Below are 121,896 nucleotides of genomic sequence, written 5' to 3' on the forward strand. Positions count from 1 at the left end.
ATATTCTAGACTACATTATTTTTTAAATTGACAAAGCCTTGGTGGCTGGGTCTGCTGATGAGGGTATAGGCACTATAACATGGTCGGACTATGCCTCCCCCAAATGTTGCTCAATTGGGGGAGGATAGAAAATTTTGGAGATTGAATGATAGTCTGCTAGATGATGTGCAGTAAAAAAACCCCCAAACAGCTAGAGTCTGAAATTGGGGAAAATTTTTCAGAAAATGCATCTGGGAATTGCAACCCTGTTATACTACGGGCGTGCATGAAAGCGGTGGTCTGGGGTAAATTAATTTCCAGGGCCACATATGTTAAGCATGAGAGGGATAAAACCCGTTTAGAGTTATTACAATATATTTTATTTATTTATTTATTTTCTTTTATATACCGACATTCGATCGAAATATCACATCGGTTTACAGGGAACTGAGAAATAGGGGGGGGTTGGTCCGCCCTATTTTACATTATAACATGGTATATTAACTATTTAACATTATAACATGGAAACTATATACACGATAACATGGTAAGCATTTCGTTATGTCTTAAGTAAAAAGAGTGGTTAAAAGATTGAGGAGGAGAAGGTGGAATAAATAGTTTAACATAAATAGTAGTTATATACAGGATTCAGGAATGATAAAAGGCAGGAGGGTGGGCACAGGGTGGGGTGGGAGGTGGGTGATAAGGGAGTAGGGTTGGGGAGTGGGGTGGGGGGGATGGTGGTGGGTGGGTTTTTTGCTAAATGGGAATTGTTAAATGGGAATTGTTGCATAAAAACACCTTAGACCCCACAATTGGGAATATGCTTGAAAGAGCTAGGCAGGTCTTAAGGGCCTTGGAAGCTGACAGACTGGCACATAGGCTCAGTTAAGCAGACACTTTTTTAATTTTGTAACAAACCCAAGTAGATAGCCAGGCGTTTAAAGGAGAGGGCGACTCAAAATCATATTGTCAAACTTAAAGACAAGGATGAGTCTTATTTATGGTACAGAGAGCATTAGTCAATGTTTTCTAAACTTTTATGAAGAGCTCTACTCTAATGAAAACGAGGTAGATGGGGAGAAACTTGGGAGGAGTATCTATTTTAAAGATATTCCCCTACCCATGGGACAGGAAGAATGTTGGGGGTTATTAAATGCTGACCTTAGGGCTGAAGAGATACTGCAGGTCATCTCGGAGTTGAAGATAAATAATGCTCCTGGGCTAGATGGCTTCACGGCCAAATTTTATAAAATATTCTGCTCCATTTTGGTAGGCCCTATGGTTGACATGTTTAATTCATTAAGTGGAACTGGGAAACTTCCCTCTGCTGAGAATGTTGCTGGTATTACTATTATAGTTTAGCCTGGGACAGATGAGACTTTGTGTGGATCGTATTGCCCTATATCCCTATTAAATGTAGATTTGAAGATTTTGGTCAAGGCATTAGCTAATAGGCTAAGTGTAGTGGCACCATGTCTGATAGAACGACCAATCAGGATTCGTTCCTGGGCGACTAGCATCCGATAATGTCCACCAGGTCCTCAAGCTGATGTGGTGGGCAAAAAAAAAAAAAGGATACCAGCAATACTATTGGCCATGGATGCAGCAAAAGCTTTGACCATGTTAGTTGGTCCTACCTATTCCAGGTGTTAGAAACATTCCATTTGGGGACTAAGTTTGTTTCATGGATCTGGGAATTATACTCTATTTATTTATTTATTTATTTTTGGTTTTTATATACCGGAAGTTCCTGTATACAATACATATCACTCCGGTTCACATTTAACATGGATAACTATCGCCGGGGAGGCGGTTTACATGGAACATATTGTGAATAATGAACGGGTAATCTATAATAAACTACAAGCTATTATGAAACAACTAAGAACATCTTAGAAAGAAAAACAACATGGAACATAAAACTGAAGTAATATAAACATAAAATTATTGCTGTAAGACAATGATGGTTGTTGTTCTTCTTGCTTTAGCTCTCTGGGAAAGCTTGACGGAAGAGCCAAGTCTTGAGTTTCACTTTAAAAGTAGTATGGCACGGCTCAAGGCGGAGGTCCGGTGGTAGGGAGTTCCAGAGAGACGGGCCCGCTGTGGATAGAGCGCGTTTCCTCAGGGTAGATTTTGCAGGTTGGGTGGTCATTCTGTTCTGGTATGCCCTTCTGGTTGGTTTGTTAGAGGAGTGTAGTTGAAGCTTGAAGGTTAAGTTGAGTGGAGAGATATTATGTAGGGCCTTATGAATCATCATACAGGTTTTGAACTGAATCCTGTATTTGATGGGAAGCCAATGGAGATGCTGGAGGATCGGGGTGATATGGTCCCTTTTTTTGGCGTTGGTAAGGATCCTTGCAGTGGCATTCAGTACCATCTGGAGTGGTTTGGTGGTGTATGTGGGAAGGCCCTGCAGGAGTGAATTGCAGTAATCTAATTCGGGGAGAATGATGGCTTGGAGAACTGTGCGGAAATCCCTGTAGAGTAGAAGGGGCTTTAGTTTCTTTAGCACTTGTAGTTTAAAGAAACATTCTTTTGTAGTGTTATTTATGAATTTATTGAGGCTGAGTCTGTTGTCTAGTAGTACTCCCAGATCTCTGACTTGAGGTGCGGTGGCATATCCTGAGGTGTCTGGAGAGTTGCTGGATATTGGCGGGGCAGATTGATCTGGTGCTATTATAAGGATTTCCGTTTTTTTGGTGTTTAGCACCAGGTTAAGGCTGGTTAGAAGATCGTTGATGGATGAGAGGCATTTTTTCCAGTAGGCCATGGTTTCGTGTATGGTCTCCGTGATAGGGATGAGAATTTGTATGTCATCCGCGTATAAGAAATGGGTGAGTTTGAGGTTAGTAAGTAGATGACAGAGTGGAAGAAGGTATTCAGCCTCAGGCCTGAATTACAATTAATGGGGGGACTACACCAAAAAATTTTGAGGTCTGGCATGGTACCCAAGGTTGCCCCCTATCACCTCTACTCTTTGCTTACTCGTTAGAACCCCTAGCGGAACGTATTCATAGGAAGGAACAAATTCATGGGATAAATATTTAGAGTGTCAGACTATAAAATGGGTCTCTTCGCTGATATTTTATTTACTTTGGAAGACCCCGTTGAAACTTTGAGTGGGGTATTGCGAGAGTTGCGGGGTTTTGGAAAAGTAGCCGGTTTTAAGGTGAATGAGGATAAAATTGAGATTTTGAATATCTCTGTATGCAAACTTTAGGCTCGCAATTCCCTTTCAAGATTGCTGTTGAATGGGTTAAATACCTGGGGGTCTGTATTGGACCGGAAGGGGATAGGTTATTTCATAAGAAATTGCCATGCTGGGTCATCTTATATGATGGACTAGCCCAAAATATTGTTAGTGATCTTGACAAGTGAGATCGCCCGGGGTTGTCCCGCATTGACCGGACCCTGCCTGGTCAATGCGGTCAAAATGAATATCTTACCGAGACTTTGGTTTTTTTTTTTCAAACTCTCCCAATTGGGATTCTGGACCATTTATTGCGGATTTGGCAGAAAAAGATATTGAGTTTTATATGGAAAAGGAGATACCCCCCGAAGGTATAAAAAAATGTTCTTTACTTAACAAAAGTGAGGGGTGGGGGTTAGGAGTACCCAATCTGAGGAGTATTTTGTGGCTTCCCAGTTAAGGGCACTTATTGAGTGGCAAGGGTGCGAGATGTAAAACCTTGGGTTGTAATGGAGGGTATTGGACAGGGCATTTTACCCTAGTAATGAGGGTGTGGTCTAAGGGATCGCCTCGGGTACAAGATCTTTCTATTTATTCTCACACCACATTACAGATTTGGCAAAAATTGAGATCAGCTTTGGCGGGGCACACAGAATATTTTCACTCTACTTCATCTCTCTATTTGAAGGAGTTCCCTCCGGGAAATGATGCATCCTACCAAAGCCGGTGGATAGCTTGAGGGGGGTGACTCGGTTGGGGCAGCTATGGGAGGGAGGAGGAAGCTTACCTTTAACAATACTTATGGAGAAATATTCCCTGGAATGGAGGGACAGGTTTGCCTTACTTCAGTTACTGCATTTTATACCTCCTTCTCTCCACACCCCTCCCCAGCCCCTCTCCTCGCCCCTCAAATCCAGAACTTTTATTGTAAATAATTTACTTGTATATAATACTTGTATATAATTTTTATTGCTTACACCTAACCATGTTATTACGCTTATATATTTGTACAGTATTCCCCATTTGTTTTTCCCCCCCTCCTCCCCTCTACCCAGTTCCCTTATCAGTTTCATTGTAAAGCCCTGTTGGCCAGTTTTATGTTACATGGAAACCGATGTGATGTTTGCTTAACGAATGTCGGTATACAAACATTTTAAATAAATAAATAAATACCTCAAAACACAGTTTCGCAGGCCCTCAGCAAAGGGAAGACGCTCTCTGAGGACTTCTGCGAGCAAGCTGATCAGTTGGGTAAACACGTGTCTAAATCACATGGACTTCTAAATGCAGACTTGAAGGGCAAGCCTACTCATATTTGTGCTTGGGAGAGGGACTCGGGTTCCTCATTAGATGAGACAGAGTGGGATCAAAGTTTGATGGCTGTGAAGAAATGTTCCATCTCGGCAGCCTTGCAAGAGACGGGGTAAAAAAATTATTTTCAGATGGTATCGCGCCCCACTTAAACTTCATAAAATGTTCCCTATTGTACATGAAGGGGGGGGGGGTGAATGTTTTTACATATGTGGCAGGAGTGCTCAATAATGCAACAGTTATGGGGGGAAATTGCTTTGCTATTCTAGAATGTGCAGCCAAGCCGCACATTTTACTTTCAAAAATTAACACCTGCCCAAAGGCTGGCGTTAATTTCGGCCGGCACAGGGAAAGTGTACAGAAAAGCAGAAAAAACTGCTTTTCTGTACACCCTCCGACTTAATATCATAGCGATATTAAGTCGGAGGCCCCAAAAGTAAAAAAAATTTAAAAAATCTTTAAAAAAAAAAATCTGCTCGCGGCCTGCTGGTTGGAAGACTGACGCTCAATTTTGCGTCCGTTTTCCGAACTCATGGCTGTCAGCAGGTTCGACAACAGACGCTGGTAAAATTAAGCGTCGGCTGTCAAACCCGCTGACAGCTGCCGCTTCTGCCAATACGGAGGTGCTAGGGCCCTCATTTGCATACAGAATCACATGCCCAGGAGCGTGGCCTGGGCACACATCAGGAGAGTGGATGCTCGCCTCGGAGCGCCGGCTCTCCTGCACATTTTACTGAATCGGCCCGCTAGGGAGCTGGAGTGCCTTGTTTCTCCCAGCAACATGGAGTGGGCGGGTTAAGGGAGAGGGGGTTAGGAGGGGGGGATAAGGTTCAGTGAAATAACGTGTCCCCCACTCTGGTGGGGACACGTTATGAATGTGATGTATATATTGCTTTACCTGAAAAACTGTTGTTGATGGTACATATTTAAGATGTATTGTTCTGATATGTAGCTATTGGTACCATATAATGTTATTGTGTGAATAAAGTATAAATGGAAAAAAAACCAAACCCATTTGGAGTCAGTTGCCCACTCACAACCACAGTAGCCTTGTAGCCACAAGAGAAACCATGCTCCAAGCTGACATTCATATTAAATCAAAGGAGGCATCCTGGCTCTATATGAGAAGTATTTTTACCAACATCTGCATTTCATTGTAGGAGAACATTCTGGACATACAGAGATAAATTATAAACCAGATTTTCCCTAATCAGCCACATGCAGTCATCTCAACATCGCCTATCTTTCTATCCTGCCCGCTGTTCAAAGCATCCCCCTCTACAGGAATACTGGTTGGTTGAGCAGAGGAGCAGACCAGGGCATCAACCCTTGGAAACAAACTCTTCCTTAGTTGGGCAGACAACAGGTACAACTTAAACAAGCACCCTCCTTCCCCGTCAAGTTCCTCTCAGGGGAAAGCCACTACAAATCAATTAAATCTGGCACTGCCCACTATAAAAGGAAAACCTCAGATGGCTTGCTGATGCCAACCATAACTAGGTCCTCTGCAGAAGCAGCCACCTCCTCCTTTTCATCCGCATTAACTGCATTATTAAAGAGGGAAGTTTCTCTTTCTGGAACAGAAGGCCCCTTGATAGACTATTCTCACCTTTGGGAGGAAAAGTTTCATCTAGTTCTTCCTCGATGTTAGGCTTCATCACACCCTGACAACCTTCCAAAGTATCATCAGAACAAGAGATCTATTCCTTATTCTTGGACCATCTAGCTTTCTCTATGCCCCGAAAGGCCTACTGAAGGCACTTCCATTAACTCCTTGAAGACATCGGCCCAGATTATTGAATAGAAGTCAGTAGTGGTAGAAACCAATCCTGGCCGCCTACAAGCTGGCAAACTTGAGGAAATATGCTCAAGAGGAATAAGAGAAGGTGGTTCCATTTCCCTCTCAGTCCCCCCGAGGTTCCACGTTAGCCACCACCACACTCGCTAAATCCCTCAGCAATGGAGGAAATTACAACGTCAGATAGATATCCCACCCCTCCTCCAAGAGCACCGCACTCCCTACTTTGGAGGACCCTTCGTTAAAGCAAACAATGCAGCCTTTTCCCCATGGCCACCCCTCTCCCCATGCAGCTTCTTAGATTCAGAGCTGCTGCTGCTGCTGAGTGCAGCTTTCTCCCATGCTCTGCAGAAAGGCACTCACCTTTCATAGAGCTTCAGCAACAGGCCTGAGCTAAAAGAGCTGCCGCACTCCCAGCAGCCAGTTTTAGCTGTGCATTTTTTTTTCCATCTTTATCAAAGCATAAATATTTTTGTTACTCAGCAGAAATAAGATAAGCCTAATTGTGGATATATAAGGCCACTTATGAGAATGGTCTGAAAGAGAAACAAGGCAGAGAGAAAGTATTAAGTATACATCTTGGGTGACTGCAAGGAAGCAGGTGAGCTCCCAGCTCCTGTCTGATCCCCTTTCGGTGTGGTAGGGCTGCTCTAGTCATTCCTGCTGAGAGTAGGATGTATCGTCTCACATCAGGCTCCAAGGTCACAGCACTGGGAGCATTAGAACCGTTTAATGTCTCATTCATCTGTTCCGCTTGTATGGTGCAGTTTTTCTTTTATACTCTCTTAAACGCATCTAGCTTACACAGGTGCTGCTCTGTTTTGTTTTCCACAGCTCAACGAACATCCCCCTCCCCAACAGGGAGATACAGCACCTGAGTCATACATATTATTCACATTGTTGATGCTCCAAGCAAGGTACTTAACTTTAAAATGTGATGCTTGCTTCAAGGTAATTTAAGCACAACAGTTGCCTTGTGCATAGTAAAACCACTTTCTTGTGCTCTAGCTGAAATACCTTTTCATGGTGCACAAACACCTTTCATTTACGCTACACATTTCTTCACAGTAACTTTAGGCTACATCATTGCTTAGGCAGGAAAAAGAACATCCAGTGCTTCTATTGGCAGCAGTCGATTTTAGGGGGGAGGGGGGCTATCTATCCCTACACCTACACTGGATTTCACATCCACTTTCCTTATAACCTAATACACAGAGCTAATAAATTCTGGGTTGTTTTTTTTTTTTTGTTTTGTTTTTTTAAAGAGCACCAAAAAAGGAAGGGGAAGATGTATTTGGGGGAGAGGAAAAGGGAAAAAATACAAAGTTAACTTCAACTCCTAACCAGCAAAGCTCAAAGGGCCCTGGTTCTGTCATTACTGAACCAAAGGAGGGAGACCACATCTCACTACAAGAGCTGCTGATAAATTGGATCAACCAGACCCTGGCCCATGTTCAACTGAGGGAGTGAGTATGAGACTTGCACCATGGGAGCAAAGCCACTATGAAATTCCTTGAAGCCTATCCACACCTCAGCCCACACTCTGGGATACTCGTCTACTATCTGCTAGAGACAGAATAGTGGCAAGCTGATGTCAGCATGGATGCCTTTAAAGGGATAGCCCACAGTAGTAGGTAGTATAGCACTGGTTATGTTCTTGGAACCATGCTATATAATAACTAGTGCTATACTACCTACTACTGTGGTCTGTACCCATTACTGTATACTGCTCATCGTCTCCACTCCGCATTAGCTTTTGCTTTTAAAGGGATGACATCAGCAAACTGGTTGACATCTGTCTCCTGCTTTCAATAACCCACACCTCTGTACCGGTCTGCATTGACAAACACCACTACAGAAAAAAATGCTTCCTAGGTTTAAGCCACTAGCTCCTGGGGATTGGAGGGGGAGGGTAGAAGTTGGCTCAGAGACTGTATTAAGAGTGCACCTGAAAGCAAGGAAGGGGGCGCTTGGAGGATCTCGTGTTTGACTTATGGCTGAAGAGATGCCCTTTAGTGCAAGGCATGGTAATGAGCCTACATCTTCATTTAGGTTAGACACCGCCAAACATGTCTACGTTCATCTATAGCAGAGGATATGGTCTCAAAAACACATGCAGAGCATAAGATGCTTCTTGCACTCAGCTTGAACCAATGGCAAACTAAATTCAAAATGATCCTCTTGCTGGAAGAGGTTAGAGAAGCCCTGTGCCCTTTCCAAAAGTGTACATAAATACCGGAACAAACTAGGGTTGATAGGATGTTAAGTGGGACTAGAGCATAGCAATTTGAAATTGTCTCCTACCAAAACGGGACACTTATTTATTTAAAGGGTCTTTTATACCGATATTAGTCAAAACATCATATCGGTTTACATCGAACTATAGGAAGGAAATTACAAAAAACAGGGGAGAGGGGAGGGGGTACAACGCCCCAATAGGAGAGCAAAAAGGGCAGGAACAAATCAACAGGAGAACTTGAGAACCTAGAGGACAAAAGCAGTGTCAATTCAAAACATTATAACATTATGTCAGCATGGACTCTGGAACGTGACATCCACATTCCAGAGTCCAAGTGCAAAGCTCAGACTTCTTGGCCCATTCTAGAACAGATTCAACCACTACCCATATGGGGCAGATTGACCTATCAGGGAATCGGGCATCCCACGGTGGATCAGTGGTAGTGGTCAAGTGGTCATCTCAGCTCCTAAGGGGAGGGGTTGGCATGGAACAAGGTCTTTAGTGGGGTTGCAGAGCTCAACCCCATGCAGCCCAAGGAAGGTTGCGGTGGGGCCAGGATGGAGTCCACCCCCCATGCAGAACAAGGGAGATCCTGGTGGGGCTACAACAGCGCCCAACATGACGCAGCATGAAGAAAGGTCTACAGGGGCAATAGAAAGAAACAGCTGACAGGTGCAGGGCACCTCGTCCCACCTCCCCTTCCAGCAATAAAACAGCAACACAGGCACAGCCAAGGGCCAGAAGAAAGGAGGAGCCCTGAGATGTGTATGAGAAAGAAAGCCTGCAGGTATGCATGAGAGTCTATGGGATCATGTATGTGTATGAGAGAGATCCTGTGTGTATATGAGAGAAAGAGTGGCTGTTTGTGTGAAGGAGAGAAAGAGAATAAAGGCCGACCACCTTCACTCAAATCCACAACAATCTCTAGGAAATCACAATTCCAGGTATTTTATTTATTTAATGGTATGGTGAGCTGGAGATTTTAAGTATTTCATTTTTTATTATTTTAAATTTTGGGGTGTTATTTCATGTGGCTGCTGTTTTGAAATATTTTATTGGTGTTTGAGAAATATTAGAATAAATTTATATGATTAGGGGCTAATACTGAAAGATGGCCTTTTAAATAACTGGGCTGGATAAAATTATCCACCTAAACTAAACTGTATATTCAGCAGCAAGGCTAGGAGTTATAACCATCTAACATAGCTGGTTAACTTATGTGGCCCAGTACAAATATTGCTACTTAGCTACATTAGATATACATTAGTCACTCCGCCCATAACTTATGCAGCTAACATTTTAATCATATAAGGGACTTATGTGGCTAAGCAGCAGCCACTAACTGGAAGTGTATATTCGGCAGCCACTACTTAACCATGCAAGTCCTACTTATCCAGTGAAGTAGCACTGAACATGCTTTGAACATCAGGCCCCCTAGGTTTGTTGGTTGTTTTGACATTTATTCTTTTCACAGTTTTATTATGTCATAGCTCTTGATTTTATTGGTTGATGTTTTGTGAGGAGTGATTATGTTTCTGTTTTTCCATTGTTGCACTGCATAATACAATCAGGCTTGTTGTGGTTACCAGAGCATGTTTGCAAGCAGGAGAGGAGTGAGCCAATGAGCATGTGTTTGAGCAAGAGGACTATTTAAACCGGTGCACTTGTGTTTAAGTGTAAAAAAAGAGTGATTGAGCCAGTGAGCATTGTGTGAGCAAGAACAAGTCAATGAATGTGTGAGCATGTAAGAGAGCATGAGTGAGGGACACTGAGCAGGTCAGAACATGTGAGCATATACAAGAGAGCAGGTGATCTAAAGAGGTTGTTAGAGAGAAAAGAAAGTTTGTGCATATTTCCCACCTTTCCTAATCCATGACAATTGCAGGGTGACTGGAATCTAAAGTTCCCAGATACAGAGAGTAGGGGATTTAGTTTGGCTTTAATTTTATTTATTGGATGTTTGCTATGTGCTATTCTGAAATATTTTGTTTGGGAAATTAAAAAAAAAACCCATTAGTAATCATTCAATGTTCTTTTCATCTGTTTTGAAATATTTATTCTTTTTATGAGTTTGGTTTTACTATTATGATTGATGTTTTATATTTCTTGATGTTATTGTTTGATGTTTAGGAAGGAATGATACTTATTTTTCCATTCCATAGAGTCTGGCTTCTTGCAGTTTCAAAGTTCAGTTTTTGTCTGCATGTTTCTATTTATACTTTACTTTTTCCTCATTTTATATTTGATGAGGGTCTATCTGTGTCCTACCTGTGTGACTGAGGAGAGATATTCTGCTAGCATGTACTACACTACCCCCAAGGAGTGACTAGGTGTGTACAATGTTTTCATGTGAGCAACAATTTTTTAAACCAACCATTTTTGAGCACCAGCATTAGTATTCCAGGTCTGTATATAGTATAAAGAAAAATTTGTGAGCGATGATGTAAAACTTATGAGCAATACTCCGAAATGCATGAGCAATCAGTCACAGGCTTAGCTTAGAGAGAACTATGACATGTAGTTTCCGTGAAAGGATCTAGCACAGCTTGGCTTGCTCTGTCTTCCTAATAGCAGGTGTATTGGTGTTTTAGAGTTTGATGTAATATTTGCAGTTTTGCCGATTCATAGGTAGCGTTATTACTATTTGAGTGCTGGCAGTGCTGTTTTTGGAGGGGAGTCTTACTTTATTGCAATCGTTTACTCAAAGCTTGCTGAAGGCCAAGCCCACAGACACCCTCCACAATAAGCTATAATACCATAATGGCTGCAGGTGGCTTTTTAGGAGAGTTTTCTGGGTGGTACCATAGCAGTGCATGTAAATAAATCTTTTTACCTTAGAAGACTGTACATTGAACATTCTTTTTCATATAAAATCTATTATAAATTACCCTTGCACCATCCCTGGCTGCACTGTTCTCCCCAAGAGAAAGCGCAGGATTCCCATCTGGAGCTGGGTTAGTGACCAACTCCTCTCAGGCAGGGCTTAAGTTTTTTGTTTTATCAGTCCAGGGAAAAGTATGGATCACTTCTGGTCCCCTTTCCCCTGGAACAGGGAGGCAGAATAGAGCCTGGAGAACCCTAAAAGCAGCAGACCGTGTAGCATGCGGTCAATGGGAATGCACCAGCGATGTGAGGGGCTGCTGCAGAATGAGGAAGGGGTAGCAGCAAGCAAGAACTTTACACTAGGATGCAGTAGTGCTGGGGGCACGCACTGTGTGAGCACATAAGCAGCAGCACAACAGTAGCAGGTTAGAGAGAGTGTCTATCACACAGAGAGCGACACATACAGATACACATACTTGCAAGCTGATGCAATATTGGCATGCGGAAACACGTGCCGATTGACCTCTCCGGGGCGCCGGATGCAATATGCAGATGGGTTGCCTTGGTAAAAAGGAGGACCTGAAGGAAATTATGCAGCCCTAGCACCTCCTCGACAGCAGGCACCCATGAGCGGTGGCTGTCAGCGGGTTAGGGAAACAAGACGCTCAGATTTATGAGCGCCCCTTTTCCTAACCTGTCCACAGGCACAGATTAGGAAAATGGATGCATGTTAATTGAGCATCCCTTCTCTTAACCTGACCACCAGCACACTTTAAAAAACATTTTTTTTTGACAGTTCTAATTTTTCAGTTCCTCCGTCTTAATTTTGCCACTTTTTGGGCTCAATTGACACTTGCTCCCGGGCAGGCATTAATTTTGGATAGTAAAAGTGTGCACGGCAGGCGCACCTTTCTTTTTTTTGCATGGGGGGGGAAATAGTTAATAGCCTCGTCAACATGAATTTATTTATTTATTTATTTATTTAACATTTTTCTATACCGACCTTCATGGTTAAATACCATATCAGGACGGTTTACATCGAACAGGGATAAAAATAATTAGGTAAAGGAAGAGACAAAGTTACATTAAACGAGGACCGTGAACTTGGAAGCTTAGGTAGCTGGAAGAAAAGAGATAAAGTTAAGTAAAGAAAAGAGAAATAACAAATTCCGGACTAGAGATATTAGCTCTATTAGAGCTCTATTAGATTAGAGCTCTATTAGCTCGCATGCGATTGGACGAGCTAATCCGTTTTGTATCGGGGGTTAGGGACGCGCGTCCAATCTTGGGTTGAGCGCAGTGTATTGCATTGGCCTGTTTGTGACAGAGAGGGCGGGTATGTGTAGGTAGCTGACAACACACACTCAGTGTGTGGGTTTATCTGTGTCTGTGAGAAAGTGCAAGAAATAGAGATTCTGTCAATGTATATGTGCCAATAAAGTTTCTGCAATCTATATATTTGTGTGACTGAGCATGTGTCTGGCAGTGTAGTTGTCTCATTACTTTCACTTGTTTGCGAGCTGCTTGGTTAACCAGACCAGGCTGTGTGTGAACACACACAATAGATCTAAGCAGACTTGTGGGGCATCCCAACTGATCTGCAAGAATGGAATGAGGGACACAGCTTTGTTTACTCACTACTGGGCTAGAGTATACTCTTAGTAATTTAGGAAAAATCGTAAAATTTATTTTGGAATTATTTGGGCTTAATTCTGCCATGTTGCAGAGTTGACTTAGCATGCTCTAGGGAGCTGTTGCTACATGTGCTGCAGAGAAAGTGCACAAAGGGCTTTAGATATGCCTTGGGACAGTTTTGAAAAAGCCTCCACTGACATTTGCCTGCAATCCACCACTGTTGCTACATGCACATTCAGTATCAGCCTTTTTAGCCTAGCGGATAATTTGTGGGGTTTCCACATTCTCTTATGAACCTCCTGATGAAGACTGGTCAGGTACTGCCACCCATGCTTTAGGGCATCTATGTACTCGAGCAGACCAAATAAAGTTCACAAATTTTTGGATCTGCTACTCTGATTGGTAATGGACTGCCATCCTCTGCAGGACAATTCCTTACAGTGAGACTTGCTCTGTGCCTATGGAAGATAGGGGTCAAATAGAAACCCAGCTGAGATTTCCTCTACAGAACATTAATGTTGGGATTACTACCTGATAATCCCCTTTTCCTTAGTGTAGACAGATGGACTCAGAACAAATGGGATAGTATCCCATTTGTTCTGAGTCCATCTGGCTACACGCCAGGAAATTTATATTTAGTTCACATTGTAGTAGCAGCTCAAGGAGTTACAGGCAGGTGCTCTAGGTATTGTCCCTATCCATCTCCTCTGCCTTGTAAGGGGTTCCCTATGAATTGAAAATAACACTTTACTGGAGATGGCTTCCAAGGTTGTGCTGATCATCAAATCAACTGCCCCTCAGAATCTTGATCAACTGTGGACCATCCCTTAATTAGAAGAGGCTTCCCTCACAGAGGCAGTTTGAGTATGCTGTCAATCTTCAACACATGATGAAAGGCCATGGATATACTGTGCACATGGAGGTAGTAGTCCGTGCATATGATACTGATTCATAAGGTGCCGAACAATTACCTCTGAAATTCCTCTTTAAAAAGCCTGCTGATATTAAAAGGTAATAGCTCTTCTACTGAGCCCTGACTTTCATTGGGGGTGCCTTAATAGGACCTGAAAACTCAAAGCTAGACATCTAGAGCCTGATATATTTGAGCACACCAAAGAGAGATCTAACTTCCCTCTACATGCAACGACTTAAATAGGTGGAAAAGCACACTCCAGCACGCCCTTGTGCTCAGAGCAGTTTAAAGGAGATTGGTACCTATGTACTTTAATGGGCTTTTGGTTCCATTTCTTAGAACATGCTTGGCATAAGCTAAGAGAAAGAAAAAGTGGTTCTTACCTGCTAATTTTCATTCCTCTACTAACACAGATCAGTCCACACTTCTGGGTTTTGTCTCCCTGGCAATAGATTGAGACAGGTTTCACAGACACTGTACATAACCCACTGTGGCACCTGCAGATAAGCTAAGATTGTAGCAACAACCATAAACTTCTAAGCAAACTTCCTCCCCTCCAACGAGGTGGAAGATTAAGATGCCCAAAGAAACAGAAAACTCGTTTTCCAAACTTAACATAAGTGAACAGCACCGAAAACCTCCCAACAACTCCGCACCATATACCAAGCAACAGTACCAGCGCCGGACTCCCCCTGCAGGAAGTCGGCAGGTCTCTGGCATGATTGGTGGTACTATAAGAACAAAAATTAGCAAGTAACAACCAATTTTCCTTTTCCTGTATGTACCCAGATCAGTCCAGACTCTTGGGATGTACCTAAGCTCCCCTTAGCACACCTCTTCAGGTTCCACCTGAGCTAACACACATGGAAGCCAGAGCCCAGTCATCCAAGCGATAATGCCTAGCAAAAAAAGTATGCAGCGAGTTTCCAGCAGACACCCAGCAAATTTCATGCAGCGACACCTGTTGTGACTTAGCCCAGGAAGTCGCCTAGGAACATGTCAGGTGTGCCCCTAAACCCCTCTGCAGCGGATGCCCTTTAGAAATTTAAAGTCAACTCGATCGTTTCCTTCAGCCACTGCACAATTGTAGCCTTAGACACCTTCCCCTTCTTTGGACCACTGCACAGTACAAAGAGGCGAGCCGATCCACAGAAATCATAAGTGATCTTTAGTCACCTCAATAATACATGCCTCCCATCTAAGAATCTAAGCTCCCCCACGTTAGGCATAGAGGAATCCAAATCCGGTAAAGCTGGAAGCTCCACCGTTCTTAAGATGGAACACTGACTACCTCAGGCAGAAAAGAAGGCACCATGCATAAAGATACCACCCGACTCCAATATCTGTAGGAAGGGATCTTGTCATTGACAGTACCTGGAGCTCCGAAATTCTCCTGGCTCAACAAACAGCCACCAAGAAAACCACTTTAAGAGTCAAGTTCTTAACTGTAGCTCTCTTCAGTGGTTCAAACAGAGCCTCACACAATCCTCTAAAGGCTAGATTCAGACAAATGTTCTGCACCCAAAGCCCCAAAGGAACCATATAGCATCTGGATGTGTGGACACAGGGTACCCTTGCACCTTACCCCAGAGACAACCCAATGACACTAATGACTCAAGAGTTAAAGGCCAGTCCATAGACCAGAACCTTTTTGTAGAAAAGTCAAAATGTGACACCATAGCCTGAATAGGCTGAGGCTGTACTCAGTCAACAGCAGACCAGGACTCGAAGATCCTCCAAATTTGCACATACTTCAAGGATGTAGAAGGTTGCCTAGCCTGCAATAAGGTGGAAATAACCGCTTCGGAATATCCACTCCATCTCAGTCTCTTCTCATAAGCGAAGCCATGAGACAGAAGTGAGCTGCCTGACCCAAAAATAATGGGCCCTGGTAGAAAAGAGTTGACTGATGTCCAAACCCTCAGGGGTCCATCTATGGTCATGTTGATCATATTTGGGAAGCATGGTCGATACAGCCACTCTGGGAGGTACCAGGATCACATTGCCCGGATGTTTCTCTAACCACTGTAATCCCTTGCCCATCAGAGGACACGGAGGGAAGACAAGAAAATCCCTCAAGTCCACGGCAGCACCAGAGCTCTGATTCCTTCCATACAGTGTTCTGTTCAGCGACTGCAAAACCGCGATGCCTGTGTGTTCTTTGTCGGGATAACCCCATCTTCCACGAATGAGACATCATTGCCTCCAACAGCTCCCATTCCCTAGGAAGTAACTTTCTCCAAGAAAATCCACCTGAACATTGTTCACTCCAGCAATGTGAGACACTGCCAGCTACTTCAAGTGCTGCTCTGCCCAGGGAATCAACTCCTGGGACTCTCAAGCCACTCCCTGATTCTTGGTTCTGCCTTGACAGCAGATGTAGGCCACCATCGTCGCATTGTCTGATAGGATCCATATTGGATGGCCACGTAACCTTGTTAGGCAAGCAATGTAAAATGTACCACTAGTCTCTAAATTGTTGATAGACCATGAGGCCACCTGTTTCAACCACTGGCCCTGTGCTGACTGATCTTACACCACACTACCCTCCATCCATAGAGGCTTGCATTGATGGTGACTATTACCCAATTCAGAACCTCCAATTCTACACCATGCTCAAGATTAGTGCAAATAAGCCACCAAGAAAGACTGTCCCTGGCTTTCCCCTCTAATGGAAAAGGAAGACGGAACTCTTCCAATAAGGGATTCCAGTGGGAGAGAACCACCCCTGCAGGGGCTTCATATGCATGAATGCCCGATGCATTAGTTCCAACGTCGATGCCATAGAACCGAGGACCTGTAAACAGTCCCATATCCTGGGCACCAAAAGCTCTAGCAGAAGCCTAATCTGACTGCAATTTCAGCACACTCTCTCTGCCAGTGTGTTGAAGTGAGCTCCCAGATACTCCAGAGTTTGAAAGAGGACTAAATGGCTCATTGTTAGGTTCACCACCCATTTTAGAGACTTCAAGTGCATCGGTACCTTTGGTACTGATTGTCAGAGGTCCTCTGATTTCACATGATTGAGCAAATCGTCCAGATTTGGATGCACCAACATACCCTCCCTTTTGTAATGCAGCCGCCCCCACCATCATCACCTTGGCGAAGGTACGTGGAGCTGTCACCAGCCAAGAGAAGGGCTTGAAATAAAAAATGTTCCCTTAGGACCATGAACCTCAGGAATCCCTGGTGTTCCAGCCTGATGGCTATGTGCGAAGGACTCTACCCTTGTGTACTGCCACTATGACGGACCTCCATTTCCATGCGGAAATGGGGAACCTTGAGAGCCACGTTTACCTTCTTTAAATCCAGTATCTCTTGAATTGGATACAGGGGGGAAAGAAACCGGATGCTTAACTTAAAACTGACCTCCAGCCACACTAAGCGTGTGTTCAGGGTCTGAGCCAAACTCAGCAAGAAACCTGTAAAAAAAAATGTTTTTCTTCTCTCCAGATTGCAGGTTTTACACCATCTACCCCTGCTGGAGACAGAGAAATACCGAGGGACTGCAGGTGGCACACTGGGTTATGTACAGTGTCAGTGAAACTTTCCCTGTCTCCATCTGCTGGCAGGGATGCAAAACCCAGGAGTCTGGACTGATCTGGGTACATACAGGGAACGAGCTTTGTCTTGTGATTAGTCTCCTTTGGCACAAAGGAGAAGACTGGAGGCAGTAGCAAGTAGGGTGATAATGCTGAGAGGGTCTGAGGTCCATGGACTCTCTGCCTTGCTAGCCTGATACAAAAGCTCCACTGAGTTGTTTGGCCATGGAGGGCTGGGGGGGGAGTGGAGGGGGAGAAGAGTGAAATAAGCACTCAAGAATGGGCCACCAGCAGAGGGCAGGAGAAATGCACGGGGGAAGGGGCCAAAGGAACAGAAGGAGGGAGGTGCTATGAAAGCAGGGCAGAAGAAAGGTACTTGGGAAGGGACCATGTGGAAGGCAGCACTCAGGAAGGGGCAGTAAGTAGGAGGGAGAGCACCCAGAAAGTGGCCCTGGGGGCAGTACCCAGGAAGGAGTGATCCAGTAAAAAGAACAAAGGGGGGGAGGGAAAGACAAAGGAAGGTGTCAGAGGTGGGGGAGGGGGAAGTAGAGCAGGAGGGAGAGAACAGGAGAGGAAGCACTTGGGAAGGGTGTCATGAAGGGAGGACAAAGGAGAGCTCATGGGGAAAGTGGGAAAAGATGGGTGGGGAGGGACAGAACCCCAGTGATAGTTTTGAAATCCCTGCATGTGGCAATGCCCTTGAGTATTGAAAGGGACACTTCACAGGGAACTGCTGGGGGGAGGCTGAAAGGGAGAGACTGGTGTAGAGGGTGTGGAGAGAAAGGTTGGGGAAGGGCTGAGAAAAGAAACTGATGGGAAGGCTGGAGAAAGATTAGCAAGAATGTGCTGGTATATGAGAGAGAGAGACTGGTGAAAAGGGACGGTGAAAAACTGGGCAAGATGGGTGATGGGAAGAGGCTGATGGGGTAAGGCTGTGAAGAGAATAACTGATGGGGAGAGAGACACTGGTGGGGGAGTAACCGACAGGGAAATGAGACTGGTGTGGACAGGTCCCTAAAGCTATGTTGAAATGGGGTCCCTGCCCTTGAAAAGCTTGGGAACTTATGGTCTAGAGAAAGACAAAGGAAGAAAATACTCTGAAAAAGCACAGCAACTTAAGAGAAAAAGCATTTCCTCAGAGGAAAATGAACCAAGCATGGGGCACAGGAAGTACCATTAATGCCCAGCAGTTGCTTAAGTTTCCTAGAACCTTCTGGAAATGTGATTCAGTGTTGATATCAAATGACAACACCTGTCAGCGTGACTGAGTCATCTAGTCTTCAAAGAACCTAAAGCTTAGCAGGTTTCCTGTTACAAAATGAATACAACCTGAGTGCTTCTCTGCAGGAATTAAAATATTATGCATACTTAAACTTATGAACCACCAGAAGAATAAGGAAAAGCTAACGTCAGAGCCACAGGTTTTGCACCACCTCCATCTGCTGCAGACAGAGAAATACTGAGGAGAGGGGCAGGTGCTACACCCAGTTAAAAGAAAATTATTCCTTACCTGCTAATTTTCGTTCCTGTAGTACCAAGGATCAGTCCAGACGGTGGGTTATGTCCCCTGTCCAGCAGATGGAGTCAGACAAGGTTTCGGAGGGTGCTGTCATATTAACCAGTGCATCCTCTACAAGAGCTCAGTATAGAGTATATCAAAGCCAGAATAATAACTTACGAAGGATGGATCAAGTGTCCCAATCATAACAAATCAAACTAAGGCAACTGGTGCCATAACTGTAGCTTGCAGAAAGAACAGTGAAACAGTCTCATTAGACGAGATTAACAACAGGTACCAGAATGAGTAGAGTAGATCGAGCAGGAAAAGACCCTAGAAACCCAGCAATCAATGAGGTGGGCATCTGGACTGATCTTTGGTACTACAGGAACAAAAATTAGCAGGTAAGGAATAAATTTTCTTTTCCCTGTACGTACCAGGATCAGTCCAGATGGTGGGATATACCAAAGCTTCCCTAAATCGGGAGGGCCCTTGAAAGCCCAGCTCGAATGACCTGGTCGCCGAAATGTCCGGAGGTTGACAACGGTAGGTGCAGTCGATGTCGCGTAAAGGTGTGAAGAGACTTCCAAGTCGCCGCCCGGCAAATCTCTTGGGAGGAGACGGACTGTACTTCGGCCCAGGATGCTGCCTGTGAGCGAAGAGAATGGGCTTTGACGCCCAGCGGAGGAGTCCGACCCGCACCGATGTACGCTGTGACTATGGCTTCCTTAAGCCATCTCGCAATTGTCTTCGAGGCCTGGGACCCCTTCCTCGGCCCCGACCACAGGACAAACAGGTGGCCCGAGACTCTGATGTCGTTAGTGACCTCCAAGTAGCGAATTAGAGTACGTTTGACATCCAGGAAACGAAGAGATCTCGGATGGAAGCTCTACCGTCTGGTTCAGGTGGAAAGTCGAGACGACCTTGGGTAGAAAGGAGGGCACTATGCGTAGAGACACCCCAGTGTCCGTGAAGCGGAGGTAGGGTTCCCGGCAAGAGAGCGCTTCAAGTTCCGAGATGCGGCGTGCGGAACAAATGGCCACCAGGAAAACTGTCTTGAGCGTGATCTCTTTGATGGTGGCATTGCGCTGAGGCTCGAAGGGAGACCCTGCCAGAGTCCTAAGGACCAAATTAAGACTCCAAGAAGGGCAGGGATCCCTAACCAGGGGCCGTAGATGCTTCACCCCTTTCAGAAAACGGGCGATATCCGGCTGAACCAAGAGGGAATGATCTGTGTACTGAATTAGCGAGCCTAGAGCGGCAACATGGACTCGTAAGGAATTGTAGGAGAGGCCTTTGTCCAATCCGTCTTGAAGAAATGCAAGGATCTGAGGAACCGAGGTCTTTGTGGTATGAGTACCATGCGCTGTGCACCAAGCTTCAAAGACCTTCCAGACCATCAAGTAGGTGACCGAAGTCGAAGTTTTCTGGGCCTTGAGGAGAGTCGAGACTACTGCGTCAGGGTATCCTTTGCGCCGGAGGCGGCGCCGTTCAAAAGCCAGGCCGCAAGACAGAAGCGTTCTGCCTGATCGAAAAATACTGGTCCCTGATGGAGCAATCGAGGAAGATGGCCCAACCGAAGTAGGCCATCCACTGCTAGATGGAGCAGATCTGCGAACCAAGGGTGACGTGGCTATTCGGGAGCCACCAGAATGACGGGACCCCGATGGAGCTCTATTCTCCAAATGACCTTGCCCACTAGAGGCCATGGGGGAAAAACAGAGTAGGAGGTGGTCCGGCCAAGGGAGCACTAGAGCGTCTACTCCTTCTGCACTGCGGCTGAAGAACCATGATGCTTTGGTGTTGAGAGATGTTGCCATTAGGTCCAGGCGGGGTGGCCCCCCGTGATGAATGAGAAGTTGCATTGCTTCGGAGAGAGACCACTCTCCGCGGTCCAGTCGCTGACGACTCAGGTAGTCTGCCTGAATGTTGTCTACGCCCTCAATGTGCAAAGCTGCCAGGCGCGCTAAGTGCTTCTCCGCCCACATCAGGCGGGCCGTTTCGAGTGACACACGTCGGCTCCTCTTGCCTCCCTGGCGGTTGATATATGCTACAGTTGTCGCGTTGTCTGATAGGATCCTCACCGCTCGACTGCGCACCAGGGGTAGGAAGTGTATGAGGGCCAGGCGCACTGCTCTTGTTTCCAGCCGATTGATCGGCCAGGTCGCTTGTGCTTTCGTCCACTGCCCCTGCGCTGAGCTCCGGTGGCATACTGCCCCCCAGCCGGATAGATTGGCATCTATCCGGCTGGGGGGCAGTATGCTGGGGGGCAGTATCCGGTATCTCGAGAGAAATGCCTTGGGCCAGATGTCGCGGGTCCAACCACCAACTCAAGCTGTCCTTGGCAAACTGGGGGAGAGTGTTACAAGCTGGTAATCCTGCAAGACTGGTTTCCAGTGAGAGAGCAGAGCCGCTTGTAAGGGATGGAGGTGAGCAAAGGCCCATGGAATGAGATCGATCGTGGAGGCCATGGAGCCCAAGAGCTGTAGATAGTCCCAGGACATGGGCGCTGGTAACACAGTAAAGCGTTGTATCTGCTCCCGGAGGGACTGGGCCTTGTCCGGGCGTAGAAAGACCTTGCCCTGAAGCGTATCGAAGCGTGCTCCCAAGAAGTCCAAGTACTGCGAGGAAGTGAGGGAGTTCTTGGTGAAGTTCACCACCCAGCCAAGGGACCGGAGTTGTTGGACGACCCTGGTGACCGCCGACTGTCCCTGGGAAAAGGACTTTGCTGGAATGAGCCAGTCATCCAGGTAGGGGTGAACTAGGATCCCCTCCCGTCTCAGGGCTGCTGCCACTACCACCATGATCTTTGTGAACGTTCGCGAGGTGGTCACCAGCCCGAAGGTGAGAGCCTGGAACTGAAAGTGCTGATTCAGAATCTTGAAGCAAAGGAACCCCACCAGGGAGGCACTTAGAACAAATGCCCTCTCTCGATAGCCTCGACCCCTGCTCGCCATAGGCCAAGCAGTGGGACGGCCACGGCATGCGCGCAGGCGGCCGGGGGAGGGGGGCGAGCGCGGAGGGGCCAGAGGAGAGAATTGCTGCGGGGAGCGGGAAAGCACACCTGCACTCCCCCGAGTGCCCTTGGATCGGCAGCAGAGGAATCTCACCTCTCTGCTGCAGCAGCCCCAGGGAATGAGCATCTCAGGGCAAAAAAGTGGGGAGAGGCTGGCACCACCAGCTTCCACCACCCCAAACACAGCTCCTAAGCTGAAAGGAAAAGAATTCACAAATAAAATCAAGAGGTCCACTTACCCAAAAGAAGAGGGAGGGAGTAGGAGGGGAGAAAGACTGGAGCAGACCTGCCTGCAAGCCACACAAACTTTCCTTCCTCCTTTTTTTTTTTTTTTTCAATTAAACTAACTTAATCCAACTTTAAAAGAAACACTTAGAAACAATTGAAGGAACTGTCCTTCATGCAGGGGAAGCTCCAGGTTCCCCTATTCCTATCTGCTGGAATCAGAGATACTGAGCTCTTACAGAGGGTGCACTGGTTAATATGACAGCACCCTCCGAAGCCTTGTCTGACTCCATCTGTTGGACGGGGGACATAACCCACCGTCTGGACTGATCCTGGTACGTACAGGGAAGAGAGGGTACTCTTGAAGTTTTTCTCTGTCTCCATCTGCTGGAAGGGAGGCAAAACCCAACAGTCTGGACTGATCCGGGTATGTACAAGGAAACAACTTACCTCATCTTGCTCTCCCAGAGTCTGCAAAACTCAAGCATTTAGTTTCATAACTGGAAATAGCTTGTACTTCGTAGGTTAAGCAACAAATACCAGAGGAAACATATCTATAATCATAGCCCTTCACAAGAAGCAGCAGGAGAGCAGCTGAATACAATGTACAATTCCTACGTCCCCTCTCCCATTGTCCATGGAAGAATGAAAGTTGTGCTTTGATTGGCTGAGGCCCTACCACTGCTGCGATAGGACTATAAAAGCACCAGTATGATTTCACAAGTCTTTAAAGCAAGGAACACTAGCAAAAATGATCCTCAACACTCCTCAGGCCATGCATTCCCTGGACATTATAGCCTTTATCCCATGCTGGAGTCATTTGGGCCTTATTTCTGCACATTGCAAGTGCAAGGTGACACCTGCTGACCATTCATGTTTTCTAGTTACGGGACTTAGCATCCAGCAGGCATGCTACTGGCACCACAGAACCAAGCACTCATGACCTTGAGGAAAAGCTTGATATGAACTGCACTGGCTTTTTTTTTTTTTAATGTTAGACATACTGAATCATTTAAATTGGGCTACTTGAAAAAGAATGCCTTTTGCCTTCCAATTCTGAAGCCTTCAGTAATCTCTAATAATCCCCACAAGAAAAATAAGAGCAAAACTGCAGCCGGTTCAGCGGACAGAAAATGAAAGACTGAAGCCAAATGACCAGTCAGAATTTATTCTTACACTTCAGATCTCTTAAACTGTTTAAACTCCAATACATTACGCCATTTATCAACAGAAAAAGAGAAGGATTCATTGCATGTTGTGGAATTATATTTTCCTCTCTTTTTTGTTTTAAATTATTATTTTTTTTTATACAGGCTAGCGTTGTACCCCCTTTGCTAAAGCTGTTGGTATCTGCCACATGGACTAGAACAGAACAGAAAAGTTCTCAGAAATGAAGTCACAGTTCCCCTCATTAATTCACTGTACTGCCTTGGAAAATGCAAAAAAAAAAAAAAAATGTATAAAATCACCGTATCTGTTTCTGTTAACAGAAAGCCACCTGTACAAAGACAAATAAGGAAGGTTGGAGAGGCAGCTAGACTGCTGGGACTGAGGAATGAAGACGCAGAGAGTCCGGGAAGGGTGGAATTTCTCTGTACAACCAGGCCTAACAATAGCTTTCTTGGTCCAGCTGAGGCGAGCTGCTTTAGCCGTATAGGTCATCATCATTGTCCTCACTGTAGACATTGCCACCACTGCCTCCCCCAGTACCCTGGCTTGGTCCAGCCCCGCCCTGGCTCCCCGACGGGAATCTGTATGGAAGAGGAGGAAAAATGGCAAGGGTTATTTTCCAGATCATTCCATGCCCAAAGACGGAGGCTCACAGAATGCCATGCTAAGGGATACAAACGGAAAACTGCCACTCTACACGTGGCTTTTAATCCAGGACATACTTCATTCTTGTTAAACCAGTTGCACTAAATCCCTTAAACAGCAACTGCCTGTTCTTTCCACCTGGGGCCACAGATTTCCTTTTCACATGCATACATTTCTCATCTTTGTATTTTGTGTATTTAATAAATGGTGCAAAACTTATTATGGCCACAGCTTTTCTCTTTTTTAAACTCCTGACCTGTTGGGGGGGGTCCACGCTTTTTATCCTGCGGTCACACTCTGAACATATCCATTACATTATATTAGAAAGAGTTACTGACCCCAATTTTCTTACACACTATAATGCCTTACGGACACTAAACAAAAAAAAAAAAAAAGGAAACTATACAAGTTTCCAAAATACAGACTTAGTCAATTCTGCTGTTTAAGCAGTTATATAATAAGATATTGGTAGAGAGACCACGTTGTCTACCCTGTCGTACCTGCCTTCTGTTCTAACGCAGATCTTTATTTAAGCTCTGGTCTTCATCCTTTCTCCCACCGCTAAGGAGAAATGGAGAAATTACTTACCTGATAATTTAGTTTTCCTTAGTGTAGACAGATGGATTCAGGCCCAATGGGGTATAGTGTGCTCTTGATAGCAGTTGGAGACAGAGTCAAATTTCAATCTGAAGTCAGCACCAGTACATATACCCCTGCAGGAAGCTCTGCTCTTCAGTATTCTCCTCGCACGGATTCCGACCTTTCCAAGTATCGGACTAGGAGTCTGCCGACGTTAAAGTGGTGAAGACGGCGAGATTCTTCCGAGCCCTTGTGCTCGTGTGGAGATGGCAGCGAAATGGTTTGGGTTTAGATGGAAGTGAGAAACCACCTTTGGGAGGAAGGAGGGGACAGTGCGTAGCTGTATGGATCCCGGTGTGAATCTGAGAAAGGGTTCCCGACAGGATAGTGCTTGAAGTGCGGAGATGCAACGGGCCGAACATATTGCCACTAGAAATGCAGCCTTCAAGGTTAGTATTCGAAAAGACAGACCGCGGATAGGTCTGAAGAAGTCTCCCGCTAGAAAGTCTAGTACTAGATTAAGATTTCATAGGGGTACCGGCCACTTTAAGGGTGGACGGATCTGCTTGACCCCTGCTTGGTTCTGAAGCATGCCAATGGGGCCATTCCTCCAGGATCGTGGGAATTCTGGTTGTCTGCGGAAGGATGTCGTGATCTTCGCACCAGGCTTCGAGTATTCTCCATATTCATATGTAGGTTAGCGATGTGGAGAACTTGCGTGCTCGGAGCAAGGTGTCAATCACCGCCCTCGAGTATCTGCTCTTCTTCAGGCGTGTCCTCTCAATGGCCAGACCTTGAGAGAATTGAGTTGGGTCTTTGTGGAGGATCAGGCCTTGCTGGAGCAGATCACTGTGTGGGGGTAGGGGGAGAGGGCTCCCCGTCAAGAGCCTTCGCATGTCTGCATACCATGGCCTTCTTGGCCAGTCCGGGGCCACCAGAAGTACTATCCCCCTGTGGTGTTCTATCTTGCGGATGATCCCACTCAGTAGGGGCCACGGAGGAAAGGTGTATAGCAGGTCATCCTGTGGCCAGGTCTGGACGAGGGCATCGATCCCTTGGGATTGTGGTTCTTGTCTGCGAATGAAGTTGGGGACTCAGCGGTTTATTATCAACTGGAAGGCTGTGGATGACAGCATCCATTCCCCTTGGTCTCTCTCTGCTGAGGCAGTCCACAGCGACGTTGTCTATGTGGGCGGCTGAGATCCCCTTGTAGGTTTGCTTCCGCCCATGCCATTAGGGAATCTATTTCCAGAGACACCTGTTTGCTTCTGGTTCCTCCCTGGCGGTTGATGTAGGCAACTGTTGTGGTGTTGTCAGACATGATTCTGACAGATTTGCCCTGGAGCCTGTGACGGAACCGTAGGCAGGCTAGTCTGACTGCCTGGGCTTCCAGTCGGTTGATGTTACACCCCGACTCTTCCTTGTTCTATTGCCCCTGGGCTGTCAGTTCCTGGCATGGGCTCCCCACCCTCATAGGCTCGCATCCATGGTGAGCAATACCCAGGTTGGTGAAGATAGCCTTACAGCCACCATTGGAGCTGGTTCCGCACTTCCTCCGGGAGTTGGAGGCAAATGGATTAGTCCTGGAACATCGGGTTCCATCGTGACAGTAGGGAGCGCTGTAGCGGTCACATGTGGGCTCTTGCCCATGGGACCACTTCCAGGGTTGATGTCATGAGGCCGAGGACTTGGAAGTAGTCCCATACTTTGGGGCGGGGACCTCCTAGCAGATTTCACAATTGGTTCATCAGTTTTTTTCCCTTTGTAGGGGGAAGAACGACTTTGTCTTTTTTGGTGTCGAACCGGACTCCCAGGTATTCTAGAGATTGGGAGGGCTGCAGCCAGCTCTTGTGTTGACAACCCACCCAAGGCTCTCCAGTAGAGTCTTGACTCTGGTGGTCACCTGATGACTTTCGTCTGGAGATTTTGCCCTGATCAGCCAATCGTCCAGATATGGATGTACGAGGATGCCTTCTTTCCTCAGTGTTGGCGCCACTACCACCATGATTTTGGTGAATGTGCGGGGGGGGGGGGTGGGTGGGGGTGGCCTGAGGCTAGCCCGAAGGGTAGCGCCCAGAACCAGTAGTGGTGGTCCAGGATCGTGAAGCGTAGGAAGCGCTGATGCTCGTGATGGACTGGAATGTGCAGGTAGGCTTCTGACAGGTCCAGGGATGTAAGGAATTCTCCCAGCTGTATCACCCTTATGACAGAGCACAGGGTTTCAATGCGGAAGTGTGGTACCCTCAGGTAGCAGTTGACAGACGAGGTCCAGTATGGGCCGGAACGTTCCTCTTTCTTGGGGACGATAAACTAGATGGAATAGTGCCCAGTATTTTGTTGTGTGGGTACTGGCGTTATGGCCTTTAGGGCGAGTAATTTGGCCAGTGTGGTTTCCACTGCCATCCTCTTGGAGTGTGGCAAGGAGATTTCACGAACTTGTCCGGAGGGATGCTGTGGAAGTCCAGATAGTATCCCTCTCGAATGATAGTTAGGACCCACTTGTCCACTGTTATCTCGACCCATCTTTGGTAGAATAGGGCAAGCCTGCCCCCTGTGGCTTCTTCCTGTGGATGGGTTGGCTGATTCTCATTGTGGGATGCGACTGGGGCCTGGGCCAGAGCCAGCTCCCCTCTTGTTGTGTTTGTTCCGAAAGGACTGGCCCTTGCCTGTGGGGCGAGGTGCTTGATATGTACTCTTGTAGGGTCTAAAACACTGTGATCCTCTGCCCTTAGGTAGTCGGGAAGAGGGGCATCGACTTCTTTTGTTCTTGTCCTCTGGTAGCTGAGGTACTGGAAATACGCCCCATTTGTCTGCTAATTTTTCCAGCTCACTCCCGAATAAGAGGGCTCCTTTGAAAGGCATTCTCGTGAGCTTCGTCTTGGAAGTTGCATCGGCTGACCAGCTTCGGAGCCAGAGTTGCCTTCTGGCTGCCACTATGGATGAGATGCCCCTGGCTGAGGTGCGCACCAGATTGGAGGACGCGTCTGTGAGGAAGGATATTGCTGGTTCTAGTGCTTCGATGGGTGTGGTGGCTTTCCTAGTCATTTATAAGCAGGCGCGTGTCACCACGGCACAGCAGGCCGCAATCTGCAGCGACATGGCTGATACGAATGACTATTTAAGGATGGATTCCTGACGTCTGTCCTGGGCATCCTTGAGTGCCGCTCCTCCCTCGACTGGAATTGTAGTGCGCTTTGTGACCACGCAGACCATGGCATCCACTTTGGGGAACACTAGTAGATCTTTGGCTGAGGGTTCCAGTGGATATAGGACTTCCAGGGCCCGCCCCCTTTTGAAACTGGCCTTAGGGGCATTTCATTCCAAGTTGATCAGCTATTGTACGGCTGGCAGCAAGGGGAAATGGCGGGAGGCCAGACAGAGCCCTTCTAGGAGAGGGTTCGTCTTTGGTTCCTCTGTGGCACTTGTGCCTGGAATGGCAAGCTCCTTCAAACTGAGAGCCACGAGATCTGGTATCTCGTCTTTGGAGAAGAAACACCTCATGGTTCGGTAAGGTTCCGCTCCTGGAGGTATATTTCCCCTTTCTCCAGGGAGTCTTGATCCTCATCCGAGGTGACCGTGTCCCTATGGTGAGGCTTTTGGCCGGGGAGCACATCACTGGAAGGCCTGGAGGGCCCTGGGAGGCAAGGGTCCTCTGGTGGCAGATGTGTCTGTGCCATCAGTAGCAGTTGCATGTGGACAAAGGTGTGTAGACCCTTAAAAAATTCTACCCAAGAGAAGGATCCTGGGTCTAGATTAAAGGCCACTGCGTTCCCCAGGGACCCCATTTGGGGGAGAGTCGTGATGGGGATAGAGAGGTCCAGGCTATCTGTGGCTCCGGATTCCTGTACTGGCTGGGGAGGGCCTTGTCCAGGTTCTCCCAGGGCTGCCTCGCACTGTAGAGACAGAGCCGTGGCTTCCTCGTGCTGCACAGCTCTTATGTGGCAGGCTGGGCAGAGGGCTTGTGCCTTGGTTTCTTGGCCGGTGGTGCCATGGTTTTGTGCACATAGGTCGTTGAAACCTCGGTCTGTGAGTTTAATGTACAAACCGGGAGCCTTAGCTATGCGTTCCGGGTGTGCCCAAGCTGTGTGTGTAGGCCGGGATGCGCGCGCTGCTGTGCGCTCGGCCTTAACTTGTGTGCCCGGCACAGTTGTGCGCGTAGCTGTGCGTACGGCACCTATGTGCGCGCCACCATGCGCACAAGTAATTTGTGCGCCCCGGCTCGTCCCTGTGCAGACAGTGCGGCAAAATGGCATCGGCAACCACACAAGCAAGATGGCGACCACCTCGAGGGTCTCCACGTGGGAGGACCCTCATATCCGATCGGGGTCTAGCCCAGCCTGGGCTGATCAACCTGATGGTACAGACGCCGGCTGGCGATCTGTGCGGCTATCCGAGCCTCTGTGACCGGAGGCTTAGAAAAAGTTTTCTACCTTACCTTGTCTCGGCGTTTCCCGGTTTCGTTCCGGGTGGTCTCCGGCTGCGGGGGGAGAGGGAAGTACCTTCACCGCCATGCTCTGTATTGCACCCGCTGCCTCTCAGCTGCTCCCGTTGCCGGGGGCAAAGTCCACGCTGGAAACAGACTACCGGACAGAGGCCTACCTCTGAGGGATCTCGGAAATCACTTCAGGAAATCTCAACTGGCGGAGGGACCCTTAGGTATCACCGTAGGAGAGCGGGGCTCGTCTGGAGAGGTAAGATTTCATCTTTGTGTGGAATTTTCTCTCTTCTTTGGTTTGAATACTCTAACGCTGAGCAAGCATGTATAGAGTCCCGAACTGCTATGGAGACGGAAAATACTGAAGAGCAGAGCTTCCTGCAAGGGTATATGTACTGGTGCTGACGTCAGATTGAAATCGTCTCCAACTGCTATCAGGGGCACACTATACCCATTGGTCCTGAATCCATCTGCTACATGCTAGGAAATTTAACATTACCTGATAATGTCTTTCTTAAATCTTGCCATACCAGTCTAGATGATTGAGTTATGCCTCCCTGCCCGCAGGTGGACACAGAACTACAAGTTTTCCATGACACTCACAGTATATGCGCTGGTGCAGTAGGAAGCCTTGTCAACATACCTGCTCAATTGCTTAGCTTTGATAACAGCAGAGTAATAACTTTTTCTTTTAAATAAGGAGCTACTTCAAGGCTTTCTCGCTTATCCTTTTCGCCGTTGGAAGGGTCTAACAACCCCTGCTTCCTTCTGTTGTCCCAATATAGAAGTGTGATGTCAAAAAGACCATATGGCCTTTCTTCTCTGCCCATCTACTCCAAAATCCCCAACACTTCCCTCCGAGAACCCCTGTGCTTCTCCTATGCTTTCTTGAATTCAAACATTGTCTCCATCTCTACTGGAAGGCTGTTCCATGCATCCATGCGTTGAGTGAGAAAGGGGCCTGGGCAATAAAATATATACCAGGGGATTTACAATTTACACCCTATAACAAAACCGCCACCTGAACCTTCATGGGACCAAGAGCAAGTCCTTCAAAGCCATTTTGTAGGTAAGAGGAGGAGACACCTGTTGCTGACAGCAGGCATGAAACATCCTCCAGACCCTTAGCTATGTTAAAGTGGACCATTTCCTAGCCCTCAACAAGAATATCAGTGTTCGGATATACTGCTCAAAGCTGGCTGTGGAGAGGAAACAGAAAAGCATCCATGAAAGGAATTTCAGCTCCAAGGAGATTGAACCCTTCACAATTTTAAGAGCCCTGAGACTACCCGAGTGTACTTCCTCTCCCCTTGAGCTCTACTGGGACCTCCAAGGACTGTCAACTGGGAGCCTTCCAAATGCTGCACTAGTCCAGATGTGTCTGCACCTGCTGGAGACCGAGAAATACTGAAAGTTTACTGATGCACCAGATCATGCACTGTGAATCATGTCAGACAGCTTGTAGATCTCTGTTTCTGCCTGGCGGCAGGAAGGCAGAACCCAATTGTCTGCACTGGTATGAATGAGGAGGAATCTAAATTTAAGTCTCCCACTAACAGCACCTTGTTTTTGCAGGCTGCGCGTTGGATCGTAAGTACCCAATTAGTGTGCCGCAGCGGAACATAGGTGCGCCAGGGAACCTGTGGGACGCCAGCAGAGAAGCCTACTTTGCCAAGGGTTCTGGCCAATTGCCAGGACCCATGCTGCAGTCTTCTCTTTCCTACCCCCCCCCCCCCCCCCCACTGCATGATCCCCTTCTGCCTTCCCTCTGAAGTCAATGCCGAGTGGGGTCAGTGAGTCTCCCGAGACTTCACAGGGAAGCCAGCATAGGAAGCACCAGCAGGTAAGTGCTGCTTGATCTCTCCTGTCAGCTGGAGGCAATTCCAAGAGGGGTCAGGAAGGCAATCGTAAGCTGTAAGAGTGAACCCAGGGCCAGGTGTGCTGTGACACTGAAAAAGTGAGAAGCCATTACTTTGGATAGCTTCTATCATCGATAGACTTCTTCCACTTCCGGTCTAAGCATTATGTACATTACAACCCTTAAGTTTCTTCTTTCTACCCTACATGGAAAAAAATGGAAGCTGGCAGGCAGAATACGACCTATAGCTACTGTGCTGCCCCATCACGGCTCATTTGTTCTTCAGTTGGTATAGACAGCAGAGCCTTCTCTGCGCGTCAGTAAAAAACAATGCCAGCCCCGTCTGGTAGTTACCTGAAACTGCCAAACCCTCGGCTCTGCTGCAGGGTCTGTGCAAACATCTCATATTTCCTGATGTCATTGTCGCTGACTGAGCGGCGAGCAAAGCGCATGGCCTCCTCAAAATGATCCCTACGGATCTCAGGCACCGGATCATCTTCTTCCACTTCCTGGGACAGGATAGATGCAGACAAGGGAAGCATTAACCATAAATTGACACCTTCAATAAATCTAGGAAAAAAAATGCTCTTCGCTTCCTTCTCTCTCTAACCAAGCTACACTAGAGTGGGGTTCTAGAAGCTTCAGGCAACAGAGAAACATTCAACAGGAGCCAACAGCTCTGCACCTGCCCCTGTAGCCATCATAGTAGCATGTAAAGTATGGGCAAGTACCTTTGTTCTGAGTTATTTTATTTTACTTACGAATTAGTGTTTATTACAAGAACAAAAAGCGAGAAAATCAGTGGAGGAAAAAATTACTTTTCTAGGATATTTTTGTTCTTGTAATAAAACCCGATAAATTCCAGGGAAAAAATAAACTAAAAAAGTGAGAATGTAGGTCCCTAGGTATGGGGGCAGGAAACTCAGCTGCCGTATATATTGCTGGGAAGTGCTAACGGAAAACTATACATGCAAAACTCCACAATTCTGCTGAAGTTGCTCATCAATCATGGTAACTACCGCCAAAGATTTGAGAAACTGAAGCCTGGCCATTATAACCTGAAAGCCAGGCCCTAACCCTGTGCTCAGAAAAGGTCCACTCTCAAACCTCTCCACCAGCTGGATGAATGGAACTGCACAATGGCCAGAAGAAAACCATTTCTACTTGAATTGTCAACAGATCTGGCATCAGGAAGGATTATTTCTCTCAATGAAATTGCTTACAGAGGTAGTAAAGGTTGTTTTCACCTCTGGATAGCTACGAAGATAGAAAATATAGTAATTGTCAGACGTTCCTATCAGCCCACCTAGTCTCACATCAGAACAGATCTTACAGCTTCTAAGCATCTGTCTGCTTCTTGATCGAGAAAGATTTCCTCCTAGCATCTGAGAGCTTCTTTTCTACTTTACTAAAACCTGCTAGAGTCTTTTTTCCTATTATAGTTTCATTTCCAGTCTATTGGAGAAGTCTGCAGGAGCCCCCAGACCTGAGTGCTATGTAACTGCCTCCACCCTGTGCACAAATGGCTGGCTTACCATGGCTGAGGGATTTGTTTGCCGCTCTCGCTCCCTCCGGATCTCACTTTCGATGGATTCTCGGATGGCCAGCTTACAAGCACGCTGGCAGATTTCTGTCAGGTCTGCTCCAGAGAAGCCATTGGTCATCTTTGCCAGGAAATCCAGATCTATGTCCTGCAAGAGTTAAGCAAACAGGTTCTTAGCATTGATCCTGTCTATGAGACTTTAGATACAGTTAATGGATTTAAAAAAAAAAAAATTACAAAAACCCCCCACACCACCTGGTTGATTATCCTTTATTAGAAACAATGCATAAAATATGCAGAGCTGAGATCATTCTTACACACACACACACAGATGGGAATGTTGTGAACCCCTGGCACTGGAGGATGGGCACTTCTTGCAATGGGGTCGCTTTGGGGGCATCTCGGCATGAGCCAGCGCCTTCCCGAGCCCGGCATCATGCACTGAGGGTGACCGGTGCCAATGCTTCCTTGGCACTTGGGCTGGTCTTTCCCCGGTGCAGAGGTCGATAACTATGACGATGACCCAGACGTCTGACTTGGAAGAGACTAACAGGGGCCAGTCTCCAGCACCCTTATCCATCGATGGTGTTGATGAAACTGACGGCCCCGCCGATGTCGACCGCTCAGTGTCCATTGGTGTGGCTCCAAGGTCCATTAGTGAAAATGCTTCCAATACAGATATCAATGACTAACTTCCTCAACCCAAAGAACTTCATCTTGTCGAGCACAACGTCCCTTGGGGGTCATCTGGGTGCACATGTGGCAACCCAGAGAGGACACCGTGTGTGGGTCCGTGATGGACATGGCCCTTGAACATCTGGGACACCAACGGAAACCGGACGAGGCCATGGCGAACAAAAAGAAAGGGGGAAAAAAATCAACAGACTGTGATGACAGCCAGTTGACAATAGTGAGCACAGAGGCACCGCCATCACAGGGGGAGGGGGTGGACACGGATAGAAGACAACTTACCATCAAAAAACCCGCTACGGAAACTAGAGAGAAACGAGGGGGACCCGCGTTCGATGAATTCACACAAAAAACAGAAAAGGACAGTGAAAAAATATTTTCAAGGCAATTTCAAAGGAAATGTCATGAGGTTACTCTACCGCAAGGCAAAAGCTCCGCAGGAAAAAAAAAGACTGAAGAAGAACCCTGTGTGGACACACAGAATAAGGCATGCTGAGTCAAAGATCCACAAACTTTAAAGGAAAATTGGTTCTTACCTGCTAATTTTCCTTTCTGGAATGCCACAATCATTTCAGACAAGTGTGTTTATGCATTCCTACCAGCAGATGGAGGCAGAGAATAAAACTTTGAGGCACTGCTACATAACAGAGTGCCACCTGCAGTCCCCTCGGTACTGACCTGTACCCAAGCCAAGATGTCTAACTCCAAAACTCCAGGATTTCTTCCTTTAAAAAGCACTGGGGAAACAAGTTGGAACTCCCAACCAAACTGACCCCTGAGCTATGGCCAAGAAAAAGGAATTTTGAGTCTCAAACAAGCAAGAACTATACACAATTATATTCTGCAGCATAAAATTAAATTCTGCATTACCAGCAGCATCCAGAATCAGAAGTCTTAAAAAAAATAATCCGAATGGGTCAGGAGTCTGGACTGATCTGGGGTATTCCAGGAACAAAAATTAGCAGTAAGAACCAATTTTCCTTTCTTGTTCATACCCCAGATCAGTCCAGACAAGTGGGATGTATGCAAACCCCTTTACACTGGGTGGGATCCTGAAAGACCAGCGTGCAAACAACTTTCAAAGGAGCCCTTCTCTGGGGCCGACATCCAAATGGTAATGTCTAGTAAAAAGTGTACAAGGAGGACCCACATTGCTGCTCAACAAATCTCCTGTGAAGACATCAACTGACACACACCGCACCCAGGAGGCTGCCTGTGCTCTAGTGGAATGAGCCCACAGTCCCTCAGGAATTGACCGACCTTTACAAATATAGGTCTAAACTATCGCCTCTTTCAACCAACGAGAAACCGTACATCTAGTCACCTTGCAACTCTTTGTTCCACTGAACATCACAAAAATATGGTCCAAGGTCCGAAAACCTAAGATACCTAAGAAGAACCCGATGCACATCCAAAGTTCCCTTGCATGGGGAGAATCAGGCGGCAGGTGCAAAAACCACGGTAACTCCACCGTCTGGCTAAGTTGAAAGGCCGACACTACCTTGGGCAAAAAGGAAAGAACTGCCCGCAATGAGAGTCATTGGAAATTCTCAAGAAGGGCTATTTACACAATAAGGCTTGGAGATCCAAACTTCATCTTGCCAAGCAAATCGCCAACAGAAACACCATTTTCAGGGTAAAGTCCTTCAAAGAAGCACTTTGCAAAGGTTCGAAAGGAGAACCACACAGTACTCGTAAAACCAAATTAAGATTCCAGGACGGACAAAGTCTACGAAATGGAGGATGCAAATGCTTCACTCTCTTAAGAAAACATACTATGTCTGGATGAGATGCTAAGGGTTGGCCCTGCAATCTCCCTCTGAAGTTGCAACCTGGTCTCAGAGAAAATTATAGGCCAAACTCTTTGACAAGCCCTCTTGCAAAAAGGCCAAGACCTGTAAGGGATCCTCGCCATGCACCCACACCAGGATTCAAACATCCTCCAAACTCCAATATAAGCCAAAGAAGTGGAGGATTGTCTAGCCTGAAGAGTAGAAGTCACTGGCTCCGAATACTCCTTCAAGCGAAAACGTCGCCTACCAAAAGTCAAGCCGCTAGACAGCGGCTTGACTTTTTCAGCAAGATGGGTCTCTGACATAGCACTCCTCTCTGATGGCTTAACCAAACAGGGCCCATCTACCGCCAACTGAACTAGACCCACAAACTGTGGCCAGAAAGGCATACAGCAAAAGCCTCTGTGGCCACGACTGAATCAGAGCACCTATTCCTGCGGAGCCAAACTCCCTTCAGTGGCTGAAAAATGTGGCCGCCTTGGCATTCTTTCATTGCCATGAGATTGAATAGGGTTCGCCCCACCTCCGCTGAAGAATCGCAAAGGCCTCCGCCGACAGCTCCCATTCCCTGTACGTACCCGGATCAGTCCAGACTGCTAGGTTATTCATCCCTGCCAGCAGATGGAGACAGAGAAATTTCACTGACACTGCTTCATAAACCCCAGTGCCACCTGCAGTTCCTCTATTTCTGTCTCCAGCAGATGGCACAGGGTGCTGAACCTGCAGTTTTTTCTTTTCAAGTTCTTCTTTGAGCTTTCCTCCTGGGAGTTTTATTTTTTCTCATTAGGATTCCTTGTGGGTCCTACTCCATCCAGCCGAGGCGGACGGACCAGGGTTGTTACCCTTTTGTGAGCCCGAGGGGTGTACATCTGGTTGTCCAGATCCCTTCCCTCACAAGGCCACCCAGGCGGCTGCAGGCTCCACAGGGTTTTTTGGTTCCCCTGTTTGAGACTACCTGTTCTTTTTCTTCAGGTTTTAAGTCTGTTTACTTTTTTTTTTAATATAAAGTTTATTAAATAAACAAACAGGGCTGAGCTCAGGTAGACAAGCAGCACAGCTCTGCGGGAAACTTCCTCCTCTGTTCCCGGTAAGATCAGCTCTGTTGCGAGGGAGTCTGTTTTATTTTGGTTCTTTCCTTCGTTTTTCTGCTTCCTGCACAGCAGTCTTTTTCTTTCCCTTCCCCAGCATGACCTGAGGTACTGCTTGCCGAGCCTATGGTTCAGCGTACTGGCCACTAAACAGACCTGGCCTCTGTGCTGCTTGCTCAGAGGGTTTTCTCTGGGGCTCCTCTGCCCGCAAAGTGGCGCTGTTCGGGCGATTCGGCAGCTATTTAAGGCCACGGCTCTGTCTGAGGTGCTGTTTCCTCCTCCGAGAGCATGGGAACGGTGGCCATTCCTGCGGAGAGTGGGGGAGGTTCCCCCACATTTGTACCCAGCCTGTTCTGACATCGGGGGTCGGTTGGGGGGAGTGGCTGGATGGGGAGGAAATCGTAAGTCTGCCTGGTGCTGCTACTGGCCCTGAGGGGGCTGGGGCAGTGAATGTTCTCCCCGGAGTTTTTGTTGCTCCATGAGGCCTTTTTGGCCAGTAAACAGCCTGACCGGAGAGTTACTTGTCTTAGGTATGAGCAGGCAATGATGGGGGGAAAATCAAGGTCTGGCTCTGGGGGTCAGGTTTCTGTTGTCCCCGGCTCAGAGGTTTCCTGCACCTCCTTTGGCAGACCATTTGCTCAGATATGGCCCTGATGAGTCTGGCGATGCTCCCCGGGAATCTGGAGAGGAGCCTGATCCAGAGATACTGGTGGGTCCAGATGATCCAGCAACCGGTGATACCTTGATGGGAGATAATCCAGGGGTCCCTAGCCTTGGTTCAGAGGACACAAAGGAGATCTGCCTGTTCCAAAGGGAGGAACTGGATGGTTGCTCCCTTTGGCCTTTCAGGTGTTGGGTGTTAAGATGCTCCAAAGCAATCTGGATTTAGAAGGGGCGGATCCTGTCCTGGATGGGGTAAGAGGTCCCTCAGATTCATTCCAGTTCCAAAAGTCGGTAGAAGGAGAATGGGGTACGCCTGATGCTACTCTTAAGGTTGGTAGGACCTTGGGGAAGCTTTATCCACTTCCAGAGGAGGACTTGGAATGTTTTGTTCTCCTTAAGGTCGATGCGGTAGTGTCCGCGGTTACTAAAAAGGACAACTATTCCAGTCGTGTGTTCTGCAGCTTTGAAGGATATGCAAGACCGCAAGTTGGAGGTGCACCTCAGGCAGATCTTTCAGGTCTCCACTTTGGGTTTGCGTGTGGCGATTTGTTCAAGTTTCATGCAGCGGGCATGCCGCCGTTGAGTGCAGCAGCTGTCGGGAGAACACGTGGACAGTGCCAAGTGAATAGAAGTGGCAGTTGCGTTTGGGGCGGATGGTCAACATGATTTGGTGTGTACGTCCTCTAGGGCTAGGGCTTCAGCAGTCGCAGCCAGAAGATTGCTCTGGTTGCATAACTGGTCAGTGGAAGTCTCCTCCAAAATGCAATTAGGGTCTTTGCCTTTCAAGGGTCTGATGTTCAGGGATGACCTTGAGCAGCTGATTCAGTCTCTTGGGGAGAACAAGCCTCAATGTTTATCCGAAGATAAGCCTAAGGTGAAAAGATTTTTTTCGGGCCCAGTCTTGGTTCCACTCCGATAGGAGATCCGGGCCACCCCTGGCTCTCAGAGGTCATTCTCGGGGGAAGTCCTTTCAGGAGGCCCGAAAGCAGTTTTGGGGAGCTGCAAGAGGATCTGTGGCCGGTGGCAAGTCTTCACAATGAGGCAAAGCCGGTCCACTCAGTCGTTCCTATTATAGGAGGTCGCTTGACTCAGTTTTGCAACGAGTGGCCCAAGATCACGCAGGACCAGTGGTTTCTCAGTGTAATAAGAGATGGCTATATGTAAAAATTTGCTTAGCCCATTTGCAATCTTTTTCTAATTTCCCCCTGCGGGCCAGTGAGCAAGCAGGTGGCGGTGCGGGAGACCCTAGCACATTTCCAGGGCTTGGGGGCAGTCATTCCGGTTCCCTCAGTGGAGCTTCAGATGGGGCACTATTCCATCTATTTTGTGGTCCCAAAGAAGGGCACGTTTTGGCCCATTCTCGATTTGAAGAAAGTGAATGCCGACCTCAAAATCCCCTGCTTCCGGATGGAGACCTTGCGTTCTGTGATAGCGGCAGTTCGCAAGGGGGAGTTCCTGACTTCCCTGGATCTCATGGAGGCCTATCTGCACATTCCAATCCACCCGAAATTGCAGCGTTTTCTTCGGTTCATGGTCCTGGGCCATTTTCAAATTCAGGCCCTTCCTGTCAGTCTGGCCACAGCCCTATGCACCTTCACCAAGATGATGGTAGTGGTAGCAGCAGCCCTTAGGAAGGTCTCCTGGTACCTTCTTCCTATCTAGATGACTGGCTTATCAGAGCAAAGTCAGAAACGCTCTGTCTTCAGTTGGCCTGCAGAGTACTACAGGTTCTTCAATCTCTCAGCTGGGTTGTGACTGTGGCCAAGAGTCATTTGACTCAGACAGTCCCTGGAGTACTTGGGCTCGAGGTTCGACCCACTAATAGGCAAAGTGTATCTTTTGGGAGAAAGCATACTCAAGCTTCAGAATCGCGTTCGCCGGTTGTTGCAGTTGCGAATTCCCAGAGTGTGGGATTATTTACAAGCGTTGGGCTCGATGACATCAACCTTGGAGTTAGTTCCCTGGGCGTTTTTCCATATGAAGCCGCTGCAAAGGGTGATTCTGGCGCATTGGAAGCCAATCTCAGAGGAATTTCACTTGCCATTACCTCTTGAGGGGAGTGGCCAGGGAGAGTTTATCTTGGTGGCTTGAGGCTCCCAACCTCTTGCGTGGAATGGACCTTGAGGTCCCGGACTGGGTAATAGTGACGAATGACACCTGCCTTTCTGGATGGGGGGTGGTTTGTCAACATCATTCAGTCTAGGATATTTGGTCTGCGAAAGAGTCTGCATGGTCTATCAACCGGTTGGAGACCAAGGCGGTCCGTCTTGCCTTGAGGGAGCTCTTACCATTAGTACAAGGTTGCTCGGTTCGGGTTCTGTCAGACAATCCGACAGCAGTGGCGTATATCAATCGGCAGGGCGGAATCAAGAGTCAGGCAGTAGCTTGGAAAGCACAAGTCTTGATTCATTGGGTGGTGTCCCATCTAGAGCAGATAGCTGCTTCTCACATAGCAGGTGTTGAAAATGTTCAAGGGGATTATCTAAGTTGCACTCAGTTCCAGGCGAGTGGGAATTGTCAGAAGCCACAATGCAGCTGATCCGAAGGTTTTGGGGCTCTTCACATGGATTTGATGACGAATCGTCAGAATTCGATTCTTCAGTCGAAGGCGGCAGAACGGAGCCAAAGGCGTTGATGCTCTAGTTCTGCCTTGGCCTCAGGCAGTTCTATTTTGTGTGTTCCCTCCTTGGCCGTTGGTGGGCAGGGTGTTGCGTCGCATAGAGAGGTTATCACAGGGAAGTGATTTTTGGTCGCTCTGGAGTGGCCAAGGCATCAGTAGTTTGTGGATCTTAACATGGTGGTGGACGGCCCAATTTATTTTGGGCATCTAAAGGGCCTTTTTCGTCAGGGCCCCACATTTTCAGACCAGGCCGATCACTTTTGTCTAGTGGCTTGGCTTTTGAGAGGCGGAAATTGAAGCGTAAAGGTTATCCGGATGCTGTCGTCACTACCTTGTTGCAAACCAGGAGTTCGAGTCTGGCGTACTGCTCAGGGAGTCCACCCCCCTCCAGTCCTGATATTTTGTCTTTCCTGCAAGAGGATTTTGCTAAGGGTTTATCTCCAAGTTCCCTTAAGAGTTCAGGTGGCGATCTTGGGTTGCAATCGGGGCAAAGTTGGGGATTCCATTATTTCAGCTCATCCGGATGTGGTCAGGTTCCTCAGAGGAACGAGGAATTTGCGGCCTCCAGTTAGAAGAGTTTGTCCAGCCTGGAACCTTAATCTGGTCCTCCGAGGTCTGTGTGTGGCACCTTTCGAACCTTTGCAGAGAGAGACGCTGAAGGACTTGACTCTCAAAGTGGTTTTCTTTGTAGTGATATGCTCGGCTAGGTGGATTTCGGAGTTACAAGCTTTGTCCTGTTGGGATCCCTTCCTTAAAATTTTGGACTCTGAAGTTTCGTTAAGGATGGTGTCTTCCTTTTTGCCTAAAGTGGTTTCTGCGTTTCATGTGAACCAGATGGTGGAGCTTCCCGCCTTTTCGGCAGCAGAGGTATCTGTTCCTCTTGCGAAGGAGCTCAAGTGGTTAGATGATTGCTGGGCTCTTTTGCGCTATCTTGAGGTGACGAATGATTTCAGGAGGTCCAATCACCTTTTTGTTTTGTGGAGCGGCACAAAACAAGGTTCCAAGGCTACTATTGTGTGTTGGCTCAAGGAGGCTATTGGTTCCACTTACATTATTGCCGGACGGGAGGTTCTGGTGGAGGGTTTATGTGCTCATTCTACGTGGTTGCAGGCAACCTCCTGAGCAGAGGCACAACTGGTGTTCTCAGGAGATTTACAGGGTCAGCACTTGGAAGTCGTTGCATACTTTTGCGCAGCACTATCATCTGGATTTGGGAAATTCTGGTTCTCCTTTTGGCGAAAGTGTTCTGCGAGCGGGACTCTCCAGGTACCATCCTAGATAGGGAGCTTTGGTATATCCCAGGCATCTGGACTGATCCGGGTATGAATAGGGGAAGGAAAATTGGGTCTTACCTGCTAATTTTAATTCCTGTAGTACCACGGATCAGTCCAGAACCTGTTTCCTGGAGGTGGATAGTCACTCGCTCAGCTGTAATATTGTCTTATGCATACAGTTGTTAGCAGCATGTTTATAGTTTTGCATTTTTTACTTCGTTGGTTTTTGCATTGAAGTTTTTTTGCTTGGGTACAGATCTATACTGAGGAACTGCAGGTCGCACTGGGGTTTATGAAGCAGAGTCAGTGAAATTTTTCTCAGTCTCCATCTGCTGGCAGGGATGCATAAACCCAGGCATCTGTACTGATCTGTGGTACTACAAGAACGAAAATTAGTAGGTAAGAACCAGTTTTCATAAGAAATTGCCATGCTGGGTCAGACCAAGGGTCCATCAAGCCCAGCATCCTGTTTCCAACAGAGGCCAAAACCAGGCCACAAGAACCTGGCAATTACCCAAACACTAAGAAGATCCCATGCTACTGATGCAATTAATAGCAGTGGCTATTCCCTGAGTATTTTTCCTTTCTCCCGCCTGCACACTGCCCACATGAGGCTGCAAGAGCTGTTAGATGAAGCTCCACCCAGGCAAAGAGTGTGTGACTCTCCTGAGCCACCAAACTCCTCTTTGTTCCGCCTTGCCAATTGATATTGGCCACAGTCATTGCATTGTCCGAGAACACTCGTACTGCCCGCTCCTGAATCAGAGGGAGAAAACGACAGTGCCCTCCGAACCACCCTTGTTTCCAGATGGTTGATTGACCAGGATGCTTCCATTGGGGACCACTGCCCTTGGGCTGCCAATCCTTGAGACACCGCTCCACAACAGCTGAGACTGGCATCCGTGGTTACTACTACCCAGTCTGGAACCTCCAGATCCACTCCCTTCTCCAAACTGGACCATGACAGCCATCATGAGAAATTGGTCCTGGATTCCTCCTGAAGCAGCAACGGCAGCTGAAAATCCTTCGACACCAGATTCCAATGGAACAGGAGTACCTTCTGTAGTGGACGCACGTGTGCCCACAGCACAAAATCCAATGTAGAGGGCATGGACCCTAGCACCTGCAAATAATCCCAGGCCTCAGGGACCAGCTTGTCCCTCAGCTGAACCACTTAAGACTGCAACTTTGAGGACCTTTTCCAAGGTAAGGAACACCCTTCCTAACTGGATGTCGAATCGTGCTCCCAGATAATCCAAGGACTGGGACGGTTTCAGATGACTCTTTGCCTGGTTTATCACCCAGCCCAGGGTCTCCAGGCGCTCCCTCATTTGCTGAATGGTACAGACACTCCATCTCTGACTTCGCCCGAATGAGCCAATCATCAAGATAAGATGCACCAGTATCCTCTCTCTTCTGAGGGCTGCTGCTACTTCTACCATCACCTTTGTGAATGTTCTCGGAGCAGTAGCCAGCCCAAAGGGAAGTGCTTGAAACTGAAAATGCTCTCCTAGCACTGTGAAGCACAGAAACTTCTGATTGTCTGCTCTGATGGGAATGTGGCGATATGCCGCCATAAGATCTAAGGAGGCCAAAAACTCCCCCTTGCGCACAGCTGCAATCACTAACCTTTCCATCCAAAAACATGGCACCCGCAATGCCACAATGACTTATTGCAGATCCAAAATGGGCTGAAATGAGCCCTCCTCCTTGGGAACTATGAAGTACACGGAATATCTTCCCCAACCGTGCTCTGCTTATGGCACCGGGAGGATGGCTTTCAATCGCTGCAGCCACAACAGGGTGTCTCGCAGTGCCACCTGCTTGCCAGGCAAAGAATAGGAGGACACCATGAAGGCCTCAGGGGGGGAGGGGGGTCAGAGAAAATTCTTAAGCGTAGTAGTCCCTTGTTACTTCCAGCACCCACTGGTCCGAAGTGAATGTGATCTATCCTCGTAAAACCGGGATAATCTTCCTCGGGCAGCCTATTCCCTTTAGAACAGGGGTCGGGAACCTTTTTGGCTGAGAGAGCCATGAACGCCACATATTTTAAAATGTAATTCCGTGAGAGCCATACTAACTATAATCCCCCACCCTCCTGACTCCCCCAAGACTTACCAAATTAATTTACTACAACCCCCTACTCTCCTGACGCCCCCAAGACCTGCCAAATTAATTTACTACAACCCCCCATCCTCCTAACCCCCCCCCCAAGACCTGCCAAAAGTCCCTGGTGATCCAGCAGGGGTCCAGGGCTCGCAGACAAATCTTTAATAAAAAAGCCCAGGGGTCGGGAACATTTTTGGTGGTCCATTTTGATTACTGGCAGCCGACGGCCCTTTGCCCTTACTATGTCACAGGGGCTACCGCCGCCATTGGTCGACCCCAGTGACATAGTGAGGGCAAAGGGCAGTCGGCGCCATTTTGACTACTGGCAGCCGACAGCCCAAGTCCAGGAGATCGCTCCCGGACCACTCCTGGACCCCCGCTGAACCACCAGGGACTTTTGGCAGGTCTTGGGGGGGTCAGGAGGGTGGGAGTTGTAGTAAATTAATTTTGGAGGTCTTGGAGGGCATCAGGAGGGTGGGGGATTTTGTTAGATTTTTACTTTTTTATTAAAGATTTGTCTGCGAGCCAGATGCAGCCATAAAAAGAGCCATATCTGGCTCCCGAGCCATAGGTTCCTGACCCCTGCTTTAGAATCTGCCAAATGCTTCATCAGCTTCTCCAGGTCCTCCACAAACAACTTTCCTTTGAAGCAGAGATTACAAAGCTGCACCTTTCACCAAACATCTGCCAGCCAAATCCGTAACCACAGGAGCTTTCGTGCGGCTACCGCGGACACCATATTCCTAGCAGAAGAGCTAAGCATATCTCAGAGCATCTGCCACAGAGGCCACTCCCACTTCCAACTGAGCATCCTGGGCAGAATCTGCAGAGGTTCCCATGGCCTTCTCCTGCGCCATCTGCATCCAGCACAAACAAGCCCTCTGCATTAGACTAGGGCAGACTGCAGGCCTAAGGCTCAAAGCCGAGACCTCAAACAGCCTCTTCGAAAGGATGTCCAGCTTTCGGTCCTGGACATCCTTCAAGGTCGCTGACCCTGCAATAGGAGTGGTCATTTTCTTAGTCACTGCCGACACCACCGCATCCACTTTCGGCAGCTTCCACAGTTCTAAGGTGTCCTCCGGCAGAGGATACAGCCTGGCATTGCCTTCTCCAACTTTAATCCAGCTTCTTGACAGTTTTGGCAAGGGGACCGCCCGCGTCAGTTCCTCCAACACCGAGTTTGCCCCTTCATTATCAGAATCCACCTGCGCAACCTTAAGCCCCAGCTCCTCCAGAAGGCCACAATCCCTCCTTACGGAATAACCTGACCACCCTTGGGTCATCCCCTTCTGCCAGAGGGACCTTTTGTCTGCATCTGGGTTCCCCAGCGGACCAGTCACCGGATCCGTGCCCTGTCCTGGTCCACTTGTGGGTCCTGCAGATCATCGCCATAGGACTCCTTGGAGGAAATGTCTTCCTCTAGGAATTGATCCAGACCCAAGAGATACAAAACTCCCCCTGTCCTCTGAGGCACCTTAGCTCTAGACTTCTTAGCCTTGCCTTGGCCCACCTGAGAGGCCAGCTTCTTAGCTGTCAGCTCTTGCCTGGCGAGATAGGCATGCCATGCATGAGGCCTTACGCATGTTCTGACAGTAAATATGAACAATTCCTTAATATTTTTATGGGAGTCCATTTAGAAAGCAAAATTGCTTACCTTATAGTAGTTCTCATATGGGTGACATCATCAGATGGAACTCTGACACAGAAAACTTGTCAAAGTTTCTAGAAACTTTTGACTGGCACAGTGGAGCCACTGAGCATGCCCAGCATGCCATATTCTCAGCCACAGGGGTCTCTCTTTAGTCTCGTTTGTAGCAGTAAGCGGGAGCGAAAAAAAATAATAAAATGTATCGGACCCAACTCCACGGGGTTACGGGTGGGTTCCATGAGGACTACATCCTGCTGTCCTGGGATAACACCTATTACAAGGTAAGCAATTTTGCTTTATCCCAGGACAAGCAGGATGCTAGTCCTCACATATGGGTGATTAGCAAGCTACAGGCTGAGTCATTCTTGTATTGGACCAACAGCATACAACTTGTGCAACAGGCACAACAACTGGTGAACTGTTGGAAAGAAAATGAGGCAGCCTGAAATCATAGTAGGATGGATGTAGAAGGAGTTGGTACTATACTGGAAATAAGTTAAGACAGATTGTCCAAAGGCTGAATCTTGTATTCCTTCCTTGTCCAAACAGTAATGAGCTGCAAAGCGAACTCCAAGTTGCAGCTTTGCAGATATCAGCAATAGGCACCAAACGATAGTGTGCTACTGATGTTGACATAGCCTTTACCGAGTGTGCTTTTACTCGCCCCTGGAGAGGAATGCCTGCTCCTACCGCAACTCCTGGTTTATTTTTGTCAAAAGAAACAAAGAGTTGGGTGGATTTTCTATCGACTGCCGTGCAGTTCAGGTAAAAAGCCAGCGCACGTTTACAATCTAAGGTGTGCAAAACTCTCTCGCCCTGGTAAGAGTATGGTCTTGGAAAGAAAATAGGTAAGACTATGGATTGATTGAGTTGAAAATCCGTTACTACTTTTGGTAGGAATTTTGGGTGAGTGCGTAGGGCTACCCGGTCATGCAGGAACCTTGTGAAGGGTGAGAGTATGTGACAAGAGCTTGTAATTCACTGACCTTTCTAGCAGATGTAATGACTACTAGGAAAAATACTTTCCATGTAAGAAATTTTTCATCGCAGGAGTGCAGAGGCTCAAACGGGGATCGCATGAGCCTCACTAACACTAAATTAAGATCCCATGCAGTAACCAGTGGTCGAATGGGAGGTTTAAGGTGAAGTAAACCTCTCATAAACCGACTCGCTAGTGGTTGCGCTGTTATTGGCACATCCCCTATTCCCTTGTAGTATGCTGCTTTGGCACTTGGGTGTACCCTCACAGAGGATGTCTGGAGACCAGAATCCGAAAGTGGCACAGGTAATCCAATAAAGAAGGAGTGGGGCAAGAGAAAGCAAATGTTGCTTACCTGATGTAACAGGTGTTCTCACAGGACAGCAGGATGTTAGTCCTCACAAATGGGTGACATCGAGGATGGAGCCCACCACGGAAAACTTCTGTCAAAGTTTAAACAGAACTTTGACTGGCCCCTACTGGGCATGCCCAGCAAGGCACTGACCCTGCAGCCAGCAGGGGTCTCCCTTCAGTCTGATTATCAAGCTACAGGCAGTGCCTAGAAAGGAAAAATAAAACGAACCCAACACCGCGGGGAGGCGGGCGGGTTTCGTGAGGACTAACATCCTGCTGTCCTGTGAGAACACCTGTTACATCAGGTAAGCAACATTTGCTTTCTCACAGGACAAGCATGATGGTTGTCCTCACAAATGGGTGAGTACCGAGCTGAGGATGTCCCGACTTGCACCAAATGTACCCAACGGTGTGCAGCAGGCACAACAACTGAGGAGAAATTTGGGAAAGGGCATCCGCACCCTACCGGGTAGGTGGAAGGGTGTTGGTACATCAGGTTGGAAAAAGGTTACGCAAGACAGACTGGCCGAAGAGGAGTCCTGTCTTCCAGCCTTGTCCAAACAATAGTGGGCTGCAAAGGTATGGAGAGAACTCCAGGTTGCAGCTTTGCAGATGTCAGGAAGCGGCACCGATCGAAGGTGTGCCACTGACGTCGCCATGGCCCTCACAGAGTGTGCTTTAACACGGTCTTGAAAAGGAATGCCAGCTTGCTCATAGCAAAAAGAAATGCAGTCCGCCAACCAGGAAGAAAGAGCCTGCTTACCCACAGGCTGTCCTAACTTGTTAGGATGGAAAGAGACAAATAATTGAGTGCTCTTCCTGTGAGAAACTGTACGGTCTAGGTAAAAAGCTAGAGCCCGTTTACAGTCTAGGGTATGCAGGGTCTGCTCTCCAGAGTTGGAGTGGGGCCTGGGAAAAAAGATAGGTAGTACGATAGATTGATTGATATGAAACTCCGAAACTACCTTAGGTAAAAATTTAGGGTGAGTGCGGAGTACCGCCCGGTCCTGCAGGAGCTTAGTGTAAGGCGGATAGGTAACTAGGGCCTGCAATTCACTAACCCTGCGAGCTGAAGTAACAGCCAAAAGGAATAACACTTTCCAAGTGAGATATTTCAAGTCACAGGAGTGCAGAGGTTCGAAAGGAGGTTTCATTAGACGACCAAGAACCAGGTTAAGGTCCCAGGATGGGGCCGGAGGACGCAAGGGTGGCTTTAGATGGAGTAAGCCCTTAAGAAAGCGTGTTACTAGGGGTTGTACTGAAATAGGATTACCCCCAATACCCTTATGGAAGGCGGCTACCGCACTGACATGCATTCTGATAGAAGAGGTTTTAAGACCTGATTCAGAGAGATGCCATAAATAGTCCAAGAATTTGGAGATTGGACAGGAAAGGGGATCAAGGGACTGAGAAGTGCACCATGATGTGTACCTTTTCCATTTGTATGAGTAAGACTTTCTTGTGGAAGGCTTTCGTGAAGCTATCAGGACCCGAGAAACGGAATCTGAAAGGTTAAATGGTTGAAGGACTAACCTTTCAACATCCATGCCGTCAGGGACAAGGCTTGGAGGTTGGGATGGAGGAGGCATCCGTCGTTTTGAGTGAGCAGATGCGGGTCCTTTCCCAGAGGAACGTGCCTGCGGATGGAGAGATCCTGGAGTATGGGAAACCATACTTGGCGTGGCCAGTAAGGTGCTATCAGGATCATGGTTCCTCCGTCCTGGCGTAGCTTCACGAGAGTCTTTGACACAAGAGGGAGTGGAGGGAATGCATAGAGCAGACCGGTTGTCCACTTGAGGGAGAATGCATCTCTCGGCCGAGAGTGCTGGCTCCGAATGAGAGAGCAGTAATCGTCCACTTTGTGGTTCTGAGGGGACGCAAAGAGGTCTATGCGGGGAGAACCCCACTTGTGAAACAGAGAGGTCGTTACTAGAGGATCGAGTGACCACTCGTGTGGTTGGAAGACACGGCTCAGCTGGTCTGCCAATACATTGTCTACTCCCGGCAGGTAAGTGGCCCTGAGGTACATGGAGTGGGAGAGGGCTTCCGCCCAGATCTGCGCAGCTTCCTGACACAGAAGGAAGGAGCCTGTGCCTCCCTGCTTGTTTATGTACCACATGGCCACTTGGTTGTCCGTCTGGATTAAGATTATCTGATGAAATAGATGATCTTTGAAAGTTCGGAGCGCATAGCGGATTGCTCGAAGTTCCAGGAAATTGATCTGGTGTTCGGCTTCCTCTTTGGACCATAACCCTTGGGTTTGAAAGTCGTCCACATGGGCTCCCCAACCGATGTGAGAAGCGTCGGTGGTTAGGATTACTTGTGGATCCGGTGGAAGAAAAGGTAAGCCCTGAAGGAGGTTGACCTGAGTCGTCCACCAGGTTAAGGATAGGCGCAGCGCTTGTGTGACTGTGACTATGGAGGACAGAGGCTGAAAAGCTTGAATCCATTGGTGTCGTAGAGTCCATTGTGTTACTCTCATGGCTAGTCGGGTCATGGGAGTGACTTGAACCGAGGATGCCATGTGTCCTAGGAGAATGAGGAACTGGCGAGCCGTGGCAGTGTTCTGAGACTGGAGCTGGCGAGCCAGGGATATTAGGGTGTGGACCCTCTGAAGAGGAAGGTAAGCCTTTGCCTGTAAGGTGTCCAAGTCTGCTCCAATGAAGGATAAGGTTTGAGATGGGACTAAGCAAGATTTCTCGTAATTGACAAGAAACCCTAAGGAAAGGAGTGTTTGAATTGTCAATTTTAGGGAGGATTGAGCTATCTGTTGGGTGGAGGCCCTGATTAGCCAATCGTCCAGGTAGGGGTAGACGTAGACACCTTCCTTCCTTAGGAATGCTGCTACCACTACGAGACATTTGGTAAAGACTCGTGGGGCAGAAGCCAGACCGAAAGGTAGGACACGGTATTGATAATGGTCGTGGCCTACTAGAAACCGCAGATATTTGCGATGGGATTGTGTGATCGCAATGTGGGTATAAGCGTCCTTGAGGTCGAGAGAGCACAGCCAATCCCCTCTTTGTAGCAGAGGGAGCAGCGCGCCTAGGGTTACCATTTTGAACTTCTCTTTTTGAAGGTATTTGTTGAGGGCTCGAAGGTCCAAAATGGGACGTAGTCCCCCTGATTTCTTTGGTATTAGGAAGTATCTGGAATAGAATCCCTTGCCTCGTTGAGAGGGAGGAACGGGTTCTATAGCATTTGATTGCAGAAGAAGAGATACTTCCTGTTGTAATTGAGCCAAATGGGTGGATAGACTCCACGCTTGAAGAGGCGGGGAGTCTGCCGGAAGAGTTATGAAGTTGAGGTGGTAACCCTGTGCGATAATTGTTAGCACCCACTGATCTGAGGTGATCTGCAACCAAGGTTGTAGAAAATGGTACAGTCGACCTCCTACAGGAATGTCTGGAAGAGGGGTTTGGCATGTGTTCCCTACAGGGGAGTCAAAGGCCAGCCGCAGGCCCAGGAGGAGGGGCTACAGTAGGCCTTTGTTTCCTAGGCTGACGCGGCTGAGGCCTAGTAGAGGATCGAGCTGGACGAGGCCTGGCTGATGGAGGGTAGTAACGGCGTGGCCGAAAGAACGACTTCTTAGAGTCCTTCTTAAGTGGTTGTTTGGAGGAAACCTCAGACGGAACAGAAGAAAGTTGTTTTAACGTCTCGTGGTGATCTTTTAATTCAGCTACAATTTGCTGAATTTGTTCTCCAAACAAATTGTCCCCTAAGCAGGGTAAATCCGCTAAACGATCCTGGACCTCTGGGCGAAGGTTGGATGATTTTAACCAAGCCCAACGTCTGGCCGAAATGGCAGTAGCTGAAACCTTTGTGGAGGCATCAAAGATGTCATAAGCCGTTCTGATCTCGTGCTTCCCTGCTTCAAACCCTTTGTTAAGAAGGGTCTGATGCTGTGGCTGGTATTGGTCAGGTAATGTGTCAGCAAAATCTTGCATCTGTTTAAGGATGGCTCTGTTATATTGCGTCATGTAGAGTTGATATGAGGCTATGCGAGAAATCAGCATAGCTCCATGGTACACTTTCCGTCCCACACTGTCCAGGAATTTATTGTCCTTGACCGGCGGAGTGGAGGAGTGTGGCTTTAGACGCTTGGCCTTTCTTTGTGCGGACTCAACCACAACAGAGCGATGATCCAGTTGAGGCTTTTGAAAGCCTGGTGCTGACTGGACGAGATATGTGGAGTCAGCCTTCTTGTTAACTGGTGATACAGATGAAGGAGATTCCCAGTTTTTCTTTAAGAGATCGAGAAACACCTGGTGAATGGGGATGGAAGCGATGATTTTTGGAGCATCCAAAAATTGAAGCAGTTCCATCATCTGGTGTCTGTCATCGGTCTCAGATTGCAGCTGAAAAGGTACAATTTCGGACATCTCCTTTACAAAATTAATAAAGGAGAGATCCTCTGGAGGAGATCTTTTTCTACTCTCTGTAGGAGAAGGCGGTGATGGTAAATCTGTGTCAGAAGATGTATCATCACCCCAGGTATCATAGGGATCACTTGGGGGTTGAAGCCCCGATGGACCTGGTTGAGGATCCGAAGGCATCGAAGGAAACCTTGGAGGAACCGGTGGTACTATCGGTACTGGGAACGGCATCGAGGGTTTCGGTGGTGCCGATGGAGTCGGTGCCTGTCTTGGAACCGATGGAACCAAAGGATAAATCGGTGGAGATATACGAGAAGGCACCGATGGGACCACCCCGGAAGGGGGAATCAGGAACGGTGTTTCTCCCGCCGATGAAAATCCAGTCGGAGACGATGGCGCTGTCGGTGCTACTGGAATCATCGATGGAAGGGCATGTACAAGTGCCTCCATACGTTGTAGTAGCGGTGCCAGCGCTTCCACCAAAGGTTCGGTGGTCGGTTCCTTCCTCGGTGGCGAGTCGGTGCCGGGGTCGATGCCGGTGGCGGTGCCGGAATCGGTGCCGGAGACGGTGCCAATGGAGGTTGGAATCTTTGCATCGCTTTCTCGATGGCCTCCTGGACCAGCCGGTCCAGTTCAGCCCGGAGACCAGGGGTAACAATACCCGGCTCGACGGGAGAAGGAGGCTGAGGCAGAGCCGGAGGGACCACCGTAACCGGTGGGATCACGGCTCCCACACCCCGAGAGGGTGAGGGTTTCCTCGATGCCTGCGAACGAGACGTGGACGGTGCCAAGTCTGATCGAGGCCTCTTAGTCGGTGGTTCGGCCTGTTCAGAGGTCGATGACTGTGGATCCTCGACAGGCCGAGACTTGTGCCGTCGATGGCGATGCTTGTCCTTCCGGTCTCCTCGCCCATCCGGGGAGGGGACAGGAGTCGACGGCCGAGAAGTCATCGATGGTGGACGGTCACCGGAGGGTTGACGATGGTGGTGCAATTTCGACGGTGCCGGTTCCGATGACGTCGATGCTATCGATGGCGTTGGGGTGGGTGCATGGAAGAGGAGCCCCATCTTCTCCATCCTGGCCTTGCGACCCTTAGGTGTCATTAGGGCACATTTGGTGCAAGTCAGGACATCATGCTCACTACCCAAACACAAAACACAAACCCTATGGGGGTCTGTGATTGACATAGTCCGGGTACAATCCGGACATCGACGGAACCCCGTTGCCATGGCTTAAGGCCAAATTTAGTCGCGGGCTCAGTAAGTGCCAACAGGCCTCGAGGGCCAAATTCGACGGTAGTCGAGGAAAAAGGCAAAAAACTTACCGGTTTCCGCGAAGGTGACAAATTTGTCGAAGGGAGACCCCTGAGGGGCAAATTTTCTTCGGAAAGAAAAGTACCGAATTCCTGTCAGGAACGTGGTAAGGGAGCTCCTTTCACCGCGTGGCAACTGCTGCGCGGAAAAAAGAAGACTGAAGGGAGACCCCTGCTGGCTGCAGGGTCAGTGCCTTGCTGGGCATGCCCAGTAGGGGCCAGTCAAAGTTCTGTTTAAACTTTGACAGAAGTTTTCCGTGGTGGGCTCCATCCTCGATGTCACCCATTTGTGAGGACAACCATCCTGCTTGTCCTGTGAGAAAGTCAAAACCTTTTTGTGTGCACCATTTGGTAAATCTGGTCCACTTAGAGTGGTACGATTTACGTGTGGAAGGTTTTCGTGAAGCTATGAGAACTTTCGAGACTTGATTGAGTGGTTGCAGAATTAAGCTTTCAACATCCAAGCTGTCAGGGACAGAGTTAGCAGGTTGGGAGAGTGGGCGCTGTGCACAGGCGAATCGGTTCTCTGATTGAGAGGTCGAGGAGTATGGGAAACCATACTTGTCGAGGCCAGTATGGGGCTATGAGGATCATTGTCCCTCTGTCCTGCTGTAGCTTCACGAGAGTTTTGGATATTAGTAGAATCGAAGGATACGCATATAGAAGTCCTGTGGTTCCAGGGGCGAGCAAAGGCATCCCTGGGCAACGTTTGTCGACGGCCGTGGAGGGAGCAGAATCTTTCCACTTTGTGATTCAGTTTGGACGCAAAGAGGTCTATGGTTGGACGACCCCAGAGTTGAAAGATTTTGCTCGCAACACCGGGATTCAGAGACCATTTGTGGGGATGGAAATACCGACAGGTCGTCTGCTAGGACATTTTGCATGCCTGCCAGATAAGTTGCTTGGAGATGCATAGAGTGTTGGAGAGTCCAGGCCCAAATCTGCACTGCCTCTTGACAGAGTAGTTAAGAGCCTGTGCCTCCCTGTTTATGTACCACATTGCTACTGTGTTGTCCGTCTGTATCAGCACAGTCTTGTTGGAGAGGCAGTCTTTGAAGGCATACACGGCATTGCCCGAAGTTCCAAGAAGTTTATCTGACTTCATTTCGAGCTTTGTCCACGTCCCTTATGTTTGAAGGCTGTTGACGTGTGCTCTCCATCCCAAATTGGAGGCATCTGTCGTTAAGATGACTTGTGGAATTGTTTGCTGGAAAGGGAGGCCTGTTTTTAATGCAGCTTGATTCGCCCACCAATGGAGCGAAAGGCATAATTGGTGGGTGATTTGAACTGTGTATGACAATGGTTGGAAAGCTTGGAACCATTGAGATTTCAAAGTCCATTGAGTTCTTCTCATGGCTATCTTCGCCATAGGGGTAAACATGCACTGTAGAGGCCATGTGTCCTAGTAGTATTAGAAGTTGATGGGCAGAGGCGAACTGGCAGTGGATTATGGAGTTCGCTAAGCGTGCTAGATTGCTGGCACGGTATTTGGAAGAAAAGCTTTCCCTACTGTGGTGTCTAGGTCTGCTCCGATGAAAGTGAGGAGCTGAGATGGCTCGATGTGGGATTTTTGATAGTTGATTAGAAATCCCAGGTAGTGCAACAGTCTTATTGTGCTTTGTAAGGCAGACAGAGCTCCCTGCCTGGATGGACTTCTGATTAACCAGTCATCTAGGTAGGGAAAAACATGAATGCTGTTTTTTCTTAGATGTGCAGCAGCTACTGCTAGACATTTTGTGAACACTCGAGGTGCAGAGGCGAGCCTGAATGGCAGGACTCGATATTGGTAATGATGTTTCCCCACGACAAATCGTAGGTACTTGCGATGTCTGGAAATGGGTATGTGTGCATAAGCGTCTTGAAGATCTACAGAACAGAGCCGATCTTCCCATTGAAGCAATGGAAGGATAGTACCTAGGGATACCATCCGAAATTTTTCTTTTTGAAGAAATTTGTTGAGACTGCGGAGGTCTAAGAGGGCAGAGACAGTCTGTTTTCTTTGGAATTAGGAAATAGTGCGAATAGAACCCTTTGCCTTGCTGAAACCAGGGAACTGGTTCGATAGCCCTGGTGGTCAGCAGAGTTGAGAGTTCTACTTGAAGTTGAGATGTGATAGTTCTTGTCCAAAACGTGTCGGGTGGCGACTGCGGGGTATTGTTTTGAATTTGAGACGGTATCCCCGATTCAGTATGGCTAATACCCATTGATCTTTGGTAATGATACTCCATTGGTGTTTGAAATGATGGAGTCGACCTCCTACTGGTAAGTGGGACACAGGATTGGTGTAGAGGCTTCTGTTCTCTTGATGTATTTCAAAAACCAGTTGCTGGACCAGTTTGTGGAGGTGGCTGGGTTTTTGTCTGCTTTGGTTGGCGTGTACGACCTCTTTGCGGTGGATGGTAAGCACGCGCTGAAGTAGCAGGTGTGTAGTACTTTCTAGGCCTATAGAAAGGCCTCCTGGAATCTCTTCTATTAGTTTTACAAATAGAAGAAGGCTGATCAGATGGTAACTTGGAGAGCTGATGGAGTGTCTCATGATGGCCCTTGAGTTGTCAGACAGCATCTTGAATTTTTTCTCCGAAGAGATTGTCTCCTGTACATGGGAGATCTGCCAGTCTCTCATGGACTTCTAAATCTGAGGTCCAAAGCCTTGAGCCAAGCCCACCTACATGCATTGATTCCTGCTGCTGATAGACGGGCGAATGTCTCAAATGAGTCGTAAGCTGCCCGTACTTTGTGTTTGCCAGATTCCAGGCCTTTGGCAATAAGGCCTGGAATCTGGCAAATCTGCCTGTTGTTGAGGAAGGTTATCAGCAACATCCTGAACTTGTTTCCACAAGTTTCTTTGATATTGCATCATATAGAGCTGGTATGCCGCAATTCTAGATACCAGCATGAATCCTTGAAAAACCTTTTTCCCTGGTTCATCTAAAAACTTCTGTTCTTTTTCTGGTGGGTTAGAAGAGTGGTTTTTGTTTTTTGGCTTTTTTCTGAGCAGATTCGATGACCACTGAGTGGTGTGACAATTGCGGTTTTTGGAAACCTGGGGTATGTTGTACCAGGTATGTTGCATTTGTTCTTCTGTTTACAGCTGGTACAGAGCAAGGATGTTCCCAATATCTATGCTGTAGCTCTAGAATGGGTATTGCCATCACTTCTTTTGGTGCATCCACCAACTGCAACATTTCAAGAGTCTTGTGTCTTCTTCGGTAAGCAATTCAAAAGGAATTGTATCTGCCATTTACTTTATGAAATTTGCAAATGACAAATCCTCAGGAGGGGACTTCCTCCTCTCTTCTGCTGGCTTTGGAGGGTCCACCCGCACAGGACCTTGTGGATCAGGGACTGCGGCGGGAAGCGGCACGGGCATCCGAGGGAGCTTCGGGGGGTGGGGGTGGGGTGTCTACCTCCTCCTGTAGGCTAGCTAAATAGGATTTGTGCAAAAGCAGCACAAAATCTGAAGAAAAATTGGCCCGGGACGATTTTTGCACGGGGGAGGGGGGGTGAGTCCGTGTCACACCCCCCCCCCCCCACAGAGAGCACACCGGGCTCAAATCGGGAGGTAAAGGCGGCGAAATCGGCTCCTCTCCCCCTGTAGAAGCAGAGCCTGTATCGGGTGAAATACCCAAAATGGCCACCGTTCCCGTGATTTCTCGGGACATGAACAGCTGATGGGGGAGTCCCAGAGGAGAGGAGCAGGAGATCGAACCCCACTCCCTCCTACAAATAAAATGCTTGCTGCCTTTTTTTTATCTTTAACTTGCACAAAAGAATACAAAACATGGGGAAAGGGGAGCATAAAAGCATTTCTTGCTTTCTGACCACTACCACTATTTCCTACTGCCAGTGTTATTTAGCGACAGGCAAGACACAAAAGAGGTGCAGAGGGAGGAGACTGGGGATAGCCACATTGGGGAGACAAAAGTCAGGAACACTAGCAGAAGGGTTTGGAGATAAGACTGAGAGCCTAGAGACTCTGCAGACCGCAATCTAGTCGGGAATCACCTTTAACATACAATCATTAACTCCTTGTCCCCAAGGCCTGATCACATCTGCAAAACTAACCGGTCACTCAGTCTCTTTCCTAAGACTCTGCACTATCAAGGGGTGATGTGAGTACATGGACTCATGAGGCCTTTCACACTCTCATAACCTACCTTAGCCACAGGGGACTTTCTCAGGTTGGCCTTCAGTATGGCCACACGCGACTTCTCATCGGGCAATGGAATGTAAATGAGTTGGTCCAGTCGTCCTGGGCGTAAGATGGCGGGATCGATGATGTCAGGACGGTTGGTGGCACCGATGATGAAAACATTCTTCTTGGTGGACATGCCGTCCATCTCCGTCAGAATCTGATTGATGACTCGATCTGCTGCGCCACCACCATCCCCAATGTTCCCACCACGCGCCTTGGCGATTGAGTCCAGCTCATCGAAAAAGAGCACACAAGGAGCAGCCTGCCGAGCCTATGAACAGCAGCAGCAAAAGGGGATTTAGGAGTTTCAACATGTACGAGGTTCAGAGAAAGCAGACATGAGCAAGACAAGACATACTACAGCACTTCCAAGGCGAGGCTATGCCAAAAAGGTCAGGTCTGAAAACACCTCAGAGCACTGCATGTCAGGAGTGGCAACATGCACATAGGCATGTGTTAGTTTTTTAAAAAGTAAAACTTCCTTAAAATTTAAAACAAACTGGCAGTGACATTTAGATGACAGCACAGGGGGATCTGTGAGGGAGTGGTAGGGACTGTAGACCTGAGCAATGAAGTGAGTGAGTAGATTTGATAGGCCGTATGGGAATATCCTCACACTCATGCCACTTTTCTACAGTTCCGACAGCCAAAAAAATTGTTTTTTTTGTAATCCAATCAACTGCCAAGTAATCCCTTTCCCTGAGAGAAGCCACTGTTAATGTGGAGAATCTGTGAGAAATCACTGGGTGCATCAGCATGTGTATACCCATTACACATTCCCAGCATGGGTCTTTATCATTAATGATTTTAAATATCATATTTCAATTATGCATTCAAACTTGCAGCGCTAAACTCTCAACTCTGTGAAAAGGATCAGAGTGCCACATACTGCCAAGCATCAAAAGACGTGTCTCGATTGCCCCAATGCGGAAAACTCACCAGTGAGTACCAGAACCAACCCCCAAACACAGAAAACTGTCCTGTCCTCAGGTACCAGGCTGGTCGGTCCAATCTTCCTACAAAGCACCTCTACTTCTAAAGTCGACATGGATTCCAACAGATGGAGTTTAGGTAAGAAAGAGCAGCCAAAGCTGGACATGGATGCTGGCCTGGGAACTACTTTACAATACACAAACCCCTGCAGCCAACTTCTCAGTAAGGAGGAGAGGAACCGGAGCAGCTTACCTTATCGAAGATCTCCCGGACGTTTGCCTCAGACTCCCCAAACCACATGGTGAGCAGCTCGGGGCCCTTGATAGAGATGAAGTTGGCCTGACATTCGTTAGCAATGGCTTTAGCCAACAAGGTCTTGCCGCAGCCAGGCGGGCCATAGAAAAGCACGCCTTTGGAAGGAGTCATGCCAAACTTCAGGAATTTGTCTGGATGCTCTACGGGGTACTGGAGAAAGGAGAAAAATCTGGTGAGCTCAAAAAACCCACAGTAACTGAATGGATAGCAGATCGTGCTTTCCTCACAGGTCGCAAAAAAATACATAAAGATCTGTGGACAAGATCCCTCTCACCGCTAAAGGTCTGAGGGCGACAAGTTCATTCTGTAGATAACCAGGCACTCACATCAAGATAAAAGCCTTCTCTTCAGGGGGGAGATCTCCCCCTTCAGTTCTCAGCCATGCAATTCTACCTTAACTAGCGCACCCCTCCCTACTGCAATGGTTTCAAACAGAAAGCTAATGTTGGGATCTCCAGCCGAAACCCAAGGCCGTATAGCCATGCTGCACAAACGTAAAGGACGAGAACTTGGACTTCGTCCTCACTAAAGACAACTGTCGAGCGTACGCTGACAAGGGCAGCGTGATGCACCTACCTCTCAGTGACTGCATCTTCTACCCACATGACAGCTGGCCGTTAAAGCTCAGAGTCTGATCCCTTGCCCAATGTCTACACAAACATCTCGCGTCACCATCTTCCCTCCCTTGCACTACCTTCCTCCCCCCTTTCAACCCTCCCTGCTATCCTTAACCATAAATTATCCTCATCAACAAGTCATTTATGTACATATGTTATATACTATAATCAAATGTTCCATGTAATCCTGTTATTTCTGTTTTAATTTGTTATATTACAATGTTATAATTTATCATATTTATTACGTTATAATGTAAAATAGGGCTGTTACTACCCTATTCTTTTAGTTATCTGGAAACCGATGTGATATCTCGATCGAACGTCGGTATATAAAATAAATAAATAAATGTCAGCACATTCCCAAAAAAAGGATCCTTAGATAGGAGTTACATTAAGATGGCTCCCTTTCGTTATAGACACAGAGCACATAGAATATGCTATGGTAGTGCCATCTTGAGGATTAGACTCATTCTCCATCTGTCAGCCAGCTGTGGATTTTTATATGCAGATCTGCTCAATAGCAGGAGCAAGACCAAACCAGGCACCAACAGCAATACATTCAGGGTGGACTGGAACCAGAAGTGACAAAGGCTTAGACATCTCAGATCATCTTCCGCTACAGAATGACTTTTCTGTTCATCAGTACTCATGCGACTAGTCTAATATCCTACATTACCTGTACAAGCTCCTGCAGCTCTCTCTTCACATCTTCAAGGCCACCGATGTCTTCCCAGGTGACCTGAGGCACCTCTACCACAGTTTCACGTAGCGCTGATGGGTTACTCTGGCTCAGAGCCCACTGCCAATGGAAGAAAACATTTCATATTAACATTGAGCTACCATATAAAGAGGGGCAGTTGACAGAATAACACCAAAGGAGAGTGAGGTTACCCTGAAGTCATCCATGGTCACAGCTAATGAGTTCATCACTTCAGCATCAATGGTTTCATCCTCAAGATCAATCAGATCCATCTTCTTCCTGATGGCTTGGAGTGCAGCCTCAGAGCATAGAGCTGCCAGGTCAGCACCCACATGGCCATGAGTCTCATTGGCCACCTGGGAAGAAAAAAAATAAAGGTAGAAGCCAGCCTGACCCCTATTGAAGACCATGTGCCAAGGGACCAACGCGTAGTGATAGGGGCTTGTTAGCCTTGGGGAGAAATGCAGCAAGAGTACACAGAGCACAGAGGGGATTACTGCGTAGAGTAGAAGAATTTAAGCCATATGGGAGACTCAGGGCAGTGGTCATTTGCCCTCATTAGATGGTTCAGGAATAGGAAAGAACTCACAGAGCAACTAATGTGCTAATGATCAGGCCCCAAAACAAAGTCTGCCTTCTTTTTCAATACAGCTCCATGCTACTGTGGGTCAGTACAGCACATTACAATTTTACAAAGCATGTTCTTACTTGCAAGATTTGAAATAAATTTCAGCAACTGCACAGTGGGACTTCTCCAGAATGTAATTACATCCCAACATAAAGCATTTAACAGGAAGCCTTTTCCAAATCAGCCATTTCCAACTCCCATGATCTGATGCCAGCACTGCACTAACCTGCTCCAGATCGACATCGTCTGACAGCTTCATGTTTTTGGTGTGAATCTGGAGGATCTCCAGGCGTCCGGTGGCATCGGGAATACCAATATCTACCTCTCTGTCAAAGCGGCCTGAGGAGAGCAACACACAATGTTCAAGCCCTCGTGACCAAGGATCTCAAACCCACATGCAAAGAGGGGAAGTCGTTTCCTGTCAGCACAGAACTGGGGAAATAAATTCTGTTTCTTTTTCAGAGCGGGGGAGGGGGGGAATTCTCATTACCAAATCGCCGAAGTGCCGGGTCAATGCTATTAGGTCTGTTGGTAGCAGCCATGACAATCACATGTGCTCTCTGCTTCAGGCCGTCCATAAGTGTCAGCAGCTGGGACACTATGCGCCGTTCCACCTCACCATGCGTCTATAAAGGGAACAAAGCTTTGATGCAGATCATAGCATAAACCACAAAATTAGAGATATTAAGTACCATGAAACTACAACTCGGGGTTCCCATAAACACTGGGTGAAGCTCGCCAATTTCATCAAACACGTATGGTCATGGCAGCAACACTGCATGGGTGGACAGCCATTACTGCTCAGCTAAGTCCTCTTTCAGGCTGTTATACGCATCAACACAGAAAAACCTTGTGAGCAACAGGGACCAATCTCCCTTTAGGATCTGCTGGGTACAGGGCTCAATGGGCCACTGGTCTGACCCAGCATGGCACTTATGTTCTTACAACTGCAGATACCAAGCAGACAGCACTGCAGCTTAGTACCCGAACACAGTGGAAGCATCTGCACCACCCATGTCTCACTGCCACATGATTTAAGGTACAAGAATCCTAGGTTTTAGCTTTCTGATCAACAATGAAAGCCATTTAAAGCAAACTAAAGAGATGACTTGATTTTTTTTTGGCCCCACAGATGTCCACGCTAACCTGAACTTTCATCCTCTTAATCTTACTAAAAGACAATCCAGTCTCTCTTCACATAAATTGGGAGGTGCAGCTTTAGACTCTTTGGAAAGGAGGAATATCAAACTGAACAAACAAGTGTCTTTCCTGAGAGTTCCTACTGCCCCTTGATGAGGGTTTTGATCTCACAGCCCTGGAGCAGTCAGCATGTGGGACCCATATCCCTGCATTGCCAGAGTTACCCACCTTCTCGCGCTTTGGAGCAATGGCATCGAGCTCATCGATGAAGATGATGGCAGGAGCATTCTTCTCAGCCTCTTCAAAGGCTTTCCGGAGGTTACTCTCAGATTCACCTGCCAGTTTGCTCATAATCTCAGGCCCTCAAGAAAGAAAGAAAATCAGTATGGCATCTCTTGCCAGGGAAACGTTTCAAGTGCAAATAAGGTGAACCCTGGCAGATGTACTATGGGCACTGCTTTACGGAAAGGACACATCTAAACGGGATTCAACCAAAATGTTTGTACTTTAAAAAGCAAAGAGTCCTCTAAAGGAACTCTTGGGGTTATGAGATCATCTTGCAACTTATCTGACACCTAGTTCATACCTACTCGCTTTACCATACTACAGAGAAACAGTGATTTATTCATAAAGTAAGCAGAAATCCTGTTTTAACAGCCTTTTAACTAAGGAGGTTCTAATATGCTCAATATTGCTCTAACTCACCATTAATCAGGAAAAAGAAAGCGCCGGTCTCGTTAGCCACAGCACGAGCAATCAGAGTCTTCCCAGTGCCTGGGGGGCCATACAGCAGTATTCCACGTGGTGGCTGAAGGAGACAGATTGCAATTCAAGCTCAAAGTCTAGTTGGATTGAAAGCTAAAAGTACTATTTCACAAACCTAACTGTGTGAATGTGTTCATTTTCTTCAAACTTTACATGAGACATTTTTTCAGAGAAACGTGTTATAGGAAAACTGGTTCTTACCTAATTTTTGTTCCTGTAATACCAGAGACTAGTCCAGACAAGTAAGTTCTGCATCCCTACCAACAGATGGCGGTGGAGAACAAAGACTTTGAGGCCCTGCTACATATCCAAGTGCGCCACCTGCAGTCCCTCAGTATTGACCTCTACCCAAGCCAGAGTGTAGGTATCAATCCCCCTTACAGGGTTAAACGTAAATGGAGAAATTACTTACCTGAATTTCATTTTCCTTAGTGTAGACAGATGGACTCAGGACCAATGGGTTTATACTCCCCTGCCAGCAGATCGAGCCGGAGTCAGGTTTCAAAGCTGTTGTCACCCTACACACACCCCTTGCAGTGACCTCAGCCCTCCAGTATTCTCTTCAAAAGCCACTGTGGACATACTATTGAAAAAAACTTGATTAAAAACGTGATTAAAAAATGGATAACCGTAACTGTACTCAAACACTGAACCTCACTAAGATTACAGATGCCCTGATCTAGAGACTGGATGACGGCTTACCCGTAATCTCTTGGAATCTATATCAACTCCACAGACGAATTCCTTGGCCCCGTTCTTGGGCAGCTGTGGGTGGGATGCTGATTCTGTCTACACCAAGGAAAAAGAAATTACCAGGTAAGTAATTTCTCCATTTCTTAGCGTATAGCCAGATGGACTCAGGACCAATGGGATGTACAAAAGCTATTCCCAATTGGGGTGGGAGGCTGCCCGTGCTCCAGTTAATACCACCCTTGCAAAGGCTGTGTTCTTCTCCGGTGGAAGGCACAGGGGGGTCTCCACCAGAAGTCTCCGTATACCACGGATGCCTGGGTCAATCTGGAGCTACTAGTAGGACTATTTCCCTGTGGTTCTTGATTCTGTGAATGATCCTGCTCAACAGGGGCCACACGGAGGGAAGCAATTCTTCTTCTGGCCAGGTTTGAACGAGAGCATCTATCCCCAGGGACCATGGATCTCTTCTGCGACTGAAGAATCGGGGAACCTTCGCATTGTGAGATGCAGCCAGCAGGTCGATGGAGGAGAGGCTTAGCAAACGTGTGCAAAGACTTCCAAGTAGCTGCCCTGCAGATTTCTTGAGGTGATACACATTGGCTCTCTGCCCAAGACACTGCTTGCGATCTGATAGAATGAGCCTTAAGACCATCTGGCACTTGTCGCCCGTGAGATATGAACGTTGAAGCAATAGCATCCTGTAGCCATCGGGCAATGGTAGTCTTAGAAGCCTTACATCTTTTTTGGACCGCTCCATAAGACAAAAAGATGAGACAGTCTAAAGGCATTAGTCACCTCCAAATACCGCAGGAGAATCCGTCGTACACCCAACTTCCCCATATCCTGGACCTGAGGAGAACACTTATCCACTTCTGGAAAGGCTGGTAACGCAACAGATTGGTTGATGTGGAACGCCGAGACCACCTTTGGCAGAAAAGAAGGCACAGTCCGAAGCGAAACTCCAGAATCCGATATTCGTAAGAATGTTCTCTACATGATAACGCCTGAAGTTCCAAAACGCGTCTGGCCGAACAGATAGCCATGAGAAACACCGTTGTAAGAGTTAAATCCTTCAACGTGGCCTGCTTGATAGGCTCAAAAGGAGAACCGCAAATTCAATCTCCATGAAGGACAAACCGCCCGCACCGGCGGGTGTAAATGTTTAGCTTCCTTCAAAAAACGAGCAACATCCGGATGTCCTGCAATGGAGGTACCCTCCCATCTTATCACGTAAGCAGCTGCCGCGACCGGGACCTGGAGTGAACTGTATGCCAAACCTTTCTTCAAGCTGTACTGTAAGAAGTCAAGAATGTGTACTATCATGGCCTGCCATAGGGACACCTTCAACCCACTGCACCAGGAATCAAACACTTTCCACACCCGAACATAGAGGAGAGAAGTAGATGCCTTTCGTGCGCGCAGAAGGGTAGTAATCACCGCCTCTAGATAACCTCTTTCGCAATTGCCTCCTCTCAGAAGCCAAGTCCCTAGACAAAAACGATCTTCCTGATTGAAATATACTGACCCTGTCGCAGTAAATTCGGTAGGTGACCCAGACGCAAAGGGCCCTCTATCGCGAGGTCGATCAGATCCGCGACTTACGGCCTTCTCGGCCATGCCGAAGCCACGAGAGTAACCGGTCCCTGGTGGGATTCTATTCGCCTTAAAACCTTTCCTGCCAACGGCCAAGGAGGAAACACGTAGAGGAGAATGTCAGAAGGCCATGGAAGAACCAGGGCACCCACCCCTTCCGATCCGTGTTCCCTTCTGCGACTGAAGAAATGAGCCGCTTTGGCATTCAGCCGAGTCACTATCAAGTCCAGTCGATGTCACTGGGATCTAGCCGCTGTCGGCTGAAGAAGTCCGCCTGGAAGTTGTCTACTCCAGCTATATGAGATGCCGCTATGTGGGTCAGATTGCATTCCATCCAGGCCATGAACTTGTCCGCCTCTCAGGCTATTGGCCGACTCTTTGTACCCCCTTGACTGTTTATGTAAGCCATGGTGGCCGCATTGTCAGATAGAATCCGCACCGCCTGGTGCCAGACAAGCAGGAGAAATTGGTGCAGCGCTAGCCGAACCGCCCTGGTTTCCAACCGATTTATGGACCATTTGGCCTGCTGAGGTGTCCACTGACCTTGTGCCGAGCGGGACAGACAGACCGCCCCCCAACCAGTCAGGCTGGGATCTGTTGTCACAATTAACCACTGGTGCCTTTCCAGGTCCACACCATGAAGCAAGTGATCCGGGACCAGTCACCCATCTAGGCTGGCCCTGGTCGGATCCAGTAATGGCAAGGGCAGGTAGAACCCTTCCGACTTGGTATCCCAACGGGAAAGCAACACCCTCTGCAAAGGTCTCATATGAGCAAAGGCCCAAGGAATCAACTCCAGGGTAGACGCCATAGAACAAAGAACTTGTAAATAGTCCCACACCTTGGGCAAAGGAAGGACCAGCAGACATTGAACTTGAGCCATTAACTTCTCCATCCTCGCCAGAGGCAGGGAAACCTTGCCCTCTGATGTGTCGAAACGTGTGCCGAGAAATTCCATGTGCTTCCGGAAATTCCAACATCTGGGACGGAGCCATCTGGCTCTTGGCGTAATTGACGACCCAGCCTAGTGAATGTAGACTGTGCAACACCGACTGCACCACAATCTTGCAAGGCTATTTCAATTTCACTTGAATGAGCCAGTCATCCAGGCAGGGATGAACTAATATCCCATCGCGCTGAAAGCATGCTAAGACTACCACCATCACCCGAAGAGTGGGCCAGCAATGTTTCATAGGGTAGATTTTGCCGGAGCTCCTTGCGTAGAGGAGTCCTGAGCTGGTCTCCGGTCTCGAAAGGAATGAGACCAGGAGTGTGACCTCAAAGAGGGAGTCCTGTGAGGCACCAGTCTAGTCTGACTACCATGCCGTTGCCCTCTGAACCGGGGCTGCGTAGTGTTGGAAGTTCTGGCGGTCCGAAGACGATCTTCTGGCAATTTATGTACCTTATCCACCCCAAGCGATTTAATGATATGGTCCAACTCGTCTGGGGCGGATCCATCAATGTCCCCATCTCCATCCCCAAGGAGGTGGTCCTGCGACCCAGGGTCCAGAGAATGAGGAGCTAATGACCCTGAGGAATTAACAGCTGTCCATCCTGACTGTCCCCTAGAGGGATCAAACACCCCTGATGGCCTGGGGACCTTCGCTGGTGTAGGTCCCTCCTCCTGCCATTCACCCTACGCTTCTAAAAAAGCTTTGGGCATTAAAAACACAAACTTAGAAGAAAAAACCTGCTGTCTCTTTAAACCTAGAAGAAAAACCTGCTGTCTCTTTAAGGCCCCCCTAGGGGAGGGGCCACATCGGGAGGAGAGGCAGGCTCTAGGTTGGTGGCACAGGCTTAAATTAGGTGTAATAAAAGTACAAAATCAGTAGTAAAGTAAGAAGGGGCTTTCCCTGGAATTAGAGAAGGGATATCGTCCTAAGGGTCCAGAATCAAATCTGGAGAGCCCATGGGGCGCAAAGCCGGAGGGGATTGATGAACTACAGAATCCCTTCCCCCGTCCAGCAAGGAAACAGGCTCGATTTGTGCAGCAGCAGGCCGGCTCTCCACATGTGGATACAAAATGGTGATCGAGGCATCGGGAGGGAGAGGAGTTGCCGCGAGAACGGCCAAGTTCTTCTGTGCCCAGCTGCTGTGAGCGGGAGAGAGAGAACTGCTCTACGCTCCTTCCCCTGTAAGCTGCCGGTCCTTGTACAGGGTACTGATTAATAAAAAGTAAAAAAAAAACAAACAAAAAAACACTTTTCCTCCCCAGATAGCTTAAAGTGACAGAGGAATGTTACTTCTCTGACCAGAAGCATGAAACTTGACAGGGGTCTCCACGGGAAAGGGCTGGACCACCCCTCCCTCTTGCACCCAGTTCTTCCCCCCCCCCCCCCCGGTGGGGAAGGCAAAAAAGCCGCCGTTCCCGCAGCGTGAGGGGATCCTGAGGCGCTGGATCCGAAGGCATGGAGGGCATGGAACCCACCCCCCCCCCCTTCCAGAATCGAGTGGGGGAGCCAAGGCCCAGCTTTCCCCAGGTCTGCAGCCGGTCTAAATTGTTTAGCCGGGGCAGGATACTGTGCGTCCCCAGTCAGCGCAGCTTGCATATATACATCATGTAGTAGAAAGAAAAAATTGGGAGGAAAATGGGTGCTGCCTACATAAGGTGTGTTCCCCCCCCCCCCCAGGCAAAAACAGGGGAGGGTCTGCATCTGGCTGCTAATCGCAGGGCCGTTGAGGGCTCAAAGACGGCGAGGAGAGAGAAGGGAGATCTCCTCCCCATGAGCCTTGTGCAGCTTCAGAACCCGGAGCAGACAAGATGGCCGCCGCACCCGCGCTGTGCAGGGACAGGACAGGCCTCTGCCTGTCGCTCCTCAAGCTACGCGGCAGGGAAAAAACCACCCTGCTGAGAAATCGGCATCTGCGAAGGCCCCCCCTTGCAAAAGACCCACACCGCATTAAAAGCGCGCGAATAAATGAAAGGCAGCTAGGTGAAGTACTGCACCCCCTCCGGAGGCCCGGGAGACTACGGCAGGCTAGGGCTGAAGAAAAGGTCTGAATACCCTTTTAAATGTGCCCTTTTTTAAAACAGTTTTTTTTTTTTTTTTTTTTAATCAGCCACCAAGCAGGGGAAACACCTCCCTGATACCTTAGCACAAGCAAACATCCACCAGAGGAATTTTATCGTCTCTGGGCTGGTATAGAAGGGGGGAGAGTGACCAGCCCACCGGTAAATATCCCCCCCAGCTCACCGGGTACGGACACTATCTCCGGGTAAAAAGGCATTAGGGGCAGTGCCCTGCCTTGCCTGTCCCCTTCAGTACACTTGCCTTTCCTGACAGTATTTATTATTTATATAGATTTTTTTTTTTTTTTTTTTTTTTTTTAATCAAGAATGATCCAGCCAAAGGTCTAAGGGATATCTCAAATGCCAAACCTTTCCCAATGTACAGTATTATCACGGAATCTGACAAGGAACAGGATAGGAAAATTAGTTCTTACCTGATAATTTTCGTTCCTGTAGTACACGGATCAGTCCAGACACCTGGGTTGTGACTCCGCACCAGCAGGTGGAGACAGAGTAAAACTTGTCGGGCTCCCTACATATAGTAAGGTGCCACCCACAGCCCCTCAGTCGCACGTAATGTCAAAGCCAGATAAAGCCAAAAACTAGCTAACTAGAAAAAAAAACCCCCAAACATGAGGCCAATTCACAACAGCCCCTGAGCTGGAGCCGAAAACCTTCAGAACCATGAACACAACGTGCAAAACTGCAAAACTACAATGGCCAAATAAGCAACCGAGCAGACTCTCTCTCTTTCTTCTGACATAAACTACAAGACACAGACGGGCGGGAGTCTGGACTGATCCGTGTACTACAGGAACGAAAATTATCAGGTAAGAACTAATTTTCCTTTCCCTGTACGTACCGGATCAGTCCAGACACCTGGGATGTACCAGAGCCAATTCACCCAGGGTGGGAAGCAGAGAGTCCCGCTCGGAGAACACTCGCCCCAAAACCCTGAGCCTCAGCCGCCTGGACATCAAGCCTGTAATGTCTCGTGAAAGTGTGCAACGATTTCCACGTTGCCGCCCTGCAGATCTCCTGTGTGGATACACTAGAAACTTCGGCCCAAGACGTGGCCTGCGCCCGTGTCGAATGGGCACGAAGCTCCCTGGGTGCCAGCTTGCCCTGCAGAAGATACGCCGAAGCAATCGCCTCCTTGAGCTAATGCGCAATCGTGGCCCGTGAAGCCGCCGATCCTCTACGAGCCCCCGACCAGAGAACAAACAAGTGATCGGAAACCCGGAAAGGATTCGTAACTTCCAGATAACGAAGTAGAATCCTACGGACATCAAGTTTCCTCAGTTCCCTCGATCCTCTGGCCTGAGGATCCATGGCCGAAAACCCAGGAAGATCAACTGACTGATTTAAGTGAAAGGACGACACCACCTTGGGTAAAAAGGAGGGAACAGTCCGCAGAGAGACACCTGACTCTGTAAAGCGCAAAAACGGTTCTCTACAAGAAAGAGCTTGTAACTCCGAGACCCGACGCGCGGACGTAATAGCGACCAAAAACACTGTTTTCAATGTTAAATCCTTCAACGTCGCACGCTTGAGCGGTTCAAAAGGCGACCCACAAAGAGCCGAAAGCACGCAGTTTAAGTTCCAGGAGGGACAATGATTCCGGACCGGCGGACGGAGATGCTTTGCCCCCCGCAGAAACCGCGTCACATCTGGATGGCCCGCCAAGGACACTCCCCGGACCTTTCCTCGAAGGCAGCCAAGGGCTGCCACCTGAACCTTCAGGGTACTCCAGGACAGTCCCTTCGAGAGGCCCTCTTGCAGAAAAGAGAGAATCTCCGGCACCTCTGGCCGAATGGGGTTCACCTCGTGAGCACTACACCAGTCCTCAAAGACCGTCCAGACCCTCATGTAGGTCAAAGACGTGGACTGTTTTCTAGCCCTCAACAACGTGGTGACCACTGCCTCGGAGTACCCCTTGGATCTTAGGCGCGCCCTCTCAAAAGCCAAGCCGCGAGACAGAAGTGATCCGCGTCCTCCAAACAGACGGGTCCCTGCCGCAGAATGGTCGCGTCGCCCCGCAAACGGAGTGGAGTTTCCACCGCCAGCCGCAGCAGATCCGCGAACCACGGACGCCGTGGCCACTCTGGCGCCACCAATATCACCGCCGCCGGATGTAGCTCGATCCGTCGGAGCACCTTGCCTATCAGAGGCCACGGAGGAAACGCGTAGAGCAGCACGTCCGTGGGCCAAGGGAGCACGAGTGCATCGACCCCTTCCGCGCCCCGCTCCCTCCGACGGCTGAAGAACCTCGGAGCTTTTGCGTTTTGCGCGGTGGCCATCAGATCCAGACGTGGCTGACCCCACCTGGCACAGATGAGTCGATACGCTACCTCCGGGAGCTCCCACTCCCCTGGATCCAGCCGGTGCCGGCTGAGGAAGTCCGCTTGTATGTTGTCGACGCCGGCGATGTGTGACGCCGCAATGCTGCTGAGGTGCCGTTCCGCCCAGTCCATCAACTGAGCCGCTTCCTCCGCTACTTGCTGACTCCTTGTCCCGCCTTGGCGGTTGATATAGACTACCGTGGTGGCGTTGTCCGACAGGACTCGTACCGCCTGGCCCCGTATCCACGGCAGAAAGGCTTGCAACGCTAGTGCCACCGCCTTGGTCTCCAACCGATTGATGGACCACTGCGATTGCTGAGCTGACCACAGACCCTGCACCGAGCGCCCCCCACAGACCGCTCCCCAACCCGAGAGACTGGCATCCGTCGTGATCACCGTCCAGTTGGGCAGGATCAGAGAAACGCCGCACGTCAGATGGTTGGGGCAGAGCCACCACTGCAGGCTGGCCCTGGCGCGGTCCGTGAGAGGCAGCGGGCGCAGGAACTCCTCCGAGACCGGCCTCCAGCGGGAAAGTAACGCTGATTGTACCGGTCGCAGATGAGCAAAAGGCCAGGGCACCAAGGCGAGTGTCGACGCCATGGAACCCAAGACCATCAGGTAATCGCGGACCAAAGGGCATCGTAGGGCTAGCAAACGCCTCACCTGCCCCTGGAGCTTGAGGACCCTGTCCTGAGTCAGGGATACCGTGGCCTCCTTGGTGTCGAACACGGCCCCCAGATATTCCAACCTCTGGGTGGGCTGAAGGTGACTCTTGGCTAGATTGACCACCCAACCAAGCGACCGCAGGAGCTGCAGAACCCTGGCCACCGCTTGCCGACACTCCATCTCGGATTTGGCCCGAATGAGCCAATCGTCCAGGTAAGGATGAACGAAGAGCCCTTCCCGTCGGAGCTGAGCAGCCACCACCACCATAACCTTGGTGAAGGTGCGTGGAGCCGTGGCTAGACCGAAGGGAAGAGCCCTGAACTGGAAATGCTTGCCCAGGATGCAAAATCGCAAGTACTGATGATAGGCTGGCTGGATCCCTATGTGGAGATACGCCTCCGTCAGATCCAGGGACGCTAGGAACTCGCCCGGGCGAACCGCTGCCACTACCGAGCGAATTGTTTCCATCTTGAACCGTGGAACACGAAGGCACCGGTTTACTCCTTTTAGATCGAGGATCGGACGATACGCTCCGTCCTTCTTTGGAACCACGAAATAAATGGAGTACCTTCCCATGCCCCGTTGCGCCGGCGGCACAGTAGTGATGGCGCCCAGAGCCTCCAGGCGCTGGAGGGTTGCCCGTACGGCGGCCCTTTTGGCTACGGCCTTGCAGGGGGATACGAGAAACTTGTCCCAGGGGAGACGTGCAAATTCTAACGCGTAACCGTGTCTTATCACGTCTAACACCCACTGGTCCGAAGTGATTTTGGTCCATTCCTCGTAAAAACTCTCGAGGCGTGCTCCCACCAGTGGAACGGCCTCCTGAGTCCTCGCCGAGAAACGAACCAATCGTGTATCATTGGGCAGACTTGGCCCCGGATCCCGCAGAGGATCCCCCTGACCTGTTGAATCTCTTCCCCCGAAAGGACTGAGGCCAGGTCAAAGCCCTGGCAGAGCCTCCTCTGAAGGATTGACCCGCCCCAGCTGACCTCTGCGGCCTCTGGCGACGGTTGTTACGAAAACGGTTCCGTGCAGAGAAATTGGGTCTAGGACGTGGCCTGTCCTCCGGTAGCTTAAAAGCCTTGTTCTCACTCAGGAACTGCATGATATCATCCAGCTGCTTTCCAAACAGCAACTTCCCCTTAAAAGGCAAGGCGCCTAGATGAGCCTTAGACGTACCGTCCGCCGCCCAGTTTCGGAGCCAGAGAAGACGGCGCGCTGAAACCGCAGACACCATGGCCCGGGCCGAGGTGCGCAGCAAATCGTGCATGGCATCAGCGCTGTAAGCGATTACTGCCTCCAGAAGGTCCGCCTGAGCAGCCTCCCCTTCTGAGAGACCCGCATTCGCTTGTAAGGTCTGGGCCCAGCGGAGCCCAGCCCGCAACGCAAAATTGCTGCAAATAGCAGCCCTGGCTCCCAGGGCTGACACCTCGAAAACTTTTTTGAGCTGCACCTCCAGCTTCCGATCCTGGACATCCCGCAGCGCCGTAGCGCCGGTGACGGGAATGGTCGACCTTTTGGTGACCGCCGACACAGCGGCATCCACGCGAGGGAGCCGCAGGAGCTCCAAGGCATCCTCCGGCAGAGGATATAGCTTATCCATGGCCTTACTTACCTTGAGGCCCAGCTCCGGGGTGTCCCATTCTCGGAAGAGAATGTCGGACGCAGAAAAATGGAAAGGGAACGCTACCGTAGGACCCGCGAGTCCCAGGAGTACCGGATCCATCTTAGGCCCTTGACGGGTTTCCACCGGCGGGGCCTCCACTCCAATCTTGTCGAGGATCGCTGGAATGAGAGGGGAAAGCTCCTCCCTCTTAAACAGGCGGACGACCTTGGGGTCGTCACCATCCCCCGTCTGCGCGCCCTTGCCTGCGCCTGACTGCGCTGGACCCTGCTCATCGGGCCCCTCAGGCCCTTCCGGCACCCCCGAGATCGACCGTTCCTCCTCCGAGGAAGTGGATTCTGAATCCGCGTCCTGGGGCGCTACGCGCCAGCCGCTTGTCCTTCGGGGGCACAGCCGTGTCTCTAGGGCGGGCCGACCTCTTCCGGGAGCGGGACCGGCCATCCGCATCTCCTGGCACTTTCCCGTGCCTGCGCCGCTCCCTCTGATACTTCGCCAATTTTTTAAATAAAAAATTAAAATCCTCCGAAAAGGACTCTTCAGAGTCCGAGTGCCCCTCCCCCGAGCCCCAGTCAGCCGCATCGGAGGCACCCCAAGGCGCACCCGACGCGGCCCGAGGCTGGGGAGAGAGCGGAGGGGGCTGGGAGCCATGTTCCATGGCTCTCCTGGTCGCCTCGTGGACAGTCGACAAAATGGCCACCGCTCCCGCGCTAAGCGGGAACGGATCCGGCCCCCCCTCCTGCACTGCACCAACGCGCGGCGGCGAACGAGACGCCCGGGTCCGACCCCCCTGATCGCCCCCGGACGGTCCCTCGCCTCCGGCGAGGCACCCCGAGCACATGCCATCCCTCGAGACTCGCGTGCGCGCAGAGCCGCACGCGCGGCAGGCGGCCCCGACGGGCATTCCGGCCGAGACTGCACAAAAAACGCCGCAGCCCTAAGAAAACAAACCGCCCCCCCCCCGAACGAAACGTCGCGCGGGAGAGCGAGAGAGAGAGAGAGAGAAAGCCGGCACAAAAGTAAAAAACTTTTTTTTTTTTTTTTTTTACAGAAATCGCTGACCAGGGTGCTGAAAAACCTCCGGGCTCCACTGGGGGTGAGTGAACCGGGCTCCCCGGTGTCACCCCCAACGCTGCTGCCAGAGGGGCCGGGTCCTCGACCCCAGCAGCGGCCTCTACCAGGGGAGGATGATCCCCTCAGGATCTGGCAACCCCCCTGGGAGGCACTTCCACCGGGAGCTTCCTGGCCCAAAACTTTCTAACTAACTTTTTTTTTTTTTTACTATGAATTAAAACAAAAAAAGGGAATCCCCTTTCTGTCCTATGTGGTTTTTTTTTTTTTTTTTTTTCCTATCCCTGACTGGCTAACTCCAACCCCAGGGATCCCAGAGACTGTGGGTGGACCTGCCCCAACTGCTGGAGACAGAGAAAGACTGAGGGGCTGTGGGTGGCACCTTACTATATGTAGGGAGCCCGACAAGTTTTACTCTGTCTCCACCTGCTGGTGCGGAGTCACAACCCAGGTGTCTGGACTGATCCGGTACGTACAGGGAACGCAGGTTATGCTTTCCGTCATCTGCTGGAGCCAGAGAAATACTGAGGGATCGCAGGTGGCACACCAGTATATCTGGGGGGTGCTTTTCAGCTTTTCTCTGGCTCCATCTGCTGGAAGGGAGACATAACCCAGCAGTCTGGACTGATCCTGGTACATACAGGGAACCAATTTTTTTTTTGTCAGACTGCAGGTTTGCACCTCTACCATCTGCTGGAAACAGAAATACAGAGGGACTGCGGCTGGCATACTCGGATATGTAGCAGTGCTGCAAAGTCTTTGTTCTCTGCCTCCATCTGCTGGTAGGACTGATGTGAATATGAAAAGGAAATGACCATTTACTGGCACTCAATGCCTTGCATGGATTCCCTCAGCCAGGGGATAGCTATCAGTAACTGCCTCGTCCTAAGACAGGAAAAGGGAACCTCAAGAGCTGCTAGTCAGCCATGTTCAGGTATTTGCATAGATACTGCCTCAATTCTATGCAAATCTTTTGTGAATATTCATAAGGGATATCCTGAAACAATCAAATTTGCAGCCCAAAGAGCAAAGGTTCCAAAAACCTGTCTTAAGGGAACTGTGAGACTTCTTGATATCTGTACACAGCAATATACCATGTACATTCCCAGCCTTGAACCTGGAAAACCAGGATCATTGTAGACTGACACCAAAAGATCTTGTATGCACAAGCTCTGGAGACCACATGGACGCCAGGAAAATTCAGGTTCTACCATTTGCTGGTCTAAATAAAGAATCACAATTTCTCCAGAAACAGTGTTTCACCCTTCAGGGATGCTCTCAGAAAACAAGAGTGCATCCACGTATTGATCTTTATCCTGATTTGAGAAGAGATCAACCTGTAGAACAACCTGGGCACGTGCACACACAATATACACACACAAAGGATACAAAGTAAAATTGTAGGGCATCGGTAACAGAATTAAAGGCTTGAAACAAATTACTAATGGCATGCAACACTTACTCCCGGGGGAATTCTGCGCAAAAACACTTACAATTCTGCAAACTTTAAATTGGTCAAAACACTATTTACGTGACAGTCTTTAATTACATTTAAAACACAGAAAAAAATTACTTAAAGATGCAGAATTTCTCTAGAAATTCACTGTAAGAGTAGCGCAGAATTCCCCCAGGACTAAACACTCCAGCATTCAAAAGTCATTACAGGGGCATGGGGTGAGCAGTGACAACAGGAAGCTCAGGAGATAGACTGGCAGCACTCCAAGACTGAAAGCTCCATCCTATGTAATCTCTAGGGAGATCGCTGCTGCTCTGAGAACTGGATTACATGAACAGCACAAAGCCACTCACCTTTACACCGATGGCTTTGAAGAGTGCCGGATGTCTGAGCGGGAGCTCCACCATTTCCTTAATCTGAGCCAGCTGCTTCCGACAGCCACCAATGTCATCATATCCCACCTCATTAAGAGATTCCTCCTCATCCTGTGGAAGCAAAGGATCAGTAGCCTCAGTAAAGCATGGAGTCAGCAGCCTGCATGAGACAAGAGCTATTGCGAGGAATACCAAAGGAATTGGTATTCCTTGTAGAGCCACCACCACCACCCCCCGCCCTATCCCTCGCACTATCTCCTCTTGTACATAATTAATTTTGTCTAATTTTGTCTAATATTGTCTAATTTTGTCTAATATGGTTTATTATATGTAATCTCGTTTTTTAACTGTGATGCACGTTGGCTCTACAGTAAAGTTAACTTACCTTTTACTATCTATCCTTCCTCCACCTATCATTGTAATTTCCTCTCTCAGTTAACTGTAAACCGACATGATGTTTTTTACGAATGCCGGTATATAAAAGTTATAAATAAATAAATAAATAAAAAATTCATTGCAGCACAGAGCATGGTGAAAAGCTAAAGGCCAAGGAAGACACCGTCTGCACTTCTACAGAAACAGAGGGAATGGAGCACTAGTCACAAACCTTTAGGTACATCTGCTTCACAGAATGGAGAAATTTCTTACCTGATAATTTAGTTTTCCTTAGTGTAGACAGATGGACTTGGGACCAATGGGTTTATGCTCCCCTGCCAGCAGATGGAGACAGTGTCAGGTTTTGAGGCTGACATCACCCTAGATACACCCCTGCAGTGACCTCAGCCCTTCAGCAGATGGACACAGAGAAGTTTTGGTGGACTCTGTCCTAAACCCCGAGGTGCCGCCTACAGTCCATCAGTATTTTAACGTATCCACGTAGAATGTTTCAAAACCCTGCTTAACTATAACTGGGGTTGAAAACCATAGAAACCAGGCTAACTAACCCAAACGGTAGCAGAGCCCATAACAAGATTGGAAAACATCAATAAAAAGTTCAAATAATGTAATCACTTATCTGCAGAGCAAAGTAACCAAGAATTGACCGAGCGGACTCTTATCCCTACGTTGAGAAGGGCGGGACTCTGGACTGATCCGTGGTACTACAGGAGCAAAAATTATCAGGAAAGAACTAATTTTCCTTTCCCTGTACGTACCCGGATCAGTCCAGTCTCCTCGGATGTACCAGAGCTCTCCTACCCGGGGTGGGACCTTGAGTCCTGCTCGGATCACACCTTCACCAAAGCTCCCAGAGTCTAGAGCTCGCACATCCAACCGGTAATGACGAGCAAAGGTGTGCAGAGATTTCCAAGTGGCCGCTCTACAAATCTGTGGCGAAATCTGATGGCACTCAGCCCACGAGACTGCCTGTGGATGTGTAGAATGTGCTCAGAGACCTTCCGGGAGGGGACGACCCCGAAGGAGGTACGCCGATCCAACGGGCTATAGTAGCCCTAGACACTTTATGACCTCTCCTGGGACCACTCCAGAGCACAAATAAGTGGTCTGACATGCAAAAACTATTTATGACCTCCAAATAATGCAACAGGGCCCGGACATCTAATCTCCGTAAATCAGTAGAGTGGGGATCAGAAGGATCCAAATCAGAGAAGGATGGAAGTTCCACAGACTGATTCAAGTGGAAAGTAGTTACCACTTTTGGAAGAAAGGAAGGAACTGTACACGTAAGGAAACTCCTGAATCCGTAATCCTCAAAAAAGATAATGCCTGAAGCTCCAACACTCTGCGAGCCGAAGAAATGGCCATGAGAAATGACACCTTTAAAGTAAGATCCTTCAAAGTAGCCCTTGTTTTTTTATATAAATGTTTTTTTATTAGCATTTCCATAAACAAAATACAAACATCCAGGAAGTGTTGTAATCTGATAGACTCCCTGGTCATTTCACATGAAGGCCAATCTGATACAATTTCCCCATAACCTATCCCCCTTCCCCACTGTCGTCCCCCCCCTAAGCAGCTCCCTAGTCCATTTCCTCAAGAGTCCCAGATGCAACAACATGTCATGACAGGTTACGGTATTGGCCCACCACATGACACTAAATGAAACATGAAACCTCAATTGTTGAGAATTCAACTCCATGCACGGTGTGGAAGAGTCTGTATGTAAGAATCCCAAGTTTCCAGGAAGCGTCTCCGATGTGCAGGTGAGCTCCATATTCATAAGTGAATAAAAGTGGTTCCGCCAGGTCCAAAATGAAGGAGAGTCCTCACTTCGCCAGCCCAACAAAATGATGCCTTTTGAATCAGTAACCGGGTGCCAGCATCTCGTATTCTCTGGGGAGGAATGCAACCAAATAGAAGCCACAGTGGCGCAACTGGGATAGAGACCTGCAAAATTGTCACTAAAATATTTAGCCACCTCACTCCAAAAGAGCTTAATAGCCAGGCAAGCCCTGAAGGCATGCGCTAAAGTGCCCTGCGCCTGTTGGCATCTGCTGCAAGCTGCAGAGGCCGCTATATGTTGGCGTTTCGCCATCTGTGGTGAGATATGCCCTCCCCAAAAACGTATATTGTTCTTGATAATACATATTGTACGAGATCCTGGCCACTCGACAGCAGCAGACATGAAGTATCGAGGGAGTAATCACAAATCCTTCATCACTATTCCAGCGATCTGCGAGTATGGCATAGAACTCCACTCTCCCTGCCACCTGCAAACCTTTATAATATTGAGACAATCAGGGAGCCTGAGTACAGTCAAGTTCCAATAATTTATCTGGCTTCTGAAAAGCTGATGGCTGCAAAACGCCAAAGGTAAGGCTTTGAGATAGTGAGCGATATTGTAAATAGGGAAATGCAGATGACACCCCCATACCATAATATTCACGCATTTCAGTGAAAGAAAGCGGCTTCCCTTGTCAGCAAATGCCCCAATTGGGTAATGCCCAAGGTCTTCCATAGCTGGAAGGCTGAAAACAGAGCCTGGGGAGAAGTCAACGTTACCTTCTACTGGTAGCAGGTATGCACAGACCCTTGGCAATTGCAGATATTTAGTCAGTTTTACCCCGGCTTGCCTAATTGGCCGAATAATGATAAATTTAGTCAGGAAAACAGGGAGTTTATCCGGTTCCACTTAATGTGCATATTTCACATCTATTGGAGCAGTCAAAGTGCTATCAGCTGCTAAATTAGTATATGAGGAATTACCCAATATCTAATCCCTAGATACTCGCAAATTGCTGGCCAAGTTATACCACGCCAAGTTCGGATCTCCCAGGCCCCATCCTTCCTGTAGCCACGAGATAGGGAGGCAAGCCTTCCCCCCTCTCCATAAAAATTGCCGCAAAGAGCGGTTGGCCAAGGCCAAATCCTTGAGCTTAAGTTGAAGGGGCAGGTTTTGGAGCAGACAGCCATTTAGGAAGGATGACCACATAAGGACAGGGGTAGAGTTTTCCACGTGGTGAGAGTCTCCAGCATATATTTTAGGAGATGGGGAACATTAATTTATCAGGGTAGGGTCGGATGATATATGAACCAAAGTAGCCCCTTTTTATGGGCTCGAACAGTGCATTACACAGAGCTTTAAGAACCGAGTTCAAATTCCACAATGGACAAGGCCTTTTAATCGGAGGACACAGATGATTCGCCCTTTAAGAAAACGCGCCAAGTCAGGATGAGCGGCCAAGGAAACTCCTCGTAACTTGCCACAGAAACATCCAAGAGCTGCTACCTGCACCTGTAGCGAGTTGCAGGACAATCCCTTAGCGAGGCCCACCTGTAAGGAGAGAATATCCGAACCACCACCCGAGTGGGATCTATGCTGTGTTGAATGCACCAGACCTCAAATATTCCCCAAACTCTAACATAAGCTAGTGAGGTAAAAGCCTTTTGCAATCGCAAAAGAGTGGTTATCACCGCATCCGAATAACCTTTGCTCTTCAAGTGTTGCCTCTCAAAAGCCATGCCGCAAGACAGAAGCGATCCGCCTCGTCCAAACAAATGGGCCCTTGATGCAGAAGATTCGGCAACTCCCTGAACCGAAGTGGACCGTCCACCACTAGGTTGACTAGATTCGCAAACCAAGGACGCCTCAGCCACTCTGGCGCAATTAGTATGACTTCCCCCAGATGAGTCTCTATTCTTCGAAGCATTCTTCCGATCAGTGGCCAGGGCGTAAACACGTACAGCAGGACTTTAGTCGGCCAAAGAAGAACCAGTGCATCCACTCCTTCCGCCTCAGTCTCTCGGCGCAGACTGAAGAAATGGGGAGCCTTGGCATTTTGGAACGTGGCCATGAGATCCATGCTCTGTCTGGACCACGCGTCGCATATCGTCTGGAAAGCTTCTGCGGAGAGTTCCTACTCTCCGGGATCAAAACGGTGGCGGCCGAGAAAGTCGGCTTGAACGTTGTCGACCTCTACAATGTGAGGCCGTGATGCTGACGAGATGCTGTTCTGCCCAATGAATCAGGAGCCTAGCTTCCAGCGCCACTGGTTGGCTCTTGGTTCCTCCTTGGCGACTGATAATAGCCACCGTTGAGTTGTCTGATGGGACTCTGACCTATTTCCCCCGCAGAAGCAGCAGCAAGGCTTGCAACGCCAACCTCACCGCTCTGGTCTCCAGACAGTTGATTGACCAACTGGATTCTTCCGTGGACCAGAGGCCCTATACCAATTTGTCTTGACAAACTGCCCCCCAGCCAGAGAGGCTGGCATATATGGTCACTACTGTCCAAATGAGCATTTGTAGGGGCATACCCTGGTTCAAGTTGTCAGAGGAGCCACCAGTCGAGACTGGACCAAGCAGAATCCGTAAGAGGAAGGAGAAGGTGAAACTGTTCGGAAACAGGACTCCAACGGGAAAGCAACGCTGACTGCAGAGGTTTCATATGTGCAAAAGCCCATGGCACCAACTCTAGAGTGGAGACCATGGAACCAAGGACCCTCAAGGATTTTTGGACAACAAATCTTGAATCTGTCCTTGCAGTTTGACAATGCGGTCCTCGGTGAAAAAGACTCTTCCCCGTGTGCTGAACAAAGCTCCCAGGAATTCCAAAGACTGCGAGGGAGTCAGGTGGCTCTTGGCAGGGTTGACTACCCAACCGAGAGACTGTAGTAGCTGAGGCACCTTGCTCACACTGAGCAACAGAGTTCCTCCGACTTTGCCCAAATCAGCCAGTTGTCCAGATAGGGATGCAGAAGAAGCCCTTCTAGTCTCAGGTGCGCTACCACTACAATCACGATTTTGATAAAAGGTTCTGGGTGCTGTAGCCAGGCCGAAGGGAAAAAAGCAAAATTGAAAATGATCACCCAGCACGGAGAACCGCAGAACTTCTGGCGGTCCGGGCGGATGCAGATGTGTAAGTACGCTTCGGTGAGATAGAGGGACGCTAGGAACTCACCCTTGTGAACAGAGGCGATGACAGACCACAAAGTCTCCTTGCGAAAGCGTGGGACACGAAGGCATCTGTTGACTCGCTTCAGGTCTAGGATGGGCCGGTAGGTACAGTCTTTTTGGAACCACAAAATAAATGGAGTAATGGCCCTGTCGCCGTCCCTCAGGGGGAACTGGCAGTATCGCTCCCAGATCGATAAGGTGACTCAGTGTCCCTGACCGCCTGACGTTTCTCCCCGTACGAGCAAGGGGAGATTAGGAAGCAATCCTGAAGGCGCCGAGCAAAATCTTAAGCATAGCCTTATCACTGTGATGACCCACTGATCTGACATTAACTTGGCCCATTCTTCATAAAACTGAGACAGTCTGCCTCCCACAAGCGGAACAGAGGAATGGACCGGCCGCTTTTTACTGAGATGATTTAACTCCTCCTGCAGATTGAGAGGCCCCGGATCTTCCGAATCTACGGCTATAAAAGGACTGAGACCAAGATTGCTGTCGGCCTGTAGATTGTCTGGAGGAGGATCCAGACAAACGAGAAGCTCGGAATCTACGATTCCCTCAGAAACGAGATCGGGAAGGGAAATCATCCCTCGGTCTAGGCTTATCCTCCGGCACGCGGTGGACCTTATTTTCACCCAAGGATTGGATCATATCTTCCAATTCCTTTCTGAACAGTAACTTGCCCTTAAAGGGTAAGGAACCCAACTGAGCTTTAGAGGATATGTCGGCCGACCAGTTCCTCACCCACAGTAAGCGGCGGGCCGAGACAGCTGCCACCATGGACCGGCCTGAAGTCCGAAAAAGGTCATACAAGGCATCAGCGCTGTACGCCACCATGGCTTCCAGGTGACCTGCCCCTGAGAAAGAGGTAATATTCTGCAGATGTTGGATCCAATGAAGCTCTGCCCAAATTCGTGTCGTCCGGGTCAGAATCCAGTGATGACTGACCACCCGCCAGACTGGTCGGGTTGGAACCAAGGAACCAAAGCACCCCCTTTCTCTGAAAACAGAGGCCGCTTAGGACCACACACTCCAGAGACCAGTGAGGCAGCTCCTGCCTCCCTCTTAGCAGCTTTGCGGGCTTTAAAGGCCTTATGTAGGAGCATTATAAAATCAGAAGAAAATGAGGAAGAGTCAATCCCCCTCAGGGCTCTGTCCCTCCTCGTCAGCGATCTCTTGTGCCCACTTGCCCCCCTCAGGAGCCTGAAAATGCGGCGACAACGGAGTGGGTAAATTCCTCTCTCCCAGCTTTCCTAAATACTCCAGGTCTCTCCCATCTGGAGAGTGGCAGCATTTGCACAGACTCACCTCTCGTTTGATGGGTTCTCCTTCACAGTGGATCACAGTGTCTGGAGCTACAATGCAATAGGGACTCGGGTCCGTCTCCACCACTTTAAATTCTACTGCACGCATTCCTCCACGAACCAGGAAGATGTCTCCTAAAAGAGCCCGCAGAAACAATAGAATGCAGATCTGTCAGTTTCATGGCCCCCATAACAAAGAGACAGTCTCTTAACCAAAATATACAAATAGATTTTATACATGCTTTGTTTATCCTGAAAACAAGACCCTTTCAGAGGCCATAAAGAGCAGAGCTGAGAATTCCTGATATGACTAAAAATGGCTCACACCATTGTCAACAATGCAGATGACTACTTATATGCAGTTTACAGAGAAGAAGCTAGTGTAAAATATGCAGGACTCAATACCCACAAGGACAGGAAAAGCAAGTTTTGCTTACCATAAACAATGTTTTCCATAGGTAGCAGAATGAATTAGCTATTACATATGGGTGACATTATCCAGCAGTACCAAATGGATTTGTCTCAGCTAGGATAGCTTTGATCTCTACTGAGCATGTGTGGGAGTTTCCTTGTGAGCCTCCATCTATTTCATAGTTAAATCTAACTATGTAGTCGACTCTCCAAGGAGATGGGAGGACAACCCATAGCTAATTTATTCTGCTATATACAGAAAATACCATTTAGTGAGAAAACTTGCTTTTTCAGTCAACAAACAGGCTGAATTAGCCATTACATGTGGGGAGTCCCAAGCTGAGGGTTACAGTGGAGCAATTACTGAACAAGCAATCCTGATCTCACTATGAAGAGTAGACTACTGTGAGAACAGGTTATTCAAAATGCTTGTTCATATTTGCTGTCAGTGCTTGAGTTTGTCCAGACAGCAATGGGACATAAAGGTGTAAACTGATGACCAAGTCCTTGAGGGTCACGTCTCTAAGCTGAGGAACAGTGGAAGCCACAGCTCTGATTAGCTTCAATCCAATCTGTGATTTGCAATACTGTTAAGGTATAGCAGTGCTGAATGCATTCTACTATCCAGGCAGACAATATGTTTGGCGACTGCAATGTCAAGTCTGTTAGGGTCGTATGCAATAAATAAATGCAAAACCTGGTGGTGCAGTTGAGTTCTTATACTAGGCAATCTAGTCTTTAATAATCTAAGGTATGAAGGGCTGTGTCCTTCATGGACATGTGGTCTCAGAAAAAAAGGTAGATACCTCAATAGATTGATTGATATGGAAAGCTGAGAAGGCATTTAGTAGAAATTTCAGGTGAGTGGAAAGGACTACCCGATTATGGCGTATAGCGAACATGAGCTTGTTAACTGTTGCAATTGAGGTAACTGTGATGAGGAACACCTGCCAGGTCATGAACTGAAGGAAATCTCTGTAGGGGAGTGAAAGATGGCTTCATGAGTTGAGAAAGGACAACCTGCAAGGCCCATGGAAGCAGAGGCTTTAATTTCAGGGGCTTAATGCTGGCACAAGTCTTTCATAAATCTCAGTATCTGTGGATTATTAATCCCTACAGTAGAGATGGGTTTAGCGTGTATTTGAATGTGGAAAGCCACTAAGGGACTAAGACTTTCATTCCTTGATGTGGCAAGGCCTGAGTGTTAAGTAGGAGTAAGTATGGCATCAAGTGCTTGGGCTCAAGAAAATGGGTCCAAAGTTTGGCAATGGCACCATTGGGGATCTCTGATCCATTTGAAGGAAGAGTTCTTTCTGGTGGATGGCCTTCTAGCTGGAACCAAAATGTCTGATTATTCAAGGTAAAGAAACGAGCAATAAATGAATGTCAACGGCTGAAATTGTTAGACTGAAGCATGGAAGGTTTGGATGATAGTGTTCTTTCGTCTGTGTCCAGATATACGCTGGAATGTTGTAAGATATGCAAAGAATGTGTCTGGGCCATGCTGGAGCTGTAAGAATCAAGCATGGCCTTGCAACAGCTTTTGTGGAAAAGCACACGAGGCTTGCTCCCCAAATCGAGGAGGAACGTGTCCTCACCCAGTCAGATTGGTGGGTAGAATTGAAAAAGATCTAATTTTTTCTTCTGCCCCCCTCACAAAACATGTGAATTGACAGCTGACCCCCCCCCAAGTTGAATAGTTTGTCAGCTGTTCAGCGTTGCAAGAACCACTGGTGTGGTTGGAATACTCCGAGGCTATCTGTCAGCTTGATGGAGATTCCTAGAACATAAGTGGCATGTAGGGCAAGCCAATAACTGGTTACACTCACAAATCTTTAACCCTTCCTTGCAGAGGCCATGATTCTGTGACTTCCTTTTTCACATAAAATACAGCAACCTGGCAGTGTGAATTAAGATGCTCTTCTTGAAGATGCATGAATGTTTGAGCATGTATGATAGCTCTCAATTCCAGCACATTGATCTGAAAGTGATTCTCCTTGCAAGATCAGGTGCCCTGGGATTGGAATGATCTCGTGAGGCTGCCTCTTCTTTCAAGGCATCTGCCACTAGCGGGAAGAGCATGAAGCAGTCTGTCCTGAAGCATGTGGGGGGTTTTGCCACCAGTATAACACCTTAGAAATCTGGACTGTGGGTGATAATGATTGGGTCAGCTCATGCCATTGAGAGTGAAGACTCCAGTGTAGATAACTTAGGATGGGTCAATGGACCATGTGCAATAGCTGCTGCCATATGACCTAACAATGAGAACCGCTCTGGTAGCTGCGCATTATGTCAGTTTTTATATGTGCGACTGTCTATGGGCTTCTGTCTGCTCCAGATAGAAGGCTAAGGCTTGCTTGCTGTGCAAATTGTGCAGGGCTCATTCATCTTGGTGCTAATGGGGCCTGGGAAAGAATGTTGGCAGGACAATGGACTTGTTAAGATAGAAGTCCATCACCCATGTGCACCCTGTCATGATAAAATATAGTCTAAGTTGGATAAGTCACTAAGGACTGGAGCTCGATGACTGTCACCAAAAAAGACCTTCCAGGTTAGGTACTTCAGGCAGTGGCTCAAGAAGAACTTTCATCAGCTGAGTTGACACTACATTGAGGTCCCCAGACACAGCAGGAGACCTTAGGGGAGGCTTCCTACTTCTATCAAGCGTGATAAGATTTGGGGAAATCCCCAGACTGACTGGTCTTTGGAATGGACAACTCCCACAGGAGTGGAAACCAGACCTGTCTTGGCCAATAAGACTATGAGGATCATAGTCCCCTTGTCCTCGCAAAGCTTCAAGAGAGCCTTCACCACTTAGGGAATCAGAGGATATGCATACAGAAGACCCTTGCCCCAGTGACAAACAAGGGTGTCAGAGGCTGGTTTGCAGTCTGTCCTGTACAAGAAGCAGAACAGAGGTACCTTTCTGCTGCAAGTGGACACAAAGGGATCCACTTCTGGGCTCCCCCCAGAGGCATAAATTCCGATTTACAACCCCCTGGTCCAAAGGCTACTCGTGGGGTCGGAAGGCACGGTTCAGTCTGTCCGCTGTCACATTCTCCATCCCGGCCAGGTATATAGCCTTCAGCGCCATCCCGTGGGACAGGGCCCATGACCAGATCTAGACCGCTTTCTGACACAGGAGATAGAATCCCATACATCCCTACTTGTTCACAAACCACATTGCCACCTGGTTGTCAGTTTGGATCAGGACAACTTTGTTGGACAGCTGATCTCTGAAAGCCCATAGCATGTACCTGATCACCTCAAGCTCCAGGAAGTTGATTTGACAACAGCTTTCCTGGGTGGACTGGAGATCCTGGTTGTTGAGCCCATCTACATGAGCTCCCCAGCCCAGGGTGGAAGTGTTCATGGTTAGGACAATTTGGGTAGAAGGACTTCGAAAAGATCCCCCGGAGGGGCGAGGCAACTCAGATGCAATCCTGGAGGTTCTGTGTAGCCTCGTGCCATTGGGCTCTGAGCATGTGTAAACCGTGCCAAGGGAGTGACATGGATGATTGTGGCCATATGGCCGAACAGCCTCAACATGTGCCAGGCTGACACCTGCTGGCTCTGCTGAATCTCTATCACGATGAACAAAAGTGATGGCCCTTTGACGAGGCAGAAAGGCCTTGGCCTGTGCCAAGTCTAGCAGGGCTCCTATGAAGTCCAATTGAAGTGACAGGCTGAGACAGGACTTCAGGTAGTTGACGAACCCTAGTAACTCCAATATCCAAATGGTCAAAATCATGGATCTCGACGGCCCCTGCCTGTTGTGCTCTTGACCAGCCAATTCTCCAGATAAGGGAATATATGCACCCCCCCCAGCCTGCGGAGGTATGCTGCCACCTCAGCCAGGCATTTTGTGAAGACCCAAGAGGTCTATCCTGCTACACTCCCCTCCCACCATGAATCAGAGATACCTCTGGTAACTGGGGGAAGGATCTTGATGTGAGTGTACGTGTCCTTCAAAACAAGGGCGTATCGCCATACCCCTTTTTGCACACGGGGGATCAAAGCGCACAGGGAAACCAACTTGAACATTTTTTTGAGAAATCTGTTCAAGGAACTTAGGTCTAGGATGGGACGGAGTCCTCCTGTTTTCTTTGGAATCAGGAAGTACCTGGAGTAAAAGCCCCACCCTCTTTGCCTTGATGGAACAGGTTCAACTGCTCTAGCTGTTAAGAGAGAGGCGAGTTCCGTTAGAAGTAGCTCCTGATGCACTACCAGCCCCCAAAACAGGTTCAGAGGGCAATCTGGCAGGACACCAGATAGGTTCAATCAGTACACTTTGATGATGGAAAGAACCCTCTGGAGTGAGGTTATACTGGGCCCACAGGTTCGCAAAGAACCGCAGCCTGTCGCCATTTTCCCTGGTACGGGCAACTGACTAAGCTCTCCTTTGACCCAGTCAAATCCCGTTGCTGGAGTTGACTGAGGCACCAGCTGGGGCTTGGGATGATGCAGGAACCAAATGTTGATGGGAGCGAGGGGCAGAGGATAGTACTTCCGCTGGCGAAAGACTTCCTCCTCCCTGCCACCGCTGGGTTCGCAGGGCTCGTGGAGCGTTGGAGGGTTTCATGGTGGTCCTGGAGCTGGGCTACCGCGTCCTCGCTTGGAGGAGCAGCCTAGTGGTTAGAGCAGTGGGCTATAAACCAGGAGACCAGGGTTTGAGTCCTGCTGTCACTCCTTGTGACCTTGGGCAAGTTGCTTTACTCTCCATTGCCTCAGGGGCAAACAGATTGTTAGCCCTCTGGGGATAGGGAAATTCCTACAGTACCTGAATGTAATCCACTTTGAAGAGCTGATAAAAGTGCAAAAAGCTGATTAAAAAAGAAAACATAAATCTCTGAAGAGATTCTCCCCAGCACATAGCACGTCAGCGAGTCGTTCCTATACCTCTGGTTAGAAACCGGAGGCACGCAGCCATGCCATTCTACAGGCACTGATTCCCACTGCAGAGGCCTTCGATGCCATCTCAAAAACATTGTAGGTCGCTCGGACCTAGTGTTTTCCGCACTACAGGCCCTTATGCACCAGTGACATGAGGGTGTCCTGCTGCTGAAGCAGCTGCCTGGCCACCTTCTACACCTGCTTCCAGATGTCCCCCTATCATGTGGAGCTGACAAGAAGCCATGCAGGCAATGAGCATGTCTACCTGAAACACCATTTTCCCCAAGAGCATCTATTGCTCTGTTACCCTTCCCTGGGGGTACAGATGAATGGGTCAGACTGCTTGGCTCTCAAGATCGGATTCAACCACCAACTGGTAGGGCAGCTGTCACTCACTGAATCCAGGAGCCTTCTGCAAAGGTAAACCCCATCACGTTCTTGTTCACAGGAGGCACTATGAGGTGTTCCCATATCCTCAGCAGTAACTCCTTTAGGATATTGTGTACTGGGACCGCCATAATCTCCCCTTAGGAGGCTCCATGGACTGGAGGACCTTGAGCATTTTGTGCCTGGCACCCTCCTCAGTAACTGAAATGGGATGGCCTCCATCGTCCTCACAAAACCTGCAAAGGTCAAGTCCTCAGTTGGAGACTTCCTTCGCTTTTTTGGAGAAGGATCTGAGGGTTCCCCCTCAGACTCATTGGAAGACAGTGGCATCATCCCCCCAGGGGTCACAGGGACCTCATCCTCACTGAAACAGACACAGGATGGGGCTCTAGGAGCTCGGCCTTTGACCAGAGGTACAGGCACCAGCAGAGCTAGATGGGGGCTGCCAGCCTGGATGGAAATTCCTCCAAGGAACTGGCAACGATCACTGTATCGGTAGGGAGAAGCTGCAGGGCCCTTAAAGGCACAGATGCTAGCCCAAGAACAGATGCCAGCTGGGTTGGTAATGCACCAATGAGCACGTTGAGCTTCTTCAACAGCAGATCTAAGATGGATGGTGCCAGTTCCTGTGTAGTCTGTGCCACAGGTCTGATGCCCCACATCACTCACTAGTTGGACTCACTACTCAAATTCCTCCTCAAACACTGCCGATGCCAGACTGGGGAAGAAGGAGGGGTAGCCAGATCTTTTTCAGAACCAAGAGGAGGATCAATGATTGGCATTAGGATTGGTGGAGACCGTTATGGACCCTCAGCACCGATTGAGGACTGGTGCTCCTTGCTGCAGGATTGCTTCAGGGCATCACAGCATAGCTGGTGCATTGATGGGGACCAATGCAGATGCTTCTTCAGCTGGTTCTTCCCCTGTGCAGAAGAAGATGACAAGGAAACTGACGTCCTTGGCCTGGAGGAGCCCGACTGTGGTCTATCTCCGGCACCCCTATCTGCTGACAGCACTGATAATGTCGCCAGTGTCTATGGCTCAGTGTCCTTCGATGCTGATGGCTCGGTCTTCTCCATCCCGAAGGGTTGTTCCATTTTGTCAAGCTGAAGACAACATATCTTTGGGGTCATCTGTGTGCATTTGCAGCAAACCCGGACATCATGGAATGCCCCCAGGCAGAGAACACATACATCATAGGAAGCTGTGATGGACATGGTCCTCCAGCACAGAGGTCATCGCCAGAAACCAGACAGCCACGATGGGGCGAAATAAATGGGACAACATCCAAATCGATGGCAGCAGTAATCGAAGATCAGCAGGCACCAAAGCACTGCTGCCGCAGGGGTATTGACCACAAAAGGAAGCTGACCGATAAACAAAAAATCCTGACTAGGAACGCTACAGGAAGGACAGAGAGGGACCTGGCGAATGCAGGTGAAAAAAAAAAGTTGCAAAAAGGCAAAAACTACAAACGATTTCCAAAATAGCCAAAAAGGCTGAAGAGCTCACCAACTGCGATGCTGCAGCTCCATGGAAAGAGAGACTGAAGAGGGACCTTGTGTACACATGGTGTAAGGGCATGCTAGGCATATGCCCGGTTTGGCAAGTCAAAGTTCTAGAAACATTGACGTAAGTTTTCTGTGTCGCGGCTCCATGTGTGAGGACTACCATCCTGCTTGTCCTCAGAGAAATTCAAGACACCCCCCCCCCCCCCTCCCTTTAGTCCAGTCCCAGTGGGTGGTACCTTTCCTGATTGGTCTGTAAGCTTCCAGGAAGTAGGGCTTCAGGTACACCTCAAACAGATTTCCAGTGATTCCTTCTACTGTGTCATCAAGCGGCAGTACATGAATCCGCTTCCCATACTTCACATCCGGGCAGGGCTGGATGCTATAATAAAGTTAAAAACCAGACATTAGTTATGTTAAGAAAAACGAGTGACTGCACCTAAAGAACAGCTTCTCCACATAATGGACTCTCCCAGAAATACCAAACCAGAACCTCCTCAGTAGAACAGCCCCTTTGTGGGAGTGAAAGGAAAGAGCAAATAAAGCTCTCATCCCAAAATCTGATATTAACTTATTCACACAATCTAAACACCATGGCCAGAGAGTCTATTGCTAACCCTCAGTAAGTTCAGCATTAGTTGAAATAGTCTGAAACAGCAGACTGCAGCATATCCACAGCTACAGAGTTAAATTATACATTATCCATAATGAACTGGTTACCTAATGAGCTAGATTTTAAATATTCAACATGCTGGAGCATAATTAACTGGTTTTAGTCCAAGTGCTAGCCTGAATGGCTCAAGCAATACCATCACCCCATAGCAATTCAAAGCTCTCCCACGAAGAGGCATCGCACCGTTTCTGTTGTACACAAAAGCTCACCGTTGTGCGCATTTCTAATGTTTGGAAAACTTGAAGGCAGAATACCTAAGGGTAGAAAACTTAATGAAACGTTTTTAGGAGCCAGAACAGTTGTCTTTTTTGTGTTTGTCAGATTCCTTTTGCTGCCTTTATTTCTTTCTTTGCTCACTGCCACCCCTCCCCCTCCAGGCACTCACCCGCCCATACAATCGGGCAGGACCAGATCCCTAATTTTTGGAGCCTGGGATTTTCCCCCGTCTCCGGTATTACATTTTAAATATACTGTTTGCGCTTATTTCTCCTCCACTCACTGCGCTAACCCTCTGTGCCCCAAAAGTGCAATTCACCCCAACTGACAACATGAAACCCCAGCCAAACGGAGGCCTGTAGTTTCACACCATCATCATAAAAGAGGCACAACCCAGACCCCCTTTCTGAATCCCTGACTTCAGGTGTCACGATCAGAACTGCACAGAAAAGGAGGGAGGGGTTTTGAAGGTTGGAGAAGGTGGTAGGAGATTGGATCTAGAGTGGGGGAGGGGCACGAGGGGGGATCCGGTTGGGGTTAAAGGAAGGGATCAGAGGTGAGAGGGGCAGCTATGGGATACAAAAAGGCCTGCAGGTGGTGAGAAATAGGATGGACTTGGAGATAAGAGGAGTGGAGGTTGAGAGGGGGGGAAAACTGGAGGGGATGGAGGTTGAGGGAGGGGGATCTGCTGGAACTCTGCTAATTTATTTTGGTTATCGTCTGGGGTCATGTGAATTTCAAACACTAACATGGGGGTCATACTAGATAAAGGTTTGGGAAGCTCTGCCTTGTAAGATCTTTTAAGACAAGGTTTTTTCTTACTGGCTGTTGATATTCACTCTACACTCCTAGCACACAACATTTGTGAGAGTGAACAGTTCCACACATATGCCCTCATTTAAAACAAATTTAAGATCCGTGCCCACAGCTCCAAGGCTCAAGCATTTTTCTGAGAAGGTCCAAATATCTGACTCTATTCAGGCTGGTCACTATAGCCACAAACCTGATCACATCGCCCAAACGGACTCGGAGGTTGTTGCGAACAACTCTGTTCATTCGAATCTTTTCATCTGAACATGTGTCATCTGACAGGACAATGCAAACAGCTTCTCGCCTCTTCTTTCCCTTCAGCAGCACCGTGTCCCCTCGGAACAGCTGCAATTCATCCATTTTGGCCTTAAAAAAAAAAGTCAAATATTTAACAGCAACTCAAAAATTTATACAAACTTGGACTTTGGCAGAAGATGACTGGCCAATGTACTCTGTTTACTAACCTGGGACAAGGATACCACACTGTTGTCCTCATTGATGGCTTCATCGACAATTAACCGATTCGGCCTGTTCTTCTGCTTCAGAATTGCAGTGGACAAGTCATCAGCCTTAGTACTGTCAAGAGAAAAAAAAACACAGCAAGGTTTTAAAAAAATCCCCTTATTTGCATCGTTCTCTGCCAACGACAAATCAGGGGGTTCCTAAACGCTGGGTTGGATGACAAAAATGGGTCACAGGATGAGCCTCGTTGAGGACAGTTCACCAAAAAAAGGGAATTGAGGATTTCTGTTGCCTATACACAGTTCTAGGAAGCTTACAGAATGTACGCGCATAAAAATATAAGCAGCACAAAAACAGCAACAGAAACAAACTAATAAAGTCCTACTCTGTGCTCAAATGTCTGATGAAAAATCTTTAGTGACTTTTTAAAAAAGTTTTCATTCTCTCAATGGTCCTCAATGCAAATAGTAAAGAGTTCCAGAGGATGGGTCCTGCAACCAAAAAAAAGTGTCTTTACGAGACTCAAAGCAGCATACCTGCTCTAAGAGACTTCTAGGAAGAATGCAACACGCACATGCAGAAACTGATTGATCCAAGGAAGAGAATCAATTTCTTTCATTTTGTGAATTAACAGTGCGCTATTATACTGAATTCTCTCAAAACAGAGACGCATGTTCTTTTATTCAAACCAGATATTAACCTGGCAGCAGAGTTCAAGACAACCTGCATGGCTCATAATACTTATTTAGAAAGGCCAAACAGCAACACTAATAATCAATGGTTGGTAGCAAATAGGGACGTGCATTCGTCCAGGACAAATTAGGCAATTTCAAAGAACTTGCCTAATTTGTCCTGGTGCGGGGAGCCTGAAACCCGAAGGAATTTTAGTTAGTTGCGCACTAGAGTTAGCTCGCACTAACACGAAAATTGGGTCTCCCCAAATCGCGAGAAATACGAAAATTCCCACGGCAGGCTGAAAACAAAGCCCGAACCAATAGGTTCAGGCTTTGCACATCGCTAATAGCAAGAGTCTGGACCACCGAACGGCAGTCAGTGGACGAAATGATTTTAAAAGCCGCAAAAGTCCTGGATTTAGTCTGCCCTCAATCCTGCTCTTTTCACATAAAGCATATTTCTGCACACGAATCTGAGCACAGTGTATTTTCTCTGCTCATAAAATGTTCTGTGCAAAAATTGTGCTTTCTGCAAATAAATTTGAGTACAGAACCCACACCATGAACTCTGGTTTCAGCTCAGACTAACATCAGCCCAAGCAACTTTACTCCAGTTCTGTCCATGAGTTAAACTTTGAGCATTAAGAAACCATCCATCAAGCTTATACACCTCTCGCCATTGGGGAGTAATAGCTAATGGCTTCATTAATACAGGATTTAAACAGAGGGGTGCTAATTTGTGCACAAAATTCCATACTGTAGAGTAAGATCTATGCACAAAAAATGTGCACACAGCCCAGGACCCATTATAAGAAATATAATGGTGGAAGTGGATAAGTAGAAGGTATTTTGAAACACTTAACCATGAGTATCTGATCACAAGATGAAATCTCAGTGATGCTGGGCTTGATGGACCCGTGGTCTGACCCAGCATGGCAACTTCTTATGTTCTTAATTTAATTCTCAGTTTGTAAATTTGCAGAATTGCAGTTTATGAAGCTTTTGGACAAGTCGGTGAGATATATAGTTTTTGATTTAAAATAAATCTCTCAATCAGCACGTTGAAGTGGTTTATAATTCAAATAACTCCAATAAGTATATGAGTGGAAGGAGGAAATTGAATTATCGAAGGTTTAAGAGAATCACTATAGAGGGGAGGGCGGATATTAATGAAATAATGGGATATATAATAAGTACTTTGTTTTTATACACATTTTTTTTCTGGATTAAGATTGTGGTTTTGAACATTGTTTTGTAAATTGACTCACTTTCACCAAAAAAAAAACCGTTAATGAAAAAATATTCTGGCAAGAATTTAGATGAGAATGTTGAAAAAAAACCCAAACAAAAAACCCTACTCACTTCACTTGAACTGAAATATAGGCATCAGCAGAGAAGTACCACTTGCTCCATCTTGTCTGCCCATTTGTGCCTGCCTACCACAGTTCTTACCCCTAACCTCTATCACTAAAGTTCCTTTGAGTCTGTCCCATGCACACCTGGATCCTATAACCTCCACTGGAAGTCTCTCAGCTAAGTATTTTCTCACCCCTTTTCATTCTATGGAAAGACCACCTCATGTCCCTAATTGAAGCCTGATACTGACATGTTTCCATTTGTAGGCTGCTGCTTTAGTTTCTTCAGTCTATTTACAACTTATGGTGCAGGCATTTTGGTGGCCATCCTTATCCTTTTTGGAGACGTGGTTTCCAGCACTGAACAGAGTACTCGGGTGGAATTTCACCCGTAGGGGGTAAAATTAAGTTACTTCCTTCTTACTTTGCTTTTTTTTGTACTGAATTATGCTATGAGCTGACCCAACTGGTCACAATGACAAAGTCATCAAAGATGACACCACTCAGGTATCTCTAATTTGGTGACTGCTAACATAAGCTTTGCCACACTGGGTCTGACCAGTTTCCTGTTTTCAACAGTGACAAATCCAGATCACGAGTACTTAGCAGGATACAAAGAGTCAATTGATTCCATGCTGCTTATCCCAGGGACAGCAGCAGATTTCCCCAAGTCCTCCTTAATAATGTTTATGGACTTTTCTTCCAGGAACTTGTCCAAACCCTTTTTTAAACTCAGCTGCACTAACAACTTTCACCACATCCTCCAGCAACAAATTCCGGAGTTTAATTATGTGTTAGGGAAAATTATTATCTTAAACATTACCTAGTAACTTCACTGTGCATCCCCTACTCTTTATACATTTTGAAAGAGTAAACTGATTCACATTTACCTGTTCCAAGCTATTCGTTTTATAAACTGTCTCCCAATTTTTTGAAGCCCAAGGCACATCTACATTAAAAACATGTGGCACAAACCTCCAAGGGACAGGCAATGCAGACGTGGTGAGGATTCATATGGTCAAGAGAGCTAGGGAAGTACTGAAAGCTCTGCCAGCCTCTTCCAAATTTCAAAACAAAGGGAGAAAGAGCAGACACTAACTTGCCACAATGGGCCACTTCCCTTTATGTATAAATGCAGAAAAGAAGTATGATGCAGGCAGCAGGCTCAGTTACTTATCTTGGCTACCGCAAGTGACCGCCAGACCTCCTTCACTGCTGCTGCTCGCAACACTCGGAATGAGTCACATCCAGAGTTCAGGGCATGCTTTCCCTGTTTCACTCAGCCGAGAGATCAGATAGAGACTGGAAGGACTCAAAGTGGGAAGCTCAGGAGGGGGGAAAAGAGGAAGTGCTGTGTGTGCACTGTGTGTGGCCAACAAAGTGGAGCTCGGCTCTGTATACCCTGAATGTTGCCCATTAATGACCATATTCAGGGACCCATGCTGTAGCTAGGAAGAGGTAAGAGCAAGGAGCTCCTACATGTTTAGAAGCCACTACTGGTGACTTGTTGCTAGGATGTATTAAGAGCAGAGCCCAGGGGCTGGCCTGGAGCGGATCTTCAGGTAGTGGTGATTTTCCATGGCACACCTGATCAGATCTCAAGGCATAGCAGCGTGCCATGGCACACAGGTTGGGAAACACTATTATAAGACCTCCATCACATTTCCCTTCAGCTAACTCTTCTCCAAGCTAAAGAATTCTATATTCTTGGTGTGACTTCATCTTGAGTACCAGAACTGCACACAGTACTCAAGATGAAGTCACACATGGAGCAATACAGAGGCATATTTTTTTGATCTCCATTTCCTAATAATTCCTAGCATATTTGCATTCTTGGCCACTGCCATACACTAAGCAGAGGATTCCAACACATCCACGATGCCACCTGGATCCTTTTCCTGAGTGGTGACTCCCAGTGTGGAGCCTTGCATTGTGTAGCTATAATGGACGTTTCTCTTCCAAAATTAAATGTTTTCTGCCATTTGGATGCCCACTCTCCAAGTCCTCTTCCATAAGAACTTGCCATACTGGGCCAGAGGGTCCATCAAGCCCAGCATCCTGTTTCCAACAGTGGCCAATCCAGGATATAAGTACTTGGCAAGTACCCAATCATTAAATGCCAAACTAATGCAAGTGGCTAGTCCCTAAGTCAACTTGAATAATAGTTTATGGACTTCTCCAGGAACTTGTTCAAACCATTTTTAAACCTAGCCACTCTTAACTGCCTTTACCATATCCTCTGGCAATGAATTCCAGAGCTTGACTGTGCACAGAGTGAAAAAAATCATTTTTAAATGTGCTACTTGCTAACTTCTTGGAGCAGCCACTAGTCTGTGTATTATCTGAAAGAGCAAACTGATTCACATTTACCATTCTAAAAATCATGATTTAATAGATTTCATATCCCTCCCTCAATTCTCTTCTGTCTCCAAACTAAACAGCCCTAACTAACCTTTTTAGCCTTTCCTCATAGGGGAGCTGTTCCATCCCCTCTATCATTTTGGTTGCCCTTCTCTGTACCTTCTCTAGTACAACTATATCTTTGAGATGCACACACAGGCAGATACAGTAAAAATCGCGGGAGAGTGGGCGAGCGCACAGGCCACTCTCCTGTGCGTGCGATTCAGAAAAGAAATTATTCAAATTAGGGCCCGCGGTAAAAAGAGGCGCTAGGGACACTAGCGCATCCCTAGCGCCTCTTTTTGGACAGGAGCGGCGGCTGTCAGCGAATTTGACAGCCGACGCTCAATTTTGCCAGCGTCTGTTCTCAAACCCACTGACAGCCACGGGTTCGGAAACCGGACGCTGGCAAAATTGAGCATCCGGGTTTCAACCCGCGAGCCAATTTTAAATTTTTTTTATTTTTAACTTTTGGGACCTCCGACTTAATATCGCCATGATATTAAGTCGGAGGGTGCACAGAAAAGCAGTTTTTACTGCTTTTCTGTGCACTTTCCCGGTGCCGGCAGAAATTAACGCCTACCTTTAACATTTTCCCCCTTACTTATAGAATTACTCAGCTTAATACATGTCACAAAATATATTGTGGATATATATTGAATATTTGTAGGCAATAATCACCTAAGAACATATCAAAATAAAGTTTCACTACAACAGATATCCTTCATTTCTCACACAATCGATGTTTCACTTCTGTCACATGTTCAAACTTCCCCAATGTGTCACATTAACATCCAATGTTCCTCACAAACTATCTTCCCCAATTTGTCATGTTAACATCCCGTCTTTCGCATTCTTAAGCAAACTTCCCCTACAAGGGACCCTCATTTCGCTCCATCGAGGGGGATAATTATCCTATAGTTAAAACAAAACAAAAATCACTACAACCCTAAAATGCCATGTCTTCAATGATTTCAGAAAAAAACGTAATGTTAATTACCGTGAATCTTCTTTCAAAATATATAGCACATTTTATCATGCATTACCAACTTCACCAGGACCATGCATTGCCAAACCTGGTTTCACAAAAGAATTGCATGTATTTAAAATATAATAAAAATCCATGACCTAAATCAACAGAAAACTATAAAATAACTTACGATTATTTCCAGCTTTTCAGAAAAAAACCCCATCCTCTACAGAAGACCAAACATCTTCTAAAGTGTCAACTCCTAGGTGTTTACGAACGCTAGTGCTCTCTATGGTGTGCCAACGCATCACATTTTTCATGCCGCCATTATATACAATTTGACCAATGCGAAAAGAACACTCCAAAAAAATGTTTAATCTATACTCTATCAACCAATATTTGATTATATCCATTATCCACATTATTTCCTACATAGAGAAGTCACTGCCATCCAAGGCATACTGACACTAACATGTCCGCTGTCCTACCATTTATATATCAAAGACTCACCAATAAAAATTCAGATGCACAAAAATTAAATGTACAACAAACACTACATTCTAATAACGCTTGATCTATTGGCAGGCTTCGACACAGTAAACCATAAAATACTGCTAAATAGACTTGAAGAAATCGGATTACACAGCAAAACAAACTGGTTCAGTTCATATCTAAATAGGTTTTTCCAAGTTCAGATCAACAACATTATCAGAAAAAATCAATCTCAAAACAGGAGTACCGCAGGGATCAGCCCTGTCTGCAACCCTCTAACATATACATGCTGCCCTTATGCCATCTACTTGCAGGACTGGGAATCATACATTACATTAATGCAGACGATATTCAACTAATTCTACCTTTAGAAGACACAGAGAAAACTTTAAACCTAGCGAACATGTACCTTAACATTATAAGACAACTACTAAACCAAATGGAACTTGTGATTAATATTGATGAAACAGAATTTCTACACTTAGAACGGAAATATACTGAAATCAGCCAAACCCCTATAATCCTCAAAGACAACAAGAAAATTAAACTAGCTGAAAAAGTACGAAACCTTGGCATAATAATGGACTCTGAAATCAATCTAAAATAGCACATATCACTAAAAGTAAAGGAAGGCCATGCAAAACTCATAGTACTCAGAAAACTAAAACCACTATAACACAAACTGATTTCCGAACAGTTCTACAGGCACTAATTTTTTCCAGCGCGGATTACTGTAACGCACTTCTACTAGGACTCCCGAATTCTACATTAAGACCATTTCAAATACTTCAAAACTCAGCAGCTAGAATACTAACCGGAAAAAAGAGAAGGGATCATTTAACAAACCCTGGCGGAATTACATTGGTTACCCATTGTACACAGAATTAAATACAAAACCCTATGTATCATACATAAACTAATACATGAGAAATCGGACTGGCTAAACACAGCAATATGAGTACATGTCCCACCAGAAACCTTCGTTCGGCAAATCAAGCACTCTTAACCATTCCTTCAGTAAAAACAGCAAGATAAACCCAAGTGAGAGAAAGGGCCTTGTCATTAGCAGGCCCCACACTTTGGAACACAATGCCTCTAGAGATCAGATTACAAAGAGATCTCAAAACATTTAAAAAAAGTTTAAAAACATGGCTTTTTAAACAAGCATTTTATAAAGAGACAGGAGATTAGAAAATACTCAGGAATATGCAGAAGAGCACCGACAGCACTTAGAAACGTGCAGTAGAGTGGTCAATGAACTCTACATCACTATAAACATAATTATAATACTTGATTAATGAATTTTAGCTGTAAACAGTACCTTATTGGTACACTAGGTCATGACCCACTTCACTAAACGACTAATTATCTTGAATGATTTACTGTAACCGAACCTTTGATGGCACCTGTTAGAATGTTCTATAGTACACTTTTACCTACATTAATTTATGTGCCTAAATGTAAACCGTTGCGATGGTATATAACCTAGCGACGGTATAGAAAAGATTTTAAATAAATATCCATTCTATTCCTTACGCCATCCAATATAAAGTCACTAGAACGCCGACCATTCTATATCACTATTTCAACATTTTATATACCATCGTTCCATGTAAAAGTTCACAACGGTTTAATAAAGAAACATTCATAGTTATAATTCAACAATTCCTAATGCCCTTTTTGGTATACCATATATACATTTCTGCTAAATTACAATGCAGCAGAACTACTTCACACTGGTGGAAAGGACCCTTTTGCTATATCTTTATCTTTCATACAAGATTCCATTGACCATCCACATGGGCATGCAGGCTACAAGTAATCACTCAGAGAGCTCATTCCCCCCACACCCTGATTGCCAGAGAGTGACACACACCCAGACATTCTTACAGTGAGACCCACACATTGACAGTAACAGACAATTTAACCCAAAAGGTACCAGAGTCTGCCATTTATAAATAAAGTGTCGTTCACATTGTGTTAATCTACGAGAAACATCACCTCCCCTTGTGTGATGTAATTGTTTGATCACAAAAGATTTAATGTCTTCAACAGAATGGGATGTTGAAACCCAATGAGTCACAAGGGGGGCATTTTCTTTAACTATCCAAACGCTTTTGTGTTTGATAATTACCTGCTTGTCTTTTAGTCTGCCCTATATAAATATAAAACATGGATATATAATTGCATATATGACATATAGAATCACAAGAAAAAGACCATATGGATGCTGCAAATTCTTATGATTAAAACAATGAATCACCAAAACATTATCACAAACTGAACATCCCGCACACTGAATTTGACCTCTCTCTCCACCCTGATCCCTAGAAGTGGACATACCACTAACCAATCTGTCTCAAATTCCAACCTTTCTTGATGAAAAAATGGGTTTATCCACAAAAGATGGTAATGTTTCTAAAAAGACCATGATTTTGTATAATGTGTTTTACATTGGTCATACGGGATGAATAATGCAAAGTACAAATACTACGAGTAATCGGAGCCTTTTCAGTCTTAAGCAATAGATTCTGATTAGCATACAACCCATGTTTAAAAGAGCTTTTAATACGTCCAGATGGATAACCTCAATTAATAAATCTAGTTGTCAGCTCTTTGGCACAGTGTTTATATACAGAAACCGAAGAACATAAATGGCGGTATCTTAAAAACTGACCACACGGTATACTTTCTTTAATGTGACAATGGTGGAAACTCTGAAAATGCAACACATTGTTCCTGTCAGTTTCCAATAAACAGACGTGCTACGTGAACTACCCTCTTTGTATGTGGTCATATCTAAAAATGGAATATTGGTATCATGATTTTGAAATATAAATTCCAAATTACAGTCCAAACCATTAATCCATAGTTCAAAGCTCGGAGCCAAAGGAAAAACAAATCTGATGACACGCCAAAATCATATGCTGGAAAAAAGAATAAATGAATGTTGCTTCAAAATGTGCCACATATAACCCAGCTATACACGGAGCTAGGGGAGATCCAATAGGGATACCCTTCATCTGATGATAAATCAAGGATTTAAAAGAAAAATAACTGCGTGATAACAATCGTGGCCAATTTCATAACCAACTCATGACAATTATCCAAAACCCCTAACTCTTCTATAGATTTGTGTACAAAGTACAAGGCCCCATCCTGATGTATACTTGTATTATAGTGAAGTAATATCTGCAGTAACCAATAAGTTATCAATGCGTGTATACCCTAAGGTATCCAAAGCCTGTATAAAATGAGTTGAATCTCTCACATATAAGGGGCATTTAACCACCAATGGTTGCAATAAAACATCCACAAATTTAGCAATAAGTTCAAATACAGACCTTATCCCTGAAACGATGGGCCTGCCTGGGGGAGCAGTCAGATGTATGTATTTTTGGCACTATATAAAAATAAGTGACAGTTGGATGAGGTTCATAAAGAAAACGTTATTCCTTAACCATGATGGTATGGGCTTTTAAGGCTAGACCTAAAATGCGCTTAATATCACCTTGTTTTCTTGTAGTCTAATCATGATCCAATACTGTGTATACATTAGTATTATTTATAAATAAATATTTATAAATAAAATGAAAGCGAACCTAAATCCGCAGGGTGGAGGGCGGGTTTCGTGAGCACTAATATCCTGATGTCCTGGGAGAACACCTGTTACAGGTAAGCAACTCTGCTTTCTCCAAGGACAAGCAGGATTGTAGTCCTCACAGATGGGTGAATAGCAAGCTGCAGGCTGCTTCCGGAACACCCTGGACCAACAGACACCCAATAACATGCAACAAGCACAAGAGGGGTGCAGTTGGCAACAATGGGTCAAGCCTGAACACCAGATGGGTCCCGAGGCAGGAAGAGTTGGGTTGTTAAACTGGAAACAGATTACGGAGGACAGACTGGCAAAAGACGCTGTCCTTATCCAGACAGTAATGGGCTGCGAAAGTGTGAAGGGAACTCCATATCGCGGCCTTGCAGATTTCAGAAATAGGGACTGCCTGGAAGTGTGCCACTGATGCTGCCATGGCCCTCACCGAGTACTCTTTCACTCGGCCCTCTAGCGGAAGGCCTGCTTGCTGGTAGCAGAAAGCAATACAGTCCGCCAACCAATTAGAGAGGGTCTGCTTGCCCACCGCAACTCCAAGTCTAGTCTTATCGAAAGAGACAGACATGGGTGGACTGCCTGTGTGCTCTAAATAAAAGGCGAGAGCACGCTTGCAGTCCAAGGTATGCAGAGCCCGCTCACCTGGGTGTGAGCATGGCCTCGGAAAAAAGTGGGCAAAACAATGGACTGATTTATGAGGAAGTCCGTCACTACCTTAGGCAGGAACTTGGGGCGAGTGCGCAGTACCACCCTGCCGTGGAAGAACCTTGTGTAAGGCGGATAGGTTACCAGGGCCTGGGGCTCACTGACTCTGCGAGCAGAAGTAACCGCCACAAGGAAGAGGACTTTCCAAGTGAGGTGCTTGAACTCGCAGGAGCACAGGGGCTCAAACGGAAGCCGCACAAGCCATTTCAACACAATGTTGAGGTCCCACACCACAACAGGAGGACGTAGCGGAGGCTTTAGCTGCAGTAAGCCTCTCATGAAGCACCCAATTAAGGACTGCACAGAGACTGGAATGTTGCCCACCTTCGGTGGTATGCGCTAATGGCACTCAGATGTACCCTGATCAAGCTGGTAGTCCAAAAGCCTCGGCGTGGGGCAAGAGAAGGGGTCAAAGGCTTCTTGTGCACACCATGAGGAGAACCACTTCCACTTCGCCAGATATGACTTCTGTGTGAAAGGCTTTCGCGAAGCTACTAGGACCTGCAAGACATTAGCAGAAAAGTTGAGAGACTGGAGAATCAGGCTTTCAACATTCATGCAGTCAGGGACAGGGACCGGAGGTTCGGGAGGCAAAGTCTGCCCTGATCCTGCAGGATGAAGATTGAGCGAGGTGCCCATAAGAACATAAGAAATTGCCATGCTGGGTCAGACCAAGGGTCCATCAAGCCCAGCATCCTGTTTCCAACAGAGGCCAAACCAGGCCACAAGAACCTGGCAATTAACCAAACACCAAGAAGATCCCACGCTACTGATGCAATTAATAGCAGTGGCTATTCCCTAAGTAAACTTGATTAATAGCAGTTAATGGACTTCTCTTCCAAGAACTTATCCAAACCTTTTTTGAACCCAGCTATAGTAACTGCACTAACCACATCCTCTGGCAACAAATTCCAGAGCTTTATTGTGCGTTGAGTGAAAAAGAACTTTCTCAGATTAGTTTTAAATGTGCTACTTGCTAACTTCATGGAATGCCCCCTAGTCCTTCTATTATTCAAAAGTGTAAATAACCGAGTCACATCTACTCGTTCAAGACCTCTCATAATCTTGAAGACCTCTATTATATCCCCCCTCAGCCATCTCTTCTCCAAGCTGAAAAGCCCTAACCTCTTCAGCCTTTCCTCATAGGGGAGCTGTTCCATCCCCTTTATCATTTTGGTTGCCCTTCTCTGTACCTTCTCCATTGCAACTATATCTTTTTTGAGATAAGGCGACCAGAATTGTACACAGTATTCAAGGTGTGGTCTCACCATGGAGCGATATAGAGGCATTATGACATTTTCCGTTTTATTAACCATTCCCTTCCTAATAATTCCTAACATTCTATTTGCTTTTTTGACTGCTGCAGCACACTGAGCCGACCATTTTAATGTATTATCTACAATGACGCCTAGATCTCTTTCTTGGGTGGTAACTCCTAATATGGAACCTAACATCGTGTAACTACAGCAAGGGTTATTTTTCCCTATATGCAACACCTTGCACTTGTCCACATTAAATTTCATCTGCCATTTGGATGCCCAATCTTCCAGTCTTGCAAGGTCCTCCTGTAATGTATCACAGTCTGCTTGTGATTTAACTACTCTGAATAATTTTGTATCATCTGCAAATTTGATAACCTCACTTGTCGTATTCCTTTCCAGATCATTTATATATATATTGAAAAGCACCGGTCCAAGTACAGATCCCTGAGGCACTCCACTGTTTACCCTTTTCCACTGGGAAAATTGACCATTTAGTCCTACTCTGTTTCCTGTCTTTTATCCAGTTTGTAATCCACGAAAGGACATCGCCTCCTATCCCATGACTTTTTAGTTTTCGTAGAAGCCTCTCATGAGGGACTTTGTCAAACGCCTTCTGAAAATCCAAATATACGACATCTACCGGTTCACCTTTATCCACATGTTTATTAACCCCTTCAAAAAAATGAAGCAGGTTTGTAAGGCAAGACTTCCCTTGGGTAAATCCATGTTGACTGTGTTCCATTAAATCATGTCTTTCTATATGCTCTACAATTTTGATCTTGAGGATAGTTTCCACTATTTTTCCCGGCACTGAAGTTAGGCTCACTGGTCTATAGTTACCCCTGGTAATATTGGGGTTACATTGGCCACCCTCCAGTCTTCAGGTACAATGGATGATTTTAATGATAGGTTACAAATTTTAACTAACAGGTCAGAAATTTCATTTTTGAGTTCCTTTAGTACCCTAGGATGCATACCATCCGGTCCAGGTGACTTGCTACTCTTTAGTTTGTCAATCTGGCCTACTACATCTTCCAGGTTGACAGTGATTTCGTTCAGTTCGTCTGACTCATCACCCCTGAAAACCATCTCCAGAACTGGTATCTCCCCAACATCCTCATTAGTAAACACGGAAGCAAAGAATTCATTTAGTCTTTCTGTACAGAGATCGCAGCCAATGCGGGCCTATGAGGATCATGGAGCCTTGGTCCTGCTGCAGCTTCACAAGAGAGTCTTGGTTATTAGCAGAATCAAAGGGTACACATAGCAGGCCCACACTCCAGGAGTGGGCGAAGGCATCCACAGCTGGTTTCCTGCAGTCCCTCTGTAGGGAGCAGAATCTGTCCACCTTGTGGTTCTGCGGGTACGCAAAGAGAACGATGTCCGGCTGACCCCACCGGCAGAAGATCCTGGTCGCTACCCCATGAGAGGTCAGGGACCACTCATGGGGTTGGAATGGCCAGCTGAGGCAGTCCGCCACTACATTCTGATTGCCTGCCAGGTAGGTGGCTTGAAGGAGCATGGAACGTGACAGGGCCCAGACCCAAATCTGTGCCGCCTCTTGGCAGAGCAGGTAAGAGCCTGTGCCCCCCTGCTTGTTCAGGTACCACGTGGCTACCTGGTTGTCAGTCTGGATCAGGATGATTTTGTTGGGACAGGCAGTCCTGAAATGCGTAGACGGCGTACCGCATCGCCCAGAGTTCCAGGAAGTTGATCTGGCAGGCTGCCTCAGCTCTTGACCACATTCCTTGTGTGTGCAGGTCGTTGACATGGGTGCCCCAGCCTAGGCTGGAGGCATCGGTGGTCAAAGTTATTTGAGCAGCTGGAGGCTGAAAAGAAAGCTCTTTTCTTAAGTTCGACTTCTGCATCCACCAGGCGAGAAAGAGTGGAGTGGTTATGTGGACCTGTGCCGAGAGTTCGAGAGGCTTGGTGCCACTGGGAATGGAGGATCCACTGGGTGACTCATGGCTAGGCGGGCCATTAGGGTGACGTGGACCGACGATGCCATGTGACCAAGCAACCTGAGGAGCAGGTGAGCAGAGGTCGTCCGCTATTGGCAGCCAGGTTGGATAGGGCAGCTATGTGTTTGTTGGGGAGGAACGCCTTGGCCAAAGTCGTATCCAGGTCTGCCCTGATGAATGACAGTTGTTGAGACTGAGTCAAATAGGATTTCGGGTAATTGACTAGGAACCCCAGTGACTGAAGGAATTGCAGAGTCAAGTAGAGGGAATGAAGGGCCCCCCTCTTTGGACGAGCTTTTTATGAGCCAATCGCCCAGATATGGGAAGACATATATGCCGTCTCGGCGCAGATGTGCTGCGACAACTGCCAGGCACTTTGTAAACACCCGGGGTGCGGAGGCGAGCCCAAAGGGGAGAACCCTCTACTGGAAGGGATGATGAACCACAGATATTTGCGATGGGGTGGAAAAATCGTGATATTTGCGTAAGCATCCTGTAGATCCAGAGAGCAGAGCCATTCCCCCTGCTGCAGCAGCGGGAGAAGGGTGCCCAAGGACATCATTCTGAACCGCTCTTTGCGTAGGAACCTGTTTAAGGCCCGAAGTTCGAGAATGGGACGGAAGCAGTCTGACTTTTTTGGGATGAGAAAATAGTGGGACTAGAACCCTTGGCCCCACTGGGCCCAGGGAACCGATTCCATGGCTCTGGACTGTAGAAGGGCCAAGAGTTCTGACTTGAGGGTCGTAGTGTGATCGATCAGACTCCATGCCGGAGAAGGTGGGTAGTCTGGTGGTACTGCGAGAAGACTGAGACGGTTACCGTGGGCTATGATGGACAATACCCATCCGTCGGTGGTGATTGGTAGCCAAATCTTGGCAAAACTGCACAGACTACCTCCGACAAGCAGGTTGGCAAGAGCGGGTAGGGGGAGCTGATTTGTGCTCTCTGGATGAGTCTCAAAACCCTGCTGCAGGGCTAGGTTGGGGAGCAGGCTGTGCCCTAGGTAATCTTTGTTGGCAAGGATGGCCTCTTTGAGAGGGCCGAGCTGAATGAGCATGGTAGTATCTCCATGGCTTGTAGAATTGTTTCCTAGAGTCCCTATGTGGACCTCAATGGGCTGTTGAGCGGGCTTCAGTGGTAGCAGACAGCTGGCGCAGGGTCTCATGATGATCTTTGAGTTAGGCCACTGCGTCACGGAATTTGTCTCCAAATAAGTTCTCTCCTGTACAGGGGAAGTCTTCCAATTTATCTTGCACCTCAGGACGAAGGTCTGAGGCCTTAAACCAGGCCCAGCATCAGGCACTTATGCCAGTTGCTGAGATTCTTGAGGCCGTTTCGAAAGCATCATAAGCCACCCTCACGTTTTCTGCCCTCCAGTGCCTTTTGAGAGTATGGAGTCCAGGCCCTCCTTAAACTGCTGTGGCAGGGTTTCCGAAAACTCGGACTTCTTTCCAGAGGTTTTGATTATTCTGGGTCACATAAAGCTGGTATGCTGATATGCGAGCAACCAGCATAGACCCTTAAAAAACCCACCGACCAAGGGCATCTAGAGCTCTTTAGTCTTTACCCGGAGGAGCAGAGGAATGAGGGCGGGTTCTCTTGGCTTTCTTCTGGGCTGATACTATCACCACCGACTGGTGGGGTAACTGACTTTTCTGAAAACCCAGGGCTTGTGCACTAGGTAAGTAGCATCGGTCTTTTTATTGACCGGAAGCACAGTACCTGGATGCTCCCAGAGACTGTGCTTCCATGGCCATCCTAGTCCATGAGAAGGACCTCATGGACTAGGATGGCCATGATCTCTTTTGGAGCATCCACAAATTGTAGGACCTCCAACATATTGTGGTGGGCATCTTCCTCTGTTGCAAGTTGGAAGGGTATTGTCTCTGCCATCTCCTTTACAAAGCTAGCAAAGGAGAGGTCTTCAGGGAGGTGGGAAATCGGCATCTCTCCTCTGGGGGAGAAGGCTCTGATAGCAGTTCCTTGGAAACCTCCGAGGAATGGTCAGATGATGTGTCTTCCCAAAGGTCATAGGGGCCCTCTTCCTCACCAGGGGGGTGTCTGGGTCAAGAAGAGAGGGCCAACCCTAGCGTACGGGGTGCGGGCACTGGATGTCATGGGAAGGCCCAAGGCAAGATGTGCAGGTCCGTTATGGACATTGTCAGTGGGCACTCAGGACACTTCCTAAAACCTGTCGCCATGGTAAAAAATAGGCAACATGCAGTCAGTGGTTGTCTGTCACCGTGAGGTGAATAAACGGGAACCGACCATTCAAGCGTGGAATAACTCGCTGAAGTGGAGTTGAAGCGCGATGGGGGACCCCGGTGTCGGGGTGAAGAACAAAGATAGACGTCAAAAATTTCCGTAAGGAAGATATGAGGAAAACTCACACAGTTCTAAGAACAGCGAGGCAACTGCTGTGCAGAAAAAGAAGAGACTGAAGGGGGGCCCCGTGTGGCCTCAGGGTTAGTAGCATGCTGGGCATGCAGAGTGTGCCAGTCAAAGTTCTAGAAACTGTGACAAAAGTATTCTATGATAGGGCTCCATCTGCTGTCACCCATCTGTGAAGACTACCATCCTGCTTGTCCTGGGAGAAAAATTCTTCCCTAGATAGATTAAATTTGACTCTCTCCTTGTCATTTTCCAACACCTCCAAGTCACGTAATACCAACAATTCAAACACAATAACCAGTGGATGAGGTGGTTCCGTAGGAGTCCAAGATAAAGCTCTATATAACTTGGACTGACGATCCATAGCTTGTTCTTTAGGACCAAAAAAAAATCTAATACGCCTAAAAAACTTGTGGAGTTCCAACAGAGTGGTAAAAGCATCATTTTTCAGTCAGTATAAAAGAAACCTTTTATTCCGTAAGGACAGCATATATGGAGACAACACCTTGGAGGATAAATTACATACAGACTGTTGAACTATGTTCCCTAATACTGCATTCTTTCAGTGGCGTTTTTGCCGGTTGTAATACCCTCTGTGAAAAAAACGTTCACCATCCCCAGATTGTATGTGACCTCAAAAAAGGACCCCTATCACTTATATTCTCATTTGGATTAATAAACCAATTATTCTTCAAAGGAATATTAAAGGGCACTTTTTTTTTTTTTGCTAAAGAGGCATTGCCTATTGGAATATTTTCATTATCTGAAGGCTCAGCAGATGAAAAGTTTTTCTTTTTACCATAACTTTTCCTACCCTTCTGCATCCAAGGATACACAACCTGAAGAATAATCCTTTTCATCTCTATAAAACGTATTCTGAGTTTCAGATCTAAACACATCCAACTGTTTTTGCAGATCATACATATCTTTAGGAAAAGCTTTCTGAATAACATTCAACTCCTTGTTTAATAGATGGTATATAATCCTTAATAAAAGAAAAAGTTAACAGCATTAGATCATAGACATTTGCTTTATACCGCATTCCATCGAGTTACAAATTAATTTTCCTCAAAAAATGTGGGTTCCTTCATAATTCTTAACCCTCTTGGGATTCTTTTAACATGGCAATACTCTAAAAGGGTCATAGCATGCAATTCCATATGAATGAGCTTTTTATTTAACTTCAGAAAAGTATTCCAATCCCCTTGTGGTGGTACATCTAAGGATTTATCATTTTATCCACACCTTCAAAATAATGTAGCAGGTTGGTGAGGTGAGACTTCCCTTGGCTAAATCCATGTTGGCTTTGTCCCATGAAACTATGACTAATCTAGTCGGTCAGTAATTTTGTTCTTTATAATAGTTTCAACCAATTTTCCAGGCACTGACAGCAGGCGCACTGGTCTGTAGTTTCCTGATCATTCCTAGAACCAGTTTTAAAAATTGGCATTAAATAAGCCACCCTCCAATCTTCAGGTACTGTAGCTGATTTTAATGATAGCTTACAGATTATTAATAGAAGGTTTGCAATTTCATTTTTCAATTCTTTCAGCACTAAGATGTATACCATTTGGTCCAGGTGATTTGCTACTTTTTAGTTTGTTAATTTTCCCTATCAAATCTTCCAGATTGAAACAAATCCAGGCAGTTTCTTTGAATCATTTTTCAATATCAGTTCTGGCATGGGTATATGCCTTACAACTTCCTCAGTAAAGACTGAAACAAAATTAATTTACTCTCTCCGCTATGGCCTTGTCTTTTCTTAGTGCCCCTTTTACCCCTTGATCAGCTAATGGTCCAGACTCCCTCGCAGGCTCTTTGCTTTGAAAGTGCCTGAAAGTTGTTATGAATTTTTGCTTCCACAGCAAGCTTATTTTCAAATCATCTTTGCCTTCCTTAGCAATGCTTTGCATTTAACTTGCCAGCTTATTTTCTTCATTTGGATCCTTGTCCCTTTTTTTGACGGATGATCTTTTGCCTAGAATACCCTCTCTCACCTAACCTTTTAACCGTGCAGGCAGTTTAGCATTTCTTCCACCTTTAATGCATGGAATACATCTAGTCAGCTTCCAAGGGGATATATTTAAACATCCATGCCTGCCAAATTCTTAACCTCTGCAATTACTTTTAGTTTATTTTTTTTAACCATTTTCCTCATTTTATCAGACTCCCTTTAGAAAGTTAAATATTGCCTTAGTGTCCTCCTTCCAGTTAGCAAGTTAAATTTGATCATGTTAATGATTACTATTGCCAAGTGGCCCCCAACACATTTACTCTTGCATCAAATTCAATGATTTATTTATGAACTTTTTTATACCGACGTTCATGAGAACATCACGCTGGTTTACATAACTCACAGATCTAAGGATTAGGTCTAAAAATTGCTCCTCCTCAGTTCTTGTACCATCTGCGCCATGAAGCAGTCACGTATGTCATCTAGAAACTTTTCCTTGGCATGTCCTGTGACATTTATCCAATACTTGTTAATTGAATTCACCCATTGTGTTGCTAATTTTGTTAGGTTCCCTAATTTAGCATTTCATCATGTGTGTTCATTCTGGCCTCCCCTTCTCACATGAAATTTCTAGCCATAGATTCATCATTGACTTTAGTTTCCTGAAGAACTTATCCTGACTCACATATCACCAACCCATCACCAATTTGATCTTATTGTGATATAAATTTGTCCCAATGGTTATCCCCTTCCACCAGGTCTTTGAGACACCAATTATATCTACCAATTCATTCAGTGCTATACATTCTCTTCCATAAGAACATGCCTTACTGGGTCAGACCAAGGGTCCATCAAGCCCAGCATCCTGTTTCCAACAGTGGCCAATCCAGGCCATAAGAACCTGGAAAGTACCCAAAAACTAAGTCTATTCCATGTTACCGTTGCTAGTAATAGCAGTGGCTATTTTCTAAGTCAACTTAATAGCAGGTAATGGACTTCTCGTCCAAGAACTTATCCAATCCTTTTTTAAACACAGCTATACTAACTGCACTAACCACATCTTCTGGCAACAAATTCCAGAGTTTAATTGTGCTTTGAGTGAAAAAGAACTTTCTCTGATTAGTTTTAAATGTGCCACATGCTAACTTCATGGAGTGCCCCCCTAGTCTTTCTATGATTTTAAAAACCTCTATCATATCGCCCCTCATCCATCTCTTCTCCAAGCTGAAAAGTACTAACCTCTTTAGTCTTTTCTCATAGAGGAGCTGTTCCATTCCCCTTATTTTGGTAGCCCTTCTCTGTACCTTCTCCATCGCTATTACTGTAAGGGCCCCGCCCAAAAGTTAACCTTGTTCCGCTGTTATATGTAAGGGCTCTGCCCAAATGTTTTTGTTTTTTGTAAACCGATGCGATGTGTCAACGGATGTCGGTATAAAAGAGACCTTAAATAAATAAAATAAATAAAATAAATTATATCTTTTTTGAGATGCGGCGACCAGAATTGTACACAGTATTCAAGGTGCGGTCTCACCATGGAGCGATAGAGGCATTATGACATTTTCCATTTTATTCACCATTCCCTTTCTAATAATTCCCAACATTGTTTGCTTTTTGGACTGCTGTAGCACACTGAACCGACAATTTCAAAGTGTTATCCACTATGATGCCTAGATCTCTTTCTTGGGTGGTAGCACCTAATATGGAACCTAACATTGTGTAACTATAGCATGGGTTATTTTTCCCTATATGCATCAGCTTGCACTTATCCACATTAAATTTCATCTGCCATTTTGATGGCCAATTTTCCAGCCTCACAAGGTCTTCCTGCAATTTATCACAATCTGCTTGGATTTAACTACTCTGAACAATTTTGTATCATCTGCAAATTTGATTACCTCACTCGTCTTATTTCTTTCCAGATCATTTATAAATATATTGAAAAGTAAGGGTCCCAATACAGATCCCTGAGGCACTCCACTGCCCACTCCCTTCCACTGAGAAAATTGTCCATTTAATCCTACTCTGTTTCCTGTCTTTAGCCAGTTTGTAATCCATGAAAGGACATCGCTTCCTATCCCATGACTTTTTACTTTTCCTAGAAGCCTCTCATGAGGAACTTTGTAAAACGCCTTCTGAAAATTCAAGTACATTACATCTACCGGTTCACCTTTATCCACATGTTTATTAACTCCTTCAAAAAAGTGAAGCAGATTTGTGAGGCAAGACTTGCCTTGGGTAAAGCCATGCTGACTTTGTTCCATTAAACCATGTTTTTCTATATGTTCTGTGATTTTGATGTTTAGAACACTTTCCACTATTTTTCCTGGCATTGAAGTCAGGCTAACTGGTCTGTAGTTTCCCGGATCGCCCCTGGAGCCCTTTTTAAATATGGGAGTTACATTAGTTATCCTCCAGTCTTCAGGTACAATGGATGATTTTAATGATAGGTTACAAATTTTTACTAATAGGTCTGAAATTTCATTTTTTAGTTCCTTCAGAACTCTGGGGTGTATATCATCCGGACAAGGTGATTTACTACTCTTCAGTTTGTCTATCGGGTCTACCACATCTTCTAGATTCACCGTGATTTGGTTCAGTCCATCTGAATCATTACCCATGAAAACCTTCTCCAATCATTTAATCTTTCCGTGATGGCCTTATCTTCTCTAAGTGCCCCTTTAACCCCTCGATCATCTAACGGTCCAAATGACTCCCTCACAGGCTTTCTGCTTCGGATCAAGGAATTGGATCAAGGAAGAGCGCTCGATGTCATATACTTGGATTTCAGCAAAGCTTTTGATACGGTTCCGCACAGGAGACTGGTGAATAAAACGAGAAGCTTGGGAGTGAGTGCCAAGGTGGTGACCTGGATTGCAAATTGGTTGACGGACAGAAGACAATGTGTGATGGTAAACGGAACCTTCTCTGAAGAGAGAGCGGTTTTAAGTGGTGTACCGCAAGGATCGGTGTTGGGACCGGTCCTGTTCAATATCTTTGTGAGCGACATTGCGGACGGGATAGAAGGTAAGGTTTGTCTTTTTGCGGATGACACTAAGATCTGCAACAGAGTGGACATGCCGGAAGGAGTGGAGAGAATGAGACGGGATCTAAGGAAACTGGAAGAGTGGTCGAAGATATGGCAGCTGAGATTCAATGCCAAGAAGTGCAAAGTCATGCATATGGGGAGCGGAAATCCGAATGAACTGTATTCGATGGGGGGGGAAAGGCTGACGTGCACGGAGCAGGAGAGGGACCTTGGGGTGATAGTGTCTAATGATATGAAGTCTGCGAAACAATGCGACAAGGCGATAGCAAAAGCCAGAAGAATGCTGGGCTGCATAGAGAGAGGAATATCGAGTAAGAAAAGGGAAGTGATTATTCCCTTGTACAGGTCCTTGGTGAGGCCTCACCTGGAGTACTGTGTTCAGTTCTGGAGACCGTATCTACAAAAAGACAAAGACAAGATGGAAGCGGTACAGAGAAGGGCGACCAGGAAGGTGGAGGATCTTCATCGCATGACGTACGAGGAGAGATTGAAGAATCTAAATATGAACACCCTGGAGGAAAGGAGGAGCAGAGGTGATATGATACAGACTTTCAGATACTTGAAAGGTTTTAATGATCCAAAGGCAACGACAAACCTTTACCATAAGAAAAAAATCAGCAGAACCAGGGGTCACAATTTGAAGCTCCAGGGAGGAAGATTCAGAACCAATGTCAGGAAGTATTTCTTCACGGAGAGGGTGGTGGATGCCTGGAATGCCCTTCCGGAGGAAGTGGTGAAGACCAGAACTGTGAAGGACTTCAAAGGGGCGTGGGATAAACACTGTGGATCCATAAAGTCAAGAGGGCCGCCAATGAAGAGTAGGTGACTCGCCAGAATGATGGCTACTGCCTGGAGACAATACCCTTATTCAATAAACATACACATGGTTACTGTGACTCCAACATCACTCTAAGCTTCAACAGCAAGAGGAAATGTGGAAAAAAGGATTTGCACTCACAAAGACGGGAGTAGCTGGCTTGTTACGGCGGTTACTACCCCAAACCAAATAACCAAATTACTACCTCCACCTTCCTCTATTCCTGATGCCTTTCAACTAGCTTGATCACTCCATTCTTATACTTCACTTTCAATGCATATCCAGCATAGTTCTCTGCTTCAACAGCAGGGGAGAAGAAAAACTGTTACTTCACACATCCAGCAGAGCTCTCTGCTTAAACGGCAGGGGAGAAGAAAAAAGGGTTCGCACTCACAAAGCGGGGAGCAGCTGGCTTGTTACGGCGGTTACTACCCCAAACCAAATGTACCTGATACTTCACTCTCGACGCATATCCAGCATGGCTCTCTGCTTCAACGGCATGGGAGAAAGACTGATACATCACGAATTTCCAGCATAGCTCTCTGCTTCAACGGCAGGGGAAAAGAAAAACTGATACTTCACGCATATCCAGCATAACTTCAACGGCGGGGAGAAGAAAAAAGGATTCACACTCACAAAGCGGGGAGTAGCTGGCTTGTTACGGCGGTTACTACCCCAAACCAAATGTGCCTGATACTTCACTTTCGATGCATATCCAGCATAGCTCTCTGCTTCAACGGCAGGGGAGAAGAAAAAAACTGATACCTCATGCATATCCAGCATAGCTCCCTGCTTCAACGGCAGGGGAGAAGATAAACAACCAATAAGGGCTGTATAACATAATCTGGGTAAAAACAAATAAGCATGGGTGTAGCTTGCTTATTGCGGCGGTTACTACCCCTACTACCTCTAACTAATCAAGCTAGATATTTCACTTGGATGCAGCTCCATCACCGCTCTCTACATTAATGGTGGGAGTGGAAGGGAATTAGAACCAAGAGCTAAGAGAAACAGATAAGTATGAGAGAAAAAATGAGGGAAGCTTGCTGGGCAGACTGGATGGGCCATTTGGTCTTCTTCTGCCGTCATTTCTATGTTTCTATAAAAGTTTTTACTGTGAGTTTTTGCCTCTACAGCCAACTTCTTTTCAAATTCTCTCTTAGCCTGTCTTATCAATGTCTTACTTTAACTTGCCAACATTTATGCATTATCCTATTTTCTTCTGTTGGATCCTTCTTCCAATTTTTGAATGAAGATCTTTTGGCTAAAATAGCTTCTTTCACCTCCCCTTTTAACCATGCCGGTATTCGTTTTGCCTTCTTTCCACCTTTCTTAATGTGTGGAATACATCTGGATTGTGCTTCTAGGATGGGGTTTGTTTTTTTTTTTTATAACAATGACCACGCCTCTTGCACACTTTTTACTTTTGTAGCTGCTCTTCAGTTTTTTTCTATTCTTCTCATTTTATCAAAGTTTCCCTTTTGAAAGTTTAGCACGTGTGTTTGCTTTCTGTCCCCCTTCCAGTCATTAATTCAAATTTGATCATATTATGATCACTATTGCCAAGCAGCCCCACCACCGTTACCTCTCTCACCAAATCCTGTTCTCCACTGAGAATTAGATCTAAAATTGTTCCCTCTCTCGTCTGTTCCTGAACCAATTGCTCCATAAAGCTATCATTTATTCCATCCAGGAACTTTATCTTTCTAGCGTGTCCCGATGATACATTTACCCAGTCAATATTGGGGTAATTGAAATCTCCCATTATTACTGCTCTACCAGATTGGTTAGCTTCCCTAATTTCTCTTAGCATTTCACTGTCAGTCTCACCATCTTGACCAGGTGGACGGTAGTATACTCCTATCACTACAGTCTTCCCCGACACACAAGGGATTTCTACCTATAAAGATTCAATTGTGCATTTAGTCTCATGCAGGATGTTTATCCTGTTGGACTCTTTGCCATCCCGGACATAAAGCACCACACCGCCTCCCGGGTGCTCCTCTCTGTCATTGCGATATAATTTGTACCCCGGTATAGCACTGTCCCATTGGATATCCTCCTTCCACCATGTCTCTGAGATGCCAATTAAGTCTGTCATCATTCACTGCTATACATTCTAATTCTCCCATCTTACTACTTAGACTTCTGGCATTAGCATACAAACATTTCAAAGTTTGTTTTTTGTTTGTATTTTCATTCTGCTTTTTAATTGATAGGGATAAGTTAATAAAAATGTTGAAAATTTCAGTTCAATTACTCACCTTGGAAAGGTGTTGAGGTAGTGTGATTTGGTTTGAATAGGTACCAACATTTGTTAATCAAGAGAGCAGTGAGTCATACTGGCTAACTAACTGAAGTTAGACTGATTGTATTATAGAGCATCCAATGATAAGAAAAGTAGTCCAAGTACCTGTAACTAAAAACTCACCTGAGCTAAAAAATTCTTAGGTATGCACTGCTCCTAGCTTATTTCTAGCTTCTGGCTACTTTTTGGGTGGGGGGGGGGGGGGTTGTTTTTGTTTTTTTAAATACAAACACTCAGTTCTGCTTACTAGCTGCCTTACAGACTTTTAAAAATAAACACTACCTACTGCTGACTAGCTGCCTTATTGACTATTTAAAAATACAGTCTAACTTGTTTATTCACTGCCTTACTGATTATTAAGCACAAACACACTAAATAATATTCTCAAATAGTTAATTTTGCCCCAATACTTTTAAAAAAATGTCCCAAGCAAAAACTTACTGATTCCTTTCAGCCCACCAGCAAGGTGATCCTCTCCTCTCAGTGCTCCCATCTTATTTTTGTTAACTTCTAGCATATACAGACATTTCAAAGTATGTTTTTTTGTTTGTATTAACCTGCACATCAGTTGACAGGGTAATTTGGGGTCTTTCTGCTCTGTCTGCTCTTTAAAGGCATTTGGACAACTTCAGTATTTATTGCAGCTTCTCTATCAGGATGTTCTGACTTCCCTGTTTTGTTACTACCCTTCAAAAGAAACACCATGCCGATCATTCCGAACTATGTGCTTATGAGCAGCTATCTGCTTTCCCATCTAGTTTAAAAGTTAGCATTTTGGAAGGGAAGAGCTATTTGGCCCTTGGATTTCTGCATTGCAAATGCACGATTTTGTACGTGTCATTTTTCATCTGGCCCACTTTCCCTTCTTAACCCTTCCCCAGTGTCACTTCCGAAGTCACTAAAGTGGCCTAGTCACTTTCACGAGAGGACCCCCATGCCAAGTCTGGCATGAAGATGCACTTACAGAAAGAACTCTGTGTAGAAGTACTTTTACTTTGTGGTAGGCCTTTTAATTCTAACGTAGGTCATCACAAAATCTGAGAAGGACACATCCTCACTTTTTACAAGTGTCCAACTACCCGACACAAATCTCTCACCTCCCAAGAGTAAACATTCCTTCAGAACCTAATACCATTTGGGAACAGCAATAGTTTAAAAAAAAAAAGATTTTAAATGTTTTAGAAACCCTGTTGCATAAGCAGAAAAATATGGTACTCTCAAACTGCTCATTGGTAGCAGATGAGGAAACAATCCATCTCCAAAGCCTCAACTGGAATTCTCAGAACAGTTCAATTCAAAATAAATTTTATTAAAAAATAAGCCACTCATGGTTCAGAATGTAGAAGTTACACACACTAAGCAGCAATAAGCACAGTACCTTTAATACAGGTGCTTAGAAATTAGCTCAAAGCAGCACATTTTTGATTACATTAAACTGTTAAGATTACTGAATTTCAACAGAAATGGTAAAAATATTCATTCTGAAGTAAGGCATCAATCAAATCTCTTAGAATAATAGCAAGAACCATAATACAGGAAAGTTACTGAAAAGGGCAGCTTTTTTTTTTATCAAAACAGTATACAAAATGTGAGACTGCCATGATGAGCCTCAGTAACAGCACTATACCCCATGCAACCAGCACTAAAATCTTTTATAAATTCAGATTCCTCATGTTCTACATCTGAAAAACATCAGGAAATGCCATCTGGATCTGACTAATGGTCACTGACAGATGAGATACAGTAGGGGAAGTTAGGGTGGGCTTTTTACATACTAGATTTATAGGTCAACATGCCAAATCAGATGACAAATCTATTTGGGCATTAGGACATCACAAACTTTTCTGGAAAAAAAAAATTCAAGGAAAATTTTTCAATAAAACCCATATCTGACAATTGAACTCTGATGGTCTTCAACAGTGGCCAAACCAAGTTGCTTGGAAAAAAAAGTCCAACAGATCCTAACGGGGAGATTCATTGCAGCAAAAAGACGGCAAACCCAAAGTCTGCCTGGTCCTGTCTTCCAGAAATTTCCCTAACCATTTTTAACCTCAGATCTACTACTGGCCTTGATCACATTCTCCAGCAACAGATTCCACAATTCCAATGTTCATCCGCTGAAAACTTTCTTTAAAAATGCTAGCAGTTACAGTTACATTTCCTCCAAACTGAAATGCCACTAATCCTCTATTCATAAAGGAACAATGCCATGCTCGCTACCATGTTTGTTGCCCTTTTCCAGTTCTATTCTCTTTTTGAGATGAGGCAACAGAACTGCCAAGACCACTCAAGGTGTGGTCACACCAGGGGTCTATACAGTTGCATAACAATCACTGCTTTAGTCTATTCCTTTTCCAATCATTTAAATATTCTATTGGACCGCTGTGCACAAAGTCATGGGTTTCAAGATACCCTTCACAGTAACGCCAAGGTCCTTTTCCTGAGTGTGAATGCCTAGCGAGGAAGTTTGAGATTTCTCCTTCTGTGCATCACTTTACACTTGTGCATGATAGATTTCATCTGTATTCTTAGATCTTCTCCACCTTTGTGAAGATGGAAGAAAATCTTTGTAAGCAAGCCCTTATGTTTAAGGGGAGACAAAAAAGTATTACCTGCTAAGTCACCACCTATATTCAGAAACTCAGAACTAGTTAAAAGGGTGTTTGGGTTCTTTGCCATTAAGTTTGAGGAAAGAAGTGTACAAACCCTGCTCAAACACGAGATTGAGGGAGGGAAATTTTCAAATTAAAAGAAAAATGTTAGTGTCAGCACGGAGAAAAAAAATCTAGAAAGGCTATTTTAGAAATAATTACATAGTACAGGTTAGTAGATGAGAACCGTTTGGTCCACCAAGTCTGCCTGGCTGTCCTTGCCTATATATTAATATAGTAAATAAAAGCAGATAAACAATTGGTCCATCTGTCTGCCCAGTTGATATTCTTACTCTTGTTCTCCACCTCCTGGGTTCCAATGACCCTGATGTACGTGCTGGCAAGAAAGTTACAGAACATATAGACATGGATACAGCCAACATGCATTCATCTAAGGGAATTCTACTCACTAACCTGCTACATTTTTGAAGGGGATGCTTATGTGTCCTTCTCACAACTTGTTATCCCAAGCAGCCCCACGTGTTTCTCTTTATCTCTTTGCTATTTCCTTGTTCCTCTATAATCCCTCCCCCAATACCTGTTCATTGTAATTTCCATTCTATAGTTCTGCTGTAAACCGATATGTCGTCTCCACTAATATCGGTATAGAAAAGTCTACAAACAAATAGGATGGGATAGGAGTACTGTTCCCTCTAAGCTGGGCGTGTGTGCGACTGCGCAGAGCTTTTTACCTCTCTGCGTATGAAGAGCAGCAAGGCCATGGTGGAGCCCATCCCATTATGGCATGAAGGGGGAAAAAAAAAAGAGGTCCCGAAACTCCGGGTACTCCTCCTTCCTGCCCGTATAGCCCAGAAGAATTACGCTGCCGGGGCCACTCAAGCAGGAAGGAGGAGCAGTGTCTGTGGCAGGGCCACCGAGGAGGTCGAGAGAGCTGAGAGAGGTTGAGGCCTTGTAGAGAGAGCTGAGAGAGGTTGAGGCCTTGTAGAGAGAGCTGAGAGAGGTTGAGGCCTTGTAGAGAGAGAGAGCATGTGAGTGAGAGCGGGAGCTTGCATGCAGGAGCCTGTGTGAGATAGATAAAGAATGAGAATGAGCGCCTGAGTATGTGTTTGAGAAAGAAAGGAAAGACGACAGGTGGAGAGAAAACACAGGAAAAAAAAGATCGAAAAGGAATTTGTAAAATACCAAGAAAAGGGATGTGGAAAAAAAAAGAGCCTGGTACCAACTGATTAGAAAATAAAATCAGACAAAGATAAAAGAAAAAGTTGAATTTTTAGTGATTGGCATGTGTTATCTTTGGAAATGTGAATTACATATTTGTATTTTATTCTTTCTACTGTTCAGAATCTGATTTCTCAAGCTTTCCATTTTTTTGGTGTCTACGTGTTTGTTTCTAATTTATAGTCCCTTATCTATTAGGTAAGGGTCCATCTGTGTTCTGTATGTGAATCGAGGTGCAATATTTCTGCTGGCATGTAGTTTTTCTGTAGGGCTTTGTAGCAGTACAGCTTGTTTGTTAACCCCATGGTGGTGTATTAGTATTCTAGGGCAGGGTATAGTATTTGCTTTGCTGCCATGTCACAGATAAGGCTGCTGCTGTTCAAGTCCTGAGATAGTGCCGATGTGGTATGGCAAGGTTCAAAGTGTCTTTTTTTTTTTTTTTTTTTACAGGGATGTGTGTTACTTAAAGTTTAGCAGTGAAGTTTTTGCAGTTACTCAGATGAGCATGTACGTGAGCCTAGGGAGTGAATGAAAGGAATGAGAGTGATTTTGTGAAAATGAGTATATATGTAAGAAAGTGTATGAGAGCAAATATGCAAGAGTATGTGTACACGTGAGAAAGTTGTGGCAAGCTGCTATCAATGATCTGTATCCTCAACTACTCTTCCTATCCGCCACAATCTCTCATATATTGCTTATATTCTTTTAATACATAGTTATATACTGTATTGTATTTGTTCAGTTACCATGTTAAATTGTAAAGCGCAATGCTGTATTACTGTTTGAATGTAAACCGAGGTGATGTTATTTACGTACCCCGGTATAGAAAAATCTATAAATAAATAAAATAAATAATAAATAATGTTCCCTCTAAGGACTGGATTGCTATGAACATAAGATTAATAGGCTTTTTGTATCAAAGAAAGAAATGCTCATAGGTTAATTAAACCAAAATTTTAACTCATGAGCAAAACCTTTTGCATACAGCAACCAAATTCTTAGAGAGAACACTGGATAGGAGGCAATGTCCTCTTGTAGATTGTGAGCTAGTTAAAGGCAGGAAATATTAGGACTAAATGATCAGTGTTCTCAATGGAAGAAGGTAAATAGTGGAGTGCCCTACGGATCTGTACTGGGACAAGGACTTTAATATATTTATAAATGATCTGGAAAAGGGAACTATGAGTGAAGTGATCAATTTGCAGATGACCAAATTATTCCAAACTGTTAAATCACAAGCAGATTGTGAGAAATTGTCTTATGAGACTGGGCATCCAAACGGCCAAGTGCAAAGTGATACACATAGGGAAAAACAATCCAAACTGTAGTGTTAGGTTCCATATTAGGGGTCACCACTCAGGAAAAGGATCTAAGCATCATCATGGACAACAGTTGAAACCTTCAACTCAGTCAAAAAAAAAAAAGGCAGCAGCAAACATACAGGCCGATGTAATAAGAAGTGTGGGAGAGCCTGCGCTCCGAGTCGAACACCCACTCTCCCGACGTGCACCCAGGCACCTCTCCTGGGAGTGCGATTTTGTATTCAAATGAGGCTGCGCGCTAATAAGAAGGCGCTAGGGACACTAGCGCATCCCTAGCGCCTCCTTAATAGCGGAAGCAGCAGCTGTCAGCGGGTCCAGCAACAGATGCGTAAGTTTACAGACGTCGGTTGTCGAACCCGCTGACAGCCATGGGTGCGGAAAACGGACGCCAGTATTTTTGGTGCCTCTGACTTAACATCGCCATGAAATTAAGTCGGAAGGTATACAGAAAAGCAGTTTTTTTCTGCTTTTCTGTACACTTTTCCTGGTGCAGGCATTCATTTCTGAGAGTAAAATGTGCGGCTTGCCACACACTTTACTTTCAGTATTCCGGGGGAATAACTAATAGGCTCATCGACATGCATTTGCATATGATGAGCGCTATTAGTTTTGGGGGGGGTTGGCCACGCGTTTTCCATGCACTACTACCCCTTACAGTATAAGAACCGTTCTTTATCGGACTGATTGTTAGGAATTATTAGGAAAGGAATGCAGAATAAAACTGAGAACTGTCATACTACTTCTGTACCGCTCCATGGTGAGACCACTGCTAGAGAAGTGTGTGATTCTGGTCACCACAACACAAAAAGATATAATGGAACTGAGAAAGGTTCAGAAAATTATAAAGAGATTAGAACAGTTCTGTTGGCTGAAACTTCAAGGGCAGCACCCTCTGGATTAAATTCCAGGGAGTCCACCTCTTTCATTGGCTAGCCATCCAGACTAGGGCATAAATGTGGTCCTTGGCCCCAAAAGCATGCTCACCCTTGCCTTACACATTTTGGATAAATTAGTATACATGCTATTCTTATCAGTGACCGCCCTCTCTCTTTTCCAAGCATGTATAAATTCTGTCACAAAATGATTTCGCACCATCTCTGCTGAAGAGCTACTCCAGCTGGCTACCACTCAGTGAAGTATTTTTCTTCTGAACCATCCTTCCTCCAACTTCATCTGAAAAAATGTCTTCATGGAAAGGGTGGTGAATGCATGGAATTGTCTCCACTACCTCTCTTGGGAGGCCAACTATAATGGAGCTCAAAAAAGCCTGGGATAAGCCACCTGGATCCTTGGATACAGACAAGTAAAATGAAAGATCAGCTGGGGTCTGTGGTACTGCAGTTGAAGTATTCAGAAAGCAAGCCAACAACTTCAAAACTAACAAAAATGGAGAGTGGCGAAAAATATATATTCAGAAAACCTTCAAAAATTTCCAAGTTTACCAAATATTTACAGTGTGCTTTACAAAAAGACCATGTTTCTTTGCTGGATGAATCAGGCCTTCCTGCCAGGCTCAAGACTTTCTGCAGCATCACGCAGCTAAAAGTGAAAGCAAAATGAAGCATGGGGCTATTAGATTACATTTTCGGAAACTGCTTTGTTCATCGAGCTTCGGTTGTCAGATAAACACCAGGCCTCAGAACTTAGCAACTAAACCTTGTCATTCTCACCAAACTAGCAGAAGCAGTCAATATGGTTCTGTAACACAGGTAGAAGTTAAATGCAAAAAAAAAAAAAAAATCTAGTTTCCAATAAAATCATTAACAAGCTGTTTCAGCTTAATGTCTGGCCAATCTACCAACTTCTGTCAGATTTTAGAAACAAGACGCTGCTCAAGGTAAACAGAGTTCTACTAGTTTGTGGCCTTTAGCTATCACAGTCTTTTGTCCACGTTTCAAGGAGAAAACGACTTAGATAGTTGTTCCTGTCCCCTAAACACTCACCGAAGTCAAACCACTTCTTACATAATGCAGTAAAATCCAGGAAAAAAGGAGGGGTGGGGTTCCTGGCCTGCACAGAAGTGTGACTGGGGATTTCCTAATCGTTCTCAGTTTTATTTTTCTGCTTATCCAAAACGCTGTCCACAGCATACCAGAATACAGCGCACAAAACCATAAATAAACTTTATCTTAACACAGCTTCGAGCTGCACTGTTTTGGCCATTACGATACTTATTATTTTATTATTATAAGACTTAGTCAAGAGCGAGAGCTTTGAAGATCCCCGCACAAGAACCCAGGTCAATGTGTGATCTGCCCCTCTCCCTTACCTCGCTCCGATGCACAGGTGGGCAATGTCTCCCCCACCTCACAGTTCCTATGCAAAGATCTCCCTCCCTCTTACTCCCAGGTGCGTTCCCTTTCTCCCCACACTTCCTCCATGCGCGCACCAGGGGGGTCCCATCCCCACTTCTTCCCGTGCAAGGAGTCCCCCCCCCCCCCCCTCTTACAGAGGCTGCCCCTTCTCACTGCCGGAGCAGTGTGGGCCGGGCTGGGCCTGCTCTGACACAGCAGGAATGACTAAGCCGAGGACGAGGCCCGGCCCTCTACCGGCCGCCACCTCAACCTTCGCACGGCCGGGAAGAGCTCGGGAGTCGTCTCCAACCTCAACGCCCCGGGACAGCAAACGGAGGAGAGAGCCGAGCCCTCGCCGCCTAGCTTCTCAGGGGAATCGGGCCTCGGCCGCGGCCTACCGGCGAAACCCAGGCCCGGAACTAGGTGTACATCTTACGACCACCACCGGGGGGGAGGGGGCGTTACAGAGAGCGGGAGACGGAGCTCCCCAACACAGCAAGGCCGCAGCGTCCGTTTCCGCCGCCGCCACCGGCTTTTTTCACTTACTCTGAGCCCGAAGCCATGTCGGCCCCACTGCCGTAGCCAGAAGCAGCGCGCGGCCAGAGAGCTCCGATCCGTTCCTCCCCTCGGCAGAGGCGGCGTCACCAGCAGGACCTCGCGGCGCTCTCGCTCTCCTCACCGTCTGTCCGTCCGTCGCAGGCAGGCGCGCGCTCGCTCGCAGGCTGCCGACTCACTCAACACCGACGCCGCCGCTTCGCCGCCCCCCCACGCGTCATCGGAAGCGGAGCGGCGCCGACCAATTAGAAAAAAACAAGAGAAAGAGCTGGCGCGCCCTCGCGGCGCACAAACCGCCGCTGATTGGCTGGAGAGGAAGGTGAGGGGCGGGAGACACGGTGAGGAACGGGCGAGGCCATCCAATGAGAGCGTTGGGGAAACTTCGACGCTAATCCTGCCTAGCAACTCCGCTGTGGTTGGTTTAGATCCCGGCGAGGGGAAGGATCGTGACGTAACGCGGAGTCAATTGAGGGGAAGGGGTGACGGTAAAGAGTATGAGAAGGC

General features: G+C 47.0%; 1 protein-coding gene across 1 annotated transcript; it reads right to left on the bottom strand.

The window, feature by feature from the left end:
• Positions 1 to 23,324: 23,324 nt before the first annotated feature.
• VCP (valosin containing protein) lies at positions 23,325 to 121,626 on the bottom strand. The gene is made up of 17 exons (XM_029581657.1): positions 121,384 to 121,626; positions 89,449 to 89,560; positions 89,178 to 89,350; positions 87,525 to 87,667; positions 80,091 to 80,221; positions 73,407 to 73,538; positions 60,542 to 60,644; positions 60,065 to 60,198; positions 59,187 to 59,322; positions 58,923 to 59,035; positions 58,260 to 58,424; positions 58,045 to 58,167; positions 56,689 to 56,901; positions 55,466 to 55,774; positions 32,395 to 32,550; positions 31,214 to 31,368; positions 23,325 to 23,923 (listed from the first exon to the last, which is right to left on the bottom strand). The coding sequence occupies exons 1-17, from the start codon at positions 121,398 to 121,400 to the stop codon at positions 23,818 to 23,820; spliced, it is 2,421 nt and encodes an 806-aa protein (XP_029437517.1). The 5' UTR covers positions 121,401 to 121,626; the 3' UTR covers positions 23,325 to 23,817.
• Positions 121,627 to 121,896: the final 270 nt, after the last annotated feature.

The sequence above is a fragment of the Rhinatrema bivittatum genome, chromosome 1, assembly GCF_901001135.1.
Source record: "Rhinatrema bivittatum chromosome 1, aRhiBiv1.1, whole genome shotgun sequence".
Classification (NCBI taxonomy): domain Eukaryota; kingdom Metazoa; phylum Chordata; class Amphibia; order Gymnophiona; family Rhinatrematidae; genus Rhinatrema; species Rhinatrema bivittatum.

Bases quoted from the DNA above. Each gene is read 5' to 3' on its own strand.
- VCP (XM_029581657.1), bottom strand. The intron at 59,323-60,064 runs GTGGGTAACTCT...TTCCCTTTATAG, and splicing joins TTGCTCCAAAGCGCGAGAAG to ACGCATGGTGAGGTGGAACG. The intron at 56,902-58,044 runs GTAATGTAGGAT...TCCTTTCTCCAG, and splicing joins AGCTGCAGGAGCTTGTACAG to TACCCCGTAGAGCATCCAGA.